The sequence below is a fragment of the Diadema setosum genome, chromosome 14 (assembly GCF_964275005.1).
Source record: "Diadema setosum chromosome 14, eeDiaSeto1, whole genome shotgun sequence".
NCBI classification, from domain to species: domain Eukaryota; kingdom Metazoa; phylum Echinodermata; class Echinoidea; order Diadematoida; family Diadematidae; genus Diadema; species Diadema setosum.
In genome coordinates, this window is record NC_092698.1 from 30,271,502 (window position 1) to 30,415,680 (window position 144,179).

Here is a 144,179-nt window from a genome sequence, read left to right on the forward strand (position 1 = left end):
TGGCTGTACGAGAAACACAGACCTTGGACATTTGCCCAATGCAATACGCTTGGGGCTCAAAATGCCTCCATCCTCACACAACAACTTTAAACCCATTTCTGACGAGGTATAACATGAAACATAACAAAACAGTTTCCAAGCAGATACACGATAGATACTGAACCATCCTGGTACATCTCAATCCCTTGACAAGAGGTCAGGAAGTCAAAAGCTTTGTCACTGGCAAGGTAGGGTTGTATTTAATACCTTTTCTGCTGTTAACGGACTTGGTGTATCGAACAGCATGCACTGTTCCTGTATTGGTCATAGAAGAATTCATCATCAGAAGTGTTTTTCTACAGGTAGCCACAGGATAAATGTTTTTCCGTATGCACAACTTTGACAAAATTTATTGGGAGGGGTAAGCCTCAAAGATATAATCATGAATGATTTAGGCAGTATTTAAACTCTCACACTGGAATATGAAATGAGAAACATAATCAAAGATGTCTATTTGTCTTGAGGAAAAGATTTGAGATTTTTGTATGACCTTTTTTTTTTAGGTGGGGAAACTGAAAGAGCGCCACCGTGTATGTTTCTCCACTCGTCAATATTTGATGAGATGGGGCAGTAAAAATTTGGCTTACACATGCACACAGACTATCCCCCCATAGCCTCACAAGGCTATATCACAGAGGTAAGGGCACCATACCATGTATTTAATCCCCTTGATATCTTCGATATGGGTGTACAGGATCGCGTGTCATTTGAAAGAGACGGCCATCCATCGTCCCTTCGGGTTATTTTACATTCACAGTCCACTTCCCTCCAACATCACATGCCACATTTTAACTCATTAAAAAAAAAAAAATGTTAATAAAAACGAGAGTTCACTGAAGTGCGTGCTCCCAGGTCACATGGAATGGCTTCCTACCATTCACATTATCCGTCATTTTGTGGACATCCAACCTCCTCTGCACTCCATCCTCCACTTAACATCAGACTGGTTGCCATTGTTTCTTTTCATATGTCTCTACCATCATTAAAGGGAACCCTCTTGGTGTCACTCCTAGGTAGCCTACCACTGGGATGGAGTTTGTATACATACATGCATACATACATATATACTCATATAGCACCCACAATCGGTCATCCCGCAGCAGTGTACGGTCGGTGGCAGTCTAAGACATGCTGGAGCAGGCCTTGTCTGGGGGCACCATTTGGGTCAGGACCCGGTCCAGCCACTGCAGGGGTCCGTTCAGGTGCAGCTCGATCCACGACGGCGTGCTGGTGACGGTCTGGCGGCGGTACTCGGCGCCCCAGCCCTTCACGAAGCTCATGCGGATGGTGCACATGCGGGTGAGCTGGTACACCGCCTCGAAGCCGCGGTTGACGCTCTGGGACAGCTGGGCCGCAAACTCTTGGTTGTTGAAGATCTTCAAGTTGCAGCCTTTCAGGTTGACAAAAAGAAGAGATGATGAACAAACCTCAATGACATGCAACCACTTCATTCTGAGTTGAATCCACTTTGCTACAATTTTCCACATCAATTACAAATTTGTGTTAGTGACTTATCATACTTAACTTCCCTTATCAATTAATGCGTTGGAGACTTCTCCTCTCCAAAACTAATCCACCTATCAATGCCCTCACAATTATAAAGCAACAGTTTGAATGTCTACGTTGAGGCAATCACTTGAAATATGAAGTTAAGTATCAAGTGATACTCTCCACAAATAAATAAATGATCTTAGTATCAGTGGAATCATGCAACAGAATAGTCCTAACTCAAGTGTTTTACAGTATGAAAAGTCAACACAGTCTTTGGAAGACACAAAACTGGCAATTTTGCAATGTTTTCGAGAAGGGACTGACAGTATTACATGAGAAATGAATGAATAAGAATTTGATCTTTCAGGCCAAGCATTCAAAGTGTTCCCTCACTTCACTGCTTTGTGTCTCTGTTGATGTCAAACTAGTTTCTTGTATCAATCTGTACAGAGATACTGAGGTAGGTGCCCAATCTTTGACTGTCTTTCCTATTGTTTCCTTTGCTTTACAACTTATCATTGTGATGCATTCATCCTACCAATGATAATGGATTTTATGGAACAAACCACCACCAAGGGCTTAGAGATACACAAGACTTCGAAGTATAATATAAATGTACATTTATCCTAATATCAATGTCATAGACAGGACTGCCAAATTCTCCAGATGAAAACAAAATGGAGAAAAAAAGGTCAACGCACAGTAAAAACAAAATATAAACACAAAAACAAAAGCAGATTCTGAAAACACACACACACACAGACACAAATATTTTGTTATTTTCAAGTATGTGGGCACTGAACCTGTCATGAAGTCTGAACAGAGCATCCATTCACTATAACTGACACCACTAGGAGGCGTGGGCTTGTTCTCACCTGGTGGAATCTTGCAGACCGTGGCAGGATGCCAGCCATATCTCTGGTTGCAGTTGGGGCTCTGCACAAAGATACTGCTATCACTAAGACACTCGGCGAACACCTCCCCACCTATGTAGTACAGGCGCACTCCTTTACCTGTACGACAGGAGAGGGCAGCATATAAAGTTGTCTCAGGTAGGAGATTCACACAATACTCAATGTGATCAGAAAATTTCATATCACACATTACATGCTTCATCCACAAATAATGTAGAGTACTCTGCCAACAAATTGGAGAAAAAAAATTGTATTAATGCATGACCAAGACTGTCATTCTGAGATGTCAATGTGGTTGAAGTTTATATGCCTATCAATCATTCTAACTTCTACATATCCATCCAATCTCATCATTTAACTTTTACTGATCAGTTTAAGTTTGTTTCAATGCCTTCAGCATGGATATCAACCTTGTAAACAGCACTGCAGTATTCTAAGATCTGAAAAGGTTTTTTTTTTTTTTTTGGGGGGGGGAACAGTATTTTTATTTTTCCTATTAAAAATAGACAGTTGTAGTATTACAATTTAGGAAAAATTGTATTTTCCATGAAACCTGCAGTAGTTTGTGACATAAAAACAGCACAAAATACTGTCAAAAAAAGTAACGGTTAGCATCTTTGCTTCAGCAAAGATCTGCCTCTTATCCTTGCATGCAGAATCCCTTGTAAAAAGGGGACAGAGGAATGGTTATGCAAAATGCTACAATGTACATAAGCATTTGCCCAATTGCCCAGGTCTAGTGAAAATCAAAGTCGGGCAACTGTTTTGGAACAATGAGAAAAAAATGCTCGCCTGAATTGGGCAAACATAAAAGTTTTGAAGTCATCTTTTTTCACTTTTACCACTTCAAACCCACAAAGTCAACCAAACAGAAGCCCAAAGACAATGACTGTTTAATGATGCAAAGAGCTTTAATTTCATTTCAGCAACTTTCTGACACGTCCGCGAAGAAGCCCCAATGCAGTGCAGCACCAATACTTGATCAAACCAAGTTTGTTACTCCAATGTGTTTAAGCGTGTGAATCAGTGCGTGCTGTTCATCCACATGATTGTGTTCTATTAACGTCTTGACTTACAAGTGATTAAATTATATATCACTTTCGGATTTCTTTTCAGGCAAATAAAATTCATTATTGGGCAAGTGTTCTCCAATGTTTTAAAAACTGCTTGCCTGACCAGACAAGTGGTAACAAAAAAAAAGTTTTGAAGCACCCTTGGTTAAATGTATTGCACATTTGATTAGAGCTAATTGTCTCAGAGCTTGGGGGGGGGGGGGGGGGGGGGGGGGTCGTCGAGGGAGGGGTCACTGACCAATATGTCTCCTGGTCTGCTCCACCTGTGGATCCCGGTTGACGTTGGAAAGGAGCCCCAGGCAGAAGCGCTCAGAGCTGGAGGGGTCTGTGAAGCCGTCGATGGTGAGAGAAGGCTGGGAGGCGTGAAACGTCTCGCCCACCCGCTGGTTCATCTCGTAGTAGGCAATGGAGCACCAGAAGGGAGGTTCGCAGTATGACACCGGCTGCAGGTCTGGGAGGGAAAAGAAGCAAGTAGGTATCAACAAGATGGAGTTATGTGAATCACGGGGTGAGGGGACTTCACTTTGAGCTCGATCAACAGCCAAAGTATTTAAATGTCCCTCAACTTAGCTAAACTTCAGGATTATTTCAAAATTAATTCAAAGAGATATTCTCGTGCTATTTGGCAGAATATAAACAGCATTCAAAACCCTCTTGATCACCTTACAAGCAGATGTTGCTATGACATGTTTCCCATAGACACCTACCCAACTTTACCTGGGACTAGTCTTCAATGGGTTGAAAAGACATCCACGTAGGTCTGTCTTATATTACTAAATCACAATCATCATATCATCCCTGCAGCTTCCACAAACAGAAAGTATTCTTCCTGGTATTGGCAAGGGCTACTTTGAAACTCTGCCATAACATCCCAGTACATATTGGACAAACCTCATGTACGGGCATATTCAACATCACTTTCAGATATATTTTTGTCATAATTTTTCTGCATGTATATGTGTAGGTCTGATAGTGATGCTGCTTTTAATTTTGGAATGCACTGTTGGGTTCTCGCTCAATATAAATAACCATCATAATTATCGTTTCAAAACATGCACGTAACTAACGGCACATGTAAGATCATAGATTCAAAATTAAAATGATAGCCTCTTCTAAAAAAAAGAATTATACATAATAATAATGCTAAATAAAAAAAAAAAATCCTAAACACTTTGGGAAAGAAGATGGCAATACTCAGCAATACACACATCTATATAATAGACTGTGCAATAACATACATTGTACTTACCTAAAGATTCTGTGGATTGTGGCACAGCACTTTGCGCTGCAAGACAAACACAGTTATAAAAACTGGGTAATTAAATATGCACTACATAGCATTTTTTTTTTAATTAATCACTTGGGCACACTGGTAGTAAAATATCCATTCTAAAGGTTAGAATACATGCACACTGGCAATTATGACCAGATAGGATAAGACAAAATAACATTCTGATCTTACATCATCATTCTATGCTAACAATTCTGCTGTGATCCACCCAAATTATTGACCATTTATAGCATTTTGCCTTGTAAAATTGGAGAGAGCAAAAAAAAAAAAAAATGAAGGATCAAAACATATTTAACGACATGGGTATCTAGAAAAAGGGGGAGGGGGACACGACATAACCCAATTCCTTGAAAAAAAAAGACAAAAACACATCAGGAGTACAAAAAAAAAAGAACTGCTTTGTAACATCTACAAGAGATTTTAAGAATAAATAGGAAATAACAGGTTGTGGATGCTGGCCTCAAATCATTATTCCCGGTGTTAATCAAACATGTCTCATAATATAATGCCGTATCAAAATGAATGGCAAGTTTGACAATTCTTGTGCAGGGTGCTGCATAATGTGGGTCACCTAATACCTTATTGAAGGCTGAACAAATGAAGCACTAAAGTATGGCATTCATAAATCATGTGGTGGTCTTGTCACAAGGCTAAAAATTCACACAGATCTTCTTTCAGTGTCTTGTTTTAGAGCTCCACAACTTCACAAGTCGTCTTAAAGTGTATCTTTGGCCAAAAAATTATTTTGGATATATGTGAAAGAGACACATTTCAGTAATCCATTGCACCATCTTTCAAAGAAAATGGGTCATTAATTAGTGAAATAATGCATGTCAAAGTTTCCGAACACACTGTGTCTGGGAGATTCAGGAACCACTGTGGTTCCGTAACCCACTGCAAACAATGGGGTTTGTTGTAGTCTTGCCTCCCAGACCCATTGTGTTTAGAAACTTTCAGATGCATTATTTCACTAATTAATGACCCCTTTTCTCTGAAAGTTGGTACAATGGACTACTGAAATGTGTCTCTTTAACATATCAAAAATAATTTTGGGGGCAAAGATACATGTACACTTTAATAATACATGATAGTGCAATACATTTAAAACTTAGAAACATGACTGATTAATGACCTGCTGTATATCTCATATTGCCATTCTCATTTTCATTTTTCTACAGATGCCAACTTATGAAGAAAAGGATCTTAAACGGAGTGCTTCTAAGGGGTTGGACATGGGAGCATTATTGCTTCATCAAGACTGTCATAGTAATCAAGCTGGGCATTGCACATGCAACTGCATCCAGTGTATTTCCCCCGAGACATGGCTGGAGTGGTTTGTCGCTCAATTACTCTGGATGCCATCCCGTGACCAAAGTGACCACACACTCAATGCGTTTTCTGCATACTTACTGCCATTTGTTGGAGACGTGTCCATGTTCTGCTCGCTGGTCTCTCCATCATCGCTCATGTAACCAGGGGGAGGAGTTTCTGCAGGACGAGAGAAAAAGGTAGCTGACATTTCAGTTTCTTCACAGGGCTATATCTGAGGTACACTTCAGTGAGAGTCTACCTGAATATTGCCAAAGGACTCTGTCACACCTAGCATCACAATGTCAACTCTTCATATTGCACTGTGCCCGACAATGGTGTTTGCAGCTATGCATAGACCTCAACAATGTATAATTACTCACATGTATACCTAAAAAAAACCAACAATGTTTCAGTTGTGATGAAACGAGGGTGCATACTTTTTGCTGAGCTGCCATTTCGCAATTCAATTTGATCATTACTGCCTGTACTCTTTCCCATGAACACTGCCTGAACCAAACCAAACTATTGCTGCAGGGATGATATTGAGGTTTGCTGAAAAAATCGGAAATCAAAATTTTCAGGTGATTTTGATACATGGAAAAAGCAAAATGTGCATAGACTTCATTCCGCTCCTGCATGATGACAGGAGTTTATAATTATATACAAAGTATAGCATGAGTTCATGTGTAAGTCCGCACAACCATGAACAAAATGCTACGGAAATGAAACATTAAAAAGTTTTCCTATGATTGCATGAGGAAAGACATTCATATACATGTAGTGTATAACATGAGTTCAAGTGTATTAAAAAAAGTCTATATACATAAAAATTGGCTCTGGGAACAGAACACGGCAGATATGGCTTTTTTCCTAATATATCATGAAGTCATACACTTCCCATCAAGACTAAGTATGACTCAATATTTTCCACCATATTTCCAACACATTTCTGTCACTTCCTCTGGACTTTGGACTTTCGACGAAATGGAACTGCACAATCGAGAATGAAGAAAGAAATTTGGCCAGTTTCCCTCCAAATCATGCCACATTACCAAAAATTGTACGTGAACTTTCACTTTCATCTGACCAGAGTACAGTATCTAGTTTCACACTAGCAAAAATAAAGTGCAGGCCAAGTTCTAACTGTAACTTCCACTATACCGTGAGAAATCACACTGGATGGTCTAGAACTTTCTAGTTTTTCTGCTCAGTACCCCCAGTGGCTTCCTCTGATTAAAGAAGAGGGGTGGGGGGGGGAAATGAATGAAATCTTCACATACTGTAAAACAAGGAATGTTCACATAAATGTGAATTTTGAGAGAGCCAATATTCATGAACTTAAAATGCACACAGATGTTTGTGTCTTCACTCTATGTGTTGAATGCCAGTGACAATTCATGAAAATTTCATGCTGCCAAAATGTATGTAATATTTTTTGATGAAACACCCCTATCCACTGAAGGTAAACACAAGCATAATACACACAAACAAATACAGATCATATGATTGCTCAAAGTAATAGTTATGATCAATCTTTGTCTTGTGGTGATCTACACAGTATATTGAGTCCCCACCTTAACATGAATTATGTGGCATACTCTGTGATGTCACTTACAGTGGGAAAGATATTACAACCTTGTAGTATAGAGGTGATGAATGTACCAGGTAGTTTCAAAAATGTTAGCGAGGATCCCACACAAACACATTTAGTATTTCTATATGATGTAGGAAGATGTTGATTCATGGCCGTAAATTTGATGTTCTTTTAATGTTTGCCACATGACTTGTCCTTCCAAACCACAATGGACAAACAACTCACTTCTGTTGGCCAAACAAGGGTTGCAATAAAACCCCAGTTGAAAGCCACGAACACGCCTAGATCCCCGACTCCTTCTTCCTTGATGCCATATTAGGTTTTTGGCACATGGCCTGTCACATGGCCGCTCTGCCTGTAGACTGGTTTCGGCAGCGAAACTACATTATCATCGGGATATCGCCTGTAAAATGGATCCTTTACCCAGGTTTACACAGATGGGTGGTATTCATGGGCAGACAGGATGTGCATTAACCACAGAGAACCTGAGATGGCATTATCTCTTACGTGGAAACACTTGAATACAATGGTCGTAACAAAACAAGGGCATGACATTCCCATTGGTTTGATTTCATCTGGAAAAGATAATTATGTTTGTCTCTTTGCAAGAAAAAAAGCACTGCATCAATCAAAGTTAGAATCACATCCATGCCTTTTGTGCCAGCCTACATACAATATGTACGTTCAATTTATTCATTTGATGCAATTTACATGATCCTTACAATATAAAATGAAAAAAAAAAATCCAATAATGCAACATTTCATGTGATACAAAGCAGGAATGATCTTAAATAATATACAGTGTACATGACAGAATGCCCCACCCCCTCTAAAAAAAGAAAAGGAAAAAGGCACTCCTACAAATGGAAAAAAACAAACAAAACTAATCTTTCATATCTCAGAAGAACAAGGGGCATGGCAAGTCTTTTCATAGTTAGGTTACATTCCATTTGTCCACTCTCACATAATAAAAAATGCTATTACTTTAACCTTATTTATCAGCAAACGGACCTGGAAGTACTCACTCGACCCGTGGAAGTACAATATTCTCTTCTCACATGTGTGTGTGTATGTGGGGGGGGGGGATAGTATGTGTGTGTGTGTGTGTGTGTGTGCTAATATGCAGGCTTGATGATGCACTTGCCAACTCTTGTCCCCACGCCAATGACTACACCATCCTTTCTATTGACACACACTTTAAATAGACAAGCGCCATCAAATTTAGTGAAGGCAGCACCGAGTACAATGCAGAAAACAATACAAAAACATGACAAATAAAGCCATTATAACCCCCAAACTCTTTCTCAATTTGGCATTTTTTGACACCGCAGTAATAGCTCGGTGACCACATGGCGATTAGATTAAGCTGAAGTGGAGTCAAGTTCATTACTGTAGACACGTTGTCTGCTGACACTCATTTCCTGACATCGACCAAACTTAACCCAGACAGCCTCACAATTCACTCGGGTTCTATTCTCGCATGACGCCCTTATGAAGTCATCCTATTAGTCGTTTAAGGCAAAACAAAGTTCTCATATGCCTGCAGAAACTGTAGATTTTTTTTTGACGCTCTAAAATGTAGACAAATGGATACAAGAAATGAGTAAAATAATACTGTGATAACACAATTTCAGATGGGTAATGACGAAAATGTGAAATATTAATCCCTAAAATATGTCAGAATTATTGCAATCTCAGGGCATACCCAATCTTGGTTGCTATGTGATGTTTTATAATCAATTATCGATTATATTGATTATATATTGAATTATAGCAGTATCCATCCCATGCAGCTGACAGCAGCAGCTTGTCAGCTGCATGCAATTTAATACTAATGCTAGGGCATGATTTGATAATCACATACACTTTGTACAGGTACCTTTCCACTTGACCATTTTTCCCCCGAGCCCTTTGTTGTTCATTCGTAATAGAATTTTAGTAAAGCTCCCAAATTGCTACATTTATAATCAATTCTCAAAGTGCCATTTTTACTTTTATCCTCTCTTCTTTTTAATGGTGCAGACTTAACGAATTCAAGCAATCCCATTAAATTTTCTCCAATAAATAAGGGAAACAAAGAAATTCAGAGGTGTCAGAGGTCTCTAATGTAATGTTGAGATGAAGTCTTCTGCAACAGAAAGTCCACAGGCCTTGATGGGCCAACAGGAATGTTCAATTGATAAATACTTACTAAGTTCTAGCTCAGGTTTCTCTCTGATTCACAACATTCATTAATGTAATAGTGTGTTGAATACACAGATAGATCAATATGTTTTGTGGTTGTTTTTCCCCAGTAACGTTTACAAATGGTTTTAGTTATTTTTTTTTTCAGACCATTACACTACAGGCATTTAACTGAGCAAATTGGATCCATGGGACTTAAAGAATGAATGAATGAAAGAAAGAAAGAAAGAAAGAAAGAAAGAAAGAAAGAAAGAAAGAAAGAAAAAAGTAAGAGTGAGTGAGTGAGTGAGTGAATGAATGAATGAATGAATGAATGAATGAATGAATGAATGAATGAATGAATGAATGAATGAATAAATGAATGAATGAATGAATGAATAAAAACTGTTAGAAAATTGTTTACTCAAAATTTGTATTTTTTTTTCGTCAATTTCATACTATAAGACAACAAATATAATGGCAACATCCAGTCATCTCCCAAACAGTCCTACTTTAAATGAACCTTTCTTTAGACCTAGTTCTGCCACTGTCTGTTGCTGGAGGGTAATGACACTGGCCATGTGGCATACAAGAGTATGAACACCAAACGGCCAAATGACAAATGGAATTGTAGTAAATTCATCTACTCCGATACATGATGAGGCAGCTGCTGATATCACAGAACACATGGCACGAATTGTCTCATATACATTGTATGCCTATAAAGATGATGCATAACAAATATGGCATCAACATTGTAAAGTCTCATGGTTAAAAAAAAAAATGAAATGGCTTTTTGAAAAACTGCAAAATGGAAATGTGCTTTGTTTTTAACTGAAATATTCTTTTTTTCCCCCTATTATATATACATATATATGAATATAAGTTGTAACTGTGTGTGTGTGTGTGGGGGGGGGGGGGGAGGAGGATATGTAATTGGATTCATTGCATGGGATGCATAATTAGAACAACTCGTTTAGTTAACCACACAGAGTTTTTTTTTTTTCCTTCTTTTTTCGTACTGATAAGGCTATTCCTGTTTGCATGCAGTTTGCACAAAAACAAGTCTTGATCCCAATGTTGTTGTCCTTTATTTCCCATACATCCTGATGATATATATCCCCTCTTTCTTTCCTACACTCACTAGTTTCCACTATTCAAGGTCTACACACACACACACACATACACACATGCTCTCATTCTACTACCCTGGATATTCTCCAACAAATGAGTATTTTGCTGTGATTTTGACAGATGGCAGGCGACAGCGTTCTACAGCTCCACGTCTCCGGCGCTGACTTAGAGGGCGGGCAATCAACTAGGCACGTTCCACTGTCACAACTAGTTAGCAAAAGAGCACTCAGCTAAATCTCTATCTGTTCGAAGCAAAATCCACAAAGCCCAGAAGCCAGTCAAGTCACAAGTACCGACATCCATCAGCGTTACTTAAATATAGTTAAGGTCATACACAGTTAGCAGAAGCTTGAAGCATCAACTTCAGGTGTATCATGTTTTTTGCAAAACCTCAAATTTGGCTTCCATCATTTTCATTTCATGAATATTACAACACAATGCCGACTAAACCATACTAATTCTGACAATGATAACAAGATCAATGACAAGATAATGACGAGGGCTGTGATAAACATTGCAGCGCTTAACATCAAAGCATTCCGGGGCAATCTGCATTCCGTTTTTCTCTCCTTTTCCTTGATCTGATAAGGAAGCCCTAAATATTGCAGCAAATATGGAATACAGGGCTAGCCAACCAAATCTGGGCTAAGCTAGAATCAAAGTAACCACACTTAAACCTTTTTTTTTTGTGTGTGTGTGTGTGTAATTTTTTTCTTCTTGATGAAACCCCTAAAACTGATACTGTCAGATGGTGATATGACAACGATACAAGTTATGCCCCGATGAGAGTAATCAGATCAATAGCATCTTTGTCCAAAACTAAATCTTTCACTCGTAAAATATTTAACGGAATAGAAACATCTGCACTTCACACTTCAAATACTGCTACCAATGTGACGACTTTTGCCTGGAGCTAATTTATGACATTCACACGCTCGCAACCTTCTCTGCCGTGATTGATAATTCAGAATTTAAACAATTTGTGTCAGTATGCATTGGTTCAATATGTGAAAAATTGTAGTACATCATCTGATAAGCATGTCTACAAAATTTGGAGCTTTAGTTTGTAATTACATTTTTTCCCCCATGCACCAAGCATGAACCTCTAAGGCACTGCTAAAGAGCTTACTGTTTTGCATACTTTTCAAGTTGTCAAGATTTAGGGGAATGACTTCTGTAATTACTGCACCTGTACAACTTTATTTGTGAACAATTCAGTTGTTTTCCTTCTCTTATGGCACATTTCTGAGAACAGAAAAAGACAGGAGGTGAGCTATTCTTTCTTCCATACAGTATTTCAACCCCCTTTCAAAATTCACATAATATAAAATCTCATCTGAAGTCACTTGCCATGAAGTGTGTCCTATTTATACTTGACGACGACTCAATGCCAGAATGATCTGCGGCACCGAGATTTGAATTCTGTCCTCTAAATTTTGGGGGATTGAGTAATAATTACAGGATTTGCATCATAAGCACATGTACGGTAGAGGCATTTTCTCCCAAAATGCCTCGTTTAAGTTCATGTCTTGAAAGTAATCTACATGCATGAAACAATTTTGCGCTTTGGAAATCATTCAGCTGCAAAATACAATTTTCCTTCTCCCCTGATTGAAAACAAATTTGTTGCAATCAAATGCCAGTCTTGCCGTTATTTTAGAGGATTTGAGGATAAACTTTAGTCAAACTGAACCATATCAAAGTTAATAGCAGTCAAATTTATGTCCAAGCCAGATTTCTGCATTTTTAGCTCTTTTCACCACGCCCCCCCCCCCCAATCCCTAAATATGTCACGTTTACCATTGGTAGCAGTAATCTAGAGTTTAAAAGAAGTTCAATAGATGGTCAAAACATATCTGTGGTTTTTGCAAAAAAAAAAAAAAAGAAGAAAAGCCAAACATGGCTTGCAACTTCATTTTTCGGGAGTATTTCTTGCTGATCTACATAATCCAGACCATTACATCCATAACAGAAAGAATCTTAAAGGTATCAATTTCAATGCAAATCTAGGACAGTGTCTCTCCCAAAAAGTTTTGAACACTATCAATGTTTTAAATATTAACTTTATTGGAATTCATATCACTCAAGAGACAAGAAAAACATCTACAGTCTGCTAGTGATAGGCAAGACAACCTTAGACTTTATATGAGCTGGATAAACTGAGTGGGAGTGTTGATGCCTATCCTTTGTAAAGTGCATTTAGATGTTCGTAAATAACACAATAACAGCTGCCCACTGCTCATAGACAGTGATATAACATCTTTGTTTGCATAAAGAGAGATGCTTTAAGGATCTGGCCCTCACATGGGCACAATAAGCTAGCTCACATTTGTCATGTTGCCCTGGATAGTTACAAAGAGTTTGAATAGGGCATCTTGTAGACTTTCAAGAGAGAGGTGGGAGGGGGGGGGGGGAATAATGATCCAAGACTGGATAAAAGTAGGACATGCATCAACAGAAGAACAGAAATGTAGGACAATTTTACCCTTGTCTCCCTCTGATAACCCGGGATGAATTAATCACCAGCTAACATCCAAACATCCTGCTTTTGCCTGCTTTTTGCCTGCTTTTAAATCCATACGATTTGCAGTACACATAGGTTAGCAGTGTTTACCTGTTAACGGTAGAATATTTGTAATTTAATCTGGATACATAAAGTCTGTAAATGGTTATCAATGTTCCTCAGGGGCAACAAGTGTGGGTTCACAATGCTACGGGCAATACTGAATGTCTTTACGTTTGTGTGCCCTGACCCACATCTTGTCACCATATATTCCTCTTTCACTTTATGTTACATGTAGAGTAGAGTGTATCCCTTTGTAATGTTTACTCTGGTTTTTGTTTCATGTTTATCATGTTTGTGATATGTATCCTATGATCTTTACCTGGTCGAATAAATAATAACATGTAACCATATGAGGCAATTCAAGGACCATCTGTGGAGAGAGCTCCTTTGATTAACCACTCATTATGGCACTTGATGAAATAAAATCTTCATACAACAAATAAAGCTTTCCATACTCAAGTCTCACAACTTTTCACACACTTCCACATCTACTTCTCTCATAAATGCATGCAGGTGATCTTCATTTTCCCTGATAACATTATCAAAAGCCAGGTGATATGATACAAATGTTTACATGGGTTTACAAAACAAGACCCTGGGGAGGAATGCTCACCTGCATATTGCAAGTTTACCTTCCCTACATTCTTGCAGACTACAGTGTATTACCTAAAGAGAACAGGGCAAACTTGAGGAGCTTTGGGGGACCTCCAGAAAGGCATGGTGTGTATTCTATCACACTAGCAATAATACCTGCCAAATATGTAGAAAATCTGATCATATATTTCAACTAGAAATGTCGCTTTGGCGACTGGTATGCCTCCGCCATAATGCATGATTTTCCCAATAGGTCTAGATAGTACATGTGGACAATGTGTGATTACATTTTCACAAAATTGGCAAAATATTGAAATGACAAGTTTGTCACAAATGTGTTGAATGTTCACCTTCCTTGACCTAGGTTTAATTGGATGAATAGGAGAGCATGTACAGTTCAGCCAGCGATCAAGTTCCCCCTAGATCGCGATCACGGGCGATCAGTGATCGCATACGCGATCAATTGATTGTATGCAATTCGGCATACAATCAATTGGTTGCGACATATCGCGTATGCGATCACTGATCGCCCGTGATCGCGATCTGGGGGAACTTGATCGCTGGCTGAACTGTATCTAGGGATTTAAGGACTTTAACTTGACTTTGACCCATTCATACATTTAGGCATTGAGTAATTTTCAAGGTACAGGTGTGGAGAAAAAGTGCAATTTCTGAATTGAATAGTAAATTGTTACCATTTTCATCTGGCCCTTGACCCTAAAATTCATAAGATAATCACTTTCAGGTAGAACATGCATAATATGTACTAAGTTTCAAGATAATTTGAGCCACTTCGAGATATGGAGGAAAAAGTTAGTTCAGCACTTTCACTTGATCTTTGACCTTTTGACCTTTGAGGCAAAAAAAGAAGAAAAAAAAAAACTTTCCAGAGAAATTCTATTAGGTTACACATGCATACACCAAGTGTAAAAAACTAATAACCCTGCTGACATTGCATAAATATGAGGGAAATAGTAAAATTTTGAAGTGTTGCACTGGACCTTTGACCCCTGACCTTTGACCCCATGAACCCTACATTCTCTAGATAATCACTTCCAGTCAGTACATGTATATACTATGTTCCATGAAGATACCTTGAACAATTTTCCAAGGCACGGAGAAAAAAAAAGAAGTTTTGATATTTTTACTTGACCTTTTGACCTTTGACCTTTGACCTCATGACCCAAACTTTCACCAGAGAATCTTAATTGGGTAATACATGTATACACTAAGTTTCAAGAAAATATCTTCAGGCATTCAATAGATATGGCGAAAATAGTGAAATTTCATGTATTTGACCCTGACCTTTTGACCTTTGACCTCATGATGCAAACTTTCACCAGAGAATCTTAATTGGGTAATACATGTATACACTAAGTTTCAAGAAAATATCTTCAGGCATTCAATAGATATGGTGGAAAAAGTGAAATTTTATGTATTTGACCTTGACCTTTTGACCTTTGACCTTGAGCATGTGCACCCAAAAGTTGATAGGCACAACTTCACCCCCTAATACACATACATGCCAAGTTTCATTAGGATACCTCAACAGGTTTTGATAGTTACCTTGTCCACAAAATTCATTACGGACGGACAGACGGACGGACAACCCGAAAACATAATGCCTCCGGCACCACTTCGTGGCGGAGGCATAAAAAGAAGATCAGAATGTGAAAACTGGCCTCCAGTTTGGTTCAGGTCCTTCAGGAGTCTACCCTTGGATCTGCCAAAAGCTAGCTTTAAGTACCATCAATAATGTACATTGCTTTTACTCAGAGTATTTCTGGTTTTATGAAAGGTTTTTAAAAGATTCTCTAATTTGGGGTTCTGGGGTTCCAAATTGGGACATGGTACCCACATGTAAAGATATATATTCTATCATATTTGTACAAATATTCTATCATCCTAGGGATGCTACCTGCCAAGTTTGGTTAAAAAAAAAAATCAGTTGCAGTGTTTTTAAGAAGAATCTGAAAAAGTTTAACTTGGGCACAAATTTGGGTTCCCAAAGTTGGCAAAAAATTAACAGGTAAACACAATAACTCTAGCATGCCCATGGAGCTCCACTATTATGCAAATAACACAAGTAGAGCATGTGAGGGGTTAAACACTAGGGAACTGGTGAAAGTCCTTTGACATTTTGGCAAAGAGCATTTTTTACAAGGCCTGTTACCATAGTTATCACACAGGGCTTAAAACTTTGTACTTGCAGACTTTCCTCAAGGTTTAAACCAAGCACTTCTTCCCATTCCCTGAGCACATTCAATCAATGAACTCATCCTCACTTTGGCTTTCCCTGAAGAAATGGTAACCCATGTTTCGCAACAGACTGCTACCCATTGGCTTACAGCAGGCGATCTTGAGTGCACCGCAGAGTATGTTTCCGACACAAATATCTATCGAGGCACACTGCGGTGACCCCAGTGATTAATGCGTAGAGTATCAACGAGCCCGACTCCCATCTAACTGTGATCCCTCCCAAGCACCTCGAATGTGATTCATTGATTGATTGGAATCTTAATGGCAAGGGGTGCCTGACACCTGCTCACCTGGTGGGAGGACGTGTGGACTTTGGGTCTCCATGCCGGCCTGGTAGATGGCATTATCTGGTACTGTGTTGGTGAGTTCGTCTAGAGTTGGTAGCGGGCGTGGAAGGTCTGTGGGCACATCCGTCTGCCTAGGAACAAGGACTGGAGGAAGCACTGTGACAAAATACCAGAGGGTTAACAGGAAAACAAGAAAAGGTGTTTAATCATCACACATTGGTCAATAAATCTTACTAAGTTCTGCTCTGCTGCAGAGCATATGGCATACCACTGCGCAGAAAGTTTCTTCAGCTCATCATCATCAGTTTTTACAAGCATACGATTAACAGCACGCAGGCCAACACATTGAAGGTCTCACTACAATCACATCCTTCACAACATAGGTACCTGGCATTCAACTCAGTATGTACATAGATCATAGCTTCCTCTGCTACAATACAATGTGTGTGTTTTGAGATAAGTATAAGGGTTTGATTGATCAGATGTGATGATAAATATAAATGTGTGTAGCGTACATTGTACGTATAATGGTGAAGAAGCATTTCATTAAGCTACATTGAGATGGTCTCAATCATTATTCATCATTCATTATACCTGACTGATGTTGCAACAACAAATGTTGACGCAATGCAGTTGCACTAACATAGGGTTAATAACACTAGGAACTGTTACCAATCGTGAAATACACAAATATCAGGTTCCTTTCAATTTATCAGCAGTCTTTTGCCAGCTCTTAAGATAGATGTAGCCACACTTCACTTCTTCTTCTTCTTTTTTTCTCTCCTCACTCAATTGCGTCACAGAATGACCAATCTGGATGCACAATGCAAACTTCATGCCAGCATGCTGAAAGTCATGTGCTAGAATTTATTCTCTGTGGGGACTTTTATCAAAGTCTGATAACCTGGTAACCTTTCCCAAGCTCCATCACATCCTCTTGAAAGGTAAATTATCAACCAAACATCTCAATTTCAGAGGCACAGAGCTAAATGATGGACCAAAAACAACAACAACAACAAAAGAAAACAAGAAGGTGAGACAACCTTCTTGTTGACACAATCTGGTCACTTCCTGATTTTAAAGAAATTATGATGTTCGGAAGCATTCCCCTATCCAAAATTTGATAATTCCTGCACATTCTGTGATTAGAGCATAATTCGCTACTTCCTGTTGTTGAGAAACCTACACTCTGACCACTACGGGAGGCAGGAGAAAGAGCTGTGATTGTGTGCAGAGGGAAGTCTACAGTTACACAAATGACATTTATAGTCAATAGCTCCATCCTGGATGATAGAAACACATACAGGGCAGGTTTTGGTGTTCATGTCTTTTTTTTTTTTTTTTTTTTCAGTTTCAGTAAGAAATAGCAACAATAGCTATATTACGGACTAGGAGCTAACAGTGAGGAAAGAAAGTTTGATATACACCTGGAGAATAATGAACAATCTCTTTCTTTACTTAAGACTAGATTTGAAAAATAATAAGACTGTAATGCCGAGACTGTGTCATGTTACCATTAAACAAGAAGTTCTTACGTGTTGCTTGAAGGTTTGCATGAAGAAGTTCTTTACGACAATTTTGTTTCATAAACTAAACTCTGATGCATTAGGAGCTAGAGCTTCCTACCAAAGAATCCTCTTACATTTACGCGGGTCCAATCTCTTGCCATGCATATTTCACTATAAGGCAAAGTGATGTTCGTCAGGGGAATTCAACTACTAGTATTACAGTTTACATTGAGAAATTCTATCAAATTTTGGCAACACTTGCATAAATTTGCACTTTGAACAAAGTTAAGTGTTTTCAAAACTAGTATCATATATATTACTTTTTTTTTAAAAAGCTTAAATTGTGCATTTATTTTGTACTTTATATTACACTCTCATGAGGATTCATGTGATAAAATGTGTGCAACATGTAGACATATATTTTATAGTTGAAGTGTATTCTGGAGATACTTGCACAGAAAAAAAATCCCTCTCCCTCTGCTAGCCTTTGAGTATGACTTTTATTTTGTAAGATGAGGGATAACATGTACCTTGCTCTGTTATCCATGTTTATTTCTCATGTGATTCGTTGGTGTATTTGTACACACTGAGAATACTGCAGCTTATTTCTCATCTTAAAATGAAATCATCCAAAAGATTAATTGATACATGATCACAATTAAACAATCCAAACAAACTTGGTATACATCTGCTTCATCATTTAGATATTGTTTAAAAAAAAAACACAACACACACACACAAAGAAACAGACACACACAGCATAATTACCACAGCTCTAAGTATACCTTGTAATACTTAGTCACAAATATCCAGCGAAGTGATGAAAGAAGAGAGTAAATATGGACACTGTGAAAACTCTTCAACTCCTCCAAGTAGTTGGGATGGGGTAGTGATGGGGGGAGGGAAATGAAATTTCCTGTTATCCAGCAATTGGTAAGCAGGTGTAATACTAAAGGAGTAGCAGCATTAGCATCGGCTTCCTTGGCACTGCATACTTCTCAAACTCGCCTCTCCGTCATCATTGTCATGTCAAACAGTTATCACATCTCCTTCTTTTGCCGTCATTCGGCCCAAAATATCGAGTGCATGCCACCGATTTTTTTTTCCTGCTTTTTACAGTCAACTGCAATGAGTCACTGCTAATTGCGTAGTTGTCAGCAGTAAATGCCACCAGTATAAAATAAGGGGACATTCGCCCCGCGCGAATGATCTGGCCATTTGCACCTGACAAATATTTGCTCCGCTATGCCCCTGCCAAACTTGTTGTGACAGCTTTCCTTAATTGATTTGACAACCACACAATAGCTGGATCATCTTATCTTTTGTTGGGCATTAACTGTGACCTGTTGCCAAGGATCTTTCGCTCGGCAACGATCAAATGGCAACCAAAACAGGAATTTTGAGATGCGTACAGGCCTGAGCAGCAAGCCAACCAGGAAACACAAAACAGAAGTCTTTCCTCTTTTAAGCAAGTGATGTAGATAGCTCTAAATTTAGAAAACTTATCAGAACAAGAAATATATCCAAAGATGCTCTGTTCATGTAATTTACAATGCACCTTGCCCACAAATGTCAAGTGACAGAACGAGTCCTTCAAAACACGAGGAGGGATAGGTCAATGGTTTATTGAATACAGGGCAAGTACAAAGCCTGCTGGATATTAAAAGCCACGTGATAATTTGTCTGCAGCCATGAAATGAATTCCTAACATGACACATCATCAACATGGCTATGAGGCAATAAAACAGTCTGCACACTGTTTTTTTACGACCAGTTAACTTCTTGTTTGGCCTTAAGATTCCAACACATGGGATGTCTGATGATGAATAAACTACTTCACAAAATGGTTATCTTTTTCCATCACATTTTATTCTATGAAATTGGTTGACCGGTAATGACCAATCAAAATACTACAGTGAAGAAGTCAACTGACCATGGGTATAGGTCTCTCAAGAAGCAATTTCTTTCTGCTGAGGAAAGAAGTACTGTACATTGTTCAGAATCTTTTTGATTTACATCATGGCCAGAAATGCCACATCATGACAACCAACCTGGTGCAGCACGAAATACTAAAGGTACATAGTGAAGTCGGTCAGCCCAGTGACCAGAGTGACCAAAACAAGACACTTTACAAACATGACGTGCCATATTAGGGCTGAAGAACATTGTTAAGGCTGAAGAACAGACTGTACTATTAACAAGGACTGCAATGCATACCACTGCCATACAGCTTTGTGACTTCATGATGGTCAGAGGTGAAGAGGCTGAACTGTGTGATGCAGACTCTCTGCAACAAACCCGTTTGGCAGCTCTCTGATATTATACTGTATGTCCATAGGCTTTGCCTGAAAAGCTTGCCCAGCTCTCTGACATCGAGCATCGTCAAAATCTCACCAGCATGGATGTCATGACTGATATCGCTGCTCAGAGAACGATGGATGAGTATAATACTGACAGTACAGTACTGAGCTGCTCATTACCTTTTTGAAACCATTAGATGGCTCTTCATGACAATGAGTACAATTGTACCAAGGCTTGAGAAAAGAACAGCTCAAACCACCCCTGACCAGTGGCAGGTGAACATCATCAGAGCAGTATCAGATGCTTCAAGGTGCTCCCAGTGGATCAAAGAGGCTGCCTCCATTTAAGAAGGCAGGTAGACCCAACCATAATTGGGAACAGGGACAGCAGAGATCAGTTCAGTCTTGGCAAACCGTACCATCATTCTCCACTTCCAAGCATTAGACCACTCCCATCCACAAATGCCACTTTCTTGTAGATTTCATGTTTCATTTCTTTTCGAAAGAAAGGACACATGTATTCAGGTGCATTCATTTAGACTTTGCGAGCAATATTTATGTCAAAAGAGAGACCATGTTCTGGAAACATCCAATTCTCTTACTCTTTGTTACCTTCTCATGACTGTCCATGGTTGATATGATTTGTATTGTGTGTGTGTGTGTGTGTGAATGCTAAGATTTTACCTTGAACTTGGTGTTTCAAATTCAATGACATCAGCTATGGCGCAAAAAACAAAATAAAACAAAATAAAACAAAACAAAACAAAACAAAAAGCCAATCTTGGACAATGTCATATCACTGAGCATGGCAGTTGTTGTCGTACCTGGGGTCTCCACCCGAGCATAGTGGTACGGGTTGACGCAGACCTCCTCCCTCTTCAGGTGGAATGCATACTCGCAGTTCTCCAGGGCCTTCAGCTCGTGGTGGCTCTGCAGGTCGGGCCACCGCCACAGTCTGCAGTAGATGACGTGGGGAAGCCCCTTTCGGTGCGACACCTGGAGCCTGCCATCAAGTGACCTGGTTGGGAAAGGAAAATGAAATGGAGAATGGTACAAAGGGACATTAGAATCTTAATACAGCTGACAAATTTCAAGCTACAAACTACTTTTGAAAGTTGACATGGATTAAATGAATGATACCAAGTAGTAAATATATGCATGATGCTGCTGAGCCGGCAGCCAAGATGCCCTTGACAATGTTAATACAGAGAAGAATACTTCTTGTGCAACGGCATCCATACCAAATTGTAATGCAAAGTAATACTTACTGTACATCTCAGACATCACAAATGCCTTTAACCGAAAGTGCAAAAACTGGTCATAAATCTTGAATATTCCTTCATAGGATACTCGTATATCAGTACAATTCATCGACCAGACCTAAAATGCACTGATGTAAATGTGATACACGTGTGGATGCTACTTTGATATCGAAGCTTGCAGAGTGTAAGTGCTCATAGTGCATACTTAATTAATTATATCAAAACTCATGAATAAATAATTTACAATGTGCAATACCAAAAGCAATCATGTGCATGCATTCCTTACAATACTCATTGCTACAACTGTTTCCTGAAGGATCAACTATCGAACTGGAAGACAGGTGTTTGAGAGAAGATGCTCTCTTGAGAAAATACACTTCATCTGCTTCTTATCAAACATCAGCCAAGATGCAATTTACTTTATATGGACACCAATACCATATTCAAAGTCAATACTGGCTTCTCTGATTACCATGTATGTGCACACACTACAGTGTGGGTGATGCATGTGGGTGTGTGCATTTGGGTATCAAAACATAGATACACTGTTCACTGTGAACAACGGAGGAGAAATGGTAATCATGTTGTGTTATCATGCTCGTTGATACAATTACACAATTATTTTTGGGTGTGCACAAGAAAGCTCAATGATTTACTACTGCCGTACCCACATTTGTGGATATACACTGTACATTGTAGGCCCTACGTAGTGAAATATCAAAACTTGAATGAACATGCACACCACACAGTATCTAAACCATGTATTGACTTGCGGACTTACATGTCATTTCTCTTCAAATTTCATTTTCTATCGTACACATGCAATAGACGTTTCTGTAACTTTTTTCAAATTCTATACAAGCCGTGTTCACAAAAATCCAAATCTGGCCGGAGGCTTGTCCTACCTAGCAACCACTAATGAATGCTAGGTGAGTTCCTGCATATGAAACTTAAGTGGACAGGAGCAGGATAAAATAAAAAAAAATAAAAATAAAATGGTTCGTTACTAGGCTACAGGAAAAGAAACACCTATGAATTGTAATGCATCACAGAAACGGTCTAATATGAAGACAAATGTGGGCAACAAGCTTGTCCGCTCCCAAATATGGCTCAAGCTGGACGACAGGTGTACAATGCTTTCTGGTGGTGCACTAAGTACAGCCTCAGAGAGTACCACCGCAAATGGGCACCATGTGAGAAACAGCTGTGAAAGATGGCAAACATGGAATGCCATGACATGGAACATCCACACCAAGTCAGGTAGGCCACATGCCTTCATGCAGTTTGCATGCAAGTTCCACATCTGTTTGGCATTCAGCAGTCATGGATGTATCCCCAGCAGCCCTGACATACCCACCTCGGCCATGCAGAACCGTGTGTGTGTGTGTGTGTGTGTGTGTGTGTGTGTGTGTGTGTCTGTGTCTGTGTATACCGGTACGTGTATGTGTTGTGTGACACAATGTGACTGGGGCTAGGGAGTGGGGGGTACCAAAGAGGCATCTGTGGCAAGGATAGGATCCTGTACACAGGGTTCTCAATTCATCCTCCTGTGATGGGGGTTAAAATTCACTTTCTGTTTCACAACAGGGTTACCGTGATGAACCAGCAGCTAGTATGTATAGCCCTACATCCTACTTGACCTTGTAACTAAACGCATTAAATAAATGATACATGATCTGCTTGTTTGTCAACCCACGGCACATGTACTATGTATGTTGTGTAAGTATCCACTGACGTACTGTGTATCAGATTTTTACTGTTATTCTTCATTTTCCCCCCTGCTATCTTTTTTTTCTTTTTTTTATGAATTACATAAACAGAGCAGAATTTACAAACAGACTATGGGATGGTATCTTCTCTAAGTGCAAATCACAGACGTGGTTTCAGACTAATGTCTGTTAATGTCATATTCACCACTGTACAGCTTCTATCAATAATTCACTGCTGCTGTGATAAAAGTAGGATCCAACAAACTAGCAACAAAATATGATGTGGTGCTCTGATCTTTTATTTTTCTCAATGACTAGAGTGATCAACAGCGACAGTGTTATTTAAGCTAGGTAAACGTCAATGTCAACAGTGATTTCACATGTCTTCACTAGAATAGTGAAGTCATTACACAAAAAATGAACACAGACCCATGATGACATGTGCGGAGTTCTTGTCTCCAGTTCTTGGAAATCCCCAAGAGAGTCAATGAAAACAACTTCTTTCCCAAGTGGCAAATGTGGATACCACAGATTACTACACTGTCTTTCCTCCTTTTGGAAGTCAGAAGGGACTGAAATTGAGCAAACATTCCAAAGTTAATACTCATAATTATTCCTACCTGAGTAACTTTAATGACTATGGCTGTTCCTTAAAATACACGGTACCATATAGTGCCTAATCTTACTGCAAAAAAAAAAAAAAAAAAAAAAAAAAAAAAAAAAAAAAAAAAAAACACAACTTGAGTATGAAGCCTTGATTGAAATCATAGGGAAGAATAGGCCAAGCTCTAAAGACATTACCGTCTTCTCTGTAGGCCTACACATCCTACACAAACCTGCATATCTTCGTAAGTAGGGAGAAATTTAAAAAAAAAGTTTAGTCCACTATGAAATCCAGTTTCTTCCAGTTTTGATGACTGTAGCAGAGAAAAATTTTGGCCTGAGTCAAGGACATGTTTTGTCTGGGTTCTGTTTTTGTTTTTGTTTTGTTTTTGTTTGGAGGCTGCTGTTGTTTTTATGGTTATTTTTGTTTTAGTTTGGGGGCTGCTGTTGTTTTTATGGTTTGGTTGGTTGTTTGTATTTTCTTTAGTACCCCTACCTACTTCAAAGGCTGGATTTTGAAGCCTGAATATCTTTATTTCTTCCAAGAAACCAGTCCAGACACTACTGAGCAGTCAGTATTCATCATCAAGCACGTATCCATTACTTTCAGCAAAAGAATTGGGTGGGTAGTCTGCCCCATGTGAAGTGACCTTCACCTGGTATATCAGTTTATTAAGGTGCTCCTGCCAGGCTGGAAGCTAGTGGATGGAAGGCAAACCAGGGGGACCAAAAGCAGGCATTTTGCCTATGCATGTAGGACTTTCGGTATTGTTATCCAACCACTGGGAGTTCATCATCACTTGGCCCCTACAGGTTCTCCAATATCACAAAGCAACTACATGTAATACCTTGTGACTTACAGGACAAGTTCACCTTCATTGACATAAGGATTGAGATAATGCAGCAATATAAGTAGAACACATCAGTGAAAGTTTGAGGAAAATTGGACAATCGATGCAGAAGTTATGAATTTTTAAAATTTTTGTGTTGGAACCACTGGATGAGGAGACTGCCAAGGCTTGTGATGTCATATGAGTACAATAGTATAACGAAAATGTAAAGAAAATTCAACATATTTTCACTTTTTCGCGTAATAAAAGAGCACTTGACTTGCCTCTTTCTAAAGGCAATGGGAATAATATTACCCATTACATATGTCAGTAACGAGTCAAGGGAATGTGTACTTTTTTCAAAAGATGAAATTTTGTGAAATTCTCGGTATATTTTCCTTATATTCTTGTACGCATGTGACATCATACACTGCAGTAGCCTTCTTATCCACCGATGACTGCACAAAAATTCAAAAATTCATAACTTTTGAATGGATTGTCCGATTTTCCTCAAACTTTCAATGTTGTGTTCTACTAATATTGCTACATTCTCTCAATCCTTATGTTAATGAAGGTGAACTTGTCCTTTAATGTACAAATCGTCTGCTGAGAATGAGAAGGGCGTTAAGTTGTCTCGAACACTATGGGTTTTGAGACAACTTAACGCCCTTATCATTCTCAACCGACGAAATGTACTTTTCAGTTAATTTCCTGATGCCTTCACGTCCCGATAGTCGACATTGTTGACATCCTGATTACAAGTGTTTCTGGCCCACAACAATTTATGTTTTCTATAAGACAGTTCAGTACCGATTCTACAGGAAGACAGTAGCTTGGTACAGCTACATGAACATTCATTAGATTACCTTTACACTCTTATGACAAACAGGGGCATAGAAACAAATAAACTTCATCTTTCAATGTACATTGTAATCAGTAAAAAAAAAAAAAAAAAAAAAAAAAACTTGTATGATGACAAGGATATTTATAAAACATATCATGGTTAGTAGGTCATATCATGTTGGGATTATCATAGCTATACCCTAGTATCAGAAAGAGTAATGGTTACAACTATACCCACTGTCAAATGTATTTCCCTACAGAAAACTCCTGCCTAATTTCATGTGTATTGGATGACAAATTATCAGTGACAACTGACTGGAATTATGAATGTAATATACACTGTAATTATTCAAACGGAGTGCTCTTCGCAATATCCACGACTACAGATGCCCCTACACAGATAATTAAGCCAGGCACAAACATAGACACAAGAGCATGCCTCATCACACATTCTCAAACAAACATAATACCAGTATACTCACATACTATACAATATAGGCATGTATACACACATAAAACAAACATTTTCTCTCTCTCTCTCTCTCTCTAATATTTCCAAATCCCATCATAATAAGAAACACTAACTTTTTTTTTTAAAACCATTGAACATAAACTGTAAATTTCTTATGATCAACTTGAAAGGCCTTACTTTAACAGCAGGTACAACAGCGTATACAGTTGTATAACACAGGGGAAAGGTAAATAGACATAATCGTGTTATAGTAAAAATTGAAGAACAAAGCATATCTTTAAAACTATACACAAATGAACAAAGGGCAACACTAGAATGATCCTAAAGGGTTAGACAATGAACAACACAAGCTCACCTCTAAATAATACACTATAACTGGGCACATGTACAAGTACATTGTATGTATAGTGGTACAAGAGTGTAGGAACAGGAATGAAGTGGAAGAGTAAGCTCACTGGGTAGATTTTTTTTTTTTTTTTCATGATGAAATTTTTCTTTTTTTAATAAATATTCAGACTGCAAGGTATAACTGGAAGGGAATGAGCAATTCAATGTCACGTCTTCCAAGTGAAACAGAATGTGCAGGATCTATGATGAATGCATTTTCAAATGTGCATCCTATATTGCAATACGCCACAATGACACTTGTCTCAAGTGCAGGATAAATATTATAAGTCATTATCAAGATTTTGCGTGATGAACATAAAGAAAAAGCCCGATGCAGCACAACCCTTGCCACAATGATCATACATCTTTTGTATTCTCTTTGCAATCCATTTAATTTTAACACACACTTATAGAAAAACCTAATTAGGAATTTGCTATACAGATACATTGTAATTACATGATTGTGGAATTTCTTTTGAATAATCTTTTTTTTTTCTTTTTTTACATTACCACACCCAAATGAGGTGATACATGTACTTGTATCACACATTAACACACAGCATGTGGTTTGCGTGATCAGCAACATACATTGTAGGAAGAGTGTTGGATTTGGAAATTTTTGTAGCATAAGATGTGCACAGAAGTTATTGTTATGCCCATCCACTTGTAGATAAACAAACATAGTAAAAAGGGGGAAAAAAAATGTATCCTCCCCCCCCCCCCCATCAGTCTAGCTAGTAAAATAACAATTTGCTATACAGTTGTGTACAACTTTGTATTTCATTCTCTGAAAACAGCCAAAAAGTTTGACCTCCCTTTTTAACCCTTACTGTGCTTTGTTTACAGATCATGATGCACGCTGGAGTGCTTTCTTTGTCAATTGTGCACAGCTGTCTTGAAACTAATTGTGAATGAATGGAGATTAACTAATCCCCCTAATCTGTACCGTGCAATGATGGCCTTCCCAATGGACTGAGGCACAACGCTGCCACACCTGAGTGGGCTTGCTTACTAAATAGTGTATATAACTAAAGGTCAAGTTTGAATGGATTACTGAATGCTGATAAAAAGGCTTGGCAAGTTCAACTAAATGATTGGGTATGTCAAGGGTAACTGGAAATGTCAATAAATATCATAATTTGGTAATTGACAGTTCTACTGTTTTTAGTTATGTTGGCTTTCTCATACAGAGCTTCAGCTGCGACAGAGTGGAAAGAGCACAACTTAACTGAGGGCCTATTCTGCATTAAGCAGTTCTACCATCCCTCCACAACCACTTCTCAGGTGCAGTGAGTACTATTACCATCACCTTTTGGCCTCATTCACTCCCACATCACCATGATTAAGAAAAGAAAAAAGAAAAGATACAGTTGTACTACTAATAATATACTATTAACATTTGGCTATACAGAGATCTTGTGCACCCCCCATATATAAATATATTATGTGTATAATTAAGACAATGCTTATCATGATAGAATCATTATTATTACAACTTCTAATGTAATCACTGTAGTACTGTTAATAACAGTAAAGAGTGACACTTAAGTTTATCACAGAAAAACTAGAGTTGAGGAATCTAAAGGTAACCTATTCCCATATCAAATGCATTTTCACCAGCCTTTGAGTCAAATGTTTAACATTTAATAAAATGAACACAAATTTTTTCATTTTAATGTTAAGGTATTTCTCTATTCATTTTCATCCCCCCCCCCCTCACCCCATAAACTACCTATCAATAGCATTGTTCATCATGGGTTCATTTAGGGTAGCTAAATTGGACAGGTACAATGTACCTACACAGTTTACTTGACAGACACAAAAATACTGGTTATGTCTGGCAAGCGGGTTCAAGGATTTGTACCCTACTAAAAACATTGCAGCAACAACTTGGCAAAATGTGAAGCTTTTGAATTTTTGTAGCAGTGTTTTATTTATCTTTAATCATGTACACATATCAAGAAACAAATGAAATGACACACACATTGGTATAGACTATAAAAGCCAATTGTGTATCGAGGACTGTAGAAATCCCACATCATGAAATGGGAGGTAATTTTTTTTTTCTCATAATAGAATGCCAGGTGGACACAACTATGATGCAAGTTAAAGAGGTTTATACAAAGATTCATACCATCTCCTTGCTACAACTGTATGGGAAATATAGAAAGGGGTAGGGAAAGTAGCTGAGATGCACATGAAGAGGTTGTAATGGGTACATCTATAAACACTGAAACAAGACCAGAATAACATCTTTTTCTTTTGTCTTTCTTTCTTGTTTGCTGGAAAACAGTATTGCGTATTCTTCTCCAGTTGTGTGATGCCAGGAACTCGGGAGATTTAGGGATCTGGGAGACAAGAAGAGATTGCACAATTCTCCCCTTGGAATGTCCAAGACTACGTGGGGGAAAAAGGGTGAACGATGCAGACATGAGAAATGGGAGCAATGAGGTTTGTTCTTTGCCATGCATTCAAAAACTATGTCATATCCAATCTATCTCAAACATTTTTAGCCTGATAAGTAATGCATGTGAGGAAGAAACTGACCAAATGCTATAAATGTGTGTTTTTTATTTATTTATTTATTTATTTTTTTTTGTCGGTGGGAAGTGTACATTTGCATGATGTTGGTAATGCTGCATGCACATTTGGTGCAGAAACATGCATTGAACTCAAAATGAACAATTCACAAAGGTCACAGTGCAACAAATGAAAAGATAAACCGCTTTCAAACTCAAATTGAAAACATAGGAACACTATAAACATACACGGACAATGCCTTATCCATAACCAAAAAAAAAAAAAAAAAAATGAAAATGATCATAACACGCAAGATGCCCTAAATTTGACTTACGCAGCTTTGGGATGGGAAGGGTGTGGTATAAATTGTGCTCCACTCGTCACAATTGAAGATCTGAAAGCATGAGAATCAAGTCAAGAAAGAAAAAGAACATGTGGGTAAAGCAAAAAAAAAAAAAAAAAAATCCTCAAGTCCCAATCTCAAAGAAAAAAAAAATATTTCTTCAATCTGGACATTGACATTTGGATCAAAATTACTGGTCATTTAGGTACAAGGTCATGCAAAATGTCTAAATCAATTATATGAGTATAAAACAGAAAAGTTCAATGGCATTCAAAACTTTTTATAGCAAATATGAAAGAGCATTCTTGATATGCATTTATAACTATCAATTATGAATGCCTTCAATACTCTCATGCTAGACTTCTGTAAAATGTTCGTTAACTCACTCAAGCATTGTAAGATCAACAGATGCAATGTATCAAAACAGGCTCTCAATTTCCATATACCCGTATTGTCTGTAAAATGCCATGTACCATACAGACGGTAGAATGCTGTTATTGGATTAAGGTTCCTCTTATCTTGGCCGCTCCAAACTCACTCCTTCCAGTACATGTACATGGCACCCACACACTGCTAAACCTTGATGGTGACCACAGATATTAGTGTACCTTTAATTTCAAGTTCTACCTGATGCAATGTTATCTTTAGATTTCACTTGAAAAGGAGGAAGAGAAGGGTCTGAAATGAAATGCTGCAAGTAACACACATGTTTATCTATCTCAACAGCATCAAGTCCTCAGAAAGAGTACTGGTCTCCACCTGTTACCCAATGTTAATTTTGGTTGTTGTGTGACATGTGCATGATTACACCAAAGATAAATCAATGAGCAGCGGGTTAAGGGCGATGAAAAACCATCAAAAAAAAAGCTAAAATAAACCAAAAACATTACATAAAATTAATCAAAGCAAACAAATATCACAAACTACAAATGTATTTACAGATCAGATAAACTTAAAACTTGGCATCACAAGACCACTCGTATTACATGTTCATTGCACAAAAATCTCTTGCAGTAATTGATATCTCCTTGTTTTCAGCAATAACCAAAAAGGAAACAGATTTCTTGAGAGTGCACAATGAAATCTACTTCTTTGTTCTAGAAGATTTTTTTACATGTAAGAGTAAAATATCAAAAAGGTAGCGAATTACCATTTAATGTTTATATATTTCAATGGATATTTCAACTACTGTACATGTAAGTCTCCTACCGGAAGTTATGGTTATACCATACAAACACTTGCACACCATATTGATCAAAAGTTGGACATTAAAACTGTTATAGTCACATACTAATAGGCCAAAGTACACACATAGAGATCATCACCTTGATCTGGAAGATTCAAATGCTCACTTCTTCAATGATATCCCAGTATCAAGATGCAAACAGATATTGCTGGGTGGCAAATTTTCACATGACAGGAGCGATTTTCCAACTGAAAATGTACCCCACCTACCAAAAGGCCTCAGTTCCTGAATACAAAACAGTAAATGTACTTTAAAAAGTACTTTGGTCACACTAATGGGCATGACTGAAATGCTTTGTCATGAATGTTCTAATGTTTTGAATTTTCTTTCTTCCTTTCCTTCTTTCCTTTCCTTCTTTCTTTCTTTCTAAGACTGGACAGTGCAGATTAGGTACATGAAAATTAATTACATTTCTACATTGTTCCGTGTAACCAAAAAACTAATTTCGAAGACAAACATTGTATACACTGTACCACCTACAATGTAAGGTATGTTATGCCATTGGGTCCTACACTGCTCATACATACAGACCTGCATTTGCTACTGCCGACACAGCCAACAGGCACACTGGGCATGTACCATACCTGCTACAACCAGAATCAACCTATGTGCACTTGGTTGTGTAAAGGCCCTCTTTGAAAAACAGTGAGTTCATGTTTCCTGTATTGATGCCACTTCCTCACTGAGAATGGGAAACAACACCACTCCAGGTGACAACTTGGGAGGTTAAAAATACCTTGCTGAACAACGTTGCTGTTTTGTTTGTGATATTACAGTGTACATTTGTACCTAGTAATGTCCTGTTCAAAAACAATGATAATAATAATAATAAAAAATAAAAAAATATATTTTGAAAAGCCAACAGTCAACAACACATATATTTACTACGGCCCGAATTCATGAAGGTGGTACAACTGAAACCATGGTTTAAACCATGGACAATTTGTATTGAGTGCCAAGTGTCGCATGGCCTATTTCATTACAAAATCAATCATTTCGTCAACGAAATGACCATGTCATTAACAAAATAATAATTTTGTCAAAGAAATGTTGTCATTTCTTTACGAAATGATCATTTCATTGATGAAATGACCGATTTACAAACGAAATAGGCCATGCGACACATGGCATTCCATACAAATTGTCCATGGTTTAAACTGTGGTTTCAATTGTTCCACCTTCGTGAATTCGAGCAATTGAGTCAATCTATGGGGGCTGAGGAAATGCAACATGAAATGAAACAAATTTATCAAACCTTTTGGTCACTATTGATAATGTGTCTCTTGAGCCACAGGCCTATATTTTGTTATGAATTATTCAATTTCTTGAAGTTGCTCATTAAGGCACTGGCATTCCTTGTCTTTGACAAGCATGCTGCTTTCACTAAGGTTTTTAGAACCCGAATATCATCATCATCAAAAAAAAAAAAAAAAAAAAATCTCTGATGGGAAGCAGAATCAATGACACTTCACATAGCAAGAAATGAAGAAAACATTAGTATCAATATGATGCTAAACCTCAGTAATTTAGGGTTTCTGGGCCCCTTGGGACCCTCTCGAATTGGGGCATAGTGCATGCTACCATCCTAGCAACAATGCCTGCCAACAAAGGTGAACATTTGACCACACATTTTCCAAAAGAAGTTCATGAAAATGTGAAATGAGCCCCCCCCCCCCCCCCCCCCCCCCCCCCCCGGTGCTGAGGGGATTTGTCATGAATGAACTTATACATAGCTACAGTCACCAATGTATTCACTCATAGCAGAACTATAAACTCTACCACTTCTGCTTCAAGAACAGAAGACTTTTAAATATTATATTAAAGGACAAGTTCACCTTCATTAACATAATGATTGAGAGAATGTAGCAATATTAGTAGAACACATCATTGAAAGTTTGAGGAAAATCGGACAATCCGTTCAAAAGTTATGAATTTTTGAAGTTTTGTGCAGTCATCGCTGGATGAGAAGACTACTGCAGTGTATGATGTCACATGCGTACAACAATATAAGGAAAATATAAAGAGAATTTCACAAAATTTCATCTTTTGAAAAAAGTACACATTCCCTTGACTCGTTACTGACATCTATATGTTATGGGTAATATTACTCCCATTGCCTTTAGAAAGAGACAAGTCAAAGTGCTCTTTTATTATGTGAAAAAAGTGAAAATAAGTTGAATTTTCTTTACATTTTCTTTATACTGTTGTACTCATATGACATCACTAGCCTTAGTAGTCTCCTCATCCAGCAGTTCCAACACAAAAATTTAAAAAATTCATAACTTTTGCATCGACTGTCCAATTTTCCTCAAACTTTCACTGATGTGTTCTACTAGTATTGCTGCATTCTCACAATCCTTATGTTAATGAAGGTGAACTTATCCTTTAAGTTTGGGGGCTTTTTTGGCACCTTCGGTACCCAAGAGGAGGGGATAATGGCACCCACTTGTCCAAATTAAAGGTCCAGTTTACCTTTGGGAGCAGTGATTTCAAAAATGTTCAAGATATCACATTTGATGCATATGTGTAGGTCTGTTGTATCACAAAACATCCTACCATATAAAATTTTTGTAATAAAGCCTAAAATATGAGGAGATATCAGCATTTTTCTCAATAAACCATAACTGTATACGGTTTAGTCTGGAAGCATTCTTATTATAACTATTGTTCACATTTTGTGTATTTAACAATACTTAACATCGATTATATGGATTCACATTTTTACAGTGGTTGTTTCTATCCCTAACTCACATTTTAGAACTATTTTAAAGCGCTAATGTTGGGTTTTTGTTTCATCTGCAAATGGTAAATTATGCCTTTAAGGTCCTATCACCCTAGGGACACTACCTGGCAAGTTTGGTAAAAATCCAGCTGGGGTTTTCAAAAGCTGAAAATATGAAAATTGGGTCCCATTTGGCATGAAAAAAAATGAAATAAAATTCAGTCATCAATGTAATTTCTCAGATGGCGTTAACTACAATTTCTAAGTTCTAAAACTTCTTGTTCTACAGAAGATATTTTAAAGATTCCTAAATTTGGATGCTTTTGGGCTCCCTGCCCCCCTACCACTCCCTCCCCCTCCCCTCCCCCCACCCTCTTCCCTGGAAGAGTATGGTGCCAATTTGAACAAAGTAAGATCCTATCACCCTAGGGATGCTATCTGCCAAGTTTGGTAAAAAATATACAAAGTCTGCACACTATAAACAAATAATGAAGTACATAAATTGCTTTTAAGGCAGCTCAACTAAGACTGACTTAATCAACACTATAGACAAAAAAAAAAAGAGAGACAAGAAAGAGGAGCTAGAACATACATGTATGAGAAAATGAGTGATGCCATCTACTGTATGAAGAGATGTACAGCACAGGAGTGACTCTAGGATCACAACTTTCTGCATCAGCATTCTAATAAATTATATTTTCCCTTTTGAACAAGGGAAAAATAACAGGAATTAGAAGTGGGCGGTTACCTACATGCAGCAAATGTCAACAATATTCATCTGGAAATTAACAAAACATGTGGCACATCCTGTCAAGAAGTGCAGTGGAGTCACGTCAAAAAAAAAAAAAAAAAAAAAAAAAGGCTACCACAAGACTCTCAAACAAGAAACACGATCCAGTTTAGTATTCTGCAAAAGTCAAAAGAGATTCACATTACTGATTCTTCTTTGAAAAAATTGTTGTACATGCATTGATGAACATTTACACTTAACTGCTTTCAACTAATGTACATGTACAACTGGGTGTTTTGGGTTTTTTTTGTCCAAGTTGCCACCCCCCCCCCCAAAAAAAAAAAAAAATGAATAAATAAATACATCCCATGTTAATGTAATGTGCTTAACTTGGTAAAGCACATACTATGCACTTTCACTGATTCAAGGGGTCAGCATAACTACAACAGGTCAAAACACTACACACCCATTACCAGAACAATGCCTCTCTCATGCTTCCTGAACATACTACGCTTGCCCTATGCCAATTACACTTACAACTCATTATTGGGCAAGTAAAATGAATCGTACTTGCTTGCTTGAAGTATTGGGCACTTGCTGTAATGCATTATGTATGTGACCCACCACAACAAAAGGGTCTGAAAGTCGCTGACGGGTGAGCCGAGAAAATCAAGTTTGAAGTCATATCATCAAAATGGGTCAAAACCATCAAATTTCTGTTTTTGACATAATTTTGTAGTTTGATGTTTTGTCTATTATGTGCTGAAATTTGGAAGCTAAATGATCACAGGAAAGCCAAGAAATTAGTATTTTTCTGAGCCATGATTTTCCAACTTTCAAAGGAACAGAAACATGTCTGAAGATTTAGATTAAGCACCCCCCCCCCCTTGATAGACCCTGTCCCTTGCAACAAGGGAGTGATCCTATTGGTCAGTGCATGACATCTTGGGTACTGATTGGTCGTGCGTAGACCGCTCGTGGTAAGCTGGAGTGAACATCGCGAAGGTTGCCAAGAGCATACCTTCTATTGTCAAGAGAGTCATTCCGAATGTGTAGGAAGTGCTAGAATGGTACAGTGTAAATATTCAGTTTATCTGACTTTGGAGACTCGGATGCAAGTAGTCTAGGTTGTGTAATGTTTGATAATCCTTATAAGCAGCAGTACAAAATATGCTATGTACAGTGTAGCGCCTTACGCCAGGTTGCAATTACCCATGTACACAGCGGCTTCAGACAAAAAATAGTATGATATCAAATCGTTAAGTACATAATACCTCCCTCATCACCTGTCAGAGAATCCTGACAAGAAACTTCTTTCTTCGTTCACTCAGGGAGGTGGAAGAAAGATGGAGTGTGCTCTTCTGAGTTTCCTTTGAAGTCATGCGTGGCCCCGACAGCGTTTTTTTCCCCCTCCCGTAATCCCATTACTCACGCTCGGCGCACTGCAAGTCGTAAATCTTGTGGCGGAAATCACGACGCGAAATGCATTGTGGTCGGGGAATAAAATGGCGTCCTACGGTGTAAGCACAGAACTCATACTCATAGAGTGTATACTGTAAAGCAGTGGTGTAAGCAGTGGTGGTGGTTCTGGCGATCGTGATTTTGACGGAGACGAGTTTGTTGAGGAGGAATTGCTTTTAGCAAATTCAAAATCACATTGACACAGCAACTTAACGAAATTTGATTTGCAATTGAAACTGAAACTCAGAAAGTTAGTTGTACTTGGAAATTGGAGGCCAAGGCAAGGGCAAGGCTCAGGACACTGTTTAATAGCGCAGCGTCACCTCAGGTACGCTGCCTGGCAAAAGCATACCTAACGTTAGTCCTAGCTAGTAGACTCTAGTATTTCACAAACTAGAATCTAACCACTGTTAAACGTTAGATTCTACTAGCTCCAGAGGGGTACTCTACTACTTTTTAATTCAATTTTTTTATAACGTTAGCATGGGGTAGAGTCAAGCCGATTACCGGTATTTACCGATGAATGATCGAGGGAGAGTGAGGCGAAACACTGTATACTAAGCTCTGTTTTTCCCCCTAAAATATACTTACAGCATCATACATCTAGGCTTTTATAAATATCATCTTTAATTCTCTACGGAAAATTATTATAATCAAGGCTGATATGTCTAATTTACACTTTTTAACACTCAACTTTCCATTCCAATATGTATTTACTAGTAACTCAAATTCACCGAAACGGCAACGAACGCTGTCCCGACGCCTACGCGGCGGCCCTACAACAACCCGACAAGTACGCTGAAAAGCCCCAGCTCGCTCGGGTGCAGACGAAAAAAAAAACCGCCTCGGTCTCTATGAAGCACTACTTTTACACTCGAACTGTTTGAAAACACGCCCGAACACGCTCATGTAACTTACATCATTTTGAAGATCAAGGTCAGGCCTACCTCTCTAACTATAAAAAAATTGCGGAAATGTGCGGGATTTCTCATAATCGATACAGAAACAATATGATGACATCTCTAGCGCACAAAACTTACTGCTCAGTAACTCCGTTGTTTGTGTACCGATTTCGCTGGTTCAAACGGCAATCTCCTCAGCACAGTCTGCTGAACCAGCGAAAGGTATAGACATACCACGCTACCCAATTCTTGAGCCATAAGTTGTAGCTTTCGAAGGGGGACGTCTTTCACTGAATGTAATAGACTGCCAAAATTTTGAATATGACGTCATATTGTCGGTGCCACGCATCGCTTCAAAGCCCGATTTTTACGAGCGTGTGTTTATGGAAGGCCTGGAAAGGAGATCATGTTGCGTCACTCTAGTGCGCCGGAGGGTGATGGGTGGACCGATAAGGCCAGATTTTGACATATTTATCACAGAATGAGGGTTGGATTTCAAGACGTTAATCGGTGTAAGACCACTTGATTTTTTCTCTGAGGGAAGCTCTCAGAGTGCCATCTCCATCTTTCTTACACCTCCCTGGTTCACTTGCCTGATGTAGTCCTATGTTAAAATCTTTTTAATTGAAGTGAAAACTTCCATGGGCATCCCGACTGATGTTTGTAATGACCATTCTATTTAAAATATCTTTCTCTTTAAATAAATGTATGCCCCTGAAGGTGTGGCAAAATATGGGAAACATGTACATCTTTGGTACAGGTCTGTTTTGCATTTAATAGCTAGTGACATTGATACAAGGGTCCGCTTGAAGGTCACCTACAATCATACAGGGACTATTCAACAGATGTTGCAACTCAACAATGAAATAGCTCTATTGAGAGTTTGGAAATAAATTGTGAATCATGTGTGTCAATACATTCACCGAATAGCATCGTTCACATTCATGGAAAGTTGCAAAAATCAGAGTTTGCAGTTATCATCAAAAGGAATTTGGTTTTATACATTGATATTTCACTGTAGTTTTTCTACCGTTTTCTACCATTGAAAACAATAACCTGTTGGCACAGAAGGTTGCTGTCTTTTTGACATTATGTCAATAAAAGTGTTTTAAAGTTTACTAACAGTATGCAGTTGAGAAGCCCCAGCTTTTGACTGGAGGGAAATGGAATCTGGGCATCGCTAACCTGTAGTGCAGATCATATAATTTTACAAGGTGACAACCCTGTAGCAGAATGCAGGTACCCTATGTGTACAATATTGATTTACTGCATACAATATCAAACTCCTAAATGAAGTGTCCGGAGTAGTTGTACAGAAAAATCCAATTACAAACATTCACTAAAAAATATGGGGGTGCAGTCCCGGATGTTGATGACAGGCAAACATACTGTAGTTTGGCCTAATATATTGACAATGTCAGGAACATTACAGCCACTGCCAGCATCAGCCTGATCATTATACGCAATGAACAGCACTGACTACATGTGTACAACATCAGTTGAATCATGACTGTATCATTACACCTAATTACTGTAAAACATGATATATTCGCGGCATGAATTTTTCGCGAATCGGAGCCGACAGCCTCTTTTGCGGCATGAAATTTTCACGAACTGCCACTGGCATTCAATCTTTATAGTGTAGACAAGAGCTTTCGCATGCATTTTAATTTCGCGAATCTTCGCGCTCGCGAAATTCGCGAAATTAGAATGCACGCGAACATTCCTCGTTTTACAGTATCACGTCCCATCACATCCATGCAAGTTTATTATGGAGTAATATATCACTATCAGTGTTTCAAATTCACACAGTACCTGGTGTGTACATATACTGGGTGGCATCATTTAGAAAGCATGGCATAGACGGACTGAAAGGAAGACTACAATCTGTTTGACGGGATAGCCAAATAAGTTTTGCCAGCATGAAAGCAGTTTTGCCATTGAAGTAATGTTATCTTATATTTACTTTTCATTTTCAGATAACCATTGCAATCATTATCAAAATAAATAAAAATACAGCCTTCTTCATTGTACCATAACTTGATCATTACTAGTTTCACCATCATTACCATTTATAATTGTTATATTTATTCTTTATTTGAAGGCTGTGTGCAATTGTACTGTCTATATTTGGCCACTAATTGGCCCTTTGGAAACTTCTTTATTTGTACTGACCCCCACCCCCTAAAAAAAAAAAAAAAAAAGAAATCTAAAAATATTCTTTTACCTACGTGTATATTCAAAGATTTTACTCATAATAACAAGTCCACTTGAATAGTCGTAATACAGTTGTACAAGCACTACAAGTGTATGCAGCAGAATCTGTGATCAAAAAGAACTTGCTAGTTTATATTTTCGTGTTAATGTACAGTACTGTACATGCAACCTGCAGTTTGCCAATTCATGCAGCCCCCGCCCCAGGGAACAAAACAAAAATGATGGTCTCATATCAAGAATTATAAAGTAAAGAAAATAAAAATAAAAATAGAATAATTGGTACAAACTACAAAGTCAAGCTCACATCATCTCCATGAGATTTCACTTACCATCTACAGAAGAGCCATCTACCATCACCATCTACTGCAGTCTAAACTTCTCATGCTCTTAAGGATACTTTCAAACAGAATAAACAGTGTTGCCAGAGACATAAATGATTATTATGCCTATTCAAAATGTTTATTCAATTGATCCTATCAGCGGGAGTGTCTGGTTCGGGAGTGTCTGGTTCGAGGTTCAAAGCCTTACATTACACAGGTTATCAAACTAATAGTCAGCATACATGAACATGAGATAGTGGAACACTTTGGTATACATTGTACACATATGCATTCATCCATGGACAGCATATTTTCTTTCATCTCCCACGGGAGATTTTTTTCTTGAATAGACAAATGGTAAATGAAAATTACTTGAATAGTGATAGAATGATATTTTCAGTGCAGCCAACAAATCACACATTGATATGTACATGTAGTACTCTATGTTGAGCTACAAAAAAAAAAAAAAAAAAATATATATATATATACATGTATATATATACATACATACAATAAAAAATGATGGCTGAAGATTAATTTGTAACTAGCAAGAAATGTGATTTGATGAAGCTGCATGATACACTGTAAATCATGAATCCTTGAGTGTCCAAACATAAGCTATCAAGAAACACTGTTTACTGCATTGTTATGGAAGATATACAGTGTATGTTCTTCAATGATTTCCTAAACTGCTGATCATTTTTTACCTCACAAATACAATCTGTCCCATAAATCCCAAAATATGCATACATGTATTTAACTTTATGATCCACAGAGATGAATCCGACTTCAGAGCACTGTAACTTATGAACGGCCATAACTGGAGGGCTTCCAAAGAAGATCAAAAACACTTTCAATGGATTATGCAATGAGCCAGGCGCGTTACTAAATCAAAATGGTCTATAGCTTGGTTAGTGATTTGTAAAGCAAGACACATGGCTGATTCATGATAGATGGATGGTCTACTTGTATTTTATGTAATCTGTTGCCGAGTGAGGAACTACAGCAGTAAACTGTATGTATGTGTGGCAGGTTTACAAAGTAACACTGCAGTATTCTTGGCTTTCTGCAACCTCAAACACGTAACACACATCATGCCTAGCTTCACTGACCATCTGTTACAAGTGCTAGACTCAATATGAAGTGCATAGAAGTAGAATTAGATCTAGGTTAGTAGGTAATCCAGGGGACTAGCTTAAAAAAAAAATAAAAAATAAAAAATTACAACTTACATCTGTAAGTCCAGATACACATGACTTCTCATCATGCATGCATGAATACATTATATGCACCGAAAGGCAAATGGTATGATGAATTCAGTTTGATTTTTACAATGTATTACATAATCACGCAGGGAGTCCCCATCATTGTGTATTCGTGCACTTTTAAGTTGCAGCTCAAAACAACTCGCTTTTCGCAAGCCATCATACCATAGCAAACACTGCCTGCACAATTTGAAAGTGAAGTTAACTGTCCAATATTATGTGACAACCTTTCAGGCAACTGGAAATAAAAAGAAAAAAAAAATCAATTGACAAAATGATTCATGACAAGTTGAATGAAGTCAAATGAGAAATACAGTTCCTAGTCTGTATGACAAGTTGAATGAAGTCAAATGAGAAATACAGTTCCTAGATCGCAACAGATCACAGACTGACATGACTGACTGACAGACATACACAATAACCAACTTCTTTCAACTTGTCGATAATCATTGCACCTTGATTTTTAGCTCCCGCGCCGCGTCCATTCACACATTAAATGTCTATTGAACTTCAGTTCTAGATTGTGCACACATCGTAGGCTTTCTCGTGCATTCTCGTGAAGAGTTGAGTTTGTTTTGAGCAGTGACTTGAAAGTTGACATCGACATCAATGCTTTCTGACAGCCGATTTGCATCAAATTCACTTGAGTGATCTATAGTTCTAGATCTAGTAAGATCTAGGTCTATAAATTTCCTGTAATTTTTGTGCAATTTGGTTCAGTAGAATTCAACTTGATATCCACATGGTCATGGATACGAACGTACTTTAGCACCCACATTTTACAGGTCTGCACAAAAGGAAAGCAATGATGCACATATCTACCACTTACTGCAGCAAGTCACCCATAATTCAACCATAACGCCATCAAAAATTTAACCATCAGTTAGGCTACAACATGCACCCCAGCCCAGGTAGAAATGCCCCGTAGCAGAAACCTACGTTACACTGCATACTGCACTGCACAGCACTGTATGCTTTTATTAAGACTGTCAAATTTTGGCATGGGAGGTCCAACAAACATCATTATGACAACAAATATTGGGATTCATCAGTAAAATAAATTTGTAGAAAGTTTGCCGTGTTAACACATATTGTTAGAAACCAGAAAACATGAACTTGATCACTGTCGGTGTCTAATGTTAACATGTATAAGTATTAAATTTACTATTAATGGCAAATGTAGATTTTTATAATCTAATACAACTTCAACATCTATTCTTGTCTTACCTATGGATCGTGATACATTTAGTTTGGCTGTTCTGCGTTGTCACAGCCTTTTCCAGTTCTTCAAGGCATCCGGATTTCTTCAATTTTTTCACTAAACTTTTGACTGCTTTTTCTGACCACCTGTTGTCTTCCGAGTCATCCTTCTTCCACCCAAGTAGTCTCTTGACGATGGGAGGAGTGAATGGCAAGCTCAGTGTGCTCATTTTCGCAACCTGTCTCGCACGGCTGTGGCCCGAAATTCACCGGCGTAACTTCAACAGCAATTGCTGCTGAATTGGATGCTAGCAACAGACAGTAGGATTGTTGATAATTACTGGAAAAGATGCAATATTTTCGCAAAATTTTACAGACCTTCCAAAATGCGCGACGCCAGGTCAAGCTCAAGAGCCTGCAAAAGAGGATGAGCGGCGTACGGTTGTAGAGGTCAGCGTGCGTCCAATAAAGTGTGCAGATCACCTCCGCTTACGAGACGTAAGCTGCATTACTCAACACAAATTTGGGCAGAGCTGAGAATACGTAGATGCTCTGGAGAAGAAAGTGAGATAGAATAGGGTCACAGTATTGATTACTGCACACTAGATGATAAAATAAATCAGAGGTTTTCCGGTTTTCCTCACGTCCTTGCAGTATTTACACTGCGAGTACGCCGTCTTGCCCACCACGAAGGAAAGCCCTGCAGTGGAGAACGTGTGTGGGATTTGAGTCACCACTCACTCCCTCCATATGTAATGTATACCTACCTATCCGAATCATCATAACATGGACTGTTCACCCCTTTGTGAAATTCATGAGAATGCGCAGAAAATGGGTGAATAACATAGTTCTATATTTTCTGTGTTGTGCTGCTTGTATAGATAAGTTATTTGTGTTCCTTTTTGAAATCATAGACTTTTAATATGTATTTTCTGATGCATTTGAACCTGAACAGAAACAACTGATATATTGGTATAACTGTATCTACTCGTATTCATCCGCGAGAGTAATGGGGCAACATCCCCATCTATATTCCTCCAGCACGGCACTAGGTACCAAAGTAGTCGACATGACATGATACACTAGTGGTAAACAGGAGTTGAAACAGAAGAAAACAAGATAAAGGTTTACACTCTGCGTTCCCGAGGTCTTACCCATATCACTTTCCCTTTCCTAAATCTTACGTTAGGCCCCATTACTCCACTTTTCAATATAAAACTGAGAATATGACTTAAAATATCACTCTCTACAAAATAAATAGTTGTGCATACAGTGGCCCACATCCTATAGGCTACATTACCTGTCAAAACTCAAATATAAAGATGTGGGCCAAATGAGCTCCTTCTCTCATGGGTTAGCTGTTAAACATTTTCGAAGTGTTTTCTCTTTGCTTTCTTTTTTTTTTACGGTGCACTTCTGAAGGAAATTAATAGAGGGGAAGGTAGGAATAGTAGAGGGGTAGTCACTCCAGGTAAGGGGGAGGATTTCACCTCCCTCGAATCTCCGCTCAACCTCCCTGCTGATTACTAGTACACGAATCTCCGCTCAGCCAAGAATCTCATGTGCCCTTTACATAGGTCCTACGCAGATAGACATTTTTGTTTAGGCGCATAATAAGCATCATTGCTCATTGCCTTCCACGTCCTGAACAGGGCCTAATATCAATATTTTTTGTAGGTGTGATCGTACAAAGGCTATGGATTCACGCAGATTTTGTATCATGTGCATGCATGAGTCTATTTGGCCTGCATGAGTGTGTTTTCTTCAATGAGGTATGCTAGCCTAAACTGATGGTAAATTATTGGTGGTCCTGAATATGTCCTCCTACTTTTTTTTTTTAAATTTTCAGGTTCGTTGTTGCTTTTTTTTTTCTTTCCCCTAATTCGCGAAGGGTCCTGTGTTAAATTGTATGATACAATTTAACAGTAGTTCGATCCCTTTCAAATTAGCTTCATATTTTGATCAATGCCTCATCATCTTGATTAAAATTCTCCAGTGTCATTTCACCAGGTAAGCCTAATTAAACACTCGTAGCTATACAAACTCTACAGGGTCTAACTATCGAATACACAAACCCTATAGCATTGCCGGCGCTACCTTCGATAGTGAGGGCCCACTTCGGCGGTTTCATGAACTAACAAGCAAGCAATTAAAAAACAAAACAAAACAAAACAAAACAAAACAAAACAAAACAAAGCAAAACAAAACAAAAAAGGCGTTCGGCGCAACATCGGGTGCCACTTCCGGGTTTCTTCAGCTGACAAGCAAAGAAAAACCGAACAAAAACAAAAACAAAGATCTTGAACAGGGCATCTTTCTCATTCCACTTCCGGGTTTCTTCCGCTGACAAGCAAAAACAAAACAAAACAAAAGAAAACAAAAACAACGGTTGTGACACCCTGTGTATTTCTATGTACGGGTGCAAAAAATGGGGAGCCGAGACCCCCCCCCCCCCCCCCCCCCCCGTTGTGCACTTCACTGCATATCATGTTTTTTTCATTCTCAAGCCCTATAGTATAGGTGGGGTGAAGATAAAAGGCTAAATGAAATCAAACAAAATGCCACATAAAGCTTAGGGTGATCGGAGTAAATTGTATTTTGTCGTAAACACAAAGGATAATTTCAGTCATGTGTGAGAAAGAATTCTTTAAAGAAAGGTAATATCTTGCGTGTGATCAGGAGGTTTTTCTAACACTTTCAACGGGGAACTTTCTCCAATGTCCTACATGAGATGTACCTGTGAAGCACATCAGCGAAAGTTGTAATATCGGACAGTTTTGGTTTGTCAATTGTACCATCCGCACTTCAGGGCTCTGATCACTGAACAGGTTCTGATCAGTACCAGAGCCTTACAAGTCTCTGATCAGTACTAGTGTAATCAGTACGTCTCTGTGCCGCCCTCTCTAGACAGAAACTCTACAAGAAATTTTTTCGGATTTTGGAGTAAGATTTTATCATACCACTTTTATGGGCTGCATCAAGATAAATATCTTTGATGGAATGAGCAATATTATCAACAGAATTTTGGTTAACATTTTGACCCTCCATTCTGTTTACTTCTGAGAGCAATAAGTCAACTGCATTGCTGTCAACATTATTAAAAATTGAAGGGGTCGGTGCAATATAGTGCTAACCCACACAGTAGTCATTTTGAGATAATCGCTGTTGAATGTTTTGAAAGTCCATACATTGTACATTAATAAAACATGAATGCATGCATTTTTACCATCTTATTGGTTGAATTCAAATATTATATTTTCACGGAGGTTAGAGTGAAGGATAGGGATTATGAAAATGCATGTAACTCAATTTTGACAAAAGTGTGGGTTAGCACTATATTGCACCAACCCCTTCAATTCATTCCCTGCATCTTTCTTCCATTTCACTTTCAAAGTTTTCAACGTCTGAACAAATTTTTCATGAGTTACCTTTTTCTGATTGTTCAGGTCCACAAACTTTAAAATAATTGGATTATGTTTGTCAGAGAGCAGAGGGTCAAAAGTATCAAGCTCAAAATTGTCAAGGAACTGGACTAAATCTGATTCTGATAATGCAGCACAATAGTCAATCGTACTTCATTTGCACAAGCAAAATCTCCACGTTGTCTATCGGTACCAATTCGACCATTAGTTATTACAAGATTGAAATTTCTACATAGTTCCAGAAATTTATGGCCATGGTTGTTAACTACTGTTTCGCAATTTTTTCTTATCAAGCTAATCCCGTGTGACGGACCGGTTGATTCAACCAGCTTTCAGATTTATCTATAAAGTGGTTGTTAGAACAGTCGATTAATTCTTCATATTCTAATAATTCACTTTCGGCCCCAGTTCTAGCATTAAAGTCACCAAGAAGACAAATAGGTAAGTTGTAAACATTCTTTAGCATGATCAAATCAGTAGCAATGTCATCAAACATAGATATATCGTAATATTTAGAATTTTCTGGAGGAATGTAGACGACACCCAAAATAAACGAAAATCCAAAAGCCTTTTTACTAATCTGTAACCATAATACTGTCTCAGATTTCCCATTCTTCAAAACTGAAATACAATCATATATTCTATCTCTCACCAAGACTCCTATACCATGAATGCCACCAAAAGGAAATTTATCTTTATTAGATTTTCTTTGCTTGAATACTCGAAACAACTGGGTAGCATGTTTTCATTTAAAGAATCAGTTTTTATTTCAACAAGGCAAACTACATTGAAATTCGTAATGTATTGCTCTAAAATGCCATCTGATCTTTTTTTCTAAGTCCGCATACATTTAAACATAACATATACTAAATTTGGGCTGATTTACCGGGCCGGCCACATCCTATTTGATTATTCCCAATGTAGAAGACTTTTGTTACGTCATCAATCCTCAGCTGCGCGGCGCATCTCATCCTCGCGCAGAAACTAGGGCACGCACTTAAGTGCGCGTATGAAAACCTAAAGATGCGCAGCTTGAACTCCCAAGTTCATTGACCCTACCTGCAAAAATATCAAAAATCCTTTATAAAATCTATAAAAATTTCAAAATCACTACCAAAATTTAATTATCTGTTCCTTGCGTCATTCTCGACCTTTTCTGCAACTTTCATCCAAATCCGTTTACAACTTTTTAAGTTATTTTGCACACGGACAAACAAACGGTAATGAAAACATAACCTCCTCCCTATCCATTGAGACATCACAAAGCAATTCTGACATCACAAAGCAATTTCATCATCAATAATCAATTGTGACATCACAAAGTAATTCTGGCATCGCGCGCTGCTTCTTACGGTCACTGTCGCATCCCTTTACAACTTCTCGCCTCAACCCCCCCCCCCCCCTTCAAGCAGAGCACAATATTATACAATCGGATCATTTATGTAGCGTTCTTACACAGTCAATGACTGGTTCCACAGCACTTACAACAAAATTCAGTCACAGATTGGCATTAAAAAGAAATTTCTTAAGATTCTTCTTGAGACATCAAGGGATGGGGAAACGTGGACGAACCGTTGTAGATCTTCCACAATCGCGGTGCAGCCGTCACAAATGCATTGTCCCCCGCTCTGCTGTTGATTTTGGGTACACGGAGTAAGGTGCTATTGAGTATATTATTTGTATATCCTCATGTACTACACTTACATCGTTTTCGTCTCAGCACGAGGCATTTATCCCAAATCTATATCGATGGACCGTATTGATCCCCAGAAAAAAATAAGATTTTGTAAAATTCTTTTTTTTTTATGATTATTTCTTTAAGTCATTGTGTAATCGTGATATAAAAATTATTGCACACTTGCTATCTGCGTAGAGAGAGAGAGAGAGGAAACATATTGATTTAACATAACCTCAAAACTTAATTGGTATTTTGGTGTTGCTGGTTTGTTTTTGTTTTTTCTTCAGTGTTCCACGTTCTACAAGCTTGGCTCTTTAGTGGGACACTCTTTTCCATCGTTATGATTACTTCTCCTTTTTGTTACCATGACAAAGGGCCGGATGCATGAAAACTAGCAATTACTTGTGCTAGCCTTTCACTCGAATCCGTATGCATAAAAGCAAGCAATGACTTGCGAGCAAGCAATTGCAAAAGCCTTTGCTAGCAAGCACAAACAATCGCTTAGAGACCAATTAAGCGTTTGCTTAAAAATGTATGCATAGAATTATTATTATTATTATTATTATTATTATTATTATTATTATTATCATTATTATTATCATCATTATTATTATAAAACGAACCTTTTGCTTGTTCTTGCTAGCAACATGCTTTCGATTTTCCAGTCTCTGTAAAACGAAGTTGAGCTTTCGCTTAACTGGGATGTTAGCTTTAAAGTATCATTTTCATATTCACAAAAGAAAGACCAAACTTGTGCAGGAGTGGTATAGATCTACAAGAAAGTCCTCCTAAGCAGTGTAAGAAACTTTTTCGTTTCAAAAATTGCTGTTTGCAAAATGTGATGAGAAACAGGTAGGATGTCGATCTGACATCTGTGGAGAGCAAGGAGACCTTTCTCCACGTGCGACCTGGCAGATCCGGGCTACTATTAGCAGTGATGGGAATCAGCCAGTACGTGTGTGTGTAAAGATATGTGTGTGTGTGTGTGTGTGTGTGTGTGTGTGTGTGTGTGTGTCTGTCTGTCTGTCTGTCTGTGTGCATTTATTATGAGTGTCATTTCTTAGCTCTTTTGCCATTTATTGTCAGGAGATGTTTTCGCACACCCACGCTCTTTCAAATACGTGCTGTCCCACCCGCCATTGTTTTTGTTTTTGTGTTTGCACAGGCGTGACGTCCGTTTTATTGAAAACGCAAGCAATATTGCTTGTGCGGGACTAGCCTTTAAACAAGGCGACTCGCTCTGCGTGCCCCCGTATAGCGCGTTTACCCCACAAACCTGTTGGCCGGCGAGCGGAGCGAGCCGCCTTTATCCACTCGTTCAGGGATGTGTACGCAGAAAATACACACGGCACCAAGGCAAGCCTCGTTAATATTAAGTAGTGTGCCGTGTGTGCCGTAGTGTGCCGTGTGTATTTTCTGCGTCAAATTTGTACGCAAATTTGTCAGAGAATATAAAGCAACAACAACGACAAAAGTACACATCCCTGAACGAGTGGATAAAGGCGGCTCGCTCCGCTCGCCGGCCAACAGGTTTGTGGGGTTTGTGCGGGACAAGCAAAAGGTAGCACAAGCAAGAGGTTATAAATGCAGATGGATTAAAGCAATATTGCTTGAGGTATATACTCGACGAGCTTGTGCTTGCGCTTGAAGCAATATATTGCTTACAAGCAACTGGCAGTTTTATGCATTCGGCCCAAAGTGTACATTGTTTCTTTCTTTTCTTTTCTTTTTTATTATAATGCCATTCGTGCATATATTTCAAATTGCGTTCACTGAATTGTCCTTTCCAGCTGGATGAAAGTAGACTTGAAACACGTACCTCTTTGCACCATGTATTTTTTTGATGGAAATAAACAAACTACAGAAAACTTTACTGGTTTTAAATACATTGGAGGATTTCTTGTAAATTTTATGATAAAAGTGCAATTAACTTTATACAGTCTTTAGGATCTGCATACACTGTAATGAGTACGTACAACGTTTTTGACTTTCGGTCTTCACAATAATGATGATGATGATGATAATGAAAATAATAATGATAATGATAATAACAATAATAATAATAATAATAATAATAATAATAATAATAATAATAATGATAATAATAATGATAATAATAATAGTAATGATAATGATATTATTATTATTATTTTTATTATTATTATTATTATTATTATTATTATTATTATTATTATTATTATTATCATTATTATCATTATCATTATTATTATCATCATCATCATCATTGTTTATTATTATTATTATTTTCAAAAGATTAAGACATGTGCATGAGCATATATGTCCCCGGGGACGCAATTGCTATAGGGTCTTTCAATCATGTCAATGAAGTTATTCGCATCTCGATGTCTGCCTATTATAACGACTCCGCAGCTCAAGGACTCAAGACGATTTTTATCGTAATTCAGCACAATATTAAGAAGAAGTGGTATTTCTGCAGACAAATCCTACCAACAGGAAAGGCTCGATATCAACGGTGGCCCGATGACCCGGGGTACAACCCTCTCTCTCAAAAACATACACTCCCTTTCTCTCTCTCTCTCTCTCTTCGTGTTCATGACATTGTCGAGTCTTTGGTCGGGATTTTTAATGTTTGCCGATTAAAAAGAGAAAACAAAAATACGTCTCGAGTAGTTTGAAGGCTCACTTTTGTCTTCTTTTTTTAAAATCCGGCAAATGTGCACCGTTTGAAAGCACATACTACTCCTGACAGCTGTTTAAATTTTTGAACAGCCGCTATTGGTTACATAATCTCACTTCGCCACTTTTATCATAAAATGGGTAACCATCGTAGTCTCAGACTGATCGCAAACGTGCTTAGACTGATTTTCTCTTTGTTCATTTCGTTAACGAACGCCACGTACAGTACATGACTTGAAAAACTTATCCACCAAGAGATGGCGCTCCACCAATACTAGCAGAGTATCTGTGGGGTGCTAAAGTGTTTCACACATACCGAGGGAACAAACACTTTCAGATAAAGTTTCTCTTATTCAAATGCCTGACATATTTGATTTATTCATTACGAATTTGAGCAGAATCGGACCAGGAATAGGGAAACTACAGCTCTTTGAATTTAATGAACCGTAGAGGGTGACTGATCAACTCGGGTGTAACTTGTTTATTTTCTATTAAATTTTTTAGTATTTTAAAGTTTTCTCTTGATTCACATACATAAACACGGTTCAACTTCAAAATATACTCTTGCAAGATGCACTACTTCGTGCCATATTTAGATTTCAGAGGAATTACGCTCATTTATAAGAAAAGTTGAAAAATGGGAAATTTTCCGAGTATTAAACATTGGAGACATATCCACAAATACGTCACATTTGTCTGCTGCCCTCACACACTGACTGTTAAACTTCCAAAGCTGGACTTTCGTTATTTTTTGGCTGATTTAGCTCAAACTTGCAGATAATATTTGAACATACAGTATATCAAATATTTGAATAAGAATCACTTCACATGAATGTATTGGTTCCCTGCATGTTGCTATTCAAAGTTTAATCAACTCAGAATTATGGTGTGTTGTGTGTGTCTTCATTAGTGTATTCTATTTGGAAACCTTTTCAATAATGTTAATAATAAATCCTCAGTTGAGAACCAGAAGGACTTTATAATTTTTTTTTTTTTTTTTTTTTTTGTGGGGGGAGGTGGGAATTGAGCTTTTGGTATCATGTTGTAGAGCTTGATCTCCTCTACGTTATGGTGTAATCAATATTTTAGATTTTCATTTACCCTGTATTTGGAACGATGCTTATAAATCTTTCCACTATCGATTAAATAAACTATTTATTTCATGAAAATTGTTTGTTCCTTTTTTATGTACGCTCAAACCGTAGAACGCGATAGTGTTCTTCTGGTTTTCAGGTGATGTAATGATAAAATTACTTTTCTGTAAGTTTTGCTAGCGATTTAAACTGGATTCTACAAGACTAATGAAACTGAACAAGAAAACCAGTGGCATACCATAATTTTAAGTACGTGTACATCTCGACTTCAAATTCTTTGTGATACATCCCCCACACATCTTTGTAAAAATTCAGATTGTAAGATTACACACACACACTCTCTCTCACACACACACATTTATACATGATACACTGTACTGCATCCACTCACATTACAGTAGTACTGGCTCCTTTACAAACACACAATCACATTTATGTCTAATTCAGTGTACAATCATACGAGTAATTATAGTTTCTGCATCAAGAAACTTTTTTTGCTTATAAATTAATGTAAATTTGGATCTGCTGGATGTAGCTCTTCAAAATCTAGCTACTGTTAACTTTCAACACCAGTTATGTAATAAATGCAACTGACGTAAAGTGATCAAAACTAAACAAACGTTTATTCAACAGTATGCTACAAAAATACTGTACTTGAATATGTGTATAGGAACTGCCCCCCCCCCCAAATTAAGCCATCATCTTTAGAGACCCCTTGCGAAATAATGCAGATACATGTACAAAGATAATCATTTAAATTAAAGTTTTACTTTACAATTTCTTATACACACTCCCATGAAAGAAACATTAAAAATATTTTTTCCCTCAAATTTCTCTCTTTTGGACTTGGGTCTTTGGTATTCAATTGCTACTAACAGGTGCAATCACACAGCAACTACTTGTAGTAAAATGCATATGGTTGACTCATGCTTTGCAGACACCAGGACAACTGTAGTTATGTTTTGAGACAAGGTTCTGTTATAAAGTTTTGAGTGCGTTTGTGTGTGTGTGTGAGTGCGTGAATTTCTGAGTGTACCACAGGTTTAAGGCAAATCAATTTAATTTCTGTAGGCCAACATTCCTTTTCAAACTTGCACACATGCAACACACACACACACACATACTGCATTTATACTGTATGATGCACTGTTCTTTGCCCACTCACATTATCAGCTCCCTTGAAAACACACAAATGTAAAAGAAAAATGAAAAATACATGTATTATCAACAGTGTGAAACACAGTGTTAAATTTCAACATTCTAACAGCGTGAGTTCACAGTGTGTTCCCATAGTTCCCATCATTAAGCACATTGTGCAAACAGTAACGTCTAGCTCGGGTTTGTTACTGTGTGTTCATAGAGCCGGCTATGGGAACACACTGTGGGACAAAGAGTGTTTTTGGCGGGGAAAGAATATTATGAACAAACTTTTTGACTTTCAAACAAAAGATGCAGAGTCATACTGTTTCCAAATTGTTTGCTTTTAATGCTACCTAAAAAAGTACAATGTGCTCCAAATTAGGCACATTCCTTTGTCATGATGAGGGTGTGTGTGTCAGTGTCTTTACATGAACACTGACCAATGAAGTAGATAGCCATGAATATCAATCATGAACAAAAGAGGGCCCCAGTGAGTCCCACTTACAACTTTTTTTTTCTTTTTTTTCTTTGTTTTTTTAGCAAAAAGAGGAAATTGTCCCATTTCAACAGCACAGTAAAGGTCGACATTACAAAGCACATAATGAATTAACAAATGCGGCACAGCAAAAGCATTTACTGTACCAACCACAGTAACTTGACTGCTGCACAGTCAATTGGGATACTTCCGCTTCTCACTTTATAATCACTACATGTATATAGGTTATTCATGTATTATGGCCCTTATTGATGAATTCCCTGACTTGAACATTGAGCACGGGCTGAACTTTTCATATTTCACTTCTACCCATCCAACCAAATTGTAATACCGCACATTGCATACCACTGGGCATTCCTAGATAAAGTAACATTGGACAAAATAATGCCCGATTCAACCAAGTTCACTGATCCTCAACTTCTGACCTTCAGGAATTTTGCAAAAAATCTATTAAGCAGATCTACACATGTCATCACATGCATGCATGAACATGGTACCAAGCAAATCCATCAAGTGTTGTTTTCCCCTTAAACTGTGATTAAATAATGCCTCTACCAAACTTCAGTGCAGAAGCACAAAATCAGTTGTATGAATGCAAACCTCACCAGCAGAGCTTGACCCTAAATTTTTCATTTTTCTCTGATGGCATGTCCCGGGGCCTGTCTTATAAGACTTGTGATAGAAATCAATCACAAGTTTTTTGAGAGCTTCAATGCAAGTTGCGATTGATTTGGGGACTTGTGATTGATTTGAAGGCTTTATAAGACGGGGCCCCGGTCACTAAAATCTTTAAATCTGAAATTTCAGTGGGCCAAAAAAGTAATGTTGTGATCTGAAACAAACGGCAACATAGCAATCCACTTTGAATCGGGACTGCCTGATTGGGCCATCCAAAGATAAAATTGGTGGCCCGAGATAAATTTCTAGTGGCCCCAGACCACCTCTAATATCGAGCCTTATTTACAATAATATTTACACAACTCATTAACATCTCCATTCTTGAAATATTTGTTAAGCTTAGTCACTCTCTGATGAGCATGTTCTGATCTTAACACATGCAGAAACAGAGTCATATTTACGCTCAAAGCAATAAAAATGTATGTACAGCTGTAATAAGTGGCAAACAAAAGAAGACTTGCCGAAAGTACCAATGTCTTTAAAAAAAAAAAAAAAAAAAATCATCCGTAATGATTTAACACCACAGTAAGCTCCCCTTGAAGGTGTACACTTGTAACATGCTGTGTAAAGTAAAAAAAGTAAGAAAACCCCAAAACCAAACAAACTTGCTTTACATTCTGCAATGATACCCAATGGAGTGAATGACAACCTATAACTAACATTGTTCACGTACAATGATAAAATCCCCAATGGGGAAGGATGAGTAACACTTAAATGCCCCATTATTTAGTGGATAAAACATAGTCAAAATAGAACAAAATACAGCATTAGAGTTTACAATACTGAACATGCAAACACGTAGAACAGGTCTATGATCACAAAACATCTTGGCCACGTATATCATTCACTCCTCTGTAAAGATAATCCTTTCAATGTATCCAGAAAAGCCCCCTCCCCCCCAAAAAAAAAAGTTGTTCATGTCACATTTTAAGTTTTACATCCACTCTTCAAGATACAATCTGTACATACAGTACCATGCCAACACGAGTGAATACACATAATCATTTGGCATTTCACAAAATGCTTCGGTTTGAGATTTTTAAAAAAATCCGCAAATGTATGGGCAAATTCAATATAGCGTGAACATGTGTGAAATGCAACAAGCAACATGCATGATCTGTATTGCAGCAGCATACATGTACTTGCAACATTTCTTCAATAAACTGGTTACAAACAATGAACATAATATCTGTATAAAGACTGGTGGCTGACACCTAAAATTCTGTCACAGTAAACATAATTACCATTAAACATATAACCCAAAGACAGAGAGAGAGAATCAGAGAAAGAAAGAAGGAAAACATCTCTACATCAGTGGACATCTTTTGCGCAAAAGTATCTGCATGTATACAGGACAAACACATTTATGCAAAAATGACCTGATATATGTAGCATCTATGCATTGTAAATACAATTGTATTTACTATCTTCAATCATGGCTGACACGAAATGTTGGTAAACTACACAGACTATTTGAACTAAAGTAATGGAAGGAAGTAACTGCAAAGCATGCTAATTCAGGTATTGATGCTTTCATTTCTCATCAAAAGCCCTTCAGGCTCAGGCCTTATTTGATATTACAGTTTGTGCACTATTATGGCAGATCACACCAGTACACATAAATGCCTTTTTTTTGCTACCTTTTGAGGATATGTGCATGAAAGTCCTTCATCAATTAACAAACACACCCAATACACAACAAGTAAATTACCAAATAACCTTTTCCTGCAAATCATTCTACTAAACAACTTGAAGTATAATCATTAACATATACCAATGCATATATGTAATGTATAGTATCACTCGGTATCTTTGACACTACTAATGATGACATGCTGAACTAATACTCAAATGAATAACAGAAGACTGTTGCATTCGAATATCATTGATTACATCTTGAAATATTCAAATGGATGCACCTTCATATTAAAAAAAAAAAATCCTCTGAAGGTTACCCAAGGTGTTCTGCAGCCTCTGCATACATGTGTTAATAACACCAATTACATTTTTCGTTTTCCAATTTCATCAAATGCTACTTGTGTGATGTGATACTACATGCAAACAATGACTGCCTTCAAGCAGTAGCATGAATCTCAATAGGAAGGGTGAGGATAATTGTGGAAGGAACACAGAATGCCCAAAGTTTATGTGTTATATATCATGGACCATGTATAGAATTGGGAGCTGGGGCTGCAGGCCCCCCCCCCCCCCCCACACACACACACACTTTGGGTTCAAAAAAAAAAAATGTGGGGGGACAATGAATTATCAACAAAACCTATGACTTTCTCCATGGGTGCAGCCCCTTTATATTGCTATGTACATATATAATTATACTGATATATTGTACCACTGAACAAGAGAGCACTGTATGATTACAACTGTACAGCAAGGCATAATCACAATTTGAAAATGTACTTATGGATTCATGTGCCCGAAATTCTGCAGATAATCTTACCTGCTCAAGGAAAAATTCACACCGATCATTTTCTGTACACAGTGGGATGTGGTCTTTTGCTACACCAGTAGTGCCTGCCTCAAGGAATGTCAAATACATGTATCACTAACTTGTAGTATTGAATGCAGCATTGAGTGAATCCATACTAACTAAAGGATGACTTAAGGCACATTTGCAGGAAAACAAAAACAAAAATAAAATCAGACCACACGATTCAGATACTCATTTTCTTTGATTTTCGATGAGCTCCTCATCTTTTTTCATGTGCACTTAGGATTATTCTACTATGATGGCAAATAAGACAGTCCACAGTTTATGGTAGCACTAGTCTGAAATTATGTTTGGACCTCCACAGATTTGACAAAACATGGAATAATCTTTTAGAAGAGAAGTTGCAAGTTAGACACAAGAAAAAGAGTGGTAATTTACACAGAAGCTCGCTGCATCAAATCTCTTTTGTCTATTTGGTCGAAAATGATACATATTCACCTGTACATTCTTATATGCGCCTGGTTCATACATAAATGTCTGCTATATTGATTTCATGAAGACCTGTCCAGCTTTAAAATACTTAAGGAGCAAGTCACTGTCATGAAGAGTTCTGAAAATACTAATATCTGCACATGCTCAGATTCTAACTGTGTACTGACTTATCATGCTTGTCTCAACATGTGTCTTCAAGTGTGGGACAACACATTCTTAGTTACCTCTTCCAGTAACAACCCTCTCTGGGACATTTTGTCAGAGCATCCTACATGCACTACCCCTTTACTGTATCTATCACAGGTATCTACCACAGCCTTACGGAATGTCTACAGGCCTATCCCCATATGCCATGATCTCAGCCCATCTATCCAAATCATTCTGCACTTATTTGAGATGAGTGGGAGAGCCCCTGCTTTCTTCAGCATCCTTCTATCAATCAATCATGTCAAAAACCTCTACACAGCTTTCCCAATCCACTTCAGCTACACGTTGAACAGATACAGCAGAGGTTGGTGTATCATCGGTGTGGGCAGCTTCTGCACACCGAGTGCCATTATCAGCACTGGAAACTCTACAAGTGTCCACAATGTCCTCCTCTGTTTGCTCTTCTTCACTCACACAAGAAGCGGTATCAACTGCAGTCTCATCTTGAAAACATGTTTGCATGTCACTTTCAGCACATTCCGTGACATTCCCTCCAGCTGAAGGCATCCTCTCATGTTCTTCACATTCCATACTGTTCTTGTCATATTTCATGGTGTCAGTAGTGGAAACCGTACATGTGTCCACAATGTCCTCCTCCACTGTTTGCATGTCACTTTCAGCACATTCCGTGACATTCCCTCCAGCTGAAGGCATCCTCTCATGTTCTTCACATTCCATACTGTTCATAGTGTCATTGTCATATTTCATGGTGTCACTAGTGGAAACCGTACATGTGTCCACAATCTCCTCCTCCACTATTTGCTCTCCTTCACTCACATCAGGTGTAGCATTAACTGCAGTGTTATCTTGAAAACATGTTTGCATGTCACTATCAGCACATTCCTCAACATTCACTCCTGCCGAAGGCATCCTCTGATTTTCCATTCTCTCTCCTGCCATATGGCATGTACCTTCAATGTCACTGTTGATGTTGTTGTTACCCTCATCACACACTTCTGTGTGAGGAATATTCCTTTCATGATTCGGAATGATCGCTCCAGCTGTGCTTGCAGTGACGCTCTCATCTTGTCTCTGCTCCACTATTCTCATATCATCTTTCATGCGATTGTCTTCACCATCACAGCCTTTGCTTGGCAATTTCATGGAGCCTACTTCCTTTTCCAGACTAATCTGGACAGCTGGATTGTCTGACACTATCTGACTTTCCTGATCAGGCAGGATTTTGTCATCAGCTGCTCTATCATTATCCAGTGCAATCACTCCTTCTTCATGCATGGCACGTGTGCAAACCAGTTCCCACTCTTGCACCTGGTCATGGGATGCTGTGTTCCTAATGAGGAAGTACATATTTTTCATCTGACTCACACTCCTAGCATACGTATTCTCAAAGTGTTGTGGATTGACCCAAAACTCTTCCCGCTCCTCTGCTGTGAGAAAAGCTTCCAGTACACACTTGCGAACTGCTTCACGGCAATAAACAGGTGCCAAAACAGGGAACAAGGAATTTTGTTGAAGGAACTTTGCAGGATGGACATTGGTTACCTCTTGTGAGATGATCCATGTAATGCATGACCAAACATTCTCCCGAAAATTTGACGGAGTCTTTATCACCTTTAGAACGGTCCTCTCCAGCAAGTTGATTTGGATTCCCAACACTCTTTGCCACTCAGTGGCATCGCTGTAGGCCAACACCAATTGGTCATCGTGTGTGAACAGATAATTTACAAGAACTCTCACGGTTGGGACAAGGCCAGCTGTTTGAAAGACCCCAATCAACTCTCTCAGCACTGATTCAAACAAGACCTTTGGAGATGCAGACTGGTCGTTGTTAAGCATCTCTGCCTTTTTTTCAAGATTACTCACAGTTTGAGTAACATATGAGTCCACTGCTACATCCATCTTGTGCTTGAAACTTCTTCTGACAATGTCTTGCAGTTCAACTGTCAAGTTATAAATGAGGATCATGACATCCTTCCTTCCTAGTTCTTCTCCCGTTTTCCTGCAGTATCTTTGGAAGGCATCCATCACAATTTTTGCCTTTTTCACTTTCAATTGCTTGAAGTCACCATTCACAATGTTAATTCGATCAGCAGCAGTAACATGTGTCATCAACAAGGATCTCATTTCATTTACTCTGTCTGACAGATTCTGCATTTGTGGGTATGACATCACATTGTTACCTTCATCTTTTTCATGACTGAAACTGACTACCCATTTCAGTTGGGTTTTCACATTGTTTTGAGCACTAATTAACCTGTCCTCAATCAATTTCTCCATTGATTTCATTGTGTCTTCTGTCACTCTGTAGAGTTCAGAGACTGCAGCTTTCAGAGCTTCTGTTCGATGTGATGACATCAACTGTTGCCCTGAAGGACATTCCAGCAATTCATCTCCACTGAAAATATACCAGATAAGTTCATCGATGACCTCGTCCTGGTGCATGCAACCTGTGCGAACATGTTCATGCAAACAAGCCAGCACTGATTTCAAGACATATCCCTCAGTGGCTTTCTCTGTATTTTCACATGGGCCTGCATAAGCACTTGATTCCACTGTATTGTCATCATCCTCAATGGATACCATGGGTTGGCACTCAGTTTGGACTGACACACTCTCTTCTTGAACAAGTTGGTTTGGTGAGATGGATTCTCTGGAGTCTTGATTGGACAATGACCCTGGCTTCACAACTGGTATGGTATTAATGGACAGCACTTGGTCACACCATACATTCTTCAGAGCTGTATTCCAGGTCTCTTCTTGCCTGGATTCTGCGATCTTGCATATGTTCCAGAAAGCCTCCCTGATTACTATCATTTTCTCTGAAACACACAGAGAAGACCTGTACTGACCATCTGTACATGGCAGCAGATGGGCCATGAGCTTCTCGAGTACCTCTGATGGATTTTCATTACTTTGAGAAAGCTCTTGCACTAAGGCTTCAGGCAATTCAAGAAGTGCTTGTGTTGTTCCTGTTCGATCACACCGAGAGCTTAGTTGCTTTTTGCCATTGTGACTGTCAGTGCCCACACATTTTGGCGGTAGTTGCCTGTCCTTTTTGAAATGGGCATCGACATCCTGATGACTGTCTGTACCTATGTCATTGTGGCATTTCTTCCATGTGGCCACACGCTGAGATGGGGATACTCTAGCTAGTGTGAAAGTGACATGCTTTAGAACTGCCATCCTCCTAGGATCAAAGTGGCACATTCCTTGCAATCCAGTCATACTGCATGCCAATCTCTCCTCCTGAGTGAAAAACATGGTAAGCAATTTGTTTGCAATGTATCTGCATCTGTCTATCTTTCTGGCTGGCAGTCTGTGTGCATTAACACCAAGGATGCCTTTACACAGACTTGTTGTCACCTTCTTTCCAAGTACAGCTCTCTCTCTGCTGGTGCTATAAGCAGTCAACCGTGCACACTTCTTCACTTGCCCTTGTTCCTGTTTATCTGTCCACCTGTCCCACAAGCTACTACTCTCTCGTTGGCTGAGTTCATGAAGGATGTGTCGGACAAGAGTTGTGAAGATGCTCCTTTCCACCAGACCAAAAATATCACAAAATGTTGTGTAGCATGTCAAAAACTTACTGTCATTCAATGCACTGTCTACATCACTTGCATATTCAAGCAGCTCATCTTCTTTGAAGAGATTCCTCATCATCAGCTTTATCACAATTTTCACATCCCATGAAAAGTGTTCCAGCAACTTAACAAAGCCAGGATGAAAAGGCTTCTGGAGTGGTAGGGACAGTGGCTTGTCAACTTTTGACTGCTCTTTGATCCTTTGTGCTTCAACCCTCCTTTCCATTCTCCTGTGCCTGTTTGTTTCTGTCATTCCCTCTTCACATTTGCTGCTTGTGGGTATGTCCTTCTCCACAGAACTGCTTGTTTCACATTCCATGACATGTGATTTCTGAAGTGCCTTTTGCATTTTTGACTGCATTTCCATTCCATGTGCTTCAAGCAATTTCTGGTCTTGTGCTCCCACCTTCCTCTCCTTTCTTCTGGAAGGCCTTTTCTTGGGCTGTAGCAAGCCACTCTTAATTGCTTTGTCTTTCAAGATTCTACAGACATGCTGTAGTATCTCCCAGCAAGTGTGCCATGATTTCTTTGTAGCATGGGGTGTTTCGGGAGGAAAGACCAAATGATACACTTGGCAGAGAACTGCCAACTTCATTTCACAGAACACTTTTTTCTTACTCAACTTCAAGTGGTAGAGATGAACAACTTCACTCTTTGTGTATAGATTCTGCACTATGAGTGTCAAGACCTGCGTTCTCTGTAGCTTTTCACACCAGCATTTCCTCCTGAAATTTTCTGTCCAAGCTGCTTCCTGTGCTGTCATGACATATGATCCAAGTTTACGAAAAGGCATGGTGCCATTGTAAAGATACTTGGCATGTTTGTACGGCACTAATGTGGAACGACCACTATTCAGAGTCTTCATGAAATGATGATGTGACAATTCCGGCTCTACTGCTTTAGTGTGCACAAAGAAGGGCATCAATTCAGGATCCCAGCTGTTTTCTTGTCCATCTACATCTGATGATGACAATTTCACAGAAGCCATGTGTGGAACAGACAGCTTGGCTGTCAGAGATTTGTCTTTTTGTAGCATTCCTCTCAAAAAGTTGTTGACTTGTGCCCAGCACCAGGCCCATTCGATTGAAACCTGTTCTAATGTTGGTTGTGGAAACAGCCAGAAGAATGCATATCTCAGTCTTGTCAACTTGGAAACAGTACATGGCAGCCCACTCAGTGCCATGAATATTGGGATGGCTGCAAGATCATCCTCTTTGAAGAGCTTTGACAGAAGTAACATGATGGCTGCTTTCTTGGCATATGACTCCTCACTGCCACTTAGGTTGGACCAGATATTGTCAATCTCTGACAGTTCTTCTGAGGTAGACACTGTGGCACCAAGTCTATCCACCGGGCAGGTTGCTCCAAAAACCAATGCAGTGCTCTCATCTGTGTCTTCACATTTAATGTTGGAAGGTGAAACCATTTGTGGCATCAAAAGTGGCTGTTCCCCGACACAGTCCTCCTGTCTCTCCACAATACGCTTCACAAAATCGACACCTTGGTCCCATCTCCTGACCCAAAGAGCATCTGATTCATCTCGAAAGGTCCATGAAAAGCATTGCCTAAGGAGTGCCAGGTACACTTGAATATCCTGGACTGAACTGGAGTGCCTGTCATCGGCAATGACCTTCTTGATGATATGCTTCAGGATATCTTCCCTTGACTCTTCTGAAGGATGGTTCTTAACAATGTCAAGATGAAGGGCAATCACATGATCAATAACATAGGCACCAATGTTGTTTACAGGTCCATCAGCACTTTTTGGCAATCTCAGCTCTTGAGGAGGCACTCTTGTCTCCTCTGTCTGTTTCTCCTCTTTAATACTGTTACTTCCCATCATCAGTCCTGGTCGAAGTAGCTTCACCTTTACTGGGAAAGCGAGACACTGCACTTTACATGCCTCCTCCTTTATTCTCACGAATATGTCTGATAGTACCATAGAGCAAAGTCTCCATTCCAAGCAGTGCCTTCCGCATGCTTGAGGAAACAGGAGGAAGAATGCTTGGCGCAGAAAGGCAAACTTCACTGGCATATCAGATCTATCATTGGTAGATGCTTTATTTGCACAAAGTAGAAGTTCCTCTGTTGACAGTACAGCCACTGTAAGTACCTCAAGAGCCTTTCTCCGTGAGCTGACAGGAAAGGGAAAAAGTTCCTTCATCCTGCAATAGTCTGCATGACTCAATACATATGCACCAAGCTCATGCTCCTCCATGAAATGTCCTGTTGTTTCGACATGCTCTGTGTCTGCATTGAAAACAAAAGATTCACATACATATTGAATCGACTTATCTGCTTAAAAAAAAAAAATAAACAAAAAATCTCTCCAATCCTCAAATTACTCAATGATAAAAGGAGCTGTCAGGCAATAACACCCTTGAAATGATTCGCCATATCACACATTCATCATACTCTGACCTCTGCCATTGTCTCGCTTGTCTTCTCCCTTAATTGTATAACAAGACAGAATTTTTCTTAAACCTTTCAATGAATGCTCTCCAACTCTTCCTGCATTATATGCTCAATCCACATGTGTTTCAGGGAATTCAGTATAGATTTGATGTTATCCACTGTGCCTTTAGCCAGTGCCAAGGTGGTATTACTTAAGTTTCAGCTTATCTGTAGACTAAATATCATCTAATGACATTACACTTGTATTTGATTGCAACTCACTATTACAATTATGACACATTCAAATTTTCACACATTAAAGTTTTAATTGTATTTTTCCATTTAGTTAAACTTATACATTCCTATGTCTTTTTTTTTTGGGGGGGGGGGGGGGATCAAAAAATATGAAATTGGATAATTTTGGTGGCCCCAAATAGGCCACCACCAGGAGAGGTAACGAGTCTTGCAATAGGATTGAAAAAAAAACAACAAAACAAAACAAAATAAAATACAATGCTTTCTCAAACCTGTGGCAGTATTTGCAGTGATATTTTCACTTCATGATGATCCCATTGTACAAAATATTTTAACAAAAGTTCCTCTTGTGACATGAAATCCATGGGAATAGAATGTATCCTCTGCAGATAATAATTTAAGTCATATGATCTAGTAGTGCAACATCTGTTTCGGGGGAGGGGGAGGGAGGAGGAGATCACACTTGCTAAATTGTGTTTCAATAAGATACATTTTACAAGATTTGAAGCACATCTGTATTAGCAGTTCATCTAAACTTAGCAATTTAAAAACTTTTGATCTCAGCAAACATAATGTACCTCCAGAATTCATAACTTTCAACACTACAACCTTCATCGACCATCAATGATCAAGGTGAAAACAGTGCACTGCAGCCTTGATAGCTGATAATTCTGAAGATGAATATTGTGCACTGATATCAAAAGTTAAACACTTATTTCAGATGATAATCATTATTGTTTTATTTTATCTTTTTTTTTTTTTAGAAATCAATGGAACAGTTATGAAGAGATCACAAATTTGCATTCACCAGATGGCATGAATTCTTTGACAACATTGGGCAGGAGCTGCCCTAGACCCGGCAGGAGAGATTCTCACCTCTGTTGCTTGATACCAAGCCGTCTTGTTTCCTTTGGAGATTTCTCTCTTCATACTGGTGGGGAGACATAAAGCAATCCTCACCATTGCCAAGCTGGTTTCTGAGTCTCGACTGCAGCCGTCTCTCCTTTGCTGTGCAATAAAGCATAGTCCTCACATTACATGCTTCTCGACTCTGTTTGTACCACTGACACCTGGTAACTGCAAAATATGCGTGGCACAAGACAAACAACCTTGACTTACAAAATGGAGGGTATGATGAGCTCCCTGTTGGACTGCTGTAGGTCCGCTCCTCTTCTGAGAATAGCACAGCAGCTAGTTTGTTTACCTTCTGACATGCCGACAAACCAACAGATGCAAGGCTAACTACAGCCTCATGCACTTGTTTGGCTTCCTCAATTCCAAATTGATGCAATGGCAAACTGCAAACCTCATTGATGAGCTTTTTCAAATGTTGTACCTCGGCATGTTTCTTGAGCGTAATTTTGTACACACGAGCGTAGAGTCTCTTGAAAACTCTAAACTGCTTCTTGGTGAGTTTACGTGCCAATATATTGAACGAATGTAGTGCGCCAACACAGTGCTTCACAATTTCCACAACAACATACAGTTTGTGTCCTGAGACTGCTTGCAATTTCTGGACAAGATTATCTTCTGCCATGATCTCTGCCTCCGTTTGAACAATCTGATTTGTCTCCACCTCCTCATCCACTTCCTCACTGTGCACATTCTTCCCTCTCTTACAAAATTCTGCCCTCTCCTCAAAGTGAGCCTTTCTCTTCCTCTGAGATGTTTCCAACTTCTCGTCAATAGAATATTCCATCTGTTTAAAGACTGCAGTGGTTCCCGTAGGGATTGGAGAGCTGGCAACATTCTGGACAGAAGGGGCAGGTATTTCTGTCCTAGGATTGGGGTTGACCAAAATTAAAGATGTCCCAGAAGGTGAGATAGCAACATTGACAGAAGGCAAGCCTGCACCAGACAATCTCACACCTTGGCCAGGGCCAGCACAGACTAGATTTGACACAGCACCAGAATTAGCATGACTTTCGAGAACTGGCCCGTGCCAATTTTGTACGAGAGAGGCTTGTGGAGGGGGTAATGCATTCATTCCTTGGTAATTGCCATGAGGATATGGCAAGACTGTGACAGCAGTTGGTTGGCTTTGAAAGGAAGGTCTCTGTACTGTTCCTGTGCCACTGACTAGCACATAGGGGGTGTGTGGCTGGTTACCTTGATATCCTGGAGTTACTGGCCTTTGGATGGGGTTCATAAACTGGCAAATTTGCTGTCTGGGGTAATCTGTACTATTTGCTGTGTGCAAAGTTACAGGTGTTGGTACTTGCAATGATTGACTCATATGGCTCGAGTCCACAATATTTGAAAAGTGAGATGCAGAAGTTGTTTGCGGAGCAGAAACATTTTCGACAACTGACTGTGAGAGAGTTGCAAGATCCTGAACCTGTACAGACACCTGACCTGCACCAAAGGTTGGTGGCAAATTTTGAGGGATGTTTTTTTCAGGGGCTGTGTAAGCTTCTGATAATGAAGTTGGTGCAGCATCTGTACAGCAGTTTGTACCACTTTGAGCTAACTGTAATAATGCATTCATCGCAATTTCGGGAAGACCCTGCCTGGAAGCCTGAGACTGATTCTGGATTGCTGAATTAATCTTCTGTTTTTTTGCTTCATTGTTTGTGTCCTCCAGCATTTTCCTCTTACTTGACATGACACCATACTCACTGCTTGGGCCAAGCGACAAATCCGTCCTGTTGCCCTCGGAAAGCACGTCTTTTGAATGCATTTGTGGTGTCATATGACTTTGGCTTCCACTACTTGCAGGATTCTGGGTAGTAGTCACAGGTTTTTCTTCATATTCTTGTACAGCCGAGGACGAAATGCTTTCCACCTTGCAGACTTCTAGCACCTCAATATCAGGAGCATTTCTTGTCTCTGAAATTCGATTTGTCTCTCCATTGCAAGTTCCACCATACTCCCTCACATGCTCTTTACTTGGACTGAGACTGACTGTCGGTGTAGGAATGCTTTCTGTGGGTTTGACAGATGCGAGATCCGATTTGCAATGTGGGAAGAGCTTTTCCATGTACTGTGTTCTCCGAACCAAAGCCTCTGTGTCTATCTGCTTAAGGCAACTGCTCCACACTTCCTGTTCACAAGCCAGTGGAAGTTTGTAGATCCTGAGGAAAGCATCGCGAAGGGCATCCAGTTTATGCTCAGGCAGAGGCCGGAAGCCATCTGTTCCACTTGAATTGAAGAACGTCCTTTCATTATCATTCAGAATGTGCCGTGAAAGCTGCTGAATGATATGAAAAATGTCATGACCACAATTGCGTGCCACACGGTGGATGACTTCCTCTGGCACACGACAGTGCTCTGATCGCAGCTTATCTCCAGCCCTGTCAATGAAGCTGCAATAGCTCTGCCAGGCTTGGGTCTTGTCAGAGTCCTGCACCTGAAATAATTTGAAAAAGATTCTCTGAAGTCTCACCAATTTTTCCTTGTTTAGCTGGCCCCATCCATTGGAGCCACTTGTGTTACAGACAATCCTCTCCAAGTCCGAGAAGTGAGATTCTAGGAGGAACTTCTTCACTGAATCTGGATCTGTCTTGGTGGGACCCTGCAACATGCAGAGAACACTGTCTGGGAATTCTCCTTGGCTAGAAATGGATCCTGCAGCACAGCCAAATCTCATATTTGCCATTGTGATATCACCTTTGTCACCTTGACTGTTCAGGAATCTGATGGCCAATCTGTAAAAGAAAATACCATATCCAAGTGTGAGATAAAAGGGATGAACTATTGCAAAAATCAGCCTGTTTTCACTCCCACATGCATGGGAAATACTCTTTATCATCAGACAATGCATATGTGACCATGCATCACAAAACAAACAAAAAGTCACACCCCTTGATTTTGCGTGAGGACTCAAAAAAAGTGGAATGGGTCAACCGAGTCAATCTTGAGTTTTTCATATTTTCTGAAAGAGCTATCCTTCTTCTACAACAATCTTTTAGTTTGGGATTATAACATGACTGGGAAGTGTGTTTTCACTAGTTTTTCTACAACCCTTTTTTGGGGGAGAGTAGAATGATCAGGTATGTCAAAGAGGCCCCTTTTTATTTCGCTACTGCTTTGAAAGTTGGCATTAATGTGTTGATAGAACATGCCTATAACGTAATATCAGCGTAATCTGATAATCTCTTCATTGTTGTTGCTCCAGTGGTTTACATCCTGTGTTTTGTACCTTTCATCACACAGCTTGGCTTGGTAAAGATTAACCACTTGGCTTTCCATTGTGTGCTGACCACGTAATATTACGTCTTCATGATGTTGTGTAATTTGAAGCCTCAGTGCTGTGCTGCCCCTACCCCTACAGTACAAACAGCATCTGAATAACAACATTGAATTTATGGGCAACAGGTGCCCCCAAAAATCAGTGATTTGTAAGGGTTTTGATTGGTCTCCAAGGTGAAAGTTTCTACAGAGTTTCAATTCAAAATGGCGACCTACAGTGGGAATTAGAAAGGTTTTGATGAAACTTTTGATGATAGCTAAGTGAAGCTGCCCTCAGTGAAGGATCTGTGGAGGTATCAGGAAAGGATGATGCCTCACTACGGTACTGTGTATTTCATATTTTTAGCAATATAATCTTGGCCAAAATTTTTCCTTTTGAAAGGCATGATATGTTTACACATGCATTAGTATTATGCATCAGCACCCAGGGGTTCAGTGTACATAATAGCCTGCAGCAGTCAAGTGGTTAAGCGCTTGAATAGACGCTGCACTTCAAAGCCTCTTCTTTCACACTTTTCCAGAGTGTGTGCTTTCTTTCCAGTATTTAGAAAAGGCTGCTCTTTCAGAATCTACCCTTTACTAAAAATCTATTTCTGGCACCTTTTGTTGGTTTTGTGATGAAAGGTCACACATGAACCTGTAACTTCCAGAATCTTCTAGATGGTTAAGAAAAGTAGGAAAGAATGCAGTCAATGTGATGAAACTTGACATACATCAAGATACCCCCAGGACGTATTAGAGCAATTAACCCCCCCCCCCCCCAAGCTAAATTCTGGTTAGTGGTAAGGTTAAGAGTAAAGATTATGGTTAGGGTTAGGAGTTTGGATTAGGGTTATGATTAGGTTTCATGGCACAACCGCAAATGGGTTCGTGCTTGTACAATCCTAGAACCAGAACCCCCCCCCCTCTTTTCACACTAGCAAACCTTCATAAAAAACCTTATTTCATTTTCAGTTAACAAACATTTGTAATAATGAATGTTTACTTCATTTTCAAATTGATGAACCCTTTAGAATAGTGAACTTTTAGAATAATGAACTGTAACCATTTGTAACCATGTTTTCATCATTTCTTGAGGTTGTATTGTGATACATGAACTGAAAAGTTCAGTACATTGTCTTTCCCGCAAATTTGGTCATGGCCACTCTTGAGCACAAACATGGGGAAAGAGCCACACTATGCCTACATTCAGAGTTAAGTTTTCCAGTCTATGGGTCTGGATTCTTTCTCTGTTCTCGCTTTGCCACCATGAATCTGCGCCTACGTGAAATGTGTGAACTTGAATATTGCTATGTGTATGTTACAGTTTAGCATGTTCTGAGAACAGGGAGTGAGATTTGGATCATGTTCCCAATCTTACTCTTCAAAACGCCATTCAAGGAAGTGAAAATTCTACTGAATACCTGTAATTACAATTGAAACATCCATTTTTCTTGACAGCCATTCACACATTTGACTAAAATATTTTGGAATCAATACACCCCCATGAACAGCGTTTTGACACAGGTTGACTCTGCTTTTGCAATATGAGCATAAGAGCACCCTGAAATTGGCAGAGGAGGGAGTAGAGCAACTTTTGTGTAACTTCATGTAGAGTTGAAATTTGGCTGTGCTTTTTCAAATGAAAAGCCTTTTCTGGGGAAGAAGAAGAAATGGTTGTACTTGACTTCTCATACAGTTTGCATGCATCAATGTTCAGGACACTGCTGACATACTTGTACATGAATCTGGCCATGGACAACAACTGTAAATATGCAATGCTGGGCAATGCATCATTAATGCGGCATTAATGTGCCTGCACATGAACAATTGTGCCTAAAAAGCCTTTGGGGTGCAAATAATGGAGATCTTCTATTCCATGTAGAGGGCATTATTTTCATCTTCTGTTTGGTGCATTGGTGTACAAAAAGTAAATGGAAATCTATGTTGGGTAGTTTCAATCATTGATGAGTGAATAATGATCAATGCATTTTATTCAAGCTTTTTCGTTTTCTGCGGGTTCACAAATGTTAATAATTATTCCAGTTTCTCGTACACTGTATCATAATCAGTTAGTCTGCCACAACGGTAACGGTAAAAGGTGTACAGTACGGTCGGTAAATAGTTAACACTGTAAAATAGATATAACATCCGTTGAATAAAATAAGTGCTGCCAGGGCCCAGGGTGCGACTTGTTATTCCCCACAAACTTTTTGTCCCTGGTGAAAAATATCAACAAGAGAGAGAGAGAGAGAAAAAAAAGGATTATTTAGCGTCCGGCATTGAGGTCACTGGCAGACTGAAGTGGTAATAAGATTTAAAAAAAATTTTTTTAAAAGGGTTTGAAGGGGGTAGTGTGTTCGAACCAACGCATCCCCCCCCCCCATCCTAATCTTCCATTTGGCTCACTCTGATCTTTCCTCACCCTGGCCCTATCCCCAATGAATAATGAAAAAAACAAAACAAAACAAAACAAAACAAAAACACTGCAGCAAAACAGAAAACTACTTAAATTGCTAGCTCTGCCAATGTTGCATCTGCACTTGTCTCTTGGGCCGTGTTTATGCTTTCCCTCTTCGGGCCAGAATCAGCATTTTGATACACGTTTAGTTCAAAACGCGGTTGCGTCCTTGCTCATTTTGATATAAACGCCGTTTCAAAACGTCGTTTCAACAATCGGCGTTTCTGACTAAACACTTTTGACGGGGAAGCATAAACGCAACTCACATCACATACACGTTTATTAAAATGATGTCATCTCCATCGCCTTTCTGGTTCACTTGAAATTGCGCGCGCCAGGCCAGCCGACGTTTCGATTACTGTGCTGCGAAACACAATTTGCAGAATTTGTGCTGATCCCTCGAGCTCCCTGTTGGTACATTACTGTATATGGTGAAGAGTTTACTACGTATCATACATTCCGATTTTGTCAACAATTTGTCGATGAAATAACTCGTATTTCTGATCATTGTCTACAGTTCATGTACGTGTGTATGAGTAAAGCAATCGAAATTATATTAGACATGCTAGGGAACATGATGAACAATACACACACTCAGACCAGAACTTTCAAAAAGGCGCGTGCCCCAATTTGACCTGCCTCTGCTGAGGTCAGCGGAGTAATCACAAACGCTCTTTCCAAAGTTGAAGAAAGTGAGCATAAACAGTGCTCCCGTGAACGGCATTTTGAATCAGCGTTTTGAATCAGCGTTTCAAAATGTTGAATTCTGCCTTCGCAAATTGAGCATAAACACACCCTTGGAAGGTGAAGCAAAATGTTCAAAGTGAAAAATATAACAGCAATGATAGCACTAGCAGATAGAGGGATACTCGACACCATGCCTGCCAGCCAGGCCAGGCTGGTGGAAATTTTTAGCCCCTTGGTTATATACACTGCCTTAAAAAATAACCCCGTGGTCCCCGGATTGCATGCCGTGCACTAAACATTGCTTCAACAAACTGCACACAAACGCACACGCCACACAAGTTAGACAGCAAGTAAAATAGAAAAGCTACGACGGCTCCGACTCTGAGAGCCCTGCATTAATAGCCATAGCCTGTACATTTACGTACCAGCAGTATCACCGAGTCGTAGCTCTGTCGCAGCCACCGTCATCCCTCTAGACTCTCAAGCTATCCTTTCGATGTCCATCCTGGTTACAACAAGTTGGAAGCCACACGTGCGCGGCACTCTCTGGATCAGATCCGAGGTTCCAGAGTGGTTGTTGATTGATGGTAACGTTGACTTTCATGCATGCATGAATGGTGTGCAGTGTCGCATGTCGTATGTATATCGCGACCTATCGATATCGTCGCGACTGAATGTTTCAAGGGCAGGGCGCCGCGCCGCGGCACGACACGCGGGGGCCAATTCAAGTCTACCACGGGAAACTCCGGAAGATCGCGCGCAATCGCGCTCACTATGTACTACATGTACTATGGAAAGCCATCGCAGCTACTTGACTGACGTCTGCTCCAACAGAAAGTCAACTTATTTCAAAGATCTGGGGGGCGTTTCATCAACGAGTTCGTCGGAGGTTTTCACCGACAAATTTGCTATCAGCCAATCAGACGCAAGGATTTCAGTAGCTTTTAACAGTTGTCGGTGTAAATCACTGACAAAAAGTTTCATGAAACACCCCCAGGGGGTGTTTCATCAAGTTAGTCAGCGCTGACAAGTTGTGAGTCTCTGACAATAACCATAGTAACAGTCAGTGACCAGAGCATCTCAGCCAATCAAAACCAAGGATTTTGCAGAAATTGTCAGAGACTGACAACTTGTCAGCGCTGACTAAATTGATGAAACACCCCCAGGGGATGTTTCATCAACGTTTGTCAGCGCTGACAATTTCAGCAAAATCCTTGGTTTTGATTGGCTGAGATGCTCTGGTCACTGACTGTTACTATGGTGATTCAAGTTGTCAGCGCTGACAAACGTTGATGAAACACCCCCCAGAGTTCTCCGCGCCGAAGAAAGAAAGAAGTCCGACCTCTCTTATCCGGCCCATCTCTGTATTATCCGGATGCGATCTCGACGTGATTTTTTTCCCCCCAATCTAATAACTAATCAATCAATCAATCATAGTTTATTTCCAATCAACGAAAATCAAAAAAAAAAACAAAAAAAAACATAGTACAAAGTATACATGTGATGAAATATTGTTCAAACGTTTGCAAAAGATTCATGTAATATATATACGAGACAAGTTATAGAACAACATATAACATGTACAATATTTAGGAAAACACTGTATAAATACTTCGTGGGAGAGCGGAAAATGAATTCGATTATGGAAAATAGTGATCCACTAAAAAGCATAGCTTGTCGGACGTGGATCGCTAGACAAATAATGAGTAAATTATATACTATTCTATAACAATATACATGTAATTATTTTGAGATACACCAGTTGGGAAAAAAATATAGAATACCAATGCTAGTGCCCGGACACTGCTCACTGAACCACGTGTACCGGGAAAATATGACAAGGACAACACGTTCGTACACACATTCGATTACCCACACGTATACACTGTAAGACGTATACACTGTAAGACTATGGGGAAAGGGGGATTTCAAACTTAACAAAATCAACAGGACTACACAAACTATTATAGCATCAATTACATAATTATTCCCAACATAATTAACCACACAGTTCACATCTAATATCGTCAGACATTCACTACCCCATCACCGCGAGATCGAGCAAGGACAGAACAGTACAGGCGATCGTTCACTGAGAAAATTATTAGAGAAATCTGAACGCAGACCAGCTGAAGAGGTGACTTGTTCACGTAAAATTGATACATGTAGGGCCTACATAGGAAGGCACGCCAAATCTCTTCTCCGGAAGAGCATCGGTTCCACACGCTGGATGTAATAGGAGAGGTCGGACTGAAATTTCTGGGGTTTTTTAATCATAAAAATCACACTACAATGTGTATTTACAAAATGAGTTTCGTGTTTAAAATAGCAAAATCAGAACATTAAAGGGGAGCTAGCAGAGAAAAAAAATGTAATAAAGAAATGTAAGTGACTGAAAGAAAACAATTCAGATATCATTTAACCCTATATAAAGCCCAAGCTATCTTGACCCTTCCCAGGCCCAATTGGGGGGGGGGGGGGGGGGGGGGGGGGAGGGCACATGTGCCCCCCCCATATAACTTTGTTATTGTTTGATGTATCATCTTCATATTTGGCACATGGGCAGAGCTAAGCAACCAAATACTCTACATGACCGCACATTTTAAAATTTTAAAGGTCACCCATAGAGGGTGCTTTTTACCAAAATATAAAGAAATACATAGGAAATGATATGCTAAAAACATGATTTTTCTGTATAATTTCTTTATCCCCAGTATACATGTCTTATTGTAGATCAATCATTTTCATATTTACCACAAATGATGTACAAGTCGAATCTCTTTGTCATAGTTGAAATTTCTCAAGGTCCCCACATGGGGTCGCTATTCATAACAATATAAAGAAATGCATTATGAGACCTGTGATGCATTGTTTGGAATAGGTACGGGTTTAGTTATCACATTTCATATTTCCATAATATTGGAATTTTAAGTTTGCAGATTGCTTCTTCAGCAGATTTCAGCCAAGAAACGCCCATTTCATACACTATATGATACTGTTAATTGGAATTGAAACAGAAAAATACGCAAAATCTGACGGACACGGTTGTCAAATATGGTTGCCATGGCAACCAGCAATATCAAATATAGCTAAATTATACATCAAAATGTTTGAAATACTTCAGGAAAAGTCAACAAATTTGGTTGAAATTGGATAAAGGGCGAAGGAGTGGCAAACGAAAATCCGGTAGGGGGCACAATGTGCTGACATGATTTCTATTATTACCTCCGCCAAAGAAGGAGGTTAAGTGATTATTGGCGTTGGTTTGTCTGCCTGCAAAATAACTCGAAAAATTGTCAATGGATTTGAAAGAAACTTGCAGGAACAGTCAGTAGACCAAGTAACAAATGATTAAAGTTTGGTAGTGATCAAGGAATTTTGATGGATTTTTGAAGGATTTTTTAAATCTCTTGGCATATAAGGTCAATGAACATGCGAGTTCAATCTACGCATACTGGAGGCTTGCATACTCCCCATACACGCTCGGGCCAGGTGCCCGTCGGCGTGTTTTTTTTAGACGGCACAGATTGGGGACCCTATCCCCAAACCTAACCCTAATCCTAATCCTAACCCTAACCATCAAACCCTAACCCTAACCCTAACCCTCGAGGCTAACCCTAGCCCTAACCCAACCCTAACCATAAACCCTAACCCAACGTTTTTCCCATAGGTTTAACACGCGCCATGCCCCAATCTGTGCCGTCTTTAAAAAAAACGCTGCCCGGCGCAGCTGGAAGCAGATGACGTCATACAAAAGACCTACAAGTGGAAAAGTGCGATGCATAATAAAAGTATATATAATGGGTGAAAATGAGTTGCTGCCTTGGCGGAGGTCTGCACTCTCTGAGTGCTTTTCTAGTTTTCAATAATTAAGTTAATAATCTTTAGATTCCCACATTTTTTTTTTTTTGTTTTTAATTCAATATGTTATTGTGTGAAATAGCAGCCTCGTATCGCATGGGGATTTTTTTTTCTTAATCGATGTTCGTGTTTCCATCGTCCCGAGTGAAACAGAAGTGCAGTTGCACATAATATGCAGAGCGCTCGGTTCGGGTGCACGTCACGACACCAACGAGTCATACAGCCCATGCACTTTAGATAACCCAGCCCGTGAGTTCGGGTGCACGTCACGAGACCGACACTCACGAGTCATACAGCCAACGAGTCATACAGCTCACAAGTCATACAGCCCACGAGTTATACAGCTCAGAGTCATACAGCCCATTAGTTCGACACTAAGCTAACAAGGCCCACGAGACCGACACATTAAGCCCGTGTTGTATCTGTCGAACTCGTGGGTTGTTTTTACCTATAGTGTCGAACTCATGGGCTTTATTTGCCTAGTGTCGAACTCATGGGCTGTATGACTCGTGGGCTGTATGACTCGTGGGTGTCAGTCTAGTGGGATGACCCCGTGAATTCGACACTTCGCAGAAAAGGGCTCACGAGACCGACACTAAGCAAAGAAGACCCGGCACGAGACCCACAGGATAAACAGTGCCACTTATAGACCAACTAATAATAATTTATATAGGGCGTCCAGATAAGGAAGGTATGAGAGATGGAAAAGGAGAGTTGCTCAGGTGTACCCTATCAGTTGCCCTATACTCACCCCTTTGCCTATAGTGTCGGTCTCGTGAGCCTTTTCTGCGTAGTGTCGAACCCATGGGCTGTATGACTCGTGAGCCGTATCTCGTGGGCTGTATGACTCATGGACTTTGATGTCGGTCTCATGGACGGCCATACGAATATGACTCGTGGGTGTCGGTCTCATGGGATGACCCCCCCCCCCCCGCCACCCCTAGGTTCGACTGGGAAAGTACTATACTGACCGCATAGTTCTTTTACTGCACCGATAGTATAGCATTTTAGTTCGGAGAATTACCCTCTCTTGACTACCAAAAAATTAATTTCACGTAAAATCACTTCAACTGTTCAAAATTACCTACTTAAACGTGGAAAGTTATCCTGAGGAAGAGGAAGAAGTTACTTTTATAGAAGAAAGCGATAACGATGATGATGTTTCTGATGGAGAAATTGGTGAACGTTTCGCACCGGGTGACTAAATTCTAGTTTTATGGCATTTAAATCTTTAGCTCAGACCAATATGTGAAATTCTTTTCCTGTCGCTTTCCGGGCTTTTCTTGACTTCAAATCCTTGAAATAATGAATTCCATGTTAGATTTTCAACCCATCTTCCTTCCTTTCCTTTCCAATCGATCTTTGTCCTTTCCTCCTTTCTTTTCCGACTCAAGCTGTCTCTTCGTTTCTTTCCGTCCTATACGTTCTTTTCCAGTCTAGGCAACTTTGCGTTTCCATCTTAAAAAAATCTTTCTGTTATCTTTGTCTTAGAAGGTGTGACGGTTACGGCTGACCTTCGGTGGAACAAGCACTGCCAGACCATCAGGCACGAGGCAAGCCAAACCCTGGGACTCATCCGCAGAACCCTGTCTCCATGTACTAAAGAAGTAAAGGCCAGAGCCTACACTGCACTGGTCCGTCCACAACTAGAATACGCCTCTGCAGTGTGGAATCCTTTCACTTTTATTAATATCAACTCACTCGAACAAGTACAAAAGTCTGCAGCCCGTTTTGTCCTATGTGATTACAGCCCAACATCATCTTCCACAGCCCTAGTAACAGCACTCGGATGGGATAGCCTTCACTCTCGCCGCCTTCTTGCACAATGCACACTTTTTCACAAAATCCAACATCACCTGGTTGCCATGCCCCTCCCACCCGATATCACCCCAGCTAACTACATTGGAAGACAAGATCACCAACTCAAATACACAATCCCTAGATCCACCATTGACTCCCACAAGTATTCATTCTACCCAAGAGCCATAAGACTATGGAATCGCCTGCCGGGACCCGTAGTAAGCACCGCCAACCCAACATTATTCCAAGGAGCTGCTTTGCCCATCCTCAGGGCAATGCAGCCTCCTGCTGGATCAGCCACTGTGTAAGAGGATCGACGCTGTTTTTACTCGCACTGAGCACCTATACTCACATTTTATTGTATGATAGTGAGACATCTGTACATACACTGAATGACACCCCCTCATGACACACAGTTCGAGTTCATCCCAGTATAGCTTCATGTACAAGCTGCTTCAAGGGATTACTACATCAAGGTATCAAGGTATCAAGAAGTGCTAGTTCTAAATCTTGTAACAAAATCATATGTTTATGTTTTCCCCTTTGTCGTACTTTCTCTTTATCATTTTCTTCTACATGTCTTTCTCCTGTCTGTCTCTCTCTCTCTCTCTCCTCCCGCGTTTCCCTTCTTTCTTTCTCTAGTATTGTCTCCTTCGGCATTCCATAGATATAGATTCTTCTGCACCGTACCCTTCACCCACTGGTGAGATCAGTGCCTTCACCTCCTCGCCTCAAGCACGCACGGGGTCCACCGTACGCGTGTGCACAATACATGTTCACTGCACCGCGGTCCACAGCTAGCCAGCTGCTAGGTATCCTCGCACTAGCACTAGCACTCGCACCACACGTCTATTCTAGCACGTGTTTACATCAAAGAGCGTAGGACTGTTGTAATGCCACTACTGTTACTGGACTCCTAATCCCGGGATCGATCCCCGCGACCCCCCTTATTAGATGCATGCTGAGAGCGAGAAACGCTGTCATTGTCGAATTCCTTCCGATAAATCATCATCCCAGTTTACCTTTCTTGTTTGGAGCTTCAACAAAGCAAGTCAAGAGGAACCAGGGAGGTGCTAGAAGGAACCAATTTAACAATGGGCGACGCAGGGAAAACAGTCTTCGTCACCGTTGGCACTACGAGCTTCGATTCACTGGTTGAAGTTGTCACGAGTGGCGACGTCGTCACAGTAGGTTTTGAATAGGCAACATTAAACGTCACCAAAGTTTCGGCCGACGTGCTGATGGGACTAACCGTCAACGCGTAATAGGGATACTAATTTAGTAGGACTAGTAGAGACTAGAGTAACCAGAGAGGTGGTACAAAGCTGACATTGCGTTATCATCGTCATGATCGTTGAAATTTATTGTATTGTAGATTCAGACACTATTTTCATTGTTTTGGATGTATAAATTTAGAAATACTCTGTTGACCAGCCCGAACGCTTCCATTAAGGCCTTTAAAGTCTTAGAATCTCTCCAAATCTGATTGAGCCAAATCATCTCAATTTTCAGTTAGAAAAGGTTAGAAAATCTGTGTAAAAATACAGTTTCACACAAGCAAATAATTCATGTGTTTATTGTTGCACTAGTTTCATGTCATGAAAATTTCTGTTGTTTAGACAGTGTTATCTCTTCATCTTAGAAAAGCTCTAGAACTAACTAACCTTATGTCTTGCAGAGTATGCCCCCTGTTCTTTGACTTTTTTGCATGGTGTTAAAGTGATGAATAACACCCCAGCGTGCAAGATTTTGCAAGATATATAAAACCCTGCAGAATAAATATGGTATGTACAGTACATCACAGTGCTTGCTAGCCCGACCAGACGCCATGCTTTGCACGGCGTCAGACGGGCGGGGCCTTGCCATCACATCAGGGAACCACAACACAACTACAAAACTTATAAAGATTTATATGTTACTTATAAGAATTTATACGTTACTCACGTAAAGTGCATGCTTATATTACAGAACTCCAGAAGGTACATAAGTCCATAGAGGGCCCTCATGATGAGTCCATGGAACAAAAAAAAATGACACTTTCTAGTGCAATCCCTGACCATCGGGGTTCATCGTTGCAGAATTCAAAATGGCGCATTGACCACTCTGCAAATTATTCGTGCGCGTGCGTGACTGAAAGTGCAGCGATCTATTGTGTGCGTGAGCTCTTTAGTAGCAGTATGGTCAACAGCGTAACCTTTAAAAGTGCCTTCAGATCGCGTAACTCCCGATTTTGAGATGTACCTTTTGCACATGCTGCATATAATCTTCATTTTTTTGTAAGTTGTGAAATGTGTATCATGTCAATATCGATAACATAGCTATGTAGTGTCATTAATTAAGATTACATTTAATGAGTTTGAGGTGACAAAAAGTACAATATGTCAAGTATCAAAACTCAACGTGATCGTAAAATTCGTGCTGAGCTTGCTCTGTGTTCGGGGCCGCTCTGGTACAGCCCTGTCGCTATTTATACAGCGACTGGGCTGTGTATAGTTAAGTGCTTATAAACATTATGTTTATCATCATGTTTTATTCTTTCTTTTTCACAGGTCCTGAAGAAACTAGGCTACACAAGGCTGTGTGTTCAGTATGGCAGAGGGCAGTTCGAGCCAAAATTACTTGATCAGCCAGATTTCACCCTAGAGGCATTCAGGTACAAAGACTCAATTACTGCAGATATCAGAGGTGCAGACCTAATCATCAGTCATGCAGGTAAGTTCCTGTAGAATTGATGAAGACATAAAAATCACTCATCACAGCATAACCCTGATGAAGTCAGGCAGGCGTACTCAAAGTCAAGAAAACCAATAAAAATTCTGATTGTTGGGGCAAAAAGCATTCTTATTTGAAGGAAAAATCTTGAGTGTGATACCTTGATAAATAGCAGTGTCAAAGTTCATAGTCTGTTCTGTTTCGAACAATGTTTTTATGAAACAAGTGACTGCAGTATTTTAAATGACACATTTGTAACTCCAATGCACATTTGACCAATCCATTTTTTTTTCCAAACCTGCATTTGTCTGATAGAGCACTGTAGTTTTCATACCATTTGTGTTGTATGGCTGTGGAATGTGGTGGGACAAACCACAGAAAAACATTCCAAGTCTGGAAAGAGGGATTTAGTGTTTGAACATGTGATATAACTTTACTATGTCCCTTGCAAATATTCAAGGGAGTTCATAGTGTGGCGAAAGACATAAGCACTTCAGTGCTCTCCATGCTGCAGCTCCATTTATTATGGGAATAGAATGTATGAAATGCTGGAGAATAAGGATAAAGATTCCATTGCAATGACATGCATCCAGGGTGTAACAGCAACTCAGACTGTACAAGGGATTGTATGCATACTGAGCTGAGTTACCAAACTTTGTAACAAAACTTAACACCTCACTGCACCTTGCTTGTGGATGGGCAACAATGTGCTGTGAGGTAAGTGAATCAGGGATTATGTAATCGCCCTATTAAAGCTCACAATGGTCTTCCTGTAGGACACTCCTTCTTCTTGTAAAGCCCAAAGGAGATAATCCCCCTAGAAGGCCAAGTTGTAGGGCGAATTAAACAAATGCTGCACTGTACTACCTTGCTTGGGACAGTGCAGCTGTCAGTGGTGGCAGTAGCTCCACTTTTTGCCTCCCACATCAAGATCGCATGTGAATGTTCACTGCACAAGAACGGAGGGTTCCTGCATGTGGAGCACAACACTTCCAGATTATCATCATTGAGTGGGGCTTCTTAGTGAAATGAAGGGTATGAGGCTCATTATCTGGAAGATGCAGTTCTCCTTCTTTTTCTTCTTGTGAAGTACAGTCCACCTTCTGGTGTATTACATACTGTTTGCCTGGTAAGTGTAGTGCATATGTGGCGCATTCAAACAAGATGAAGCTGTTAGATATAAGAACTACTCAGTGCTAGTGCAAGTAAAAAAGCAGATGCTCTCCCATTACTGTTTGGTTGAAACCTTCTTGCCCAGGTGCTGGCAGCTGTCTGGAGGCCCTTGGAGCCAACAAGCCCCTCCTGGTGGTTATCAATGAGCTCCTCATGGGGAACCATCAGCTCGAGCTTGCCGATCAACTCTACAAAGACCAGCACCTCCTCTATACCACACCAAGGTGAGATATGGTAGTGTGGATGCTTGTACCAGGTCTTGTACACTACTTGAACCATCAAAGGCACTGCTTAAAGGCATAATTTACCTTTTGCAGATAAAACAAAAACCCAGCCTTAGTGCTTCAAAATAGTTCTAAAATGTGAGTTAGGGATAGAAACAACCAATGTAAAAACTTGAACCAGTATAATTGATGTTAAGTATTGTTAAGTATACAAAGTGAGAACAATAGTTATAGTAAAAATCTTTCCACACTAAACCATCTACAGTTACGGTTTAATGAGAAAAATAGTGATATCTCCTTATATATTGGGCTTTATTCAAAAATGTTTATATGGTAGGATGTTTTGTGATACAACTGACCTACACATATGCATCAAAACTGATAGCTTGAACATTTTTTAAATCACTGCTCCCAAAGGTAAACAGGACCTTTAACTTGTGACTCCATTTTTTTTTTTTTTAAATTCCATGTTACCACAGTCTCTAATATTGTGCAAATATCCAACTATGAAATAAAGGTTGAAAATGCTTGCTAGACATTTCAAAAACTTGAAAGTAGTGCGTGTATTTCCCAGCGTTAAAGCTAAACCATTCTTTAAATGGTACTGTAAAACCATAAATTTTTGCATGCGTGAAAATTTGGCAAATTTTACAAGGAGCTAAGATTTGGAAGTGTAAAATGCAGTAAGTAGTAAAAAAAGAAAAAGAATTATTAACTGAAATTTAATTGATAAAAAAAAAAGAAAGATGTATGGCAAAATCAGAGCTGCTTTGAAACTATTTACAGAAGCGTGTCCATGCATTTCTTTTTTACGATGGTATAAACTTAAAGGGGTGAGAGAACTTCAGTACTGTACAACTTGCTTTGACATGTTCATGGTTTCCTAAGTACACCTTGTACAGGTAGTTTCATCTAGTGTGCAGATTCTTCTACATTAACATCTGCCTTTGTTACAGATTTGTACCCCTGTACTACATGCAAGCTATGCCCAGAGTTCAGTGATGTACACAATCTGAGTGATGGAGACAAAGCAAAGGTTGAATGCAGTTTACACAGAATGTGTCTTATGGAGAGATCTATCCCTCATAGAAAAGAACCATATGTTGTTACAATGGTTTCCCATTGGGGCCATGGTCACATGCATTGTATAATGATTAGCTTGATCGCACATTGCTTCTGTGCTCAAGCCATTGCCCATTTCAGTGTATACACATGATATTTGATATCATCGTTGCATTGCTGCCTGCTGAGTGCTCCTTTGGTTTACACAGCTTAGTTGCAAGCTTACGGCTGTCCCTTCTTGCTTTTTCATGAAGTATGTTGCTGTTTTAGTCAGCATCTCCATGAAGACTTTAAACATGTAAGGCAATATTACACACTTTTTTCTTCTCACAGTAGAGTTTTTCTGTAATTCATTACAATAAGTCAGTTTGCAGTTCCACATTGTGCATTGAAAAAAAAAAGGTAATTTGTACCAACAGGCATGTTGGTTTTTAAATTCACTGGGATAAGCATCGCTGGTGTAATGATTATTCATGCAATCCTTATAACTGCTGCTCGCCAGCGCATCCACCTGACAGCAAAAATGGTATTTGGCAATATAAGTAGAAAGAGATTATTAATACATTCAATACAAAATAATGAAATGGATGCTTTCCCAACTGTTAATTGATGGATTATTCTGGTCCACGCAAGTTCATTCTTTGTGTGAACAGGATTGATGAATCTCATAAATTGTTACGTAAAGCGTATAAATCATGTCACTCTGAAAACGAGTGAAGTGCCCCTATCCGACTGAGGAAAAAGAAAAGTCATTTGTACCAATGTGCCCATGAGCTAACTCCGAACTGGCTTATTTATGGATGTTTCTTTCTACAACCTGTTAGCGAAGCATTTTTGTTCACCTGCTCCCTCCCATTAAAGTTCCTTAGACAGGAATACACTGAGTTGTAGCTACGTGTAGGTAAGGCTGCGTTCACATACAATTTTGTAGAAGTATTCGGTATTCGCTGTTCGCTATTCGGGCCCCGAATACACCATCACCCGCACCGTCAACTCACCATCCCATGCAGTGAGGATTTCTTCCTCCTACATCCTAGCAAATCTTATTAACAATTTCTAAACTGCATCAGAATGTCGGTCTACATGCTTATTTTTGCTAAAGGGCAAATCCAGACCAAAATTGTCATTATTTCATAAACGAGAGACGGTATACGCTGCAAGAAAATCGAACAAGCTCGATTCCCACTTTGCTATACTTTTCGCAGCTATTCCGTACTTTCGAACAGTGCCCTCCTATGTGAACCGGTGTGAGGAAATCCTATCGTTCGATTCAAGCTATTCGCGTGCCCTTGAAAAACGAGCCCAAATACCCAAATAGTATACTTCTAAGTGAACGCAGCCTAAAGCAAGTCTTGGGGCAAGCATTGTGGTTGCTAAGGGCAACTTTTGTGAACAAAACATGCATGAAATTTGAATACATTACAAAACCAGTCTGTTTTGTACACCTGTTCCTCACAATGACATGGCATGTTTGATAAATCATGGTATCACACTCTGTTTTTTGCTGTCCTCCAGTAAACTGGCAGCAGACCTGGAGTCCATGGACTTTTCGCAGCTGAAGCCCTTCCCTCCTGGCGACCCATCCAAATTTGCCTCCTTCCTCGACAAGGCCCTTGGGTTGTCATGACGATGCCACACAAAAGAAATGTAAGGGGCAGGTGTGGAGACATTTGACAAATCTTACACTCCAGTATACATGTGCTTTTTAAGCATTTGGAGAGTGATAATTTTTCCTGAAAGATTATTTTGTAATTGATCCTTTGGAAACACATAACAGGAAAAAAAAATGACAGGAAAAAAAAAAATACTCTATTGCAAAACATTTCATAAGCAGTACATTATAATTTAGCTATGTGAAATTTAGATTTTTAATGTAGAATTATGTGCAATGTCTTCCAGCTTTTGTGATTATGAAGGTCACCTTCATTCCAAATAACTCATACAAATGAAGTAGTGTTTGAAATCAGAATGTTCAGTGACTTATACTGTGATTGCATCATTACATGGTGCAGCTAAACTAGAGTATTTGTACTGCAGATACACACAGCTGCAAACCTTGAAAACTGCATCATCTCTACTGACCCTATTCAGCTCTTGTAATCTGCAGTCACGCTATACAAAATTGTAGTTTGCTCCTGGTAACTTTCAGAACTTTGAGCATGCGGTCATACTACAACAGACAAAATTGAAATTAGTTTCAGTGGTAGGAGACTACCTGTACTTTCAGCATGTGGCAGGAAATAATGCACAGCAATGTGCAACAGCATACGCAAGAATGCACAATGTGCATAAACAGCATGAATGGATCTATTATGGCATCACAAACTTCTCAAAGTTTAAGCCATGCGTGGTCACACTACACAAAACTACACACAGTTTCCCCAAGAAGTGAGAAACTTCCCAAATGCAAGCTGAAAGTTTTGTTTGTAACTTCTTCAGTAGTTTGCACTTACACTGCCTCAACTACATGAAGCAAAATACTGGGTATTGAAATTATGTGTAGTTTTGCATAATGTGACCGTGCCTATGGAGTACCCGGTATTTTTCTTTGTTTTTCTTTGATCTGGTAACCATGGTTTTGCCTCCTTTATGTGGTAACTCCTTTTAATGTGACAAAGGCATTTTATTGTTGATCAGTGCTCTGAGATACAATTGCTGTTGATAGGCATTGGTCACCATTTTACTAGGAAGGTAGAAGTTTAAATTGTATGATACAGGTTTTGTAGAGCACATAGGATTGCTGTGGGGTATTTATGTGCTTTTAGAATCTATATGAAAAGACAATAAAGAAAGTACTGTATAAGCTGTTATTTTCGCGAGGGTTTAATTTTCGTGAATTTCGCAAAACTCCATTGGCCCGCGAATTTAACAACACGCGAAAATGTCACCATACGCTAATTAAGAAAATAATAGCGTATACAGTAACAGGTAGAGACTATGCCTCAACAAGTTATTCTGAAGTAAAGAAGTTCTCAAAAACAACAATTTTAAATAGAGACTGAAAAAGTTCATTCAGATAGGTTAATCTCAAAGAGGTATATGGATTTCCACACCACTGGAGCAACCAAAGAGTGGGCTCACTTCTCATAAAACTTTGTGCACAGCACATGCCACACAAGTATTTTTTTCTTTATTGCAATCTCAGATTTGTAACTGGAATGCATTCGACTAACCATTCCTGTGGATGCAAAGAGACTTTAATTTATAGGAAATGTTAAGTTTTCAAGAAAATTTTGTTTAATGTCCAAGAGATCCAACAGGACTTACTTTGAAATATTTCTTTCTCCAAATATCATGAAAGTACCCATCTACATTTGTGTATGGCACATCCCTAACCATTCTCCTTGAAGAAGAAAAATGAGGTGCAAAAATAAACCAAACCTTTAGCCCGAAGACAGATGCTCATTCCACCCCCTGTGCAGTCATCTCTGTAATCTTCAGCACAGGAAAGAATTGAAATCTAGTAAAGGGCTTAATTCTGTCTGATTCTCCTGGAGACACTGTTTTGCTCACTCTTGCTTTCTTTTTCTCCAGATATTACAAAAGCATTTACTCTTTTTTTCCCCCTGGCTTGTCATTTTCACACTTTGTGTTGAAGTGCTTCATCCAGGGCCAAGGGCCAAAAATTTTTTGCCTGAGTTATGTGCGCTATAAGTTCAGGATTGAAAGAGTTACACACCTACTATCATACTGTAAGACTACAGTGTATCACAAAATTGTAAAAGCCTTTTACATGTGATTGCTGTTTGTTCATAATGCATTTAGGCAAATGTATACATCTAAACATGTGATTAAATTACCTGCCAGTACAAGTGCCAAGTTGTGTCGAATCCCATTCCGTAAATTCATGATAGCTGAGGTGTAGGTGAGAATTTGCTCCTGCAAATACTTTAACCGAGGATTCTGCACTCCTTTGCTCCTTCAGAGAAAACCGTCTGCAGTTGCCGTTGTATTTGCAGAACGGCAATCCCTCACATATGGCAGAACAAGTTCTTGAATTGTTCATGAAAAAGAATCCGGAACATTTCCCATGCCTTTTTGTGATCTGATCCAGCTTTTGCATATTTCTGTGCATTCTCTGAGCATTCTCTCTAGGTATATGATGCTATCCGTGTCAAAGTAGAGTACGCAGTTGCCTAGACGATCTAGTACATCTTACAACTTTAAGGGCATTTGAGCAGTTGTGAATGCGGCTATCACTTCGTTCGATCTTGCGGCTACCTCCTCGAATTCTTCTCTCCTTACCGATTTGACTTCTTACTCTTCTTCCATGACGAAATTCACATCAGTCACCACAATTTCATCGCAAGTTAGCATCTTTTTAGGACAATCAATTGCTTCTACACTAGGCAAATTATTTCGCATTCCAAACCTCTCCCTGAAAGAGTTCAACATTAATGTTGAGAGAGATCGCAAGCCCTTATTTTTTAGAACTTTGTTGGGTTCTAACGAAATTCCTTCATTTTTCTCATACTCTAGAATGTACAGTATCCTGTCCTCTTGGACTTGACCTAATCAGGCCATCCAGAGGCTTCTTGCTTGATTTTGAGACATGTGCTTATGTAACGCATGAACATCTCTGTATTCATGCTTGCATTGAACAGAGTTTGTTCAGGAAAATACTGCACAGATTCTACGTCCACTACCTTATAACCTTTCTCCATAGCCTTTTGAAGTTCAAGGGAAACCCATGTGCTACAGAGCACATTCTCATGGTCTGTATGATTGCACTCGCTAATCTGTCTATTGTTAGCACATACGTAACTAAGGGGGAACATTAACTTTCCATTCAGTTTGATGGACAGGTCTGGATGGAGCAGGTTTTTAGGTGGCAATACTTTGCACCTGATTAATCCGTAATACGCTGATATGTCTTGAAAGTGTGAAGTGATAACCTTTGGATTGCCTACTGGATAAGATCCACCCCATCTGCTGTGCCCGAACAATGACTCCTGGAGGAAACTTCTCTTTTGGGAGGGTTTTCCTCTTAAAGACAACAAAGGGTGGCAGCTTTCTGCTGTCTGCGGTGCATGACAGCATAACCGTGAAACGGTCCTTCTTGTGTCCTGTGTGCCCTAAGTTTCTTTTCTCAGTCACCATCTCAGGCAACTTGGCTGATTTCCCCCGACAAGCCTTCTGCATCTTTGGTGCATTCTTCAATGTCTTCTTCTCTGCCTTCCATCAATGGATGTTGGACTCCGGGATGTCGAATCTTCTTCCTACTGCTCGAATTCCCTCTTCTTTGGCGACCTGCCAGACTTGCAGCTTGAAGGAACTGATTCAATGCCCTTTCATCTTCAGCTTTCTCTTTTTTTTTTTTTTCATCTGGTTCTTTCGCAGCGCAATTGTTTCTACATGTATATTTCTCTTCATTTTCTTCCATGTACGAGAATAATCCCATCCAGCTGCAGTTTCATTGACAGACCTTTGTTTCCTAACTTTCTCTTTATTAACCAAAGTGATTTTCTAATATTTCATCCCCTTTTACCGCAGCTGTCACTACTGCCAACATCAAAGTCATTCACGAAGGAAGGATTCTTTCATTCATTCATTCAATTTGGTATTTAGTGTTACTCATCAAAAGTCCAAAGACTGACAGTGTGAGCTAACAGCATAAAATTTGACTTAGAAACGAGAATCAAGAAGTGAAATTCATGACAGCGTTACAAAATTGTAAAACATAATATACACTGTAAAATGAATATGTACATACACAGGATGTACCAGTAAAAAATCACATTGAAAATTGACACCTTTAAATGAGACTCTTGGATGAAAAACAAAAAAAAGGATAAGAGTGTATATACATATGTATAGAGAGAATGATAAAAGAAAAGCAGAGAGAGAAAAAAAGAGCTGTCCACTGTAATTTCAACATGGACGCCCGAATACCTACCGAATGGGGCCGAATGGGTGCACGCACAAAACCGCACAACCAGCCATGCGCATGAAAATCTCCCCTACCGGTCGCGGCGACACAACAGTAGAGCTGTGTGGTGTATGTACGTACGTATCTGGCTCCAGTCTCTGTTTATTTGCACTATGGTGCCAATTTCAGCAATCTAAGCAATAGTATTTTAAAATGTCTGAAAATATTATATAACAGTATTTTAAATTATTCATATATTATTTTGTTTAATATTTGGTATTTATGAATATGCTTTGATGAAGAAATATTAAAACTCTAAGCTTCATGTATAGCAAGTTGCAATGCATATGGCCATATGGCAGGTTGTTTTGATCTCATCGTGCAATATAGTCTGCTGCGTCAGCTGTGTTATACGTACAGTACGTTGGGCCGGATCGTAACATAACAAAGTTGATATAAAGTCGTCGGTACCGGTATGTCAATATCAATAATGTGTGTGGTATGCGTGTACTGTTTACAATAAAAAGTGCTGTACTGTTTCGGCTTAGCCTTGGCTTTGGTTTAGTAATGAAACCTCACAATGGAGAAAAATGCATACAAATGTATGGACTAGGCCTATAGCTGTACAGCTACAGGCATACAGCTGTACTTGAACACAGTTTTTCACTGCTATCTTTCGTTTGGAGCATTAAAACTTATGATAAGAAGCATGTTGTCATGATCTAACTTTTGTAAATACGAATAAGGACAATATAATGAAATGAAATGAAATATAGGTACATTGTAGGACCTACAAAGTGTAACCGTATACTAGTAGATAGTTTGACCAATGCAAAGACTATGTTTGAAGTTGATTGAACCTAGCAGAAACCATGCAGGGGAGGCTACGATACTGCAGGGTTGCCAACCTCGAGTGAGAGTTTGGCTAAGACACTGCGAGGGAGCGGAGCGACCTCCTGGCTGGTGCCTGGCGGCCTGCTGTGTGGCCGTACACACCGTGTACGTACGTACAATATGTATGTAAGTCGAACGTACACTGTCAGTGTACGTAAAGCAATGTAAAGCACACGTCATAGCCATACATGTACTGTACTACATTGTAGTAATTTGCCAAAAGTACAAGCTACGCTCACGTGGCATAGGTAGAAACCAATCGTAACACAATAGCTCGTCTTTGTGCGTGAACCAAAAATGATTATTATTGGTTAAGCTTAAAGTTTACACCCACACGGGAAAATCTCGAATTTTTGGGCTTGGGCCTATCGATATTCGGAATATCAGAGAATTTAGAGATATATTTATTTTTGTATTCATGTAGGTACAATTGTACATTCCATTTGGGGGGTTTAGCATGAGATTTTGTTAATCAGAGTAAGACAGTCAAAACTGGTTGAATTGCTTGAGTGAGCGTGAGTCTCACGCTCAATGTGTGCGAGTTGGCAGCCCTGGGACCCTGGGTACTGTCACAAATACAATTAACAGTTACAATTTCACAAATAAAGTTTATGTCCTTGGACCTTGTACAAACTCATAAAAAGTTACAGTACAAGTGAGTTACACTTTAACATCAATATTTTACTGTTAGGCTAGTTAGTATGTAGACTTCTAGTATAAACAATTTGCTATAAACACTCACAGTTACACTTACAATGTAGTTACAGCCTTGTTCTCTGTTTATATTTGTAGTGTTTAGTTTCTGACACTGACAGTGACAGTTTCTAACTTTCTGTTCAATGTATTCTGCTACAACCAGTGCAGTGACAGTGTAGTGAAGCAAACATTTTAAAATAGGATATTCATCAAGACAAATTACTAATTAACAAATATAGTTATTGTTAATGTTAGTGTGATTTGATTCTGGTATTGATTAGATATAGATTTTAGACATATTTAGGGGTCATTCACAATTATCAACATTTTCACAAGTGTACAAACCATACACTTTTCAAGACCCCCCCCCCCTCCCCCCCAAAAGTGTACGAAGAAAATGTTGATTTTTTCCCCCACATTTTATAGCTACGGTCACAAAGGTCCTTGCGAACGCCGTACGAAGGACTAATTTGTACAGCCACAATGGGACAAAAATCATTCGTATGGCGTTCGCAGGGCCATTTGTGACCGTAGCTTTATTTTCACTGTGTTCAGTTCTTGCTTGGTCTGTTTTTTTTTTTCCAGTTTGTTTCCCTCCTTAGTTCTTGCTTGGTCTGCCTTTCTTCAGTTTGTGTCCCTCCTCATCCTGGTGCTTCAGCAGTCGATACCGAGTGGGATACTTCTGGTCACACACTGGGCATCTGTGGCTGGCCTTGTCCTGATTGGCATCCCTCAAAGCACGTACTCCACCGTGGATCAATTTGGTGTGCTTCTCTTCATCGGCTTTGCTGGTGAAAATGTATCTGAAAGTAAAGGAAAGAGAAGGCCACATTAGTTTCTGTATTTAGAGCACAAGATCAGGAGGGCAGAAATATGCAGAAATAATGTGCCCATGGGGCAATTAATACACTGCTGGGAGATAGAAGTTAATTTGAATAGCCACAGCTAGGATGAAAAAGTCACTATTATAAAATTATATATATCTGCAACAACATATTCTTCAGTCACAGTGTAGGTTACTGATTTCCAAAATGTGGTAGCCCACTGGGTTTATTTTAAAATGTAGAGCAACCACACAGTTCTGTACTATGTTCATGTATTTCAGGGCAAATCTCTTCTGTGATGGCTGGGCTATATTAAACACATAGAGTTTATTATTGCTTTGATTTTTTAAAACTCTTTCGCCCCTGTTGTCCAATGGTCTATGCATGTATTGTATCAGTAGCAATTCAATTTTTATTCCAAATATAAAAAGGAAATGAATGAGCAACAACAAAAAATGGAGAATATGAAAGATATTGAATACATGTACAGTATAATTATATTGTTTTGAATTGTGTAATTTTAACTTGTGGAAAAATGAACTCGAAATGAATAAATGAGCAACAAATAAATTGAGAATATGAAAGATATTGAATACATGTATAATTATATTATTCTGTATTGTGTAATTTCAATTTGTGGAAAATGTACTTGAAATGAAAATGAGCAACAAATAAATGGAGAATATGAAAGATAATGAATACTTGTATAATTGTGTTTAATATTTCATATTGTGTTTATATTTTGATTTGTGGAAAAATTAACTTGAAATGAACTTGAAATGAACTTGAATGAGCAACTAACTAGGAACTTTAGTCCATATTTCAAGATTGTATAGACTTCTGTGTTCTGTGAAAACACACCAGTGCAGAGAAAATAAAACTAGTGGTGTGCTGAGAAACCTATTCAAAAATGAACTATAGATCACTGATATCATATACAGTGTCTTTTATTCACACTGCATATGACATTAAACAGTAGTAAGTAAAGAAAAAAATTTATTAGAAATTATATGCAGCACAATAATCATACCTGCAGTGAGTGCAGCTGCGAGCTTCAAAGTTCTTCAAGTGCTGATCTGGACTACTGAAGGCCAACGATCTTTCCAGCTGGCGGAGTGTCTTGTAATGGCCTGGGTGTTCAGGGTCAGGGGTTATTGGAGGGAACAGCCATTTGTCACCACTTGGCATCTTCCACACTTTTGAAGCCCGGACTCCATCTTCCATGCACTTACATGTGCTTTCTCCACAACTGCCCTTGCGGAAGCACACAAAGCCACTTCTCCTGTCCATATGCGCAGAGATGTACTTCCACTCATCATGGGCCTCAGACAAATCTGAAGACTCCCGGATTCCACGTAGACTGGAGTGGAACATGTTCCGAACAACAGTGTATGTCCCATTTTCATCACCTGCGTTGGGTAACACAGCTTTAGAAGTGATCCTGAATCCATCGTGGACTCTCCCATCCCAGTACATGTTCAGACGGTTCAGAGCATTTTCGAACACAATTGTCTCCTTTTCCAACTTCTCGTCAGGTGAAATACTCTGAAGAGCAGGTGGAACCGTCTCACCTGGCAGGCATGCCGGGAGAGACACACCTGCCAGAAACTTCGACAATGGAGACCAGAGGTGCTCAATTGGATTGTAGCGAGAGAGACCAGCTGGCATGCACGTACTGATCAACATGTCATACTTTCCCTCCTTCCAAAGCTTACCAAGGAAGAATTCATTCAGATTCGTTTTAGGTGTCCAATCTGGGCCGCCGTCAGTTACAAGTACCAAGATGGGCTTGTCTAGACTGGGATTGTCCTTCATTATCACTTTCAGATCATTCATATGGTCTTCGATAGTTGTGGAAGTGTTTTTCACAGTCCGATTGAAAACCCAGAGGGGACCAGTGGAAGGGACTTCCACCACATCTCTGCCACATTTGTCCTTAGTGCTTGGGGCTTCAGCCTCTTTCATCTGAAGTTGCAGGTAGCCATCAGGTTCGATTAGATAGCCAGGGACTGGAAAATCATGGTCAGCATAGTGTGGGGTATCATCGCCAGGAAAAAATGTTCTCAGCTGGTGGTATCTGGACACAGCTTGTCCTCCAATATGGATCTTGGCCTTGCTGTCACATGAAAATGCTACACATTCATCTGGATACATTGCACACATCTGTCGCACGTTCGAGACAGTGGCAAAATATTCATGTGCATTTGGATTGTCTTTGCTGACATCACATGACTTCGTCCCAACACGTATATCAAGTGCGTCCTTGTGTCTGGCAGCTTCCCTTGAGTTGACTCTTGCAGGCTTCATCAAGTAGTACACTTTCGTCCGCGATATAGTATCCAACCCCTCCACATTTTCCAGAAGGTGTTTGCGGACATCATCGAGGGTGACTCCACAGGAGGTTGCAGTCCCAGTTCGCCTGCGTATGTGTGCACCAAAACCATGTAGCTGTACAAAGTTCATCATCACATCAAGCAGCTGTGGGTACTTTTCTTGCAGTGGTGTTTGTCCTGATTTCTGATAGAAAAAAATGCCATCTTCTGAACCATTATCTGACTGCTGCGTGCTTGGCAAGTCCTCGGTCTTATCAACAGAATCCAGGGTTAGGACCTCATACACAAGATTGGGTCTGAATACCAACTCAACATAGTCTAGAAGAACGTAATGTCCCCCTCTGGCAACACACAGCAATGGAAACATATCCAAGAGTTCATCAACAGCATTCTTGAGTTTGTCGTCTGTCAACTTGAAATGTTCAGCTAAAACATGGCCTGGTATCCCCAGCATGTCAGAGCGATGGCACATGTCCTTTAGGCTAGGGAATGAGTACAACTGCATAGCATTCAGTGGATCGAAGAGACTTTTGTCCCCATTGGATTCCATTTCGGTAATTTTCTCTACAGCTTTCTCCCAACTAAGGCCTAGAGAATTCCCGGCAAGCAGTTTATATTCAGAGTTGCCCGTCAGCCGATTGAACCTCCTGGCATTCTGTGCTCGAACACTAGCCTGCAGACTGTCAATTGCTGTTTCTAGGGCAGTCTTTGCATTGAACAGAACAGGAAGCATTTCCAGCATTTTCGTCAGTTTCTGCTGACAGGACTTAAGCTGGAGACCAAGATTCCCGCTTACTACTTTTAGTTGCGCAAGCTGTGTCAAATGGTGCGACAGTTCACTGATACTGGACTCTGCCTTCTGCTGCCTTTGTGAAACAACAGAACCTTTCTTCACAAAAATTTGCTGTTTCTGCCACGAAGCAACTAGAGGGAAATAATCTATAGCTGAAGCCGACACTGACGTCAGAGCTCTCATAAATTCTGGATGAGATTTCACGTCCTCAGTGAGTAGTTCCGTTGAAGAGATTTTCAATTTTTGACAGAGGAATGATACAGCAGTTATTTGTCCATCCAAAATGTGATTTTGAACTGTGCTTGTATTCATCTGAGAAGAACCAACCGTTTCCTCTGGCACCTGAACTGTCACAAGAACTGGCTCTTTTTCTGGCTGGCCATTGTCATGCAAATCTTGATCCACAGTTGCTGCCTGAAATAAAGACAAATCATGTTCAATGTTAGTTTTTGAAAGTGGGTCAAACATCAAGGTCAAGGGTCAAAAGTAAAAAAAAAAGTTTTGGTATAATGTGCAAGGTCTTGCTGCTGGTCATATACAATATGAAAGCCATATCTGCTCACATTCAAAAGTTATGACCAAGGTTAAAGCGGAATTAAACCCACCTATGTGCATTTTTATTATATGCAGAAAAATCAGAGAAAGAAAATGGTGAAAGTTTGAGCAATATCAGATAATCCATTCAATAGTTATCAATTTTCAAAGTTTTACCAAATCTGCGTAATGGCCACCTAGGGGATCCTTGAGTTGGCCACTGAGCCAATTTCTGTGATATGGACAACTCTCCATTCGTTTTGTACACATATTTTCACAATTTTTTTAATCAAGAGTATACATTTCCCCCTTGCTTGTTATTCTTATTCTTGCTTATTCTGTCCTTTCATAAAAATGAAAAATAGTGGTAATCTGTGTGGAGAGTTGTCCAAACTCTAATACACTGATATTAGGAGAGTTGCCAAAATCAAGGATCCTCATAGGTGGCCATAACGCAAATTCTTATAGCAAAACATTGAAAATTGATAACTCTTGAAAAGATATCCGATTTTGATGTATAAAAAAAAAAAATCACCATTTTCTTTCTCTAATTTTTCTGCATATATATATTGAATGCAGATAGATGTCCGAGTTTAATTCCCCTTTCTATAAAAAAAACATATTGAGTACTTGACCACACCAAGATGTTAAAAAATTATTAAGAATTATGTACCAAAAGAAAGAAAAATATTCTGTAAAATATGAGCCCTCATTTGTCACAGTCATATGTTAGAATGGCTCGCAGGAATTTTTTAAAGGCAACATAAGCTGCTAATCCTTAAAATTGGCAACATTTAAAGATTCAAAATCACTATTATAGGTGCAAATTCGCAACTTTATATATTGGAAAGGATTGCCAAGTGTTCATATTTTTATATTGTCTACACAAATCAAGTTTCACTGAATTGTAATGAAATTAGAAAATATTTGTTGCCAATTTGATATTCATTTCCAAATGAGATGTGGTCTTGTACTCTGTGGGTTCAAGTTTCTGTGAGACAGACAGACAGACAGACAGACAGACAGAGTGGCAGACGGATGCATGAATAACGTTCCCTTCCTTTCCTGAAATAAAGCAGGAAAAGCAAAAAGAAAAAAAAAAATACCCGAAATCAAATGTGCAGTTATTGGCTATATCGTGCTACTGGTCTCCAGGGACTACAAGGAGTTTGTGCCAACAATTCCTACGACTCTTTCAACTTCATTTGTACTTCAAATTTGATGTCTTAAAAACACATTAATTTTTTGTTGGAATAAAGCATACATGTAATCATTGCTCACAGAGCAAAAACATTCAACAATGCTGGTTTCGAACCCCCAATGCATCGACGAGCATAAAAATCGCTGCCCTCAATTTTAATATTGAGCTGTGCGAGATTCGCTGCCAGGGTGGGGTTGTCTACAAATATACATATCATCATTATGAATTGCGCACTGGCCGTGCACAGGACTCATTCTATTCGGATTTTTGTGTATTCATCTGTGCCACAGAAAGAATTGCCCGCCAGTGCCGTATGTAGTCCCTGGTCACATTTTCACGATAATGCCTGTTTGTTCAATAATCATGGGGGCTGAAAGTGGGGATATTTTTTATTACAATAGATCTCTACTTCTCTTGAAAAAGAGATCTGGTAGCTCCCAGCGACTAATCATAAAATTTCTAGGATGACAATATGTGCACACTACACGCCACCGTGGTGCACGGCGGCACCTTTTCCAACTTTCAAATCTTGTTCAAACAAATCTAGATCTAGATCTATACCGTATGTACACGGGAGAGAACTGGGCCCCACAACATTCAGCTCAATAAAATTAAGTTTTTCTTGCTATTGCAAGAACAATCAACAGCTTCAAAAACCCATAAACTATTCCTGGATTTTGGTATTAGCTGTTGATTATTCTTGAAATAGGAAGGAGAACTGAATTTCGAGTTTACCAAGGCCAGGGGGCCCCGAGTTCTCCCCTGTAAACGGTAGACATTACTGGTTGATCTATTACTTAGACTATTCTAGATATGTAGGCAAATTTTCCTAGAAATAGTTTGATTTTAATTTGTATCTGAATATTTTCTACATTAATGCAATTTATGATGGTGGAATATGAATTCAAATGAAATCTCTTACTTCCTCAAAATGGTCGTAAAGTGCGGCAAAAGTCATTAAAAATTGTGCGCAGAGTAATAATTGAGCGGGGCTGAGCCAGCCGCACCGCCGGCTGAGCCCGCCGGCCAGTAGCGCCGGGCGGCTGGGCCACCGGTCCGTGTTGCACTCCCAGTCCCACACTCTACAGCCTGCTTCAGGCCTGCTTCATAATCGGGGTAATTCTTCGGCATGTAAACATTGAAATACAAATTGCCATCAAAATATATGATAGAAAATCTGCCTACATACCAATAGAAAACAATTTATACACGAATCTCAAATTTTACTGAAATTAGTTACCTTTGGAACGACTTGGAAGAACGATTTGATCGTCCCCTTCTGATTTTTAACACGCTCCATCTTCAGCAGGGCTTTGTCCAGAACTTCAGTGAAGAGAACACATTGCGTAGACGCAGTGCGCCACAACTTTTGACCTTCCAACACGGCATCTGCTCGTTTCCGGTGCTCATTCACAAACACAAAAGCATTTATGAAGTTCATATATTTGTTAACGGGATTTTTGTGAACAATGCACCCTCGCTTAAGGAGGAATTCTGTTAGATTTTCCGGGTCAGTAGGTCTATTGTCCCTATTGTTCGCCATCTTTGACATTGTTTCCACGTACGTACGTACGCGCACATTTTTCTACATAATAATATAATATACCTAGATACCAAAGATCGCATGCGCGCGTATATCGACTACGCGACTTTCGGTGGCACAACTCACCAACCTTGAACATGAAGAAGGTGCGTAACTATGCATTCTTCACTCGCTGTTTCATTTCGGATCCAAAGTCGGTGATTCGTGTATTAACCGAAAGTCGTGTAGTGTGCGGGGGCCTAAGATAGCTATCTCTCGGTCATAAAGTGAAACGATGCCGCGAGAAATTGTGGGATTTTGATGGAGTGCGCGAACTATTCGGTCAGCGTGGAAAGTTTCCAGCGAGACGAGAGGCCGGGCCCGTGATCAGACGGGATGGGCGCGAGAGTATGGATCGACATTTTTTATAATTTGAAAAGCGTACGCCGGGTGCTGACCCCCTCCCCCCCAGCGTACGGTTTGTACGCTCGTGAAAATGTTGATAATTGTGAACGGCCCCTTACACTTTAACATCAATATTTTACTGTTAGGCTAGTTAGTATGTAGACTTCTAGTATAAACAATTTGCTATAAACACTCACAGTTACACTTACAATGTATTTACAGCCTTGGTCTCTGTTTATATTTGTAGTGTTTAGTTTCTGACACTGACAGTGACAGTTTCTAACTTTCTGTTCAATGTATTCTGCTACAACCAGTGCAGTGACAGTGTAGTGAAGCAAACATTTCAAAATAGGATATTCATCAAGACAAATTACTAATTAGCAAATATAGTTATTGTTAATGTTAGTGTGATTTGATTCTGGTATTGATTAGATATAGATTTTAGACATATTTACCGAAGATAATGAAATGGTATGTCGGTTGGTGCACGGCCCCCTTCTACCATGGCCACAGGTACACTGTGCAGTGCAACTGTGGCCGTTGGCCCTGCACGGGCACAGTCGCTTCCCCGTCCTGAATTTACACACGCCAGGGCAAGTACATGATACAGGGTCTCCGACCTAATCGTCCGCGTTCAGAATAGACAACTCGGCGGTAATATCCGCTACCCATGACGATGGCCCCCTTCTACCATGGGCACAGGTACACTGTGCAGTGCAACTGTGGCCGTTGGCCCTGCACGGGCACAGTCGCTTCCCCGTCCTGAATTTACACACGCCAGGGCAAGTACATGATTCAGGGTCTCCGACCCAATCGTCCGTGTTCAGAATAGACAACTCGGCGGTAATATCCGCTACCCATGACGATGTGTCATTGTCCATGATGGCCACCCTATCTATAATGTGGTCTGCACTCACTAGTCTGATCTGATCTGACGATTAATAGATTACAGTATAGTTGACGAGTGACGACGATCGACGATGCGATGAACAGAAGGCGTAGTCGTACGAAGTATAGGCAGCTAGCTAGCTCATGCGAACATCACACAGTACATACAGTATACCATACATTCAATTCACATTACACAAAACGTACTGTCCCGCGCTCAGATCAATCAAGCAAGCAATCGAGATACTATAGCGCGATACATTGCTTTAGGGATGTCTTGCGCACGCACACAATTTCGCTTCGTAGCAACTTCGGAAGCGAGTTTACGTGCTGCCGCCCGCGGCTGAAATATGTCCATGTATCCTCGCGACTGGGTGTCTTTAAACTAGTTAATCACATAATCTTATTCTTATTGATACTCTTGCATCTGTAATCAGTAGGCCTAATCCCTTCCTTCTGTCAACTTTTGCCATTTGTTAATCCTTACATTAATTTACTCTCTTGAAACAAAAACTGTATCTCATGAGCCCATCTTTATTACTAGTATATTTTGAAATTTGTTTGTTGATCATGCTCAAGAGTCCTGTTAATGGAGAGTCTTCTTACAAGCCAAGGCTTCTTGATGTTGTCCTCTTTTATACAACAGAGGTTCATGCTCACTCCTGAGTACACTACCATCTGCTAGCAGACTCACTCATGTTCATTGCATACATAGGATGCATTATTACTGTACGTTCATAATGCATTTAAGCCAATGTTTATCTACACATACCATTAGATTGCCTGCTAGTACAAGTGCTATGTCGTTTTGTCAAATCCCATGCCGTATATTCATTGAAGCCGAGGCTTCGGTTAGAATTTGTTCCTGCAAATTGTACTTAAAACAAGGATTCTGCACTCCTTGGCTCCATCGGCGTCAGCAGTTGCTGTTGTATTCGCAGAAACGCAATTCCTCACTTACGGCAGAACAAGTTCTTGAATCGTTTCATGAAAAAGAATCTGGAACATTTCCCATTCCTTGTGATGGTCTGACCCAGCTTTTGCATATTTGTGCATTCTCCGAGTAAAAGCCCATACATCTCGCCAAATCTTTGACTCAACTCTCCCAGTTCAGTGCAAAGAAAGATCTCATCATATTCATCTCAACATGGCCGTGTCCAATCTTCAGGAGTACCCATTCAAACTCATGGACAGCTGGAGAGTTCTCTGCTGATGGCACATTTTATTATGCTCACGCACTGCTCAGTGAGCTTTGTACGCTTTTCTTGTGAAGATAGCTTTTTTGCACTGTTGGCATGTGAGTGTTTTCTTAAACACCCTTTGTAAAACTTTTTTTTTTTTATACCCCCGCCAAACGAAGTTTGAAGGGGGTATATAGGAATCAGCGGACGGTCGGTCGGTCGGGCGGTCGGTCGGGCGGTCGGTCCGTTGCAAATCTTGCGTCGCGAACTACTTCCTCAGTTTTCAACCGATTCCCATAAAACTTGGCACAGATGTGTGCCTTGGGTTGTAGATGTGCAAGATGTATTTTTTGACAGTACCCAAAAGTACGTTGCCATGGTAACGGCATATTATGGGCAAAAATGGGTACAAATCTTGCGTCGCGAACTACTTCCTCAGTTTTCAACCGATTCCCATAAAACTTGGCACAGATGTGTGCCTTGGGTTGTAGATGTGCAAGACGTATTTTTTGACAGTACCCAAAAGTACGTTGCCATGGTAATGGCATATTATGGGCAAAAATGGGTACAAATCTTGCGTCGCGAACTACTTCCTCAGTTTTCAACCGATTCCCATAAAACTTGGCACAGATGTGTGCCTTGGGTTGTAGATGTGCAAGACGTATTTTTTGACAGTACCCAAAAGTACGTTGCCATGGTAACGGCATATTATGGGCAAAAATGGGTGCAAATCTTGCGTCGCGAACTCCTCCCACAGTTTTTGATCAATTTTTATGAAATTAGGTACAGATGTTCATCTGAATATGTTAATGTGCAAGACACATATTTCCGCAGTGGCAAAAAGTGCGTTGCCATGGTAACGGCATGTTATTGGTAAAATATAGGGCAAAATGCTTCATGCCAAAACTGCTTCATCAGTGTTCTTCCAATTCTCATGGAATTCATATTGAATGTTTGTCTTAGGATATAGGTCAGCATGACACATTTCTTGACAGTGACAAAAAGTATGTTGCCATGGTAACAGCTCACATATTATGAGCCAAAATGATGGAAAATTTTGTGTTGCAAACTACTTCCTCAGTTTTTGCCCAATTTCCATGAAACTTGGTACAGATGTGTGCCTTTGGTTGTAGATGTGCAAGACGCATTTTTCGACAGTACCCGAAAGTACGTTGCCATGGTAACGGCATATTAATGGCAGAAGATCAAGGAAAGATCTTGCGGATTTAACTACTTCCTCAGTTTTTTGACCAAAGCTTATCAAATGTTGTTTTGACCAAAGCTTGTGAAATGTTGTTTGGCGGGGGTATAACCAGTCGCTGTAGCGACATTTCTAGTTTTTTTTGGCGGTTCCCCACCCATACTCCACATCATCTGCCAAGCAGCATCATCTAATTCATAGCTCGAAAGAGTTAATGATCTCCAGTGAGTTAACACCACTGGGGATGTAAGGGACAACATTTCCGTGTTTGCGGGTGCCGACCAACCCTGGTTCAGTTTCACTGAATCTTTCAACAGTTTTAAAACAAATGTAAAGTCTCCTCAGTACTTTTTTTATTCAACATCAAAGAGCATGGTAGGAGTGGTCAGAAACAATATGCTAGTTCGTTATTTATTGCAGATGTGCTACACAAAGGAAGCATTTGGAGTTTTGGAACATACTTGTCTTTGTGGGTAGCATAGACCGAAGCATGTGTATGCCCAAGGTCACCTGAGCCATCTTCCTCCTCGTTCTCAATTTTGCTTCCTTTATCATTTAGATTTCTGAAGGTAATGGACTGCTTCTGTCTCCAATGCCGAGACACAGCTACGCTAACATATTGTTTGCCCTAGAGAAAGGTTTTATCATGGGTCTGTCTGTAGAACTGAGTGAAGTTGCAGTGATTCATTCCATGAAGACGGCTGAAGAAGGTGCCTCAGTCATGCAGAATACCTGAAAGAGCAAACAGAAAACAGAAGTGTTACACTTTCCTCTGTGTAGTGATACAGTATCCAAAAGACTCTTCATATCTTGGAGTTAGGAAAAACAGGAAATTAGACATTTAACTACTGGTTGCACTTACTTGGCGAATCACATGTGAGGCACAATTTGCCCACCCTATCAGTTGAATGTAAGGTGATACATCGTAAAAACAATTCTGTCATAATTCTAGAAATTAGGACATACACTCCACATAACAAATTTGAAAATACTCAGCCATCTGGTCAAGGGCAGATTTAAAGGTCCATTGTATCATCTTTACAAATTCCAGAATCTCCTCGTAGAGATAACGTCTGCAGTGTTCATCAAAACCAGGAAGTGGAATGATTCAATGATACTGTGGGCAGATCAAGGGTCGCGCTTGAGTTTCTTTTGTTTTTTGTTTTTGTTTTGTTTGTTTTTTTGTTTTTAACTTGCCAGGTGGACAAGTTAGAATCAATTTTGGCTAGTCCGCAAAATTTTTAATTACCCAACAGAAATTTTTAACTAGTCCGTCTTGTTTTTTAATTGCATGATGAAATGTTGATTTATGGAGGGCCTGAATATTTTTGAATTATTGGATTACAACCAGCTACCCAACATGAATATAACTATGGTGCCCCCCCCCCCCCCATGATGTTAACTTATAAAATCAGCAAATGTCATGGGATTTTGTATTGAGTGACAATCTACATTAATCTACTTGCTGTTATAGTGTAAAAATTCTAATACTTTTTCATCTTTTTTTTGCCGTTGTATTTATATCAATTATCACTGGTTCGTTGTCATCATCGGTTCATCATCATCATCATGTTTAGTATCTGTATTGTGACACACAGGTTCTTAAATTGTCTTGGCTTGATAAGCAATATAGGTACAACCATTAATCCTCCTCGCTGTCACTGCTGTCAACTTCAAAGCGCCGCCTCCTTGGTCCTGCGGTGTTCCACAGTTGTATTGCTGGGCATGGGTCAAACTCTTTGATGCTGGGGGAGTGCAGTCCAACCATCATCTGGTCGCACACAGCATCATTGTTGAGCCTTGTACGCTGGGCAGTTTTGAGAAGTTTTAGCTGACTAAAGCCACGTTCTGCGTCGGCTGAGCTGGCCTGTATTGTAAGTGCCAGGTCGATGAGAGAGCATATATGTGTGGAAAATCTTCTTTGAGAAGACCGATCACATAACTCCATGAGGCATTTGTCACTGTCTTGCATCTGCAAGAGAAAATAATAAAAATAATCCTTAAAAAACTTTGTATTAATGAGTAAAAATAATCAACCTGAACTGAATTTGGAAAGTCAATGTATTTACTACTAATTTTGACTGCGAATTCTTTAAAGTATGTAGGACATGCAGTGCAGGTTGCAAACTTGGGATGACAGATCAGAGCTGATGATTAATGTTTAAAAGAAAACTCATAGGGATTACAGGGCCTTTGCACATCAAATTCATCCCTTTTTACCAACTTGACCTCAATCACTTCTTCGGTGACAAAGTTCAAATCAGTGACGATGATTTGATCGGAAGTCAGCGTGGAGTACAATTTTGTGCAGACAATTTATGACTTAGACACTCGGTAGATTGGTCCTCATACCGAAACGTCCCCCCAAAGAATTCAACATGAGTTTTGACAGGGACGGCAAATCCTTGATCTCGAAAATTTTGTCTGGCTCCAACCATATCCCCTCATTTAGATGGCAGTCCTTGATGTACTGAGCCTGGTCCTCTTCGGATTTTACTCACTTTGGCCATCCAGAGGCTTCTTGTTTGATTTTTAGGAGAGTGTTGATGTGAGATGTAAATAAACCCTCTGTGTTTATATCAGGGTCATACTCGGCTTTTTTTGAAAAATGCCAAATGGATTCAATTTCGATTACTTTGTAAACCCAAGTGCTTTGGAGCAGTCACTCCTGAGTACCGTGGGTGCACTAAGTCCTTTGTCTTGTCTCTGTGCATGTGCGACAGAGTCACTGAGCAGTCTTGAGAAGTTATAGCTGACTAAAGCCACATTCTGTGTTGGCTGAGCCGGCAGGTATTACAAGTGCCAGGTTGATGCACTCTTTGCGCATGTGTGACAGAGTGAAAACATTAGTTTCCCATTGATTTTGATCGGCAATACTGGGTGTAGGAGGATTTTTTGGGTGATACCTTCTCATGGCTAACCCGTACTAGGCAGATACATCTAGAAAATGAGAAGTGATGGCCTGTGGATGGCCCAAGGGGTAAGACCCGTACTTGTTTATGTTCAGGTACAGGGACATAAAATCCACATATCTAAGTCTTTCTCCCTCCCAGCATTTGTAATACAAACAATTCGCGTTTGTCCTTCCTGTAGAAGGCTTCTCGAAGGTTTAACGTGACAACATCGTCTTGGTTGAATGTGTGAACGTTTTTTGGTGAATGGTGAACTGCAACCGCAGAGACTGTAGGGTTTTGCTAAATTTGCATGACCACATGTCGACATATTTATAGTCCATGTACGTCCTGTCTATCTTGAAGCTTCCAAGTTCTGTCTTAGCTGTTTCTCGAGTGGCATGGCATAACGTGCACAGGTATTTAGAGCCACTACCTTGCAATCCACCGTCAGATCTGTCTAGTTTTTCGTCAATCATCGAGTTGTAGATTGTGAGGCGATGCAGACGTGTGGAGTTTGCCGAGTAGATCTTCATCACTTGGCCTTGCATGAGTTTTCTTTCGAGTTCCATGTTGCGCAGTAACTCGGCGGCTGTTGACGGAGAGTTTTCGTCTCCAATGGCTTCGAGAATAGGTCGGTTGACATGCACGGCATTGGGCTTCTTCTCCTCGAACACTTTGAGTCGAGTTCCATCCTCCTTGACCACCTCTGACTGCAGTACGGCAAACGCTGCCCTAAAAGCCTTGTCAGGTAGGTATGTGTCAGATTTTTCTGGTGTATGCACATTGGCACATTCATTGCATCGACAACCCGGACCACACAATCTACCCTCTTGTTTGCATTCACATATTGTATTGATACATTTATTCTTTTTACAGGCACATCCTCTTTCCAAATAGTCCACATTGTTTCGAATTGCAGCCACATTTTCTTCAGAATCCCACTTTATTTGTATAACTGGGATGTCATTGTCTAATTTCACAATATAACTTGTGAAGCCATATCAGGGTATTGGAATTGGGGGTAGTACTCAACCTCCTTGGTTGCATGGCTCATGGGTGTCGGTCTCCTGACACGCACCTGTCTTATTACCTCTCATGGTTCTGGCACTTTGACATTTCAGAAAGACTCTGGGAAATATGGGATCTGAGCAGAATCCGCAGATCTGATTAATCAGCATCGTGTGGATCATAAACAGCAGAGGAGCCAGCCTCATCCTTTGTAGGTGTGGGCGTAGTATGTGTATCGGAATCACCATGTCTCGATGTTGATGGACCGGCTTCTGTTTCAATGGAATCTTGGATTGGAGAACTTGATTCTTGTACTGCTAGCAAGTTATCCAACATCTGAATAAAAAAACATGCAATTGGTCATTCATTCATAAAAAATCATGTATAGATGATTGAGATGCTGTAGTTTGTACACTGTCAGCAGTAAAAATGACAGGGCCACATGGCCCGAAGGGCTTGATAAATGCACGTGCCAAGGGGCAAATAAAAATCACTGCAGGGCAAGTGAATGTGAAAAACACTTGCCCTGCAGTGAGTGTTTTTTAAAATTTTCATTTCAACATATGTATAACAAATATTTTGGAAATGGAAAGATTTTGACCAACCATCAATGACACATTATTCAATATTCTTTCTTTTCATATTTTCAGAAACTACTCATTTCAATTTTCAAAGCTCTGAGATTACACATTCGGGCAAGTAATCAAGGGATCCGGATCCCAGCACTTCCCCCGACTATTGTATAACACCCAGTTCCAGGCTAGCTGGGCAAGCAGAAAAAAAAAAAATAGTTTTTGTCCAGCCCTGGAACTGTTGCATTAAACTTAAATCAAGACATGAGGCTGCAGAGCATCTCATCTACACCTGAAGTTGAATTCTCTGTTTGTTTGTTTGTTTGTTTTTGATGTTTACACAACAAATACAGAATGTAGGTCTTTGTCGATGCATAAACAGTGGCAAAATAAGCTTATCACTTAATGATAGTCTCTAAAGGGCTCTACCACTTTATCAATCATCGTAAGGAATGATTCTGAAGGCTTAGGACTACCGGGTACTTGATTTTACAGGTAAGGTACAGGTAGCTAGGTAGGCCCTCTCTCCTTGCTCACCACACACTAATTCACAACCTCCAAAACAAGTAATATTTAAATTAATTTACAATGGGCCGGATGCATAAACGCTAGCAATTGCTTGTGCTAGCCTTTTACTTGAATCCGTATGCATAAAAGCAAGCAACTGCTTGAGAGCAGAAGCTTTCGCTAGCAAGCACAAGCAATAATTTCGTGCTTAGCTGATAATATCCACCTTTGACTATCATAAAATCTTGTCAAAACTTACTTGCTGCCGATTGCATCTTTCCTGTCTCTGCTTTGTGTTACTTCTCTTCAAAGCTTGAGGCGGCCGATGAGCGAAAGTCGTGGGAACAGCGTCAGGTTTCAGAAACTTTTTCTTCAGCGTGTATTCCATCAACTTCGCCATCATGTCCTTTTGGAAGCACTCCAGCTCGCTCAGAATGATCCTCACAGACGACTCCATTCTTGCAATATTTGTACGTTTTGATGTCAAATTTGTTGATTCCAATATTGGCAAGCCATCTGGCGCACCTTTCCCACTCATTTGCAGGGTTCGGAATAGCAAAGAAACTTTTCTTATGGCCATTGCCTGGTTTGTTCGAACATCCAAACGCTTGACCAAATGCGCGGCTGATTTTGGCCCCGCATTGGGCCTTCTGCGCGTTTACACTGAAATGAAGGCCGGGCTCGGCCGTGGCCATTCACTCACTGTAAACGGGGTCCTACAATGTAGATCGATCCATGAAGCACATTGTTCCTAGGTCCTTTCTGACCATGACCCTAGTGATGATGACCTGAGTTTTCACATCAAGTTCTTGTAGTTTGCCTGCTATCGCTGGAATCAATGTCATATTTCAACATAACATGTGGATACAGCATCGGCTCTTTCTACAGTATTCATCCCGATCAAGAATGAGTTTTCATTCGTGAAGACTTTCATGCTTCAAATTTCTTAACGATCATGCACTAAACCATGAGTAGTGAGAATGAATAAGTGTGTCACAAGTTCATTCATACAGTGCACTGTATGTCTTAATGTGTATTGGATGCCGCTGGATGCTTTGATGATTTTCCTGACTACTTGATGTTCTAGATTGTATTTGGCAGTTGGATATCCAGCATCATTGTCCATGGTACGATAATATCGGACAAACAGCTGCTTCCAGTTTATCCGACATGCTTGGACAGTCTCTTCTTTCTTTCTACCGACACTGCTTCCATTTTGTCCTTCAGAATAAATTTCAGATGGCCAATGTATGTGCGGCAATCTGCCAATTCTGGCATTGTGAAGGAAAACCAGTGCCATGATTGTGACTTCTTTTAGTGATCACAGATGTGACTATGTGTTGAGGGCAACTCGCAAATAGGGCAAGGTTTCATCCTCTTCTGCAAAATCAAAAGTTAGGGATGTGCCTCACACAATGTACATAGGTGATCCTGCACAAAGCTAATTGTTACTAATGATTCATGATATGGTCGCCTGACAACAAGAAGGGCATTATCGCAATTTTGGGGGTTATTGAGTTATTGGTATCACATCGTAGAGCTTGATCTCTACTTTATGTTGTCAATTCTAAATCTTCATTTTCAGTAAAATGTCGAAAATCAAAATGACAAGGGTGCCATTCTACCAGATATTTGGAACAATGGTTGTAATTCTACCCCCCCCTTTTTTGTTGTTGTTGATTGAACTTTTTATGCCTCCGCAACGAAGTGGCCAGAGGCATTATGTTTTCGGGTCGTCCGTCCGTCCGTCCGTCCCATTTTGTTTTTGTTGATATCTCAAGAACCGTGTGGTGGTTTTACATCAAACTTGGTATGAGGGTATATCCTTGGGGGATAATACTTTGTGTGGATTTTAGGGTCACAGGGTCAAAGGTCAAAGGTCACAGGTTATTTTGTGAAAAAAAAATTGAAATTTCATGTTTTTCTCCATATCTCGCAAGGTATCTTCATGGAACTTAGTATATATGCTTGTACCGATGGCAGTGATTATCTAGAGAAGTTGGGGGTCATGGGTCAAAGGTCAGGGGGTCAAAGGTCAAGGTCAACTTCTCAAAATATCACTACTTTCCTTATATTTATGCAATGAATGAAGGATTTTTTTTTTCTAACTTGATGTATACATGTATTACCCAATATATATTCTGTGGGAGGTTTCTTGCCAAAAGGTCAAAGGTCAAGTGAAAGTGCTGAATTGCACTTTTTCCTCCATATCTCAAAAGTAACTCAAGGTACAGTATTCATCGCATAATCGGGCATCTGATAATCGGGAACCTCGCTTAAATGACATACGCTTCCCAGAAACATTTCCAATGCACGTTATTTTCACTGGATAATCGGGCGGGGACCTCTGATAAACGGGACAATTTTTCTTCAAGCGATCTTTGATTTTGTTGATATTTTACACAAAAAATCTACCAAAATACCACAATATTTCAAAGATTCCCTATCAGTTGTCGTTTACATCAAACTTACAAAGCAAGCTTCGGACTGGTGTGTTTTGACCTCCGTCCATCCAGTACACGTACATTTCAGCTCGCTGCCCGCCTTCGCTTTTCTGTACATGTGTATATATGGCGAGCTAGATCGCTACAACACATGTACAGTGCAGTGATCGCGGCAAGTAAACAATCAAGCCGTGATGATTGAATGATTGAAGGACTTTTCATTGACGTTCCCACATCAGTTCTGGGTAATCATGTCCCATGGTTGTGGATATGTATTTATACAGAACGCCCTACGTGTCCAAGAATGTTAATCCACATATTTTGTGTTCGAAGAGAGGTGACAGAAGAAGAACCCGGTTGCGATTACTCTACATCATTGCGAGAATGCAGGGACAGCTAGAGGGTCGCGCCGAGGGGTAGCGTGGTTGTGTATTCATGTACATGTACAGTACGTCAGTATGCATGTGTGTGTGTGTGTGTGTGTGTGTGTATGTGCACTACATAATGTACACTTGTACATGTCGTATGCCGTTAGTGTATGGTGAGTGCTCATCGCGAAATCGGGCACCCCGCTTAAAGGGGCCGTGTTTGCTACTCCCAACCTGTCCCGATTATGCGATGAATACTGTATCATCATGAAACTTACATATTTATGCATGTTCAACCTAACAGTGATTCTCTTTGGAACTGTGAGGTCAAAGGTCAAAGGCCAGGTTTAGATAATGCTATTTTCCCATTTGATACTGAAATTATACTTTTTCTCAATACCTTGAAAAATTACTCAATGCATAAACTTATAAAAGGGTCAAAAGTCAAGTAAAAATCATCAGTTCCCCAAATACCTGCACTCTGACATTTTAATCATTCATCCAATTGAACCTAGTTCTAGGAAAGTGAACATTCAGCACATTTGTGTCAAACCTGTCATTTTAATATTTTGCCAATTGTTTGAAACTGTCATCACACATTGTCAAGACATTGTACTATAGACCTATTAGGAGAACCATGCATTATGGCAGAGGCATATCAGTCGCCGTAGCGATATATCTAGTTCAATCTCTTGAACACTACATTGTATGTTTTATAGAATTTGCAAGTTATATTTTGCAGTTCCAGCAACTTCTGTACACGCACACACACACACACACACACACACACACACATACTGGTATTTCGTGCCAAATGGGGATATTTATCTTTAACTATGAAATTGGGGATACTGGAATATGAGGTGTTTTTATGAATAATTTACTTTGTTTTATATATGTAGCACCATTAAAATTGAAAAAAACATTTTTTGTCAAAGAATAACAATAACTTGACCTCCTGATTTTATCTGAGAGTTTACTATGTAAACGTGGATACACACATAATACAGGAATTTCGTGCCAAATGGGGATATTTATCTTTAACTATGAAATTGGGGATACTGGATTATGAGGTATTTTCATTAATAACTCACTTTGTTTCATACCTGTACCACCAATAAAATAAAAAAAAAAAACATTTTTTTTTTTTTTTTTTTTTGTCAAAGAATAACAATTACTTGACCTCCTGATTTTATCTGAGAGTTTAATATGTAAACGTGGATACACACACATACAGGAATTTCGTGCCAAATGGGGATATTTATCTCTAACTATGAAATTGGGGATACTGGAATATGAGGCGTTTTGTTTTAATAAAGAAATTTCTTTGTTTCATACATGTAACACCGATTATATAAAACGAAATGGTCAAAGAATAACAATAACTGAACCTCCTAATTTTATCTGAGAGTTTACTGTGTAAACATGGACACACACATATATAGAGGAATTTCGTGTCACATGGGTATATTTATCTTTAACTATGAAATTGGCGATACTGTAATACGAGGTGTTTTTTTAAATAAAGAAATCTCTATGTTTCATACATGTAACACCGATCAAATAAAAAAGAAATTGTCAAAGAATAACAACAACTTGACCTCCTGATTTTCTATGAGAGTTTACTATGTAAACGTGGACACACAGACATACAGAAACTTCGTGCTAAATGGGGATATTTATCTTTAACTATGAAATTGGGGATACTGGAATATGAGGCGTTTTTTTTTTTCAACAAAGAAATTTCTTTTTTCCATGCATGTAACACCGATTAAATAAAAAAATAGATCAAAGTCTAACAATAATTTAACCTCCTGATTTTATCTGAGTTTACTATGTAAACGTGGACACACACACATACAGGAATTTCGTGCCAAATGGGGATATTTATCTTTAACTATGAAATATAGGGGATACTGGAATATGAGGTGTTTTTATGAATAATTCATTTTGTTTTATACATGTAGCACCAATGAAATAGACAAAAAACTTTTTTTTTCTTGTCAAAGAATAAGAAGAACTTGACCAGATTTTATATGAGAGTTTACTATGTAAACATGGACACACACATATACAGGAATTTCGTGTCACATGGATATATTTATCTTTAACTATGAAATTGGCGATTCTGTAATACGAGTTTTTTTAAAAGAAATCTCTTTGTTTCATACATGTAACACCGATTAAATAGAAAAAAAAAATGTCAAAGAATAACAATAACTTAACCTCCTGATATATTCTTCTTTGATATCTGGAATATCTTCTTTAATATCTCCACACTTTAATTATGGAATTTTGGCGTGGGGAAATGCAATCAATTTACTATTAGATTCCCTTCTTCGTATTCAAAAGCGTGCAATAAGAATTATAAACCACGCCGGATATTTTGCTCATAATTTTTTTTTAATCTAAACAGAATTCTGAAAATTCCAGACCTATTTTATTATAATCTTGGAATTTTCATGTATAAACTAACAACTAATGAATTACCATCCGTTTTTATTCACATGTTCAAAAGAAATTGCTCTATTCATTGCTACCCCACTCGTCAGAGTGACGCTTATCACCTTCCCCGTACTCGCACTATTTTTGAAAAGAAAACAATTATGTTTACTGGACCCAGATACTGGAATGACCTCCCTCAAGATATTACTTCTTCCTTATCCTTATTCACCTTCAAACGCAAAATAAAACGGCTATTACTTAGTGGACACACACTACCCGGCTCTTAGTAACATTTTTTTTTTAATACCCCCAGTCTTTTGTCTTTGTCTGCAGCTCCAAGTTATTTGACGATACCGTTATGATAGCACTTTGTGTGTGTGTGTGTGTGTGTGTGTGTGTGTAAACACGGCGAAATATGTACAGTCTCGTTTAAGCGATAGTAAAGTATTCATGTGGTTCGATAGTTCGTTTTTAATACTGATTTTTTCACTGGTACAATTTAAGTTGGTCGAGATAAACATGTCCGTTCTCCGTATAATTTCACGCCTATAAATTCGGGAACCTACAGTTTTTACAAGCATCATTGCTTTTATGTAGGCCCCATCATATTTCTGACATTTATTTGTGATATTCTCAGATGAAAATGACCATTTATATTTGTGTGTAGTGTTTGTTTGTCTTTTTTTCTTCAAACATAAGATATGGTTGTATATGTTTTGTACTTTTGTTTTATTGTCAATCATTTTGTAATCCCATCAATGAAATGGAAATATGAAATAAACTTGAAACTTGAAACTTGATTTTATATGAGAGTTTACTATGTAAACGCGGATACACACATATACAGGAATTTCGTGCCAAATGGGGATATTTATCTTGAACTATGAAATTGGGGATACTGGAATATGAGGTATTTTTATGAATAACTCACTTTGTTTCATACCTGTAGCACCAGTAAAATAGAAAAAAAAATTCTTTTTTGTCAGAATAACAATAACATGACCTCCTGATTTTATCTGAGAGTTTGCTATGTAAACGTGGATACACACACATACAGGAATTTCGTGCCAAATGGGGATATTTATCTCTAACTATGAAATTGGGGATACTGGAATATGAGGCGTTTTTTTTTTTTTTTTTAATAAAGAAATTTCTTTGTTTCATACATGTAACACCGATTATATAAAACAAAATGGTCAAAGAATAACAATAACTGAACCTCCTGATTTTATCTGAGAGTTTACTATGTAAACGTGGACACACACATATACAGGAATTGGCGCGTCACATGGGTATATTTATCTTTAACTATGAAATTGGCGATACTGTAATACGAGGTGTTTTTTTTAATAAAGAAATTTCTTTGTTTCATACATGTAACACTGATTAAATAAAAAAAAAACTGTCAAAGAATAACAATAACTTAACCTCCTGATTTTATATGAGAGTTTACTATGTAAACGTGGACACACACACATACAGGAATTTCGTTGCCAATGGGGATATTTATTTAACTATGAAATTGGGGATAATACGAGGTGTTTTCTTTTTTAAGAAAGAAATCTCTTCGTTTCATACATGTAACACCGATTATATAAAAAAATATCTGTGTATATATCCACACTTACCTACATTTTAAAGACCAGTCTCCACGTTTACATATAGTGAACTCTCAGATGAAATCAAGAGGTTAAGTTATTGTTATTCTTTGACTATTTTTGTATCTAATCGGTGTTACTTGTTGAAACAAAGATTTCTTTATTTAAAAAAAGCCTCATATTCCAGTATCGCAAATTTTATGATTTAGATAAATATACAAATTACCTTTATATTCCTGTGTGTCTGTGTCCATTGCATGTATGAAACAAAGAGATTTCTTTATTGAAAAAGAAAAAGAAAAACGCTTTATAAAAAAATCCAATATCGCCAATTTCATAGTTAAAAATAAACATACCCATTTCACACGAAATTCCTATATGTCTGTGTGTCCACGTTTACATAGTAAACTCTCAGATAAAATCAGGTTAAGTTGTTATTCTTTGACCATTTTTTTTCCATATATAATCGGTGTTACATGTATGAAACAAAGAGATTCCTTAATTTAAAAAAAAAAAAAAACACCTCGTATTACAGTATCCCCAATTTTATAGTTAAAGATAAATATCCCCATTTGGCACGAAATTCTTGTATGTGTGTGTATCCACGTTTACACAGTAAACTCTCAGGTAAAATCAGGAAGTCAAGTTGTTATTCTTTTACATTTTTTTTTTCTATTCTTTGACAAAAAAAAAAAATGTTTTTTGTCTATTTCATTGGTGCTACATGTATAAAACAAAATGAATTATTCATAAAAACACCTCATATTCCAGTATCCCCGTTTTCATAGTTAAAGATAAATATCCCCATTTGGCACGAAATACCTGTAAACATTTTGTGCATAGTTTTATAATTTCTAAAGCCAAAAAAAAAAAAAAATGAATGAAATTGATTAAGAATGGATAAGCCGTATATCAACACTTTCCTATGATTGTTTCAACGGATCATATCCCCCTTTTCATATACATGTAGTTATTTCTCATTTATGTACATGTACAGTATAATACTCTACATATAAATATGTACAGTATAATACTCTACAATGAAATATTTCTTGGCACAATATCATACGGTACAGTAATCATTAAACATGTACCTCTTATACTCAACAACAAGGCAATATTTGGTCCACCCCCTTTTCCTTTTCTTTTACTTTGCTGCTTGACCCTTCGCCCATATTATAACATATCCAATCATTTTCTTAGAAGTGCTGACCATCAACACTTTCGCGCTTCATCACCTGCACACGCACTCACAGGCACCACTCCTGTTTACCAAGTAATTGTATAAAACTGGATTTACACGCACTTTAACATGGCCCATCTGTATTAGTGTTCAAGTACTACAATAAAAAATGGTAATTTAACTCTGGCTGTCCGTCTGTTCAAGCACGGCTTATAACGGCGGCCCTCTGCATCATATGTATATATTATATATTGTACTGTGAATTAAGTCATTATTGGCCATATAAACATTTTGTATGTTATTTAACGTTTCATTTGTCTTTACATACAAAATATGACTTACTATGTAATATGTCAATAATTTTCAGAATTGTATTTGTGTAATTGAACCTGCCTTTGTTATTTTTGTTATTCTGAAAGAAAATATGAAATGCAGAAAATAAAATCTTTTCAAACAAAAATATACATAAATAAGATGAGAAATAACTATGAAATGGGGGATATGATCCGTTAAAGAAACAATCATAGGAAAGTATGTATATCCACATTCTCATACACAGAAATCACTTCTTATGCATCCACGTTTTCATACTTTCATCAAATCAGTGTATACATCTTTTCTAATCGGCGTTACATGTGGAGATATTTAATCTTTAACTATGAAATTGGGGATACATGTACTTGAATATGAGGTGTTTTTACAAATAATTCCCTTTGTTTCATATACATGCAGCACCAATTAAAGTTTTAAAAATGTCAAAATTAACAATATATCAACTTATTTTATCTTACAGTTTACTACGTAAGCGTGGACACACACATACAGGAATTTCGCGTTTAATGGGTATATCTATCTTCAACTATGAATCTGGCGATACTGGAATATGAGGCTTTTTTTTTTCTTTGATAAAGAAATCTCTTTGTTTCATACATGTAATACCGATTGAATAAATTAAAAATGGTAAAAGAATAATAATAACAAATCCTTATTTTATATTTGTGAGTTTACTATGTAAACGTGGAGACATAGGTTCTTAAAAGCAAAGGTAGGTAAGTGTGGATATATTATACACTTATTTGTAGAAAGAATGAAAACGTGGATGCATAAGAAGTGCTTTCTGCAGTGGATATGCATGTACTGTACATGTACATAAATAGATGAGTAAAAACTATAAAACGGTGAATATGATCATTGGAAAGTGTGTATACATGGCCATTCCATTCTTAATCATTTTTGTTTATTTATTGAGCTTTAAAGAATTGATATTGATAATTATGGACAAAATGTTTACAGGTATTTCGTGCCAAATGGGGATATGTTATCTTGAACTATGAAATTGGGGATATTGGAAAGAATACATGTATGACAATTTACAGTTGTGTGCATTTATGAAATGCCCGCTCAATAAATTTTATGTGGCTGATGCCTTATGAAGCACTCTATTGTTTGTACCAACAGTTACATTGCAATACCTACTGCATACAAAGGCTTGATACTATAATGTGTACATAATGTATGGTTGTTTTTTTTTAACATATGTATATGTACCTTAGTTTGCACATGTGCAATGAAAAGAGCTGGAAAACAAAAGTTACTATAGAACTCAAAATAGAAAAACAAATTTTTGACCACTCCACTCTGAAAGTGCACAACGATCAGTGTATCTTTTCAGTGAAAGCTGAATTTTGTTTACAAGAATGAAATGGTGAGAGAATTTTAGTGAAAGACTATTCCAATACATACTGACAAGTCTGAAATGATCTTTGCTGTTTCTAGAGCCAAATCACTGTGAATTCCTAATCCTTTTCCCTCTAGCTCACTACTCAAACTGGCTTACAATAGGTAACATATGTAAAACATGACTCCCATCATTCTTTTTTTTTTTTTTTTTTTTTGGGGGGGGGGGGGTAAATTTCAGGTATTATTGTAAACAAAAGCAAACAAAAAATCTGGGCCAATTCCAATGCCTGGCAAGCTTTTACAAATACAGGTCAATTAAAACATCACAAAGTAAATCACATACAATATATAAGCCTTACAACATGGTTAGAGCAATATATTAGACAGTAATGTTGACCCATTTATTTTAGTTATTTTCTCATATTCAATACAAGTTGAAACGTTGACAATCCACAGTATGATATCAAAATAGAATCACTCCACGTTAAAAAAACAAAAAACAAAACTAGAAATGTCGCTATGGCAACTGATGCCTCAGCCATAATGCATGATTCTCTGAATACATTTGTAGGTGTATAGTACAATGTCTTCACAATGTATGATGACAGTTTCACATGACTGGCAAAATATTGAAATGACAGGTTTGTCAGAAATATCTTGAATGTTCACTTTCCTTGAACTGGATTTGCATATATTTGTCTAAGAGTGTAGGTACACATATTTGGGGAATTGGGGATTTTTACCCGACTTCTGACCGACCCTTTCATACGTTTATGCATTGAGTAATTCTCAAGGTATGAAGAAAGAGTATAATTAGAGTACAATTTTTTTTTTCATTCAAACCTGGTCTTTGACCCTTAACTTTTGACCTTTGACCTTCTGGCTGGAAATTTCGGAGAGAATCTCCATTAGGAAATACACGTATATGAAGTTTTAAAACTAATAATGCAAGCATTGCATATCCTAGTATATGAGGGAAATAGTAAAATTTTGAGAAGTTGACCTTGACCTTTGACCCCTGACTATTGACCCATGACCTCTAAATTCTCTAGATAATCCCTGCCACTCAGTACATGCGTATGTACAAGTTCCATGAAAATACATGAACCATTTGCGAGAAAAGTGAAATTGTAACATTTTCACCTAACCTTTGACCTTATGACATGAAACCCTCTGGAGAATCTTTTCGCAGTAGTACATGTCTACACTAAGTTTCAAGATAATACCTTCGGGCATTGCATAGATATGTGGGAAATAGCAATATTTTCAGCATTTGAACTTGACCTTTTGACCTTTGACCTCTTGCTTATGTCACTAATATCTACTCAACTAATTGTCCCATCATGCACCATCCTTGGACCAAGTTTGGTGAAAGCTGCTTCATCCACTTTTGAGTTATCACATAAACAGATAAATTTTAGGATTTGACCTTGATCTTCGACCTTTAACCTCTGTCTGATTTCACTAAAAAACTAATTAAGTACTTGTTCCATCATACATCATCCTCGGACAAAGTTTGGTGAAATTTGCTCAATCCAGTCTTGAGTTATCGCGTAAACAAACACAATTTCATGATTTGACCTTGACCTTTGGCCAATTTCACCCAAAATCTAATCTAATAAGTAATTGCCCTATCATACTTTATACTAGGATTAAGTTTAGTAAAATTCCAGTCAATATTACTCAAGTTATCGCGTAAACGAATGCGGACGGACGTACGTACGGACGGACAACTCGAAAACATAATGTCTCCGGCACCACTGCTTGGCGGAGGCATAAAAACAACACCTAAAAAGGAAAGTATATAACATAGTTTAACCTATATACATGTGTGTGCCACTTTCATGGGCTGCCAGACATAACTATGTACTATTTGAACATACACTGGCAATCCAGACAGGTGACATATTTGTCATATTTCATGTGGTGATCAAACTTAACACTATATCAAATTGATCCATCACAATTTTAGAAAAAAAAAAAAGTTCTCCAATTACCTTCTGCATTGTATTGCATTATAATCAATTATATTCAATGAACGGCAACCTTTTTCTATTATTTATGAACAGTCCATTCTGTGATTGGACTCTAATTCTAAGTTGTGTTCTACTCTTACAAGATAACATTTACTGCATTTACTGCCATACAATAATAAATGAAGACATGATGTGTGAAAGCACTCAGTCACTATAACACTGATAAAAAAAAAAATATATATATCCCAATATCACATTTTACAAGAATCAAGGGAACATGGAAAAGAGAAACCTGTCGCAATTAGTACATAGACAGTGCGGTAATTAGACATTAATTCTCAGACCGGCCAACTTCTTGGGGCGAAAATTAGTAATGAATATAATTTCAGATCAGTGAAATTCAACATGTGTTCACATGAGATTTGGTATCTGAATGCACTTTTGATAAAGAATGTAAGAAGTTAAAATAGGGACTGTGCACTGATGCATACAGTGAAATACTACAATATGGGATAACAATTAATGTTCTAAAAAAAGACACTTGCATACACACACAGAAACCACCTTACTACAGATTGTTCCAAATCATTAACCTGTTAAAAAACAACAACACAATACAGTTTTTCTTGACAGATGAAAGAAGATTGATAGACTACAGCGGAATTTGACAGACATTGGAGAAGAGATCATAGCATCATAGCTACAGAAATTATCAGACTTGCACATGAAAGCTGAAATTATTTACACAAATGAAATGGCGAGAAAATTTTAGTGAAAGACTATACCAATACATACTGACAAGTCTGAAATGATCTTTGCTGTTTCTATAGAGCCAAATCACTGTGAATTCCTAATCCTTTTACCTCCAACTCACTACTCAAACTGGCTTCCAATAGGTAAAATATGTAAAACATGACTTCCATCATTCCTTTTTCTTTCTTCCTTTTTTTTTTTTTTGGGGGGGGGGTGGGTAAATTTCAGTTATTATTGTAAACAAAAGCAAGCAAAAACATCTTGGCCAATTCCAATGCCTGGCAAGCTTTTACAAATACAGGTCAATTAAAACATCACAAAGTAAATCACAAACAATATACAGGGTGTTAAAAAAAGAAAACATTTTACACTTTTTGATCTTTAATAACTCAAAAAATCTTAAACTGGTTTTGGCTAAATATACACTGTAGATATGCCTGCTTTCTTTTGGAAAATCAGAAGTGTGAGTACAAAATATGAAAATTCTTTCTAAATCAAATAAAATCTGCCAGTTTTCAGCCATAGGTTGTTGCTTGTTATGTGCCTTAAACACATTTTATTGGTGATTCCTTTTATTTGAATTACAAAGATATTTCATATTTTGTACTAGCACTTCTGATTATCCAAAAGAAAGTAAGCATGAAACCAAGACTGAATGTAACCCAGACATTCAGTAATTCTCATGAATTGTTTAGATTGCATTACATGTGGCCAGAGAGAATTTCAATAGACAGATTATAGGCTATTGACCGACTTAAACTTCACACACTCCCATTGACTCGCGTGTTATTGTAAATTTTCTACATACACTTGTAGGTTAGATTTTTTTTTACCAAAACTTGGCATCAAAATTTTAAAATGATGGTGACTTATGAGAAAATGAAAACAGGTTTTAAATCAAAATTACATCCAACAAAATTGAACACTATTCAGCTATCTACTGTGTAAATTTGGCCAAAACCAGTTTAAGATTTTTTGAGTTATCAAAGTTATTAAATAACACCCAGTATAAGCCTTACGACATGGTTAGAGCAATGTTTGACAGTAATGTTGACCCATAGTTATTTTCTCATATTCAATACAAGTTTAAATGTTGACGATCCACCGTTTGATATCAAAATAGAATCACTCCACGTTTCATTTAAAAACAAAACGAAACAAAACAGAAATATAACATAGTTTAACCTATATACATAATAATGCCACTTTCATGGGCTGCCAGACATAACTATGTACTATTTGAACATACACTGGCAGTCCATACAGGTGACATATTAGTCATGTTTCATGTAGTGATCAAACTTAACACTATATATATTTAGCTCGGGTGAGCTAAAAACATCACATCACATTTTTTCTTGACAGATGAAAGAAGATTGATAGTTGTAGACTAGTGGAATTTGACAGACATTGGAGCAGAGATCGTAGCATCTTAGCTATAGGACTGATCAGGCTTGCACATGTTTATGGAATTAACATTAAATTAGGTGAAGGCAACCATTCCTCAGATAGTTCTGAGCAGATTTCTATATATCACACAAGCCATTTATTAGAAAGCCCTTTGACATAAGGTACAAGTACTTCTATTCTGGTTTAGTGATGTGGGAGACTGGAGTCCTTCCAAAGTTTATGTCATTATGCCCTCTGAATACACACACAATATGAGAATCTTGTCCAGCAGTAAGAGTACATAAATAAAATACAAATAACAATATACATTAGTACAAGGCACTAGATGATCTTTTTGCATCTATCAAAAAATGTGCATGGTGATAAAATGGGCTATGAGATGGCACGAAAACATATGGCATATGTTGTATAACTTTATGGTGACAGCATATCAAAAAAGACAAATTTACATATGCAAATGTGTAAAAGTAAAAAAGTGGCAAAAATAAAAGAAAGGAAAAACAAACAAACAAACAAAATCTACAGCCTGGCTGGGACTTTACAAAAATTTACTCATGATACTGATTAGCTCTAGCAATGGAAGTTTTGAAATTTCTTATGAAATCCTTCACATTATGCCAGTTTCTATGTTTGAGACAAGGCTCATTATGAAGACACTTGTTTATCTCACTTTTCCCAGGTAGTTTTGAAGAGATTGTCATAAACTTTCCAAGATTTCTCTTCACGGCTGCTTTTTCACTACTGGTCCATACTTTCTTTTTAGGCTTTGTGAAGTCTTTGGCTGCCTGGTCATTCTCATCTGTTGGTTGGAGAGACCTCTTCTGACCTGTTGTAACAGCCTGGTCATCCACACCTGTTTGCACGAAACACCTTTTCTGACCTTTGTAAAAGATATACAATAAATAACTATATATTCGAATATGAAATGCAAACAAGAGTCCACAGTTTATTCAGCATAATTTTGGGCATCCTTAAACAATAACTTGTGTTCATTTTCTGTCATTTTATTGCAGGGCAAACAGTTTGAATAAAACATTTTTTTTTTTTTTTTGTCAAACTCCATGACCCCACAATACGACTGCTTAGTGAAAATGTTGCATAAAACCAAATAACACAACAGCTGAGACTGGTTGTAGAAACAGAAACAGAAACAGAAAATGAGGTATATAGAAGAGGACACATCTCCATCCCGCCCCCTCCCAATCTCCAGGTACCAACAATGCTGTTTGCAAGACAGGAATGTTACAAAGACTCCGATTTCATTCTATATACCAGTACTAATAAACATCAAAATTGTTTTACCGTGTAATTTATAAATTCACATAACAACATTAGCTCTTTTCATGCAGAAGGTGCAAAATTGCACATGCAGGCCTGGATCCCAATCCCAATAAAAAGTTGTCATGATGACAACTCCGCTAGAATGTCAACTTCCGTGACAACAGCTGGGATTCTGCTTCAGTGATTAGCTGGGATCACAAAAGTTTCTCTTCAACACTAATTATTTGTTTATGAGATGAAGACACCAAATAAAATTACTGTGACTTGGAAAACCATAAAATTCTCTATCACTTTCATGCGCATTATTCTTGTATCTGATGTTGCTGAAGAAAGTTCGAAGCATGGAAAGATGTTGCATGGTCAATTAATTTTGCTCAAAATGCAGGTCATTCAATCCTCCAGCGCACCAGGGGTTTTTTGCCCGGCACAATAAGAGTTAAGCCAAAAAAAAAAAAGAAAAAAAGAAAAGGAGAAGCAATGCGAAAAGGGTAGTACCGGGACCGACATCTTTATTCTAATAGAGCTGGGTCTTTTGGATCCACCTCAGAGCTAGTGTGGGTAGATTCTGCCCCCCCCCCCCCTCCTCAGTTCACGGCTGCAGAGCAACAAAAATTTCCAAAATTTGGCATGCCAACAGAGCATGATGGAAAAAATTTCAAGACGAAAAAATTTCAAGACCAAAAAACAAAGTATGTCATAATCATTCAAATTTATGCTAAGTCTATGCATAATTTTTGATTATACTTAGTACAAATTATCAGCAATAGACTTTTTAGACTGCCTTTATGTGAAAATTCTAGTAATTAAAGTACACAGGACCTCCACATGCAATGCAACTAGCCACAACCAAGGCTGAAAGTAAAGGCAGTCCTCTGACACTGACCGCCATGTTAAAATGTAGTAGTACTACAATGTAGATGTAACTTTAGAATCATTTCCACTTGAGAGCTGCACTGGAATGTGAAAGCATGACAATTTTTGTCACTGTACCTCTTTTGGTTGCTGCAGAAGACTGCACCTCCGTGTCAGAGTTTCTGTCATCACTCCCACTACCCCCAGAGGACTCATCATCAGAGGGTCCTTCGGTATCTCCTGCGTCCAGCTCTGTTGAGGATAGTTCACAGATTTTCTTTTAGTATCACATACCTGAACTATTTTCAAATAGCTAAGGGCAATATAATTATACTGTAAGTTGCAGAAATTATATTTTTCATACATAAAGGTATCTATACATACAACATATCTTGACGCTACTCTTTTTGGATCTGGAGATTTTTTAAATTCCCCCCCCCCCCCCCCCCCCCCCGTTTTGCCCTTGTGGCCCAGTGGGCTTTCCAAGGCCCCAAGAGGGTCATTCTAAGTCTTGCCAAGAACAAACTATATTCTCCATCTATGTGACCCTGCACCTCAAAACAAACAAAAAGTCGCCAGACATGAATTTTTAGTTAAGACCATATTCTGAAAGAGCAGACTTTAAACTTTAAAATGATGTGTAACTCAAATCAAATGGACTCGCCTAACCTATCTAAATATTGGGAAGAAAGCACAAACTCAGGAAAAGTGTGAACTGAGAAAAGAGGCTCTGAAGTACAGTGTCTATTCAAGCGCTTAATCTTTACCAAACCGTGCTGGCTGTGCGATGAATGGGACAAAAAAACAGGAAGTAAACCACCAGAGTAACAACAATGAAGGTATTGTCAGATTAAACTGAAATTAAATATGCCTCATTAACACATTCTGTCCATAATTAATGCCAACTTTCAAAGCAGTAGCACTATCCTTTCAAAAGTTATTATTACAATGTCTTCACAATGTGTGATGACAGTTTCACATAACTGGCAAAATATTGAAATGACAGGTTTGTCAGAAATATCTTGAATGTTCACTTTCCTTGAACTGGGTTTGCTAAAATTGTCTAAGAGTGCAAGTACATATATTTAGGGAATTGAGAATTTTTACTTGACTTCTGACGGACCTTTTTATAAGTTTATGCATTGAGTAATTTCCAAGCTATGAAGAAAGAGTGTAAAATACAGTAGAAAACAGATTTTTGGGGGGCATTGAAACCTGGCCTTTGACCCTTAACCTTTGACCTTTGACCTTCTGGCTGGAAATTTCCAGGAGAATCTCCATTCGGTAATGCATGTATATATCAGGTTTTTAAACTAATAATGCAAGCATTGCATATACTAGTATATGAGGGAAATAGTAAAATTTTGAGGAGTTGACCTTGACCTTTGACCCCCCTGACTATTGACCCATGACCCCTAAATTCCCTAGATAATCCCTGCCAGTCAATACATGCGTATGTACCAAGTTCCATGAAGATACATTGAACCATTTGCGAGAAAAGTGATATTGCAACATTTTTACCTAACCTTTGACATCTTGACCTTTGACCTTATGACATGAAACTCTCTCTGGAGAATCTTCACGCAGTAGTACATGTCTACACTAAGTTTCAAGAAAATACCTTTGGGCATATTACATAGATATATGGGGGAGGAGGGAGGAACAAGCAGGCTTTCGAAATGGGAGATCATGTTCTGAGCAGATTTTAACTCTGAGAATCATTATTGAGCAGAGCCTTGAATTTAATATGGAGTTATATATTAATTTTGTGGATTTCAAGAAGGCTTTTGATAGCGTACACAGAGAGACAGTCTGGGATATTGCAAGAATATATGGAATCCCACAGAAATTCATCAACATCTTCAAAAGTTTGTATGCCAACTCTTGCTGTTGCATCAGAACAAACAACAGTTACACTGATCATTTCAACATCTTCTCAGGAGTTCGACAGGGCTGTATTCTATCGCCACTGCTTTTTCTCCTCACTATCGACTTCGTAATGCGGAAAGTCATGAACAAAGCAACCTTTGGAGTCAAGTGGAATGACAATCGCCTAACAGACTTGGACTTCACAGATGACTTGGCTCTTCTGGGAGATACAGCCCAATCCCTACAAAAGATGACAGATAGCCTCACAGAGACCGACGCCAAGGTGGGCCTCAGAGTTAGCTCAGAAAAAACCAAGGTCGTGTCAATCCATGATGAACGTCCTATGAATCTGCAGGTGAACCATCAAACCGCAGAAGAGGTTTCCAGCTTCACCTACCTAGGCAGCATCATATCCAAGAATGGGGATACAGAACTGGACATCACATGTAGGCTGGGCAAAGCAAGATCTGTTTTCCAGAGGCTCAAGAAGGTGTGGGGATCAAAACATATCACATTGGACAGCAAAATCACACTTTATAGCTCCCTTGTTATTCCAGTGGCAGTCTATGCAAGTGAAACATGGAAAATAACAGCAAGGCAAGCCAAGAAATTAGATGTGTTCCACCAAAGATGTCTGAGAAAAATTCTGATCACATGGAAGGACAAAATCACAAATGAAGAAGTATTATTTAGATGTAATCAAAAAGACCTCGGCACTATTATAAGGGAAAAAAACTGAAGATGCTAGGTCACACCCTGAGAATGAAGGATGAAAGACACGCCAAAACTTCATTAGAATGGATGCCTGCAAGTGGAAAGAGGAGAAGGGGAAGGCCCACAAACACCTGGAAAAGAACAGTAATGAAGGATCTACAAACAATGGGAGTAAGCTGGGATGAAGCAAAGGATATTGCAACAAACCGGGCAGAATGGAGGACCACTGTTACCGCCCAATGCTCCACAAGGAACAGGAGGAACTAAGTCTAAGTAAATGGGGGAAATGGCGACATTTTTATCACTTGACCTTGACCTTTTGACCTTGACCTCTTGTCAATGTCACTAAAATCTACTCAACTAATTGTCCCATCATACATCATCCTTGGACCTAGTTGGTGAAATCTGCTTCATCCAGTTTTGAGCTATCACGGAAACAGATAAATTTTAGGATTTGACCTTGATCTTTGATCTTTGACCTTTGACCTCTGTCCAATTTCACTAAAAAACTAATAAAGTAATTGCCCCATCATACATTATCCTCCGACAAAGTTTGGTGAAATTTGCTTGATCCAGTCTTGGGTTATCGCGTAAACGGATACAATTTCATGATTTGACCTTGAACTTTGACCTTTAGCCGATTTCACCCAAAATCTAATCAAATAATTGCCCCATCATACTTTATACTTGGACCAAGTTTGGTTAAATTCCAGTCAATATTACTAAGTTATCGCGTAAACGAAAGCGGACGGACGTACGTACGTACGGACGTACGGACGGACGGACAACCGGAAAACATAATGCCTCCGGCACCACTTCGTGGCGGAGGCATAAAAAGTTTACACACAACACACGGCGGGCAACAGACAAAAAGCAATGACATAAGCTCATTTGAGCTTTTGGCTCCAATGAGCTATATATAAAAAAAAATAAAAATCTGGTCTCTAGCAATGAGCATGAACACTACAATTCAGAGTATCAATCATGATCAAACAAATTTTAGAGAGCGTTATACACTTAATTGTCATAAATCATAACTGCATCCATGCTGAATATGATCGAATGGCAATTAAATTTCAAATCTACCTTCGTTTGGCTGTAGTGGAAGATCATCAATGCTCCTTGCCCGACTCAGCACTTCAACAGGATTTCCGCCCTTTCCCTCCATTGCGAAGAGAAGCTTTGAGATTTTTGCAACTTGCTGTGCAGCATCTGGTAGCCTGTAGAATTCTCGATGAATGTGAAGATCGTGGCCCATGTAGTTCGCAAGAACATCCATCTCATTTTCTCGGAGACTGAGCAGTTGTGTCATAGTGGCAATGTGCTTGCGCAATCCTGTAGATGTGAGTAATGTTGGCTGCACCGCTCCACACTTCTGAGCATGTTCTCTAAGTGTATCACATCCTCGAACGTGTGACATGATGTCAGTTCTTGCTAGGGCGAAGAAGTATTTGTTCCTTGGGTTGACTCCAACCTCAGTTCTGTACCTCATAAGAGCATCCATACATGACTTCACAAAGTTTGTCATCATAAGTGGAACAGTTCTTCCCCTTTTCCCCACAAGTTCAACCCTCCAAAGACATTTCACCAATTGCTGCTCCCAGTTTTGGAGTGTTGCCATCTGCCCATCTACTGTATGGTCTGATCCTTTCTTGATTTTGGTGTAATCATCAACACTCATTTTTGAAACCTCCCCTGCTCTCCTTCTATTAAAGACAATCAAATGGGTTAACATCAAGCGATTGAGCTGCTGCCATGCATTTACTTTGTCTTCAGCACTCTCTAGATCTGTCAAACATCTTTCAGCATTGGTTTCAATATACTTCGACAGGGCTACCACATCTGATGTTACGGGCAAGAGTTTTGGCTGGTTTCTCTTCTGCTGATAGAGGGTTCTGAGTGCATGTGATGATACTTCTGTCTCCCATTCTTTCTCAATTAGTGTGATGAAGTCTCTTGCCATCTTTTCTGCTTCGGTGTCTCCATTCTTTGTTGCCCTCACCAGCTGTAACCCAGCAGCCTGCTTCAACAGATGACCTAATTTTAGAGCAAGGCTAGGTGTTGTATACTCGTGAGTGTCTTGGTTGAACCCGGCTGTTTCCCTCACTGACCTGACAACCACATCAAATTCCTGTGGAGAAATGATGGAACTCAAAGTGGCATTTTCCTTTCCAGTACACATTCTGTATGTAAGAAGCAATCTGGCAATTTCTCGAAGTTTACATCTTATGAAATTGTAGGTTTCACCGTCATGGCCCAACTTCAGGCAAAGTTTCTTTGCTAATTCCACAATGAGGCAGTCCCCCTTGATACAACGTGCCACATCATCACTCCTTAAACCACTGAGTACTTTATGCACAATATCACAAGACTTTGTTCCTGGAGCAGGTGGAAGCAGGAGCTTTCCTTTTCTCACTTGATTTTGCCTTTTCTTTCCTTCAGAACTGCTTGGTTGCGCTGGCTTTACAACACACTTGTGCTTCCACATTTCAGTTTTTGCGAACCACCCATAGCAGTGGTAACATGGAACATAATCTTGTGGATCAGCATGATGGGATGGTCTGTAAATAACAACAAGTCCACCTTTGTCTTCAGCAAGGACTTCACAATTGTGCTTGTGGTTTCCTTTGTTGCGAATAATTGTCAGCAAACGCTGTCTTTTTTCACCGGGCTTTTCTGCCATGTATGCTGCAACTTCTACTTCATTCTTATGTTGTGGAAGATGCTGTGTTAATTTCTTCTGGGGTTTGTCGCAGTACAAGCAATAGGCCACCTTGTCATAGGCTCTTTTTGAGTCCTGATTATGTGTTCTCATCACATAGACACCCCCAGTGTTAACACTGTGAACACTTCGCAGAAGTTGTTCACTTACATTTTGGCCCTCACTTCCTTCAGTTACTACCACTTCAAATCCTGCAGGTTCCCCGTTTTCATGCTGCATTTCTTTATTCGACCGAGTAAGGGGTACACGAGAGCCTGGTATTACTATTTCATCTTCTTCTGACTCTTCCGGATGGTAATCAGACTCAGAATCAATTTCTGAGGTCAGATCACAAAATTCATCGCACGATTCATCATCCAATTGCTCATCTTGTTCCGGACCTAGAGAATGAAGGTATTAACGATGCTCAGATGGTTGTACAGAGCCCGCAGTCGTCGATGTGCAGGCAGAACGGCCGGTATTGTTTTTGTGAACTTTCTTTTCCTTTGATGCAGAGGCTTCTTTAAAAGTATGGTCATCATGGACAGTCCCTGTGTTTTCCTTGGAGGGTTCTACTATAGATGTCGATGTGCAGGCAGAACTGCCTGTATCATGTAGTTCTTTTTGAAGTTTCTCAATCAGTTGGGCATGATGCTCAGATGATTGTACAGAGCCCGCAGTCGTCGATGTGCAGGCAGAACGGCCGGTATTGTTTTTGTGAACTTTCTTTTCCTTTGATGCAGAGGCTTCTTTAAAAGTATGGTCATCATGGACAGTCCCTGTGTTTTCCTTGGAGGGTTCTACTATAGATGTCGATGTGCAGGCAGAACTGCCGGTATCATGTAGTTCTTTTTGAAGTTTCTCAATCAGTTGGGCATGATGCTCAGATGATTGTACAGAGCCCGCAGTCGTCGATGTGCAGGCAGAACGGCCGGTATTGTTTTTGTGAACTTTCTTTTCCTTTGATGCAGAGGCTTCTTTAAAAGTATGGTCATCATGGACAGTCCCTGTGTTTTCCTTGGAGGGTTCTACTATAGATGTCGATGTGCAGGCAGAACTGCCGGTATCATGTAGTTCTTTTTGAAGTTTCTCAATCAGTTGGGCATAGTAAGGTGAAGGGAATTTGAAATTTCTGGGAAGTTCATAGTCATACAATATTTCTTCGTTCATCTCCAAGTCCCTCATAGCAAACATGCACAATCTTGGCGCTCCATTGATTTCGAGAACTCTTACTCTGCAGTTTGCTTTTTTTTTGTCCCCGTGATTCACCAGTCTTCCAAAAGATGGCACATCAGGTTCTTTCGTGGCATCAACACTGAATATATCAGAATAAGAATGGTAAACAATAAAACACAGTGTTAGCTTACATAATTAAATTTGTGAAAAAAGTATTTTCAATTTACATAAGAATACTTTTACACTTTGTCCAGCAGGTAAAAGGGCAATATAGCATTACAGTCAGGGTGAATATCATAAAAACAAACCAATGAAAATTTGAAGCGAAAATCAGACAAAGAATAAGAAAGTTACGTAATTTTGAAGTCTGTCTTTCCTGTTCTATGAGCGGCAATATCAAGCGCTTCTGATCATGTGAGTATGACCTCATGTCTGAGCAAGTCTAAATAGGTATTGAACATAAAGCTTCCATATTTTTTTTTTCATTTTACAAACACCATGATACATTGGGTACAATATATTCAGTGCAGACATACAATATTGTTTATTTGTCTTGAGGTTGAACGTGAAGGGAGTGTTTAATTGGCAAATAGTAGAAATTTATGACATTTCTTGTACAATAGCTAGGGAGAGTTGGTCAGACATGACGTCATAATCAGATGACCAGATGCGAAAAATGGCAGTGCCCAGAGAGCAGGAATGGCAAAATTCAAAATTTCATATAATTTTTTATTCATACATCTTCAGTAATTTGTTCTTATGACATTCAACTTGACTAAAGAAGCAACATCTTCTCTTTGTGGATATCCACACTTCACTACATAATGGCTGCAAATATGTCACACTTATCACTTACAATGTACACTGTATGTAAATACACCCTTTTAATAATGCCATCCATAGCTGGCAGGGCTTTCCCTTAACTTTTCTTTCTTTGAGAGTGGTCAAATTGACAAATCAGATGGACTTCTAGCATACGCTTATGTGTTGTGGAATCTGATTCTTTGGTGGTCAATGTAAGATTTCTAGTGGCTAAATGAAATTTCAGGTGGTCACTGGCATCTGGGCCACCACTAAGCGAGAGCGATAGCTGTAGAAAACACACCTTCACTTTGTGGATATCCACACTTCACTACATACTGGCCACAACATATTTATCACATAACACACACCTTTCAAATGGCTTCTTTTATCCCTGAAATAGATTACCCCTTCAATTTGTGGAACTATCTTCACTTCACTACAAACTTGCCACAACACACTTATCAGTTATCACACTTTTCAAGGATCATATCTTTATGTCTGAAATAGGATGTGCACTTTCTCTTATAATAATATCCACACTTTAATACACACTGGCTGCTATACCACGTAACACACATCCTTTTGAATGGATTGTTAGATCTCTAAAACAGAATACACACCTCTACTCTCTTAGTACTGGCTACCATTCCACATTTATCAATTAACACACACACCAGGGCTCGACATTAGCAGTGGCCTGGTGGACCTAGGTCACCAAAAACTTAAGTTGGGCCGCCATAGATAATTCTGCAAAAGCCCACATTTGGTGGGACCACCAAAAGATTTAACGTAAGTAATAAATGTTAATGTTTTGCAATAATAGACCGGTTTACTAATGATATGCATAATGACGTCAACCCCACGCGACCCTAGTGATTGTAACTAAGTCGGGCAAGCGAAATAAGCGCGGACGCGTGCGCCACACTGTTTTTGCATTCACGCGAGTATTGTCTACGATCATTACTCGCTGCGGATAATCGACAACTTTTGTTTGCTATCTAGTCTTGCTTTGAGATGGCGTCAGCTTCAAGTTCTAGCCAAGGTTGGAGCAAGCCATGGAAGAATTGGACAGTTAAGGAATTAACTGAGTATTTTAGGGATATAGGTGTGAGCACAAGTGGCTGCAACAATGAGAAACTCATCAAACTAGTGCAACTGCCGTAGCCGATTTGGATTTGCCCATCGATCCCGACCTCTCCAGGGCGGACACCGGCCGGTCACTTCAGGAGAAGCTCGCTCTGGTAGGCTGCTCGTTCTCCGATCATAACAAGCTCGCTGGGTTTACATCCAACTTCGAGAGTATTCCAGATTTTGGACTCTTTGACGTGTTCAACTACCTGATCATCAATCGGACTATGACTGGAAAAGCTAAAGGGATACAAGTCATTTGAAAATTACCGTCTTTTCGCGGATGGGAGTGTTTCAAGCCTGAAGTTCAATGAGGTTTCGGACACGAGCCCTTTTCGTGTTTTCCTTAGTGAGGTTAGGCCGACCGGACATACCTCAACAAACCAACGTACCAGACCTGGGTCGTGATGAATAAGTCAACGGGGGAAATAAATGTTGCCTACTGCGAATGTCAGGGAGGTTAGGTCTATCATTGTTTTTGTTTTTAATTTTAGTTCTAGGCCTACGTCTAGATCTACTCTAGATCTAGTCTATGTAGGGCTAGGCCCCCTAACTTTTATTGTTAACAGAAAAATAGGTCAAAATCGTCATTCTATTTCATGAAGTCTAATCAGGGTGAGTCTAACTTTAAAAAAATCCTTGGAAACATATCGATATGAGAGATTCGTTGTCTAGTTTAGATTTCACAATCAATCATAATGCCTAAAATCATTGAAGTTTGAAGTGATGCGGTCATACTGTTGTATGTTCCGTAGCAGCAGTGTTTTCACCCATTTTCAGAACTACTGAAGACAAAATCGAAGCCAAAATTCAATAAAATCGAAACTATAGTCCAAATTGCGTTTGATCACAGCAGAATTTTCCCTCATCTAAGGTTGGGAATTAATTTAGAGCCACACGAAATGCCAGGAGGTAAAGTCGAAGTTGATACATCGCACACATGTACACAACATACACGTAAGTCTACATGTGGGGACGTGTCGGGGACGGCTGCAGCAGCCGACGTTGCAGGCTCGCATCCTTTGTTTGCCCGAGGTTGCGACCGTGTGCAAAATTAAAGATCTGTGCATACATTAGTAAACCGGCCTATTGTTTTGGGGCTACTAGATTTGTTTTGGGGGCCACCAAAAATTTAAAATGATGAGTTTAGTGGCCCCATGGGGCCACCAAGTAAAAAGTTAGTGTGGAGCCATGCACACACTTTTCAAGGATTATTTTTTTTCTGAAATGAAGTACAATTTTATTTTGTGGATCAGCACACTTCACTACATCCTGGCCGCAAGATCATATTTACAGTAATCCTCAGAAAAGTCGACGTCTGGTAAGCCGAAAATCCCCTTCATTTAACTTGAAGTAAAACAAATGGTCCCGATTTTCCCTATGCATTTCTTGTAATATAACATGTGCATAGAGAATGTTTTACACACACCTGCACTTTGTGGATATCCACACTTTACTAGATACCATCCGCTATACTACACATTTCCAAGGATCATTTCTACCTCTAAAACAGTATACTTTGTGGATATCTATACTTCACTTCATATTGGCCACATCAACATATTCATTAACCAACACATACCTTCTAATGTCTTCCTCTTAATACTCTGAACTAGGATAAACACAATTCACTTTGTGGACATCTAAACTTAACTAATCACTACAAATAGTGACCACGCTTACCCGGCAAACACACCCATCTCATGCCTCTTTCTAACTGAAAAAGAAGACACATTCACTTTGTGGATTCACTATGCAGTAGTAGCAGTACTGACCACAATACCACAATGATCACTCATTTACAACTATGTATGTTTGAAAAGAGAGTGCTTTAAAATGTAACTCCTTTCTAGCTTTCTATTCTCTACTTTCTACATGTAACTACTTTTACTAGCTGGAATGAGTTTTCAAAATCTTGTAGTGAACGGGTTAAGGAAATAAACATTTGAGTTTTTTAAGTGGGTGTCCCTTATTAACTTTTCTTTCTTTGAAAGTGGTCATCAGATGGACTTCAGATGGACTTCATCAGATGGACTTCTAGCTTATGCTTACTTTGTATGTGTTGTAGAATCTGATTCTTTGGTGGTCAATGCAAGATTTCTAGTGGCTAAATGAAATTTCAGGTGGTCACTGGCATCTGGGCTAGCACTAAGGGAGAGTAATAGGTGTAGACAACACACCTTCACTTTGTGGATATCCACACTTCACTAAATACTGGCCACAATATCACATTTATCACATAACACACACCTTTCAAATGGCTTCTTTTATCCCTGAAATAGATTGCCCCTTCATTTTGTGGAAATATCTACACTTCCCTACAAACTTGCCACAACACGCTTTCTCTTATAATGGATATCCACACTTTAATACATACTGGCTGCTATACCACTTAACACACATCCTTTTCAATGGATTGTTAGATCTCTAAAACAGAATACACACCTCTACTCTCTAATATACTGGCTACCATTCCACATTTATCAATTAACACACACACCAGGGCTCGACATTAGCAGTGGCCTGGTGGACCTAGGTCACCAAAAACTGAAGTTGGGCCGCCATAATTCTGCAAAAGCCCACATTTGGTGGGGCCACCAAAAGATTTAATGTGTATGTAAGTAATAAAAGTTAATGTTTTGCAATACATTGTTTTGGGGCTACCAGATTTCTTTTTGGGGCCACCAAAACTTTAAAATGATTTTAGTGGTCCGATGGGGCCACCAAGCAAAAAGTTAGTGTGGAGCCATGTACACACTTTTCAAGGATTATTATTTTTTTCTGAAATGAAGTACAATTTCATTTAGTGGATCAGCATACTTCACTACATCCTGGCCGCAAGATCATTTTTACAGTAGTTCTCAGAAAAGTCGACGTCTGGTAAGCCGAAAATCCCCTTAATTTAACTTGAAGTAAAACAAACGGTACCGATTTTCCCTATTATGCATTTCTTGTAATATAACATGTGCATAGAGAATACACACACCTGCACTTTGTGGATATCCACACTTTACTAGATACCATCCGCTATACTACACATTTCCAAGGATTATTTCTACCTCTAAAACAGTATACTTTGTGGATATCTATACTTCACTTCATATTGGCCACATCAACATATTCATTAACCAACACATACCTTCTAATGTCTTCCTCTTAATACTCTGAACTAGGATAAACACAATTCACTTTGTGGACATCTAAACCTAACTAATCACTACAAATACTGACCACACTTACATATGCATTACCCGGCAAACACACCCATCTCATGCCTCTTTCTAACTGAAAAAGAAGACACGTTCACTTTGTGGATTCACTATGCAGTAGTAGCAGAATGAGTTTTTCAAAATCTTGTAGTGAACGGGTTAAGGAAATAAACATTTGAGTTTTTTAAGTGGGTGTCTAGCTACTCTATTCACACATATGTTACCAATGGGAGCTCTGTTACCACAACATGTGAGCAAAGCACATGTGCACAGCTATACAAACGGGCAGTCATGGCAGGTGTCCTAGTGTAGCACAAATGCTAATAATGGTTGATACCTGTATGTGATTATTTAAATTGTTTAACTTAAAGTCACTGGATGTCATGGGTTAAATACCAGATGATCTCACACATGTAGTCATATATTTTTCATGATAGTCAGACAATATGAAACTACTTACAGCCTACAATATACAATGTACATGTACACATACAAAAGGTGTCTTGCACATCTCCCTTTGATAGCAGTCACACATCTATGCTGAATTTTGGGCTAACTGCTCAAAAAAGGAGAGAGTAGTTCGATCCACAAGTTTTTACGAAAATATGCCATTGCCATGGCAACGCATTATGCGATACTAACGAAAAAGGCGTCTTTCACATCTACCTTTGATATACAATGTATAGTGGCCACACATGCCAAATTTGGGGTCAATTGCTCAAAAAATGAGAGAGGAGTTTGACCCACAAGATTTTGCAATGGACCGACCGCCCGCCCTACCGACCGACCGGCCACCCGACCTCAGAGTGATTCCTATATACTCCCCCTACACACTATGTGTGGGTGGAGGTATAAATACACCCTGTGGATATCCACACTTCACTACATACTAACGATACTATGGCATTCATCACTAAACACACATCTACTACTTTCTTTCTATTCCCAAAATAGAAAACACCCTGATTTCTCAGATATCCATGCTTCACTACTGTACCACACTATTAAGCACAATTATCACTGGCATTATAAATTGAACACTGCTTAGGTTTACTGATAACTTCCTTTTTTTTTTTTAGGTCAGCTGATAAATATCAGCAATCCTGAAGGCTTCTTAAAACCTAAACTGAAGCTAACTCCCAAGAAGATCAATACAGTGGTTTCAGTCTATATACAGGGTTGCCCAGAAAGAACGGAACACCTACGATCCAAAATTCCAGCAAAGTCATTGAAACAATGTCATAATTTTGTATTAAATTGGATCATTATAGACAATTCTTTTTCCAATGGAATGACACCAAGATCTTCAATTTTGGCTCATGCGTTATGATTCTAATTGTCTACATTCCACACATTGTGAACGCAATGGATTCTATGACAGGCCGCTACGGGAATAATTCTTGCTGGTTTCAGTATCTCTGAGAGTCCAAAATGATCACATTTTTGAAATTGCAAGGTTTTACAAAAACGGTCCTAAAATCATAACGCATCAACCAAAATTAAAAATCTTGGTGTCATTCTCTTGGAAAAAGAATGGTCTACCCATGAGTAGGCAAGATAATCTCATAATGGCAATAATATTGCTAAAATTAAGGATTGTAGGTGTTCCGTTCTTTCTGGGCCACCCTGTATATCATCTGTACACTAGAAGGTTCATGTATATCATACATAAATGCACACACCCGTGATACAGCATGTTTATGCCTCAATTATGGCACAAATTATGCCTGAATGATACACAAGAATGTGAATTTAAAGACTGGAATAAAATATAGACACTTACCACAAGTTTGTCTGCTTGTACTGGAAGAAGTACCTGAATCCAGTTTCTTCAATGTTTTCTCTCTTCTCCCCTTCATCTGCAGTTATAAGCTCACCGTCATAGTGTAGAAGGAATTCCCCCTTTTGGAAATGTTTGGATGTGAAAACTGCTCTACCTGTTGACAGAGTGGAGTGATAGAGAGAGAACCACTGCATTGTTTTAAGTCAAATAAGTATCATCTCATCCTAATTATGTACACTACACAGTAAAAAAATGGTATCATGGAGACTAGGTAACAACAAAAACACCAACAAGTGTCTCCTAAAAATCATTAAACAGGTCAATTCAGGTTATAAATTGAGTATTACTGTGTTTTAAATTACTTTCAAATGCTCTCAACACTGTGCACTAAAGCTGTAAACGTAAACAACATTTGACCGCTAACAACAAATAATGCCTCTGCCTTGCATACAGTCTCCATAAGACACATATCAAGAACAAACTAGGTCTTTAATGAGATTCCCCAAAAATGCACAGGTTATAATCCCTGTATTGAAGTATGATACCAAAAAGTTCTCACTCTCTTGCATTCTTTTATACACAGTGAGACCTGACATTAGTTTAAAGATGCATAGATCTTTCATCAGAATAGATCTCCATTAAATTTGCAATTGTCGGGCAAGTGAAGAATCATTTAGTATATAGCAATATGATCATTCAACAGAAGCGGATCTGGGGGGGGGGGGGGTGCAACCCCCCCCCCCCCCCCAAAAAAAAAAAAAAAAAAAAAAAAAAAAAAATCCGGGGACCATTTTTTTTTTAATCTGATCTTTTTTGTTTAAGCTTGTAATTTTATTTTTTTCTATTTATGGCAATGAACTCTATACCCAAAATAGTGGTGTTTTAGATGCAAGAAAACGCCATTTTCACACACAGATTTTCAAAAATTCTCCCTACTATGGGAGGGGGGACACCCCCTCCCACACCCTCCCCCCCCCCCCCCCCTCATTCGCTCCGCTCACTCGGGCTCGGTCGCTACGCTCCCTCGCATACTGCCCCCCAACCCCCTCCTTTATAAAAAGCTAGATCCGGCCCTGTTCAACCTACCCTTATCTTGAAGAATTTTCATGAAGAAGCCTTCCCTGTCTCTTGTCAAGTAGTCCTCAGGGCAAACCTCTATTTTTCCCCTTCTCAGTGCCCGAGCCATTTCTCGATATATTTCTGGATACGAAAACAAGTAAAAAAAAAATTACATACAAGTACATATAATCTTTCCTGCAAATTAGAATACTGCAAACTTACAAAATCTTGACGGAATGACACACAAGATGAATGCAGCTGTATTTTATATACCAGTATATGCCTACCTTTACTCAGTTAACTACATCATCAAACTCAATTATTTTTAGTATAAATGAATCGATTTCTGATTTTTTTTCCAAAAATATGTCTACAACTTACTGAAATCCGTGATTTTCCTCCGATGTTGGCGATGATCACTACGCGTACGTTGAGAACATACAGTAGTCGGTAAGCTTTCGCTACATGAAATACGCGCGGTAAATATACACACGGCACGGTACATATTACGGTACGCAGCAATATGCGCTAGCTCGACTCTAGGCCTAGGGCTAGGGAAATGTGGATAAAATAGTGACGTGTGTATCTCACAAGATGGCGCTGTTAAACTTATCGTCATTGTCAGAGCCCCAGATTATACACAAAGTAGAGCTCGAAAATGTGCCGTCTTGCTATGAAAATGTGGATGTCGTAGAACACCTCCAGCAAATGGTTCTTAGACTCCTCTCGGGTCACTTTTACCAAAATTAGCAAAAAGTAAGAAGGTTGTCAACTGTGGATATCCACACTTGCCAGTGTATCCCCATTTGGAAGTTGTGTATACATACAATTTTCCACATTTCACACGTTTTACACACACACACACACACACACACACACACACACACACACACACACACACACACAAAATCATTTATTACAAGCTGTGGCAGCCTTTTTTGCATACCCGCATGGCCTACCTGGTATGCAAGTCTTGTAATATTTTCATGTGAGTGTGGAGAGGTTTTTCTCCTGTTAGCAGATCCAGTCAGGAAATGCTTTTTTTTTATGATAAGTGCTGATGAAGGACATTAAATGAAGATGATAATGTAACTACTAATTTCTTTTTTTTTTAGCTCATCATTCCTGTGGCAAGGTCTCAGCTTGCTTGAAGTACAAGCAAAGAAGAAAGTATGAGGTCAAAAATCTATTATTAACAAAACAAAATGCTGCAATTAGTTGATATATAATATAGGAATTGTGACTTGACTGCACACATTTTATAAAGCTTTTCTTTACAGACACTTTTTTTCCCATGTCTGATGTGTGATGTAACAAATATGACACACACAAAAAAAGATTGTCAATTCTTGGTGTAGACATGCAGTTCAGCTACCACTTTTATACCATTTGTAACATAAGCCCAGTAAATGAACTTATTCTTAAATTTAGTACAGAAATGCAATATTTTTTTATGCCTCCGCCAACGAAGTGGCCGGAGGCATTATGTTTTCGGGTCATCCGTCCGTCCGTCCGTACGTCCGTCCCGTTTTGTTTTTGTCGATATCTCAAGAACCATGTGGTGGTTTTACATCAAACTTGGTATGAGGGTATATCCTGGGGGGATAATACTTTGTTTGGATTTTAGAGTCATGGGGTCAAAGGTCAAAGGTCACAGGTTATTTTTTAAAATGTGATTTTCAGGGTATTGGTACACTTTAACATAAATGCACAGGAAGGATAGTACACTGTTAGCACAATTCCCGCCATGGTGTCAATCTTATGGTAGTGCTCTGATCAGCACCTTACAATGCAGCACATCTATATGAAGGTCTTGGTTTCACTTTATTCAGACTTTGGGAATTTGTGATGATGCATGCAAAGGAAACAAGCCAAATAGCTCTATCACACACACACACACACACACACACACACACACACACACACACACAAATCCAACTCAATGAATTGTTGATGGTTTTGCAAGCTCTGTTTGATAGCCAACTGTATGTTTTCCATCTGAAGAGGGCTGCATACCTCTACAGAGTTCAGAATAACAAGCATTGAGTCATTGAACTGGACATGTCTTTCAAGTATCGTGCAATGGTGTGATCTTTCTCCATTGGCTGGTTCAATCAAGTAGCATATTGTACACATGAATGTATGCCATTTATACATGCATAAAATTTGCTATATATGAATGACTGCAGATCTGACAATGTAACAGAATGGCTGATCACATTTATATTCACATACATTGTATATATTCATATATTCATATAATCATATATTCATATATTCATATAATCATATATTCATATATTCATATATTCATATATTCATATATTCATATAATCATATATTCATATATTCATATATTCATATAGTCCTATATGTAGTATGGACCTGTTGATCATTTGTGATTATTTGTAATTATTTGTAATTATACAGTTACAGACAAGCCTGATTTCACATAGACCATGTACAAAGTACAGCCGGGCCAAAGGCGGGGCCTAAGGCCGGACCCAAGGCCACGGGCCTTAGCCCGGAACCAGGGGCCCAGAGCCCAAGTGGGCCCAGGCCCAGGGGCCCATAGCCCAAGTGGGCCCAGGCCCAGTGGCCCAGGGGCCCAAGGCCGGGCCGAGGCCAGGAGCCTAAGTGCTGGCCCAAGGCAGGGGGCCCAGCCAAGGGCCACCAGACTGAGACCACTAAGAGTACCAGTCATGACTTGCTGTGATAATGATGCGACAGGCCTGTGCATACACATATTATGTAAATACACTGTACAGGGCTGTGCATATTATGTAAATACACTGTACACTAACTATACACAGTCATGACTTGCTGTGATAATGATGTGACAGGCCTGTGCATACACATATTATGTAAATACACTGTACACTAACTATACACAGCCCAGTCGCTGTATAAATCGCGACAGGGCTGTACCTGAGCAGCCCACAACACAGAGCAAACACAAAGCAAATTTTACGATTGCATTTAGTTTTGATACTTGACATCATTTTTTGTCACCTCAAACGCATCAAAGACAATCTTTATTAATGAGACTTCATAGCGTACCTGTTTTCCTGAGGTTATTTGTCGGAATTCTGCGATCTGGGTACTATTCGCAAATCTAACATGTGAAAATATCAACTCCTGATCATGTAACGTGCATGTGTACATTTCTGTGTTTACTGCTGTATTCCATGAACATGAATTCAACAACTACTGTTATATCCTGTAATATGAGCTGCCAGGACAAAACTCACATACGCTCTGATTCTGTCATAGCAATCACTTTCAAAGCAATGTATTGATACATTTCTGCCAGCTAAAAATTCTTAAATGTTGGTTCACCCATGTGAACGGGTACAGAAACTGAAGCCTAGGTGGTGGGTTAAGCAGAATTGCTGCTGTCCTTGCAGTCCCACTCATATGTTTTCATGTTAGTCTAATGCTAGTTTGTGGCAATAAGAGAGTGTGCCAAGCAGTTTGCCAAGCAGAGATTCAGCTGGATGTCGAAAGTGATTAGCCATTCTGATACTTGAATTTAACAATACCATTTAACAATTCCATACCACCTAAAACCCCAACCCTATCAAATTCTTTAGAATTTCTGCTATCAAAACAATGATAGGATAATCTGCAGACAAAGTAGATTTTTTCTGTCACAAATCTGCTGTTACTGTGTTATTACCTCCGCCAAGGGGGAAGGTTATGTTTTCGTGACCGTTGGTTTGTTTATTTGTTTGTTTGTTCGTTTGTTAGTTAGTTAGTTTGTCTGTGTGCAAAATAACTCAAAAAGTAGGTAACGAATTTGGATGAAACTTGCAGGAAAGGTTTAGATTGATAAAAGTAACAGATGATCAAATTTTGGTAGTGATCTGAGAATTTTGGAGGAATTTATGAAGGATTTTTTATATTTTGGCAGGCAGGGTCAATGAACTTGGGAGTTCAGGCTGCGCGTATTTGAGGTTTGCATGCGTGCACTAAAGTGCGTGCTCTAGTTTCTGCTAGGGCGAGGCGCGCCGTGCAGCTGAGGGTTTATGACGTAACAAAGGCTTCTATATTGGGAAATTGGGCGACTTTCAGCACACAATGCTGTAAGTATGTATGGGTGGAAATCACTTCTATGGAAGAACAAGATCAGTGGTGGAAATGAGCTGCATGCTTGGCGGAGGTCTGCGCTCTCAGAGTGCTTCTGTAGTTTTGAATGTCTTCCTCTGAAAAATGTGAAATCAATGAAAGGAAAAAATATGATACCTGGTAAATATTAATAGCTGTGCACATTATTCACACATGTACTATACAATGTATGACACTAGCATATATTCACTCACCAAAAAACACTGATACATGTAAAGGAGTTAAAGAATCAGCAGACATAGTTTTACAAGATGTATTGCAGAGTTCAGTTAGTATTAGTAGTAGTATTAGTAGTAGTAGTAGTAGTAGTAGTAGTAGTAGTAATAGTATATAGTAGAAGTAGCAATGATAATAATAATGATAATAGTGGCTACTTGTATAGCGCACAGGTCCGCTTTTTATTGCTCATGGCACTTCATAAATGAAAAGATAGATATAACACATGTTCAAACATGACAACAGAGAAGAAAATGGCAAACAACAACAAACACATACCAGATAAAGAATACAATTGTTCCGAACATTATAGACTGCAATTATAGTCCTCAGTGTGAGAGGAATAGGTAAAGTTTTGAAGTTTGGATTTGAATGTTTCTGTAGATGACAATTATAGCTGTACACACAGAGAAAATGTTCCAGTTAAAGAGGAACGTAGTCATACAAAGTGTATGTATTTCACATTTTTCAGTATTTTCAATCTTTCATATCCATATGCAATGGGCATAATGGACTCATTTGCATATCATTTGCATAGTATGCTATCATGGGGTGTGAAAGTATGCTGAGTGTTGACATATAGGTCATCCACTCATTGTATCCCCCGAACAGAGTTCGGAGGATACTATGGATTTGGCCTCGTTGCGCCGCGTCCGCCGCAGAGATTTTCTTGTGAGCACTCTACTGGCTGCAGTTCTTCTTAGATCATCTTCAAATTTGGCATGAAGGTGTGTTATGGTAAAACGAAGACGCCTATTGTTTTTGGTGATGGTGCCCTCGCTTGTTCCGTCTTTATACATGAAAAAGTAAATTTAACAGGGTCTGTTTGTGTGTGCGACGCTGGCCTTGCTTCGTGACCAATTTTTTTTTATGCCTCCGCCAACGAAGTGGCCGGAGGCATTATGTTTTCGGGTCGTCCGTCCGTACGTACGTCCGTCCCATTTTGTTTTTGTCGATATCTCAAGGACCGTGTGGTGGTTTTACATCAAACTTGGTATGAGGGTATATCCTGGGGGGATAATACTTTAGTTGGATTTTATGGTCACGGGGTCGAAGGTCAAAGGTCACAGGTTATTTTGTGAAAAAAAAGGTTGAAAATTCCATGTTTTTCTCCATATCTCGCAAATGGTTCAAGGTATCTTCATGGAACTTAGTATATATGCTTGTTCCAATGGGCAGTGATTATCTAGGGAAGTTGGGGATCATGGTTCAAAGGTCAGGGGGTGAAAGGTCAAGGTCAACTCCTCAAGATATCACTACTTTCCTTATATTTATGCAATGCCTGAAGGTTTTTTTTTAAACTTGATGTATGCATGTATTACCCGATATATATTCTGTGGGAAGTTTCTTGCCAAAAGGTCAAAGGTCAAAAGGTCAAAGGTCAAGTGAAAGTGTTGAATTGTACTTTTTCCTCCATATCTCAAAAGTAACTCAAGGTATCATCATGAAACTTACATATTTATGCATGTTCAACCTAACAGTGATTCTCTTTGGAACTGTGAGGTCAAAGGCCAGGTTTAGATAATGTTATTTTCCCATTTGATACTGAAATTATACTTTTTCTCAATACCTTGAAAATTACTCAATGCATAAACTTATAAAAGGGTCAAAAGTCAAGTAAAAATCATCAGTTCCCCAAATACCTGCACTCTGACATTTTTAATCATTCATCCAATTGAACCTAGTTCTAGGAAAGTGAACATTCAGCACATTTGTGGCAAACCTGTCATTTCAATACTTTGCCAATTGTGTGAAACTGTCATCACACATTGTCAAGACATTGTAATATAGACCTATTAGGAGAACCATGCATTATGGCGGAGGCATATCAGTCGCCGTAGCGATATATCTAGTTATTTTGTTAAAATTGATTGAATGAACTTTTTATTTAGGCTCAAATATTAGAATGCGATAATGCCTTTCTGGTTCTCAGCGAACAATACATAGGCTAATTCGTCTGTTGAGAATGAGAAGGGCTTTAAGTCTTCTCGAACACTATGGGTTTTGTGGTCACTTAACGCCCTTATCATTCTCAACCGACGCTATGTAATAAGTGTAGATACACATGAATTTTAAGGCATTTCATTTCTCTTCATGCCTGATCGGTGCTCCTGTGTAAAATCTTGCCCCTTGTATTAGGACAGTTTTAGAGAATGTTAACATCCCTCTTTGTATGAAAAAACAAAGCCAGTGATAGAACACAAATGCAGAAATGGAAAGTCAAGATAATTTAAATTTGTTTTGTATTGTGCCTTTTTGATATGTCACATAACTTCTTATCTTCTCAGTATGTGTATTGTGCACTTCAGCAGTGTTTTTTCCATGCTCTCTTAAAGCTTCTTCATAAATGATGACTGTTTGCAGATGAATAACAAAACCAGTCTCTGCTGGAGGGTTGTGGTGTCAATGAGATAACTTCAAAAGAGTCTTTAAAAATCTGTTTCTATTGACATGGTCAGAGATTCATGATGAATAGTATACGCTGAATATTTTGTGAGGTTTTTATTTTCACGAATTTCGCGAGTCAAGTGCTGTTGGCAAAATTCAAGACACGCGAAAGTAACGAGTCTGATCCCAATACAAATGTGATGCACATGTATACATTCTCCCTTCAGTCCAGCACTACACGATGGCGAAGTTGACCACTCGCGACATCATCGGGAAGTCTCAATTTGCAAAAATTTAGACTCGCTAAACACATGGCGTATTACAGTACCTTTACTGAGTTTCCTTTATTGCTTGGTAGTGTTACATGTAACGCTGACACTAACACTGACACGGTAGTCACCAGTATAACTGTATACACCTTAATGCCATAGATGCGTAAATACATGAATGTGAATGCCAATGCCTACATGATAAGAATGTACAGGAGTTTCCTTTATTGCTTGGTAGTGTTACATGTAACACTGACACTAACACTGACACGGTAGTCACCAGTATAGCTGTATACACCTTAATGCCATAGATGTGTAAATGCATGAATGTGAATGCCAATGCCTACATGATAAGAATGTACAGGAACATGTACTTGGTGTTATTGAAAAGACTTTAGTACCTTTCAGTGACATATATTGTGATGTGATAATGTCAATGAAAAACACATTGACAGCTAGTCTGTGTGTATTTGAAGTCAAAATATTAAAATATGTATTGTAGGAGAAAATCATAACAATATTATACACAAACAGCTGGTCTGTTTGTATTTGAAATCAAAATGTAACTACAATATGTATTGTATGAACAAAAATGTATACAATGTAGCTTGAATGTGCTAATAAACTGAATCTAATGTTACCCAGTGACAAAATACAAGTATGATTTACAGAATGATTTTTCTTTGTCTTTGTGTCTAGATGGTCTCCAGCTCTAACATATTTTAATCATTTTTTTTTTTTACACATTGGTAGACAGTTTTATTTAGTGTACATTCATACTCACGCATTAATAGTTGGCAATATACAGACCTACACAAATGTGACAGGACTGCTTATCCTCCTCATAATTTCCAGTGAGCCTCCAGTCTTGTGGCTGTGTTCTTTATTTGGTTATTTATCACAGAACCAAGAGAATTTAGTATATTTAATATGAATGAGCTGAGTTTTTTTTTCTTCTTAATCCTGAAAGGCTACTGCAGTATTTCTGAAGTTTGAAAGATACTGGTACAGTATGTTGATATTATCCCGTGTGAGTGCTGGTTACTTTTAGTAGAATGCAAGGTTAATTAAAACAAAAGGTTTAGTAACATGCCAAGGTGTGACATTGTTGGAATGCTGCTGGTATGAGACATGGTGGAGAACTGCTCAGCTTCGACTTGACATAAGATCAACCAAATGTATTTAAGCTTGTGGCACTGTAAAAGAAAACAAACAAACAAACAAAAAACAAAAACAAAAAAAAAACAAAACAAAAAGGCCTTTTTGATGCAGGAATATCTGCATGCTGTATAAGTTTGGTTTTGATGATGTAATGTGTGTGTGTGTGTGTGTGTGTGTGTGTGTATTTCAATGTTTGTATCTTTAGTTAAGGGTGCTTTGCAGATCTGCTCCTAAGCAGTGAGGGGACATTTTAAAAGGAGAAAGCAAGAGGAAGAGGGAGGAAGGAAGAAACATAATTAAGTAGAGTATAGAATTATAGACAATATGTACTGTAGGTTCAAACTACTCCTCTTTATTAGCTTCACATAAATTAGTAATTACTGTATACAATATATTACTAGAGATTACTATAAAATTGGCATGTGTGTTTTGAGTAGCTTTAACATTCTTCAATTTGTTTGGACTATGTCAAGTCTGTGTGTATGTGTGTACAGGCTGTATGTGCATGTGTGTTATTATCATTCTTCTTCTTATTATTATTATCATTATCATCATTATTATTATTATTACTATATTATTATTATTATTATTATTATTATTATTATTATTATTATTATTATTATTGTTATTATTATTATTGTTGTTATTGTTATTGTTATTGTTATTGTTATTATTATTATTATTATTATTGTTATTATTAATATTATTATTATTATTATTATTATTATTATTATTTGGCAAGTGGACGAATTATACCCAGAATACAAACAGAAATTCATATTACGTGATATAAAGTGTGTGAGTGATATCAAAAGCAGATTGTTTCCTTTGAACCAATTTGAACTTGTCGTTGCTTGACATGACTAGGTACCTGGGCCCAAATGCTTACAAACTTGCTTTAGGACTAAATTACAAAAGGAGAGATGAAATGAATGCATCTTTCATCCAATCATAACCTAGAATTCAGCAGGAACTGATAAGTCTTGCTTTTTGATGTTTAATTTGCTTTACACCAAACATCAGACCTCAAAAACCAAGGAATGCCAGTAAAGCCAAAGTTGTCTTAAATTGATACAAAGTTCCACGAACAGTTCTGTTGAAAATCTGACCTTTCAATACCTCGTTGCTCCCTCTCCATACACACTCTTTTCTTTCCATCAGGCAAAAGCCAAGCAGATGCCATAAAATGCAAAGGCATTTTACTTGCTAGTTTCTGCTGGTTGTGTGGCAGTATCATTAACAAGGAATGATTTTGTCTTAGTAGTGTCACGAAACCTTACTGTAGTCATTGCTTTGCCAGCATTATAAAGTTCGAGGCTTGCTATTTTTTTCCTCGGGGGCTTTTGCGTGTATTCAGTGGAATACGAATATGGCAGCATCCAGTGAAAATGATGTGGTGAATTCCGGTGCCAAGGAAGGAGAAAGCATGGTAAGGTGGCAAATATGTGTTCAAGCCATGATTATTTTCTTATAACAGTGAATTTCACTTTCAAAATATCAACAACGTGATTTCAAATAGAACTATGGGTTGAGTCTATAAGAATGAATATATCATAATACTGTAAACAGTCATCATATTGAATATTCTTAATGTAATTACATGTACATGTATGTACGTACATACGGTACATGTTGTATATGAAAACCTGTTAAATAAGATTCTTTCTAAATCATATTCTCAGAATGGAGAGATATTCAAGAGGAGCACTTTCATGTAAAAAGAGTTCAATGATAGAGAAATTGTAATTACATGTAGGTCATGGTTCATGACAGTGGTTGAAACCTTTCACTGAATTGTTCTGCATTTTGCCTTTTTCATTTGATTTATGGTGATCCATATCACAAATGTGTACATGTAAAAATTGTTTCATCTCAAAGGACTTTGTGAAACAGTTATATGATTGCCAGGATAGTGCTCTCTGCGAAAAGCCAGTAGAATACTTGATATGCCCCCTTTCACATTTAGTCCTGTAATCAAGTCTTGTCATTGCAGAATGGCTTCTGTGTGTCCAATCAACAATGTTGCAATCAAACACCCCCCCCCCCAAAAA

At 38.9% G+C, this 144,179-nt stretch overlaps 6 protein-coding genes across 11 annotated transcripts; 1 reads left to right on the forward strand and 5 right to left on the reverse strand.

Moving 5' to 3' along the window:
- Positions 1-1,111: 1,111 nt before the first annotated feature.
- Positions 1,112-42,274, reverse strand: LOC140238103 (mothers against decapentaplegic homolog 3-like). Of its 2 annotated transcripts, XM_072318033.1 has the most exons (9): positions 41,584-42,273; positions 29,485-29,544; positions 21,349-21,542; positions 16,720-16,872; positions 6,219-6,296; positions 4,767-4,802; positions 3,756-3,968; positions 2,406-2,543; positions 1,112-1,429 (listed from the first exon to the last, which is right to left on the reverse strand). In XM_072318033.1, the coding sequence occupies exons 1-9, from the start codon at positions 41,784-41,786 to the stop codon at positions 1,161-1,163; spliced, it is 1,344 nt and encodes a 447-aa protein (XP_072174134.1). In that variant the 5' UTR covers positions 41,787-42,273; the 3' UTR covers positions 1,112-1,160. The 2 variants fall into 2 exon arrangements, with proteins under 2 accessions (XP_072174134.1, XP_072174135.1); XM_072318034.1 differs by lacking the exon at positions 29,485-29,544 and having other exon boundaries at positions 41,584-42,274.
- A 12,691-nt stretch (positions 42,275-54,965) lies between these two features.
- Positions 54,966-65,659, reverse strand: LOC140237667 (uncharacterized). Its single transcript, XM_072317592.1, has 3 exons — positions 62,938-65,659; positions 56,533-61,662; positions 54,966-56,385 (listed from the first exon to the last, which is right to left on the reverse strand). Exons 1-3 carry the CDS (start codon positions 65,657-65,659, stop codon positions 56,099-56,101), a joined length of 8,139 nt encoding a protein of 2,712 aa, XP_072173693.1. The 3' UTR covers positions 54,966-56,098.
- A 10,347-nt stretch (positions 65,660-76,006) lies between these two features.
- LOC140237911 (UDP-N-acetylglucosamine transferase subunit ALG13-like) lies at positions 76,007-119,224 on the forward strand. 5 transcript variants are annotated; one of them, XM_072317841.1, is made up of 5 exons: positions 76,007-76,227; positions 77,590-77,752; positions 79,011-79,149; positions 81,727-81,869; positions 118,154-119,224. In XM_072317841.1, exons 1-4 carry the CDS (start codon positions 76,135-76,137, stop codon positions 81,836-81,838), a joined length of 507 nt encoding a protein of 168 aa, XP_072173942.1. In that variant the 5' UTR covers positions 76,007-76,134; the 3' UTR covers positions 81,839-81,869; positions 118,154-119,224. The 5 variants fall into 5 exon arrangements, with proteins under 5 accessions (XP_072173942.1, XP_072173944.1, XP_072173941.1 ...); XM_072317843.1 differs by having other exon boundaries at positions 81,727-81,858; XM_072317840.1 differs by lacking the exon at positions 118,154-119,224 and adding an exon at positions 112,365-113,064 and having other exon boundaries at positions 81,727-81,858.
- Positions 88,269-92,176, reverse strand: LOC140237909 (uncharacterized). The gene is made up of 2 exons (XM_072317837.1): positions 89,525-92,176; positions 88,269-88,473 (listed from the first exon to the last, which is right to left on the reverse strand). The coding sequence occupies exons 1-2, from the start codon at positions 92,086-92,088 to the stop codon at positions 88,269-88,271; spliced, it is 2,769 nt and encodes a 922-aa protein (XP_072173938.1). The 5' UTR covers positions 92,089-92,176.
- A 3,851-nt stretch (positions 119,225-123,075) lies between the features above and the next one.
- LOC140237910 (uncharacterized) lies at positions 123,076-123,787 on the reverse strand. Its single transcript, XM_072317838.1, has one exon. The coding sequence runs from the start codon at positions 123,785-123,787 to the stop codon at positions 123,176-123,178; it is 612 nt and encodes a 203-aa protein (XP_072173939.1). The 3' UTR covers positions 123,076-123,175.
- Positions 123,788-123,844: 57 nt separating this feature from the next.
- LOC140238273 (uncharacterized) lies at positions 123,845-125,454 on the reverse strand (the record flags this gene model as incomplete). The annotated part of the gene is made up of 1 exon (XM_072318208.1): positions 123,845-125,454. A coding segment is annotated over exon 1 (1,203 nt), but the record flags the coding sequence as incomplete, so codon positions are not given.
- Between the last annotated feature and the right edge of the window lie 18,725 nt (positions 125,455-144,179).

Coding starts and splice junctions, on each gene's coding strand:
- LOC140238103 (XM_072318033.1), bottom strand. CDS start 41,786: ATGAGCACACTGAGCTTGCCATTCACTCCTCCCATCGTCAAGAGACTA. Junction 29,545..41,583: donor AAATGTATCACGATCCATAG/GTAAGACAAGAA, acceptor TCATGCTTTCAG/ATCTTCAATTGTGACGAGTG. Junction 16,873..21,348: donor TGCTCGGGTGGAGACCCCAG/GTACGACAACAA, acceptor ATTTTGTCACAG/TGCTTCCTCCAGTCCTTGTT.
- LOC140237667 (XM_072317592.1), bottom strand. CDS start 65,659: ATGGCAAATATGAGATTTGGCTGTGCTGCAGGATCCATTTCTAGCCAA. Junction 61,663..62,937: donor CTTGGTATCAAGCAACAGAG/GTGAGAATCTCT, acceptor TTTTCAATGCAG/ACACAGAGCATGTCGAAACA. Junction 56,386..56,532: donor CAGTATGGAATGTGAAGAAC/ATGAGAGGATGC, acceptor AATGTGAAGAAC/ATGAGAGGATGCCTTCAGCT.
- LOC140237911 (XM_072317841.1), top strand. CDS start 76,135: ATGGGCGACGCAGGGAAAACAGTCTTCGTCACCGTTGGCACTACGAGC. Junction 76,228..77,589: donor CGAGTGGCGACGTCGTCACA/GTAGGTTTTGAA, acceptor TCTTTTTCACAG/GTCCTGAAGAAACTAGGCTA. Junction 79,150..81,726: donor CTCCTCTATACCACACCAAG/GTGAGATATGGT, acceptor GCTGTCCTCCAG/TAAACTGGCAGCAGACCTGG.
- LOC140237909 (XM_072317837.1), bottom strand. CDS start 92,088: ATGTTTGACCCACTTTCAAAAACTAACATTGAACATGATTTGTCTTTA. Junction 88,474..89,524: donor CGCAGCTGCACTCACTGCAG/GTATGATTATTG, acceptor CTTTACTTTCAG/ATACATTTTCACCAGCAAAG.
- LOC140237910 (XM_072317838.1), bottom strand. CDS start 123,787: ATGAGTGTTGATGATTACACCAAAATCAAGAAAGGATCAGACCATACA.